At 37.6% G+C, this 121,896-nt stretch overlaps 4 protein-coding genes and 1 long non-coding RNA gene across 8 annotated transcripts; 4 read left to right on the plus strand and 1 right to left on the minus strand.

Annotated features, from left to right (window-relative positions):
- Positions 1–7,497: 7,497 nt before the first annotated feature.
- On the plus strand, positions 7,498–16,487 carry LOC122345842 (G-protein-signaling modulator 1-like). 4 transcript variants are annotated; one of them, XM_043240328.1, is made up of 4 exons: positions 7,501–8,035; positions 10,500–10,570; positions 15,326–15,656; positions 15,782–16,487. In XM_043240328.1, exons 3-4 carry the CDS (start codon positions 15,345–15,347, stop codon positions 15,965–15,967), a joined length of 498 nt encoding a protein of 165 aa, XP_043096263.1. In that variant the 5' UTR covers positions 7,501–8,035; positions 10,500–10,570; positions 15,326–15,344; the 3' UTR covers positions 15,968–16,487. The 4 variants fall into 4 exon arrangements, with proteins under 4 accessions (XP_043096265.1, XP_043096263.1, XP_043096262.1 ...); XM_043240330.1 differs by lacking the exon at positions 10,500–10,570 and having other exon boundaries at positions 7,498–8,035; XM_043240327.1 differs by lacking the exons at positions 7,501–8,035; positions 10,500–10,570 and adding an exon at positions 14,465–14,763 and having other exon boundaries at positions 15,277–15,656.
- LOC122345858 lies at positions 10,802–11,671 on the minus strand. The gene is made up of 3 exons (XR_006251045.1): positions 11,633–11,671; positions 10,941–11,025; positions 10,802–10,845 (listed from the first exon to the last, which is right to left on the minus strand). It is a non-coding gene; the product is annotated as an uncharacterized LOC122345858 (long non-coding RNA).
- Positions 16,488–17,959: 1,472 nt separating the features above from the next.
- On the plus strand, positions 17,960–23,721 carry ak5l (adenylate kinase 5, like). Its single transcript, XM_043240317.1, is given in 9 exon segments — positions 17,960–18,098; positions 20,252–20,400; positions 20,402–20,436; positions 20,928–21,101; positions 21,306–21,478; positions 22,135–22,248; positions 22,351–22,542; positions 23,051–23,137; positions 23,232–23,721. Coding segments are annotated over 9 exon segments (1,005 nt in total). The 5' UTR covers positions 17,960–18,038; the 3' UTR covers positions 23,253–23,721.
- Positions 23,722–25,302: 1,581 nt separating this feature from the next.
- LOC122344887 (myosin light chain 4-like) lies at positions 25,303–26,077 on the plus strand. Its single transcript, XM_043238506.1, has one exon. It carries the CDS (start codon positions 25,362–25,364, stop codon positions 25,950–25,952), a length of 591 nt encoding a protein of 196 aa, XP_043094441.1. The 5' UTR covers positions 25,303–25,361; the 3' UTR covers positions 25,953–26,077.
- A 22,442-nt stretch (positions 26,078–48,519) lies between these two features.
- pappab (pregnancy-associated plasma protein A, pappalysin 1b) lies at positions 48,520–121,370 on the plus strand. Its single transcript, XM_043238202.1, has 22 exons — positions 48,520–49,017; positions 54,480–55,551; positions 65,948–66,093; positions 66,237–66,530; positions 66,695–66,887; positions 68,224–68,345; positions 73,806–74,307; positions 83,337–83,465; positions 84,274–84,365; positions 88,673–88,869; positions 92,391–92,498; positions 93,011–93,146; positions 93,236–93,449; positions 94,178–94,346; positions 101,728–101,911; positions 102,106–102,313; positions 103,236–103,455; positions 103,840–103,987; positions 104,810–104,925; positions 108,038–108,109; positions 109,477–109,575; positions 116,217–121,370. The coding sequence occupies exons 1-22, from the start codon at positions 48,636–48,638 to the stop codon at positions 116,319–116,321; spliced, it is 4,908 nt and encodes a 1,635-aa protein (XP_043094137.1). The 5' UTR covers positions 48,520–48,635; the 3' UTR covers positions 116,322–121,370.
- Positions 121,371–121,896: the final 526 nt, after the last annotated feature.

The raw sequence follows: 121,896 nt of genomic DNA on the forward strand, positions 1-121,896 counted from the left end.
TCTGGTACCACGATTGTACTTTTCTGCAAAAGCCTAAGAGCAGCTACTTGCTTGAAGTGCTTCAATCTTCTCCTCATCTTCTTCAGACCAAGGCTTGAGTGGCTTCACTATGAAATGAAATTGCTTCTTGACTTCTCCATCTATCTCAGACAGACTGACATTCACAAGATGCACTATCCTCAGCCTTTCTGATTTCCACACTTACTGCTTCCAGAATTAAGTTTTCAGCAAGTGGATTGTCTGTGATGAGTCTCATTTTTTGTACACGCCTGAGATTTTTGTTCAGGGAAACTCATTGGTTTTATCAGTTTTGGGATTATGAAAGAGATGACTTCATTGCACTTCGGCATATTGGTCACAGATATTGTGGTTGTTGTTCAGCGTCAGTCTCTGGTTGTTCTGTACATTTAGAGCTGTAAGGTATCTGGTGTTGTGCTGCCATGGACCACGTTTTTTTGTCTTTATGTCTTCTTGCTCCTTGGGTTTAAGATGGCTCTTCTTAGAGTCAGTCCGAGATCATCCTTTTTCAGATGACAAACTGGACTATTGGGGCTCTGAGTGAATCTGAATGAGGTTCACATTTGAGTGAAATGCTGGATATTTAACACCGGCTTCATTGGCACTTCAACTGGATGTTGTGGTCTTTCTCTCTGGAGTTTGCTGGTGTCCTCATAAAGCGGTTGTGCCTTCTTCTGAGGATCTTGTTCTGAAAATGTGATCAAATATTCTATACTGTCAAAAAAACAATATTAATGGATACCTCTAATTTGTAAACTACATCAATCCTAACTAATAATAAATAATAATTGCAGTCCTTATTCAGATCCTGTCTTCAAAACTGTAATTGATATTGTGATCTTAATTCATTCTTGATTGATTAACAAAGCTCTTTTTGATTCCATTAGGACTGGTTCTGATTTTCTTTTTACTTTCTTTGACATTGTAGCTGTTTTGCATTGTTTATGTCCAGTCAGATGCTATAAATGCCACAGTAAATCTGTATGAGCATTGAGTCATTCTGCTCACAGCATGAGTCAGCAGAACTAGACATACTGTAAATCAGCAGTCTACAAATTGCAGTACGCTTAATAACAACAGAAAGACATATATCAAAGAAAACTGAAAAGTAAAGTCAGACTGTATGCTCTCTTCCTGCTTTCCTTTACTGTCTGAAATGAAGATGAAGCCTGATAACTAAGTGTTTTAATAACAGATACACTGTCTTCATGGAAAGCTTGAAAAAGCATAGAACCCTCTACCCACCATTAACTTCAGATCCTGATATCAAAGCCTTCACAGAGGTCATGCTGACAAGGAAGTGCTTCCACCTTCAGACTTGCTGATTCCTTCTGGACTGATAAGGTAAGGTGAAGAGAAGCCTGGTTCTGTTTGGCTGTATCTGTGAGAGGGACTGGCTGGAGGATTATTCTGATTCTGCGACTTGCAGAATATCCTGCTCTGCTGGGACAAATTCGCCTTGTTTCCCTCTTCCTTCCCAAAGTCCACACTTCATCTGATGACAACAGCCTCCTCAAACCTACCTTGCCTAACAAGCTGAAGCAAAACAATCAACAATACATATTATTAGGTTATAGGTTCATGTCAAATCGTTTACAGAGGGTGTAATAATCACTAATATTTATTTGTAAAACTTGAATATACTTGATAAAAAATAGGTTCTAAAGAGTTTTTTTGTAGTGATAGAATATAATCTTTGAAAGGACCTTTCAAATGAACATTCCGAGAAGAGTCTGAGATGCTTTTTGTGTTTTTTTAATATTCGTCATCCTTTCCTATCAAAATGCTTGCTATGAAAAATCGAACCCGTCCAACTTTTCTATAATGGACAAAAAGTTTGGAGGCAGTGTATATAAATATAATGAGGTTGTATTTATTTTTGGGAGTTGAGAATTTTGGGCTTAGTGTCTGTAAGAGTGTGAAGATTTTTTTGTAATCTCAAAGAACATTTTTGTTGTTTATTCAACATTGTCTCTTGTTTATTCAAAGCTGTAATTAATTCATTCATTTGATTATAAGGTTATAAGCACATAAGCAAATGCTATTTTAATCTACTTCAAAAAATATTCATTATTTAGTTAATTGCGTTTGTTAATGTACTAACAATATTTGATTGAAATCTCAGATTTCAGACCAAATCCTAAACCAGCTTTTCCCCAGTGCACTTCTGTGAAGTGGAAAGTTCCATAATCTTAAATAGTCTTCTTACAAACCAATGATAAAAATAATCTTTATTTTTCTGTATGTAAATTAATAAATGCTGTAAGAGTATTGTTAATGGGTTAATTCATGATACCTAATAAACTAATGTTAACAAATTGAAGTCTTACCTCATAATTACAACATCAGTTAATCTTTATCCCAAATGAAAAAAGCCATTTTCTGAAATATAAGATCTAATAGGCGCTTAGAAATTATTAGCAATTTTGTGCAATTACATTAAGTGAGGACTGAGGCTTTCGGTCTCAAACAGACTCCTCAGTCTCCATTCATTCATTACTTGGAAAAAGTAAACAATATACTTAAATATTTAGGATGTTCATTTTTAAGTTAACTACTGCTTTGATTCTCTGTATTAAATTATATAACTGACACAGAACTAATGCCTACTCATGCAAATGGAGAGAGAGTGAAAGAGCGAGAATCAGAGAGAGAAATGCCGTCCACCTACCCTGACCTGTTCATGACTGGCATACTGCCATCACAAAGGGGCTGAGTCGCGAGCAAGCAGCCAGAGGAACAGTAGACTGTCCTCCTTCAGGTCCCCTGTGAGACGCTGCTGCCACTCCCCAAATATCGTGTCAACTCGCAGTTGCAGTCGAGCCGGTGGCTGAGAGAGCAGTCATCCTGCATCTCTCTCTACAGCTATGCCCTCTTTTATTCTCTTTAACTTCCTCCTGCTTGCTTTACTCTCTCTCTTTCATCGAGTAAGTCTCTCCTCCCATCCAGCCTCCCCCTCCTCTCTCTCTCTCTCTCTCACTTTATCTATCTCCACTCTATCTCACCGATTTCCTTCCTTTTCTCTCTCTCTCTCGCTCTCTCTCTCTCTCTAAGGGTAATTACTCTGAGTGGTGCATCCAAGACAGACAGTAAATGCTGTAGATAACAAGCTCATGATAGACACACACTTCTGCCATGCCTCTCCTCCTCCTCTGTGTGTCATGCAGGATTTGCCAGACAGTAAGTGGTGCACTGCAGTATTTCCTCTTGAGGTGTTACTCTACATAAATGTGTTGGCACTGTCTCTGCTTACTGTATATGGGAAACAAGCATCCCACTACTCCTCTGTGTAAGTGTATGAAAATAAATGATGGAATAATAGTGATCAGACTTGCCTCCCTTCTTCTCTTGGTGCTTTATCTGTGCTCCTAGCATCTGGCTTAATCCCAGGCTGCATAACACCCTCTTCTTCCTGCAAAACATCAGCATAAAGATCAGTTCTGCTATAAATGTAGCATCCAAGCATTATGGGAAATTATCACATGATTTTTGCACTCCTGCTCAGTTCATCATATTATCGCAGCAACAACACTGTTGCATTTTGGACTTTGTTTAAGTCAACGTGGAATCAAATTGCGAATTTAACGCCAGCTGGGATAAAATTCTATAATAATATAGAACTTTTCTTTATTATGATCTGGCTTTTTGTTTGACTTGAATCTTCTGAGATATATTAAAAACACAAAATAACAAAAAGTCATTAAAATGTAAAGAACACAATCAAATTAAATGAAAACAGAACAATGAATATTAATTCAAAATATTAATAAAACTCTGTATAAATATATCAGCTTTAGAAGCACAATTACCTAAAATATTAAGTCCTGTTTTCTGATAAATGCATCATAATTGAGCCAGTTTATATTTTTATGTGTCTGTTAAGAAAATCAACAAACTTCTAAATGAAAACAAGATTCATTTTCCTAGATGTTTGATTTTGTATCAAATGTTGCATCAGATATGTAAGATTTAATAAAGTTGTCCTTCTAATCAAAATGCAATTGCTCTATTTCTCAAAAACAAACAAACAAACAAAAATTGTTTGATTTCACCAATCCCTTTTTCAACTTATCATATAGAGTACATGCATAGTTCATACATTCAATCCACAATTATTTTGATATTTACAAGAAAAAAAATAAAATGAGGAAAATTAAATTCTTCTGGTCCAAAAAAGCCTTGATTTTACTTTAAGGCCATTCTGAGACACTACCAAATAACTGGAAGTGTTGTCCTTCTTAGTGATTCCATTTTTTCTTTGGCAGAGTCTGTATTAGTAGAGCTTGTCTTAAGCCAACAGCTGACTGTTTGATATGAAGAATGTCTCTCTGATGATGGAGAAGCAACCGTCTCTGCTGCTGGCCTGATCTGTACGTGTTTCGCCAGGAATGGATCTCTGCCTAGCATAAAAAAAATCTGCATAAATAGAGTACTATCTATACAATCTGTTATGTCTTATGCTAAGGTTACATTTATCGGACCAAAAATACAGTAAAAACAGTAATATTGTGAAATATCATTACAGCTTAAAATATGTTTAGTTTTTTATGTCATAATTATGTGATTGCAAAGCTGAATTTTCAAGAGTCTTTTTTTTTTTTTTTATACATAATATATATATATATATATATATATATATATATATATATATATATATATATATATATTTTTTTTTTTTTTTCAGGATACTTATAATAAAATAAAACAAAACGTCTTCTGCTTACTGCTTACTTAAAAATATTTATTTTATTGATTTAGAAATGATGATTTAAAATGCACTGCCAAAATGTATCAATTTAATGCATTTTAAAAGTGTTAATGTTTTACAATGTATTGACCCCAATCTTAAAAAGTCACCTGCTCTCGTTGGAATCTGTGAATTACTTCCTCCTGCTTCTGCTTGAGCTCCGTGAAAGCAAGCATATCATCTTGTGCAGTTCGCGACTGATGAAAGATGTGTTATATAGCAATATGCACAAAGCGACTGCAACAATAACAGCAGTTTTCCAACCTTACAAATTTGCCCACGTGAATAAGTGTTAACAAAAAAATGATCTGTCTTGAAATTATGAGGAATAACATATATGATCATTATGATACAGAATAAAATGCACATTGCACTTCCAGTGCTGGGTGGGTCGCCTAAAAATACTTACTAAATATTTAGCAAAATGTAATCATTTCAAGTTAACACCATACCTCAAGGCTGCATATGCAGATAAAATAAAGAAAAAGCTAAAATACACAACGACTGTACTACTGAATCAAAGGCTGAACATGGTGTTGTGAAAGGTGCCATTTGCGCATGTGATAATCAGCAGCCTGATGTGATAATAAGGTTCTGCCATTGCTAACACAATGTTTCTTTTCTTATACACTCTGAGTATATTTATCCTTTCCTTACATCCTGCTAATAACTCTCATTTTTTTCACTAAGTGCATCAGTAATCTGATTACATCCTTTCATAATGTAACTTTAACAGAATCGTTTTTTGTATTGTGATCACGTAACATCACTACAAGTCTTCTGTTGCTCACTTTCTGCAGTGCTCCAACCAGTCGAGCTCAGCTTGGGTCTTCTCCCGGGCGCTTTCTCCTGAGCCTGAAGAGTGCGCTGTACTGCCGTGCCCTCAGCTCGTCTTCCCTCAGGACCCGCCGGCTCTGGGCCCAGGAGAGGTGGCTGTACAACTCGCTCAGCTCACTCCGCTACAAATCGCATTAATAGAGGAGCCAGACATAATGCGCGTTCAATACTTTGACAGAAACTTGCCTTGCACGGCCTTTAGTGCACATTTGCAATTTGTAACTGAGCTAAAGACAGTCAATGGTATACACTGACAGTGTATTTAAAAATTGTATTGACTAAATGATTATACCACATTCATTTTTGCATAGTGTTACTATGTATTTTGAAAAGAAACCATGATACTATCATGATGCGTGTTAACAAAAAAATAGTAATAATAATAAACAAAAAGAGGAAAAAAGAAGGTCCTTAAAATGTGAATTTACCTTTAAATTGTTACATATCTAGAGGGATGATAACTCATCAGTGTTATTAATAAAACCAGCTGTTGTGTTTTGAACATTTTGTAAAATTATATTTTTGCATATTCATATATACAGGCATATAAATATTTATTTAATTGTCCATGTTGAATTTAAAATATCCCATAAAGACAAGACTATGAATTTAAATGCAATGAATTGAATGTTTCTAAGACAAAAATTACACAAATCTTTACACACAAAAGAAGACATTTTTTATTGTCCTACACCAACACCTAAACCTACCCTTTACAGGAAACTACTGGCATTTTTAGATTTTCAAAAATCTAATCATGTATGTTTTATAAGCTTGTTTCCTCGTGGAGACCTAAAAATGTCCCCACAAGGTCAAAATTTACTGGTATTCCTATAATGTGATAAATACCAGGTGCGCTCACTCACACACACACACACACACACACATTCTTAATTTAATGCAATTTTATTGATCACCTTGCTTGTGGAGTCACTGCTCTCACTTTGCTCTTCCTGTCCTTTTTCTGTCTGGTCAATCTGTGCTCTGCAATCTGCAACAAAATGATATATAATGATAGATATTTAAAATGATACATATATACATATATTAAAATAAGAAGTATATTCTTTGAGAGCAATAAACTCTGGAGCGCATACATACCCACTCCATCTTTTTCATCTTTAATAATTTTTTAATCGACACTCTTTCATGTCTGTGGTTTGTCTCTATGTCTGTATTCGGAGCCGCACGTTCAGACAAAGTTTCCCTTTTGGCTCCACAGATGCCCTGTCCAGCAGGTTGTGACTGTCTCAGAGACCCTTTGTGGTCTGTGATTCGCAGCCAGGCTGCTTCATCGTCCATGTTTGTATCTAGAGCACTGATGGTCTTCCTGAGAGCCTCCTCTCTGTGTCTGTGAGTTGCCAGGCGTGTTGAGCCCACTCTTCCTCAGCTGCACTCACAGGACTGCCAGCTTCACCCAGATCCACCCGCTCGGCTCTGCTGGTTCAAAGATGGCAGATGTGTTAGGAACTCAAGTACTATCGGACTGAGAATGAGTGACACTATCATGCATAAAAATGTGTTGTTATTGTTCTAAAATGCAAATAAACTAAAATAAAATTACATGAAAAACATATTTTTTCTAGATACACTATCAAAGTAATCTAGGTTATTGAATGTTTTTGAATTAAGTTTTTTTTTTTAAAAAAAAACATGTAGAGGCAGCATTTATTTTAAAAACAGTACAGTGAAATAAATATATATCAACATTTGGAGTGGATCAAAAATGTCAATTAACACACCACATATTTTGGTATTGGTTTTAGTTTTTAACTTTGATGAAAGGTCGATCCACTTTGACTACTTTAAACGTTGACTACTGCATATATGTGTACGTACGTATATCATTTGATTGATTTCAGAGATGGCAAAGCTTAAAAGCTGTTATTGCTTTCATTTTAATTAAATGAAACCTTTATAGATGTCTTGTTGTTGAAAGAAAAGTAGTGCTTAATTAAATTGTAAATGTTATTGAATATCTAGTGTCACAGTAGCCACAAAAAAAAACATTAATTTACCCAGTTATTTATTTACCAATCAGAATACCAAGTGATGTTCCTTGAACATCAACAAAGCATACTAGAATGATTTCTAAAGGGTTTATTTATTGCGATTCTACATACTGTTTCCCATACTTCGTCTCAGTTTAATTCACTAACAATACCGTAGTTTTATAACTGAATTGCTCAAGAAGCACTGCGTGGTGTTTCACGCCCACATACTGTACATTTGGCCACGTAGTATCCATTTCTGTGATTGAAACGCTTTAGCTCAATACTGCCCTCTTGAGCTTGAGGGAAGGTAGAGTGGGCTCTGCAGTGGACTCACACTGTCACACTTTGGTTCTGTCTAGGAAAGACAGACAATTGTTCTTCAGTTGTGTCAGCTACATGAGCACATCTCTCCTTCTCCTCGGGACTGCCTCTGTTCTGTGTAAGTGCACATTTACATTTCATTGTTGCAAGAGCATGAAGGTGGTAATCCTTAAGATGTCTAGGTAAGAAGATTTGCTTTTTTGCTCTTTCCAGACAACATTCATTTACATACCTTGTACTCCTGTTGCTGTTCTCTCTTGGCCCTGTGGAGCACTTGCCTTTGTTTCTTAATTACTTCATGCATATTCCTTTGCTTCCTCTCGTCCTCTCGCTGTGCTTCTTCCTCATTTGCAGCACCTTTCTCCTTCTCTCAGCGGCCTGGTGATGCATATATTCCTGCAGCCCTTGGATATTATGTCTAGGTTGCCTGTTTGATTTCATTTGGCCTTCGTTTTCTTTACCTGCAACTAGTGGTTTTGTCGTTTTTGTAAAGTTGTCGCTTTTTAGCAAATACTTCTGAGGTGGAATTGTGCAGTAATGATTTCTGTGTGCCATTGGAACTGCTCTGACGGGCATGAAGAACCTGCACGGCTTTTGAATGCCTTTCCAGATGCTGGAGAATACAACACTCGAGCCTGACATCTCAAGGGGCTGGGATGCTTCTTAAATGAATTCTCGTGCTTTTTCATTTGGTTTGAACTCAAGGTTTCCGATTGTCTGAGCGTTCAAAACAGCCAATTGTTCAGAAGCCTCGTGTTTGACCGGTCTTTCTGATCTGTAAAGAAAATGCATCCGTGAGAAGTGTGCAAATTTAAAATAAAAGAAGGAAAACGCAAAGGTGCTAAATATGATATAAGCATGCATTAGATGCTGAGTCTGATTCTGTGTGCCCACTAAATGCAACTGAATTACGGCCTACCCTTAATGCTGACTCTTTCAGCCTCTGAAACAGCACTGCAAGGTGAGTTCAAAATTAGTTTCACAAGCCCTTGGGCTTTCCTCCAGGCGGATATGTACGTAGAATGCTCTGCTGCGTGGTTAGAAAGGAAAAGAAATGCAAAGATTGTACCTTTTCTCGTGGTACAGTAGCTTATTCCTGACACAGCTGGTAGATTTAAATGAATAGTTCACCCAAAATGAATTTTTGCTTGACATTTTCTCAGTCACAGGCCATCCAGTTTGTAGATTGTGCTTTTAAGCAATTAAGCAATGACTTGATCACCAGTGAATCCTCTGCTGGGGAATGGGTGCCGTCAGAATGAGTTCAAACAGCTGATAAAAACATCAAACTAATCCACAAGACTCCAGTCAATCAGTAAACTTCTTGTAAGGAGAACCGTGTGACAATTTAAAGTTAACATGATGCAACGGTGGACTTGTTTCTCACAAAGACTCTTTAAAGATCTTAGAAGGGCCATTCGAGAGCACGTCCTGATTTTGCTGAGTTCGGACGTGTTCAGTAGGGCAGCATCTTAGTGGACCCTGGAACAACATTGTGATTAACTGATCAGATTTGAAGAACCAGTTTATAATTTTTGTGAAGTTTAGGCTTACAATCCGTGTTTGGTGTTTTTAGATCAGTATCATTCATCTATAATTAAATATGACTTTAGGCTTTACTCATAGGTAAGGTGAGGTTTAGGTGTATAGATATGTTTCAAGGCTAAATTTTTGGATTAAAATGTTGTTTCAGGGTCAACAAAATATGTTGACCTAGGAACACGCAGAACTCAGCAAAAATCAGGATGTGCTCTTGGATGGCCTTACAGTAAGAACATTTTCTGACAAATTTTCATTTTTGGGTGAACTATTTCTGTAGTTAAAGGGCCAACTTTGCAATTTACAGTATCTACACACATATTAGGATACATATTAGTGTCTTCCCTTGTGAAAAAAAGAAGTATTGTATTGAATGTGCACTTGTACTTGTGCATATAATGAGTATATAATGTATTTTTATTTAATTGTAAATGTAAATAATTGCATCTGAGCCATTAAATTCAGTTAGCATTTAGGTCATTCATATTCTTTTAAATATATTTCTTTCAAATTAAATACACTTCTTAAAAGTATAAAAGTACTGCCCCGGTGACAAGCTATTGTTTCCCAAAAAGGTGACGTTTATAAAAAAAACCCATTTCCCTGAGAGTGTAGTTTTAATGCTTAATTGATTTTTTTCTATTCTCTTACGCAAGCCGTTTAGTAGGCCAAGGTGCCTTGAAAGCTCCGAGATATTTTTATTTTACATTCTGGGTCAGGAAGCAATATATTAAATAGTTTCCTCACGGGTCTCACCTCGGAGATCAGATCTTTGGTAGCCGGCGCGATGGGTGAAAAACAGCTTACAGTGTTTTTCTTACAGCCAACTTAACTGCACCTTCTAGCAGAAGAGATTACATCAAAAAACTTAATTCAACACAGACCGTCACATCATCTAACCCATATCTGTTACCTCTGTATCTTTTTAAACACAAGTCCATGCTTTTGTAATTGCATGTGTCATAAAGTGCAGTGACAATGCAGACCTTTGTTTGCCACCCTGCAAACTTTTCTGGTAAGGTGTTGTCGATCTTTCTCTTTAGGTTCTGGAGTTCGACTTTCTCTCCTCGGTTTCTGCTGGATCTCCATTCGTAGACTGCGTAAGGCTTTGGATGTAGGTACATTTTCTTCAAAAGCTCTGCACAAGATAGTGAGTCTAATTTCGGTGAAAGAGTGTCATCTTGTGGAAACTTTTGGCAATGACTCACAGTCTGCAGAACCCGAGTTGCCTTTGTAGTGTTCGTTTTGGGTTTGTTTGATAAGTGCTCTTTGCAAAATCCTTTTTGCACAGATTTATTTGGATCAACTATATTTAAGGAGTCCAGGAGGAAAGTACTTCCTGGATGTGGCACAGTGGATGAGTCACACTCTGGCGTGATCCTAACTTGCCTGAAAATGAGATTTTAACACTTCATACAAAACCCCCTCGGGAATAGAACATTTCTTTAAACATTAATCGAAGTATAAAAATCAAATATATTCACCTGTAGTGGAATGTATCTAAAACACTTGAAGCATGCATGTTTGTTTCAAGATGTTTTGCTGCACTTGTCTTTGCGTGCAGTGTTTCTGAAAAGAAAGCAATACATTCACACAGATACACAAAAATATATAGAATTTATTATAGAATCCGATACATTCTGTAAGTCATACAGACAAAAATATTCTATGACTGTAAAGAATACATTTATGAATGGTTACTTCCATTTCATATGCTTGCACTTAAAGAGTATACTGTGTATTTGATATAATGTTTTCATAACCAAATGGTTATATCTTTATATGTATATTTTTTAATAGCCTATTAAGGAGAAATTAGCCCCATTCATCCACGATATCAATTATAACACTTTCTCTATGGCAACCAGAGCGTGCGCCGAATACTCTCTAATATCCATAAAAGGCATTTTACTGTTTCTTATACCCCATAGGTTTTAGCATGATTTAGGCCTTTTGTTTATTAGTTCGAATCAATCACGTCCAAACACCTCAAAAAATATGTTATGTCTATAGTCATAACATTGCCCAAGTGGCTGGTTTTATATTGTTGCCTATAAGCAACGTCAATTATTAGACCGAGTTCAACCCGAAGCCCCGAAAACACCAGCAAGCAACACAAACATTAGAATAAAATGCTATATAATCAACTATATTTAACAAAATTAAGCCACCCTACCCTTAAATTTGGAGGCTCACGGTCATTTCAGCGTCTCAGTGGCAGTTTTTTGTTTACATTAAAGCTCCTAGTAACAGATTGAACTCGATAAAGGAGGTTATGAACACTGGCGCTGAATGGAGCGCAAAACTACACAACAACTAAGGTAAGACTCTTTCTGCAAGACCCGTGTTGTGTCAAGTAGCCTGTATCTTAAGGTTCAATGTCCATTGCTACGAATACAGAATCAGGATATGCTTCTGAGTAGCATTTTGTAGTTTCTTAACACACCTAATTAAGCTTAAGATGATTTAGTAAAAATGCATGATTTGTCTGACATGTATGTAAAACAAAAATACAAAACGTTACTTTAAAGACAAAGCTCAATAACGTTTAGCAGTGATAATAAAAGGCATCTGATTAGGGGAACCCAGGTGCACAGTGCGCAGGCATCCTGCTTGCAGTCATGCTGGGTGCTTCAACAATCGCGCGCTCTTGCCCTTCCAGCCATTCAACATTAGCACAGGATCTATTTTCATATAATGTCAAGTAATTCCACCTTTCTAATTTTGGGTACACTAACATAGCATGCTCTCAAATAGACAGTGTGATGCACTTGTTCGTGCAGTGTTTTAACACATGCTGGATCACATTGTTTGTTGAAACAGGAAAGTTTGAATCTATTTATGATGCCTTTGTGTATGCTTGCCGAATGGACAGGTATGGCTCAGTGGCTTTGTTCACAAAAGCTGATGGATTTTCCTATTTGGCAGAGCACTTACCTAATGGAGGGCTGAAAAGCTTCCTTCTGGCAGTACATTTAAAAAGAAGGGTGATGTTTGCTCTCACTCCAGTGGTGCGTCTAAAGAGCATAAAGACTTGGCTTAATAGTGATATGAGGTTTCACAAATACATATTTTATGAGAGCCAAACCACAGGAACTGCATTTTTGTGCAAGTCTCACTTGGCCTGTACAGAACATCTGTGATTTTTTATGACATGTTAATAATTATGATAGTGACAGTGTGTGCAATTTTGGAGGAGAGAAATAATTTTATACAAGTGTTGATTTACATTAGTTTGAAAGCCTGTGTGCGTTGGATGATAACATGTTTCAAATTGTCAAAAAGCTTTGGTGATTGTGACTGACTCTCTGACTGGCACTCAGTTTGCCCAGGTTCAAGTGATACAGTGTAATTTGAGCATGCAAAATATAATAAACTGAGTAATAGAATAGTAAAAATCACGTTTCATATTAAAATTAAGTAGTAACTTACTTTCTTTACATAGCAACTCGTTTATGTTCCTTTATTAGACTATGCAGACATGCATTTTACTGGATTCAGTGCATCTCAAACTTGTATTTTCTGTTGAATCTGGCACCAGGATGTTCTTATCCAGTACATGTCTAGATGAGGATTTTTAGTATCAGATTTCTTATTGCGGCACTATAATTTTAGAGAAGAAAACAATAGACACAGTTGAAATGCAGGACAGTTATGTCTTGAAGGATGTAGGACAATGTTCCCAGTTTCAGGACTGTCCTGCGATTTGGTATTTTGGTCTTGGTCGGCTATATGTGCTATGCACACTAGTGATGCTGCTGTATAAACTTGCTCCTGTTTTGAACTTGTAAGATATTCTGGTGATGCATAAATAGGCATATAGAAATCTTAAAGCAGATCTAGACAGGTGGAGCTGGGGAGGTGGTGGGAGAGGAACTGAACCTCTCTCTCTCCCTCTCTCTCTCTCTCTCTCTCTCTCTCTCTCTCTCTCTCTCTCTCTCTCTCTCTCTCTCTCTCTCTCTCTCTCTCTCTCTCTCTCTCTCTCTCTCTCTCTCTCTCTCTCTCTCTCTCTCTCTCTCTCTCTCTCTCTCTCTCTCTCTCTCTCTCTCTATCTATATATATATATATATATATATATATATATATATATATATATATATATATGTGTGTGTGTGTGTGTGTGTGAATTTTATTTATTTATATACAGATATCTATATATTTTAGTTATACATGTTTTTGGTTTATTTTATTGTGCTAGTTAGCTAGTATTATTTTCACTTTATCAAACTGCAGTTTGATTGAGATTAACTGGAATACACAATGAAGAAACATTATTTTTTGAATGAACTCTTCTGTCATTGATCTGCCTGCTACTGCACATGTAATGTCACGGTGAACTTTAGCAAAGAGCAGTGGAGAGCACTGATGAACTGGACCTGTTCTCGTAGCTGCCTGCTGGCTGGCACATGGAGTTGGACTGGAGGGAATCCCAAGAAAGACTGCTCTATTCCCCTGGGAATTCTAAATGGAGTGGCATTCATCCATTCATTTCAGACGAAGGGCCCCAGGCAACATTATGTTGCTTTGGTTTATCCCAGAATCATTGGTTATTGCCTCCTCCTTATGGTAGCTTCCAAGCGACCCCTCCTCCTCGTGCTCTGCCGACAGTAGCTCAGCGTCGCTTTGAAACAAAGACGTGAAAATGACAGATACATCAGCAATCTTGGCCACTGTATCCTCATATAATTGTGCTCTAGTTTTCCTGACTGTGGGAAAGAGAGAGGCAACTGATCCCCAGGAGGCAATGAATGGAACTCAACAATGCAGGAATGCAAGCCAGTGTGTGTGTGTGTATGTGTGTGCACCAGACAGTGTGTGTTTTTGTTGGTGTGTATATGTCTGTGTTTGAGTGAACAACAGGAGCGAGATTTGGAAGCCGATTTCCAGTTCCTATAGCAACCATGATGTAAGCGGAGAGGGCAACTGCGCCCCATTTCTCTCTATCTCTCCCCTCACTCTCCCTTTCTCTCCCTCTCCCTCTCCCTCTCCCCCTCGAAAAAACAGACAGCCCAGCACACAGGAAACCTGGGTGTGGAAGACAGGGAAGTCATCCTCATTTTGCTGGAATATAAGCCATTTTTTCCCGTATTTACTTTCTTTTTTTAATGTTTTTAAGATTTGCAAGCCGTTCACTAACATGTACGTTTCAACCTTGGGGGAGAAAGGTCTGATTGTCATGTCTGCCAAGAAAATCATTTAGTGCCAGAGGCTGTGGCAATTGGTGTATGGCTGTTTTCAGATGAAGTCCCTGTAGAGAGCGCCTTTGTGAACTTTATTGTTTTTGGATTTTTTGAAAAGGATAAAACTGTAAGTCATTTTAAAACTTTGTCGTATGTAAAATATGTCATGCTTAAATATTGCATTTCTAGTAAAATAACTCAAATGTATTATGTGATGCTACATATATATTAAAAGTTTTTTTTTCTTTTTTAAGAACGAACATGATTTAATGTTATTCTTTTGTGTTACTCCAACACCAAATGTAAAATTTGATTTAAAATGGTTAACTCATTGAAACTTTGCTGGTCTGCATTGTGCTAAGTCTAAAATAAGCTATTATCCCAGACAAATTTCAGACCTAACTTTTTAGCCGTACAGAAGCAAGTCTGCTTTAATAAAAGTTGACAAGTTTAGTAGTGTTTAAAAATCTAAATATTGTTTGTAGTTTATGTTTGTATCATTCTGGTAACAAAAACAACAATGAAGTTGTTATAATGACATTCGGTTTCAAGTTATCATGATTTAACATGTGCTTCAAAATGAAGGATTTCATGAATCATTGCAAGAGCGTTTAATCTTTTGCTCTGTATTCTTTTTAAGGGTAAGTCCCAGTCACCTCTAATGAGGTCTGCCCTTTCACTGTGCTCAGAGACCCCAGAAGCAGCGGCATGGAGAACCGGCGCTGCCAGCACCCTCAACAGCCCAATGCCCAGGCCCAAGAGGCCTCATCCGGGCCCCAGTCCTCCATGCCCCAGTCCCCTTTACTGTCTGGAGCCTCCTCCCTCATCTCCCTTACCCAGACAGAGGAGTTCTTTGACCTCATAGCCAGTTCCCAGAGCCGCAGACTGGATGACCAGAGAGCCAGTATAGGTGACCGTCTGGGCATCAGGATAGCACAGAACAATGTGGGACACTTGTGTGATGCATGTAGTCCACGGGAACCTAGTGATGAGTTTTTCAACATGCTCATAAAGTATCAGGTAACAACACAATAGCAACTGAAATTCAATATCGGATGCGAGGTGTACAAATGTGATTTTATACTCATGCTCCTCAGGCGTCTATGTTTGCATGTTGTGAACTTCCTCACTTCTCTCGCCTCCAGTCCTCCAGGATCAATGATCAGAGGTGCTCTTTGCCACCAGCACCAGACCCAGATGAAGACTTCTTCAGCCTTATTCAGAGGGTGCAATCCAAACGCATGGATGAACAACGGGTGTCTTTTCCTTCTGATGAAAAGGATGAAACAGACTTAAATTATAAGTCCAAACCCTCTGAGGGCTCAAGCTAGAGACTGTGGCACTTCTGATGTGACTTTCACAAAGTCTTCTGCAAACTCTGACTCTCTGGCTGCACATTTTAAGAGATCTTCCAAGGCTGGGTTTAGGGGGGGCGTAATATAGGTTTATTTTAATTAGTGGGACTATATCGTGTTGAAGTGTTTCATGTTTTTACAGTCACCCTGAGTTACCCTGAGGTGAATCCAAACCCAACAGATGTGATTCAGAGGGAATGGAAACACTCACATGTTTGTATGTACCAATTGTTCTTTCACAAAAGTGTTTGTGCAGATCTTAAGCAAAGCAACGCCATGGAAAATGATTAACATGATGCTTTGCTTTCCAAGGATAATATTACTAACTACTGTCACACAACACAATATAGATCGGTGTGACAAACAACGACAGCACATGATCCCCAAACAGGTGCGTGTTCATTTAACTCAAGTGTAAAGTGTGTTTCAGCGCACACTGAATATGAATGAACTGATACCCAGCAGATGGGAGCGGTTGTATCTGAAGCTGTATGGCTCACGGATCAGTTCATGTGGTTGTCTAATTCTGCTGATAAGTAATACTAATAGTAACAGACTTCATTCAGAAGACTTAAGAAAGGCTAAATCCATCTTTAGCATTAAGTAAATAATTGTTAGTCTGTGAAAAGTGGATAGACTCGTGTCAAAGGCGCACTGTTTAACGTGGCTTTTAGTTTCATTGGAATAAAAGTGGTGTTTTAGTATGATTTTAGTTTGTCTTTAATATTATTTTTGATGATGATTTCCTTGCTAAATATTTATGAATATGGTATCTCCTTCTAACAGTGCTAAAAAACACTATATAGATAGATAGATACCCTAAAAATCCTGTATGAATTACTGGTGAAACTTCATTTTAAGGTGTCCTTGTTGCACATGTTGTAACATTTATCCATTTAAATATCCATTTAAGGTTGCTTGAACGTAAATCATGTCCTAAATCATTAATTTCCTAATTTCCTAAAAAGTCCTCATTTATAATATACAGATTAAGGTTTAAATATTCCGTGATCAGGTATTTGATTCCACAGATAAAAACCAAATGGTTTCTGTTTGTGCAGACACAACAAGATTGTCTCAATAAATTTGAGAAGGGATTATTTTCATTTAAAACTTGTTTGAATGCAACCTTTATTTTTGTACAGAGTCACAAGCAGAAAAAATTATATAATCTTAATAATTTGTTGATGTTTAATTTGTAATTTGTATGATTTAATGAATTATTAGCTTTGTATCACCTCAGCAACCCCCTGCAGTTATGCCAGGAACCCCATTTTGGACATGCAACATATGTTTAATGCAATTCATGATGCTGATTACAAAGAATAACATTGGAATCATTTTTTCATGAGTTAGGTGAAGTGTGTTCTAAAAGCAATCCAAAAACAGTCAAAACACATTACCTAATCCAACAGATTACCTAACTAGCTACCTTTAGCCTGCAATTTGTAATCTTTAATAGACTGCATTTTGCACGTACTGTAATCTACCATTTTAAAACGTAATTATTTGTTTATTTACTTACTTAGGCTACTTGCTTATTCATGCAAATATTAATATCTGTATAGTAACAAAAAAATGTTTTGCACTTGATTAAATATTTACATCACCAAAGCAGCGTTTTGTTTATACATTAAATAAACAAAAAAACACTATAAAATAAAGATCTCTAGCTAACTGTGCCAGATGGTTAGGCTATGTTTTATTAAATTAGATCGCTTGTAATATTTTTCGTTAAGCACACAGAGACACACACACAGCACACGCACACACACACACCAAGGACACTCGATACTAGTCGATTAGCCTATTACCCGCGACTACACGTTATAAGGGTCACTTTGAGCTCGACATTCATGAGCGTGACTATAACAACTGATGAATAGAAACATCGCCCGGAGGTCATCGGCGTCAAAGCAGCAGAGAGCAAGCCAACGCGATGGTGCAAGACAGCACAGCTGCTCTGAAGGGAAACGCAACAGATGAGCAGATAGACACAGCTACTGCTCCACTGACTTACAAACGCTGCTCTGGATAACCGGCGAGAATGAACACAAACGACGCGAAGGATTACCTCTCCAAACGACAGATCCCACACCTTTTTGAGGTAAGAATCGCCTCCAGGAGAAGCCTGGTCGTACGTTATAATATTAGTATAGCGACGTCAATTAGAGAGCAACTCATCTGGAAACATCTGCCACTATGACAATTGTGCAGCGCGAGCATATAACGTTGTGCCTTCCAGTTCTTCTTGAGTTCTTCAAAGTACATGATAGGTTGGCAATGATGGTTGTTTTAACAGTTTGTATATTCGAAATCTATTTGGGGGTTGACTACAGCTGTAGGCTACATCAGATGCGAGCTGATAGCACGAATTAATCTGTGTCTATTTAGCATGCACAATTACATGGTAAATTAGATACTTCAAGGTGTCTCTATGGTGATTCTCAAGTAGGTTACTGTGATGGCAAAGCCGAGGGTTGCAAGCTTGTCAGTGAGAGGAAGATTCTCCTCAGACAGCATCAACAAGTGCTTGTGCTTGTGTGAGAGATATGTAGGTGCATACAAAACAGAGGACCACGGACACACTTCCAACAGGCTTTCCATCTCCAAATTGATCTTATATACAAGGAGGCTCGATATTGTGGGTCATCACCGTCGTCTGACATCTCCTCAGGCAAGACATAATGGTGAAGGTTGTAAACACGAGGTTTAGCACATCAACACTTCGGCTGTCACCAAGGCAACAAGCTATGCACTTCATATTTACTTTATGTGACTCATCTTTGGAAAAGTGGGCAATGTAGAGCGAGGGGAAGAGAAGGACTGAAACAATATTATTCTTGCATGCGCTCGAACATGTTCACTGAGGAATGCAAACACGCAGGTTTGGGTTCGTGTGCATACCTGCAGACATACAGAACATCTCTCTAATTCCAGACTCTATACGCATATACGGATTAGAAACTTTGTGAACTTTATTTTCGTACATAACTTTTATTTAAACTGTCGTCAAAGCATGGGTATCAGATAGTAGAAGAAAATTGAGCTCCTAAGTGTTGTTCAGAGACATGCACACACATGTATTATGTTCACAAAAGCATTTTTGTATGACACTGAATGTTTGCCCAGCACTAGTTTAAACAGAAACATTTAACATAAGAATTTATCAAGCAGACCTAGGTTGCTTCACTTTCCATCTTTACATTTCGCTAACAATATAAAAGTTATTTTATGTACCAAAATTAATAAAAATCATGGCAAACATACCCAATTTCGTTGTACTCAAAGGCCTTTTACTTGCTGTTACACTTGTTTTTATTAAAAAAAAATAAACGAAGCAAAGTTTTGATTGTGTTGACAATTTGGAGAAGTACTAAATATGCCGCAAATAATTAATTAAGGTTTACTAATTAATTTGAATAAAATCTAAAGTGTTATTTACCATTTCTAAATCAAGCTTATTAACTTACAGCAATAATACTTAATTGCATGTTTTGAATAGAATACATAGCACCTTAAGGTAATAATAGCAGAGTTACTTTTAACTGTGTTAGGTATGTTTTGAAGCATTACAGCTGGTTTGAGCTGGTTTATGCCGATGGCGACTCATGAGTTGGTTTAAGCTGGTCAAAAGACGGTTTATGCTGGTCATGCAACTAGCTTCTGTTCAGGACCATCTCAAACCAGCTGCCATGCTTCGAAACGTACCTAACCAGCATATGCATTTTTTCAACAGGGTTCTCAATATCTATACTGCAACAGTGCTTAAAAATGCTGTGATCTGTTATGGAACTGATACCTCTAGCAAATTCAGCCTTTTGTTTTGTTTCTGTTCAGACACTGTTGCTTTATTCAGGGCTTGAATGTGTCTTTAGCTGTTTGATACCCGTGAGGATTGAGATGTAAATTCTCAAGCAGTTTTATTTGCATCAAAAGAAGCAAACAGCTGATTATTTAGAGCTCAGATTTTCCATTCCATGTCCCTCTGAATGGCCCGGCGTATGAACTGCTAACACGTGTGAGATGAATAGAGCAACAATTTGCAATTATTATTTTCTCCCCTGAATGCTCATTTTTTTCTGTCCCTGTCTTTAAATCATTTAACCTCGGTTAAAATAAGGTAAAAATCATTTGATGAAATCTTGATGAAAGAAGTTGTTCCTACATATAGACGAACTGTAATTCAGAATTTCAGAAACATTCAACTAAAGCACTTCTTATAACAAAACAAAAATGAATTCTGTGTGTATCTCACAGAGCATGTTAACAGGCCTGATGTACCACAAACCTGAGGACCCTTTGGCATTCTTGGAGGGTTGCCTGCAGAAAAACACGAGATCTTGGGGTCCTGAATGTGTGGCTTGGGACACTTTTATTACACCTGATCGAAAACCTCTACCACCGATCACCCGGCACAGGGAAAGAAAGCCCCTGCAAACTCGGTAATTCAGACAATTTGAAGGCACATTATCAACAATGATTAAGTGAAAAAATTATGTATTTGTACACCATAAATATAGCTAAAATCACACTTTGCATTTTAGTTGCATTGGCTGTTTTAGCTAAAGCACTTCTATTATGGGTAATAAAAGGTTAATTTTTGGTTTTGGAAGTCCCCAAAACAGGTTGACATGCGTGCAAGGTGAAAAAGCACGTTCATTGTCTTATAATATGCATTCATTGTGTGACTGTTGAATCACTAAAACATTTTCTTGATAAAAAGCCAGCAGCGAAGCAATCATTATTCAGAGCGAGAATCTGAAGGACATCTGTTAGAGCGGTCAAACGTGGTTCAAGTGTTTTAAACTCTTAAATACCTCAGTAATGAAAGCCTAACCACATATTTTTGTAGGCTTCTATCAAACGGCAATAACGAAGAGTGCATCTGATCTGAGCTACTAAAACAGTGAATGTAATCCGTTTCTCTCCACAGACGGCGGTCCTGGTCCAGGCCCCGGTCCTTACCGTCGATATGACAGGCTGCCACCAATCCAGGCCCAGTTCTCCATAGAAAGCGACTCAGATATGACGGAGTCCTCGGGGCTCATACAGGAATATGATGTATTCGACCCAACAAAGTCACGACCACACATCATATTCATTATAGGTGAACGCTCATCACTGTCAGCTTGTCATTTTCAGCCTTTTTTGATCATCTGATCTTTTCCTGAATTCATCTTATTCTGAATAATAACTCTTTGAGCTGGATGAAATTCAATTCGGTAGACCTTGACCTTAATTAATTTAAAATGAGCAATCCCGTTGTGCTATTTCTGCGATGTAAAGTCAAATTTGCTGTAATATTTTCCAGGTGGACCGGGCAGTGGAAAGGGCACTCAGACAGCTAAACTTGCACATCACTATGATTACGAGCATGTGTCCGTGGGGGAAATTTTAAGGAACCAGTTGCTGCATCATGCCCCCAGCGACAGGAAATGGGAACTGATTGCTCAAATCATTGCCAATGGAGAACTGGCGCCTCAGGTTTGTCAGTTTGACCACCGAATGTGTGAATTGCACAGATATGGTAAATGGTGGTACAGCTGCTTAATTACAAAAAATGAATGAAAAATGAGTCCCAAAAATGTACTTACCATTAGGCTTTCCAAGATGTAGCATGTTTTGAGAAATTTTGCATCACTTGCTGACTAACGGATCCTCTGCGGTTGACATAGCAGTGTTATAGAGGTCATATCGAATAATATTGAAGTCTCATATTTTAGCTGTTAGCAATAGTTTGAAGTTACAACATCGATGATCGAAGAGATCTCTATGATGAATTAGTTTATTGCAAACATGCTGCTTTTTATTGTGATGTTTTTATCAGCTGTTCTCTCATTCTGACGGCAGCCATTCACTGCAGAAGATCTACCAAATGTCTCTCCAAATAAAGAAATACACACATTTTGGATGGCCTCAAATTTTGTAAAATATGTTGTATTTTGCAAATATGTTGTGCTACTCTTTGAGCTGCACAACATATTGAGCACCAAACCTGAATATAAGGACAGTGTGACAGTGAATTCATTATTTTTTGTATTTTTGAAATAAACAAATTCCCCAAACATTTAAGTAGTGCACTTTATTCCATAGTACTTTTTTTATTCACCTCAGTGTTGTTCTGGTATGGTATCTTTCAGGAGACAACTATTGAAGAGCTGAAGCATCAGTTTATCAAAAAGCAGGATGCTAAAGGCTTCATTGTGGATGGATTCCCCAGAGAGATCTCACAGGCGTTCACCTTTGAGGAACAGGTCAGATATTCAGCATTCTGATGGTCTGCTCAATACATTATATAAACTGCATGAAAAAAGTCTTTGTACACTATGAATGACACTCATACAGTATTCCTTCAGATTGGCTCGCCAGACTTGGTGGTCTTGCTTGCCTGCTCCAATCAGCAACTCCGGCAACGTCTAGAGAAAAGAGCGTCCGAGCAGGGCCGCCCCGACGACAATACTCACGCTATTGAGAAGAGACTAGATACATTTAAACACAATATCACACTCATAGCCAAGTACTACCAGGAGAGAGGGCTTATTGTAAGGGTAAGATGCTGCTCTTTGCCTATTTTTACATCGCTGTTGAAATCAGCTGGTTTTAACAGGAGTGGCTGTATAGATGCTGCTTTGTTTAAAAAATTGTCTAGTTTTCGCTGTGAAACGCAATTCGGTCCCACTTTATATAAGGTGGCTTTAACTATTATGTATTTACATTTAAATGAATAATTTGGTACAATGCACTTATTGTGTATGTACATGTTTTTACATTGTACTTAAATATTTTTAAAATGCCATGTAATAAATCTCAGTAATTACATGTATAATTACAATTACACTGTTGACCCATCCCTTACACCTTAAACCAACCCATATCAGCAAACCTGTCCCTAACCGTACCCATATCCCACCTCAAGAGCAGCGAAAGTGTTTTGCAGTACAATATGAACACAATAAGTACATTGTACTTATTTTTTGATGTTAGTACATAGTAGTTTAGGCCACCTACGGTGATATGAAGTGTGACCCACAATTCTGTCTCAATGTACTTGGCCAGGTTGACGCTGATCGAGAAGAAGATGACATTTTCACAGACATTTGTACCATTGTCAAGGAGAGACTGTTCCCTAGCGACACAAATCCAGTAGGTTTTTATATAAAACGTACACTACAAGCCACAATTTGTGCTTCAAATCTGTTCTGTTCATATTTCATAGACATTATTTTTCTCCCTGCAGAGTGGTACGGAAGATCTTTAGAGGGACGTCTAAACATCCAAACAGCTGCTGCCATTAAATCCAAAATGTCAAAAGCAGCCTGCCAAACATTTTATTTTACCATAATTCTTCAATAATAAACTTGTGGGTCAGAGTCGAGGATCAGGGACAAGAGTTAAGGAGAAATATAATATACTGTATATTTTACAATCATTGTTGACTATTTGTACTTCACTGTGAATCTTCTCTACAACTTCTACGGTAATTTAATAAGAATGACTTTTTAGAGCAGAACATTTTTTCCAACATTTTCTGTTTTTGAATATTATGTTTGACTTTATATTAATGTATATTTGGATCTTAAGCCAGTAATAGTAATAATAAAACATAATATAATATGCTGAAAAAACATACCTATTCCTGTAAAAAACATTACAAGGATTAAATAATTTCTGATTAATAACTAGTTCACTTATGAATGTAGCATTTCTTGTTTTATCTTACTTCACAATATGAACGCATTATACAGACGCGTGTCCTCTGGCTGTGTTCTCATTAATGGATGTTCATTCCAGCTGTGCCACTTTTTCACAGTAAGACATCAGTGAACACAGACTCTCTGCCCTTGCTGACAGACCTTGACCAATCATGCATGCGCCAAGACACTGTTACTTTAAATACAGAGCAGTATCAAGCAGTAAAGTCTATTAAACCTCACTATCTATTTCATGTAAACTCTACACTGGCTTGTACATTTCTGAACACAAATTCACAATTGAGCCGCTAGATGGCAGGCTTTTATTTCTTAAAAATATTTTGCATAGCCTTTCTTGGTTTGAGTTCATTTATAGCCGTCCACAACTATACCAACTTTTTTTTTCTTTTTATAAATTAATATTATGAAATTTTAACTTTTGAGATTGTGCACAAATTAAGAAAAAATGCTTGAGAAATCATAACATGTGAGTTTGCTTTTAACTAGCCTATACTGGATAACATTTACCATACAAAGATCATGGTATCTTTATTCCGTGCTAAGTGTGCTTAAAATACTGTTTTATCAGCAGCATCTCTGTGACAGAGTGCTGGTATGTGCTGTTTCTCAGAATAGATCCGCCCTTATCACCTGCCAGGCAAATTACTAGCAGCTCTGAGCGGAACCAGGAGACTCCTGTTGGCTTGCGTATAACTCAGCTTCAGGATTTTAGATGCACAATTTAAATTACTGACATAAATGCACAATCTTCCTTTTCATGTTCTGGATTAACATATTTAGTTTAGAGATTGATCCCAAAATATCACTAAACTCCAAAACATTGGTGCAGTTTTCGCTCTTCTTAACTCTTTTCCGCTGTATGTTTTTGAGCTTAATAATTATTTTCTTTTTCATATTTTCTTTCTTCTGATGTACATAAAAGAAGAAAATGTTTTTGTCCATGCAGTGGACATCAACGGTCTCAACATTCTTCAAATTATCTTCAGAGAACAACACGAGAGTGAGAAAATTATGACAATTTCAGTTTTGGGCAAGCTAGTCCATATATGTTAAAAGGACAGTTCGCCAACAAATTAAAATTGTGTTATCATTTGCTGACTCATACGCCATTAAAACATTTTTTGAAATAAATTCCTGAAACAATTTACACACAGTAGCTATCCTTGGCACAGTTATGAGAGAAATATTGTCTGATTCAACAAATCATTATTTTTAGATCTTTTTAGTTTCAGTTAACAATATCAGTGAATGATGACCCACATCTTGGTCTGTTTCTCACATAAAGATACGCAAATAAACAAACATAAATTTTTAGGTTGATCTAAGGTCTCTAAATGCTAATATAATTTAAATGTTTGAAAAAGGCAAAAACTAACCTACGTTGTAACAAGGTTTCATTTAAAGCTGACTAAGGCTATTTAAGAACATTAACAGGAACAGGGTGGTCGTTCTGGTTTTATCTACCGGACAGAAGCATTTCAAAGTGGTATGAGCAGCACTCAAGTCTGTTCCAGTTCATTTCCTTATATAGTATGTCACTATTCCAGTTCCGATAAGGCTTATCACAATCTCTGACACGTCAATATAAAAGCCCAGCAGGGTCTTTTACAACACACTTCCCAGCATTTCCCATCTCCACTCTTAGCATTGGCACCATGGCACCAAAGAAAGTTGAACCCAAGAAACCAGAGCCTAAAAAACCAGAGCCTAAGAAAGAAGAAGCCCCAGCTCCTGCCCCGGTTCCAGAGACCCCCAAAGAGCCCGAGCTGGACCTGAAAAGTGTCCCTCTTGAATTTACCGCTGACCAAATTGAAGAGTTCAGAGACGCCTTCACTCTCTTTGACGAGACACCAACGGGCGAGATGAAGATAAGGTACGCCCAGTGTGGAGACGTGATGAGGGCCCTGGGTCACAACCCTACCAACGCTGATGTCCTGACTGTGCTGGGGAAGCCCAAGGCTGAAGATATGAACATCAAACACCTGGACTTTGAGACGTTCCTGCCCATGCTGCAGCATATCTCGAGAGCAAAGGACCAGGGGACATTTGAGGACTTTGTTGAGGGTCTGAGAGTCTTTGACAAAGAAGGAAATGGAACAGTGATGGGTGCTGAGCTCCGTCATGTCTTGGCAACGCTTGGGGAGAAAATGACAGAAGATGAGGTGGACCGTCTGATGGCCGGACAAGAAGACGCCAACGGCTGCATTAACTACACGTCCTTCATCAAGCACATCCTCTCTGGGTGAGCCGGAGCTACAACGACTGCTGATTGAAATTGGAACTCTAAATGGCAACTGTCAAAACACTGGAAAGAAAATATGTCTTGTCTGTATGTCTTGGAAAGCATCAAATAAAAACCAGCCAAATTTTGTTTCGTCTGAGATTTTTTTGTTCTGTTAATCTTGTTGTTGAGATGTCAAACTCAGATGTGTGTAAAAGAAGGAAGGTATTGGAAAACATGAACTACAGTACAGTACATGTACTATTAAAAATAGTGCCAGCAAAAACCAAAAAAAAGAATTTTGGCAGCGATGTCCTGCTTAGTGCCATAAACAATCTATGCAACCATAACTTCAAATTCTCGGATTAGCTTGACTGTGTGGCGTATAAATGGCTGCATATGAAATTGCATACTATACAATAGGCTAGAAAAAACAACTAATCAAAAACTAGAAAAAAAAAACAAATTCACAGTGGGCAAAATTGTCCCAGAGAAAACCTATTTCCAAATTTCTGAAGTGTTTGATGGACATTTTACTGGTCAACTATTTTACATACTGATCAGTGGGTGGACACTTATTGATAATACCGGTAATATTGTAATGAAATCCCTTTGCAATATCACTAAGGGAGCTAAATCAGACGCTTACAGACAAAGACTTGCAAAAACAAAAACTGGTATAATTTTTTTTAAGTTTCCTTGGTAGGTGCGCTAGGGACTGATTTTCATGATATGTCACCTTTAAAATAAAGAGCGGAGTAATACAAACTGTTCTGGGCGGTTTCATAGACAGTGCTTAGCCTAAAGCTAGCATCAGGCCATAGTTCAGTTAGGACATTTAAGTAATTTTTATAAACGTGCCTTAGAAAAAAGTATTACTGCTGTGCATCTTAAGACAAAACTACGGTACTGACATATTTTAAGATCAGTCAGTGCAAGCTAGGTGGAGACACGTTTTTATGAGTGAGTCTCTGAGTCTCATGTGGACATTAGCGATTTTAATTGGGGTTAGTCAATGATTGTATTGCTGCCCAAATCCTAATGAGCTTGTAAAATATAATATATAATATATATATATATATATATATATACACAAACACATAGTATATACAAATATACACGTCTATGGTGTAAAATCCCATCCAAAGTGCTACTGAACCATTTAAATCGACCAGTTACTTACAAAAACACTGACCCATTCCATAAAACGGTTGTTTGGAAATGTCTCCATAGGTGGTGTGAAAACAGATACAAGGTAATGTGTGTTCAAGTTCCTTAATTTAAACCTTTGTAAGTGTTGCTTAAAAACAAGATCACAGTCACTTTAACTCTGTGGGGAAATATTATACAGCCTAACTGTGATTAGCGCAGATTAAATCACAACCAATATTTTAGAACAGTGCAGAGGCTTGTGTGATATTGCTTAATTTTATGACATTAGCGTAACCTTCGTGAAAGTTAGTTTTAAGTTAAAAACGCTCAGGTACTTTGAATAGGTAGTATCGGTATTTCTGCTATTGATTATTCTCCTGTGCATAATCACTATGGTCTATTTGAAGAACAGCATCATCCGATTAATTTTTGCAGTCTTATTTTCTTTCACATGATACATATCAAATTCATAAAATGCAGACCATCAGTACACATTCTCAAATAGGCACCCTAGGCTGTTCTGGTCCCTGCATTCAATTTCACTGTAATTAAGGTTAGTACATAGTGACTATAACATTGATTGGCTAAGTAGGGTACAAGTTGTACTTGAATCCGTATAGATCAGCGTGTAATACTCCTGTTAGGGAGAGGAGGGGAATGGGGGGGTTGGTGGGTCATATTACTAACTTTTTGAGAGTTGAGCGATAAAGAAGGCAGATTTTGCAGCTTTGAACCTCCGAAAAATACCTGAGCTCTTTTCCTCGTGGCTGTCACGCATCTTGTTCTAGTAAATCCACCTTTTCCTCATTAAATCAGTGCTGTGAAAATAAACAAAAGTCGTTCGTATCATAACATTATGTTTGGCGGGAATCCTCCAAAGTCTTCCCATATCTGACATTTTTGCGATGTTCTCTGCATAACAACATTCTTTGTGATCTATAACTGCAGTAAATGAGTAATTTAGGCGCTTAGAAGTTTCGCCAAGATTTAAATGCTTGTGAGTCCATGAGATTCGCTTTTCGTGCGATTTATATCTGTTTGCAGTTATGATGGCAGCTCACCAACCCTCTTTTGCTTGCAGCTTTGGCAGCTTGAAGCTCACTGGATTTTCCCCATCTATGCTCAATCAGGAGAGCAAAAACAGAACCGCAGGCAAGTCCAAGGAAGGATTTTATTTCATTGTTTATGAGAGGAGAGTTTGTTTATGGTGACAGGTAATGCCCTGGCAAGCCCGGTTGACACCACATCTGTACTTCCCCTCTGTTACATCCCAAACAAACCTAGGAAAAGCAGCCACCCATCAATCAGATACTCATTCCTGTCACCGCACACATTATGTCTATCAGGCATGTGTCCTTTTCCATTTTCATATGCCACATCTCTCATGTTAAATATCCTGTGAGTCATTTAGTGTATTTCGCTTCTAGGTGGCCAGTTTTCCAAAGTGTGAGGCGAAACCTCCGAGTTCGATTCTTATTTGTTGAATAATGTCGTTTTGACAGGCCTCTTGGATTTGAACGTCAGAGATCGACTCTTTAGGTTTGACTATAGGCTCAGAAGTGAATCTGTCCCACACAAAGGCTGTTTTCTTTGGCAGGACTGAGCTGTAGCCATCTTTGCCTCTTTTCATCCCTAAAGACAAAGTATGTTTTATTTTAGAGACGTGTATGGTTGTTTTTATACATTCTTTCTGGACATAAAGACCACTGACAGAGATAACAGTTTTAGTTGAATTCGGATCCAAAGACAACGTCTGCCCAGCTAATGACTCTTTTTGTGCATGCATGTGGATATAGGTTCACACTGGGACGTACATATGGCAGTCGAGTTTAAGTTCACAAGAAACCAATGGCCGTGAAACTGTAGGCGATTCTGGGGGTAGTTGATCTCGAGAGAGCGTTTGGCACATGATCAAGGAAGCGTGGCCTTAAAGACTGAGCTTGAGCATCTTTATTATCTCAAACAACAGTTTATTATTCATTGATGTCCAGACGTATATTTTATTCTTTAAGTCTGGAGCGCACTGAGAAATAACAAAAGGATCCTTATGTGGAGACCTCTCACAGGCGAGACTTTCTCCTCAGACGGCCCAAACACAGACGTGAGGCGATAGGCTTAGATTCAGCGCGGTGCAAATATCATCCTAAATGTCAGAGAATTAAGAGTGCTAAGGAAGACTGATCTCTGAAGCTTACAGTGGGAGAGGGACATCAAAAGGTAGAAGGTATAAAATATTTTAAGAGTCTCCTTTTCTAGTCATCAGTCTTTGGTGCGTTTCACTCACATTAAATGCTCATCATATAGCTAATATAAATGAGGCACGAGTCTCTCTCTCTCTCTGTCTGTCTCTTTGTAGTATTAGAGCTTTGATACTTAAAATTGTACATTAGTGTCTTAACTTTTTGCTTTCGAATCAATTTGAAAGTTTTAGCAATTTTGTGATACTGTAATTAATTAATTAATTTATTTTAGCACTCCAATCCAGCCATGGGGGGTCAGTTTTTTCGAAATTTACATTTATACATCATCTGAAAGCTGAAAAAAGATAATATTAGAATGTTAATATATAAAATTCATATTGGTGCAAAGCCAAGTTAACGAAGATTGTTAGATACAGACAGAATCTTGCAAATAATAAAAACCTCAGTTGTCTCCTTAGAATATGTAGATCTTATAAATGTCTTTTGGAATTATGTCTTACATTTATATACAGTATATTTGACATGCATATTTATGACACTGAGCATATTTGACATAGATAATCAAAATATAATGTCAAAAGTCGTTATAAGAGCACCGTGTTTCTAAACGTCTTAAATACCTCCTTGGTGTCTTTAAAAAAGAAGTGCCTTTTGGGCCCCTTTGACTGAGAAAATGAGGAGAGGATGTTCCCAGCATACCTTAATCAGTACCATTGAGGTATCTCAGTGCACAAGCCCTCAAATCTGCACTGAATCTTCCTCACCGATGGGGGATGGGTCAGTTACAGATGACATCATCGGCTGGAGTTGTGTGCTGTGCTTGTGTGTTGCAGAGATTTTGCAGTCTTGTAAGAAGGACGGAGTCTCTCTCGGATGACCACGTGAGGACCGACTTGCAGTCACATTCGACAGTTATTATCAAGATGCAAACGAGAACAAACACCGCTTTGCACTTTGAAAACGCTCATGTTCTGTGTGAAAATTGATGTGATGGCATGTGATATCACTAGAGGGCATTATTGCCCCAACACTTACTGTACATATGTACGCTCTTCTTTATAAAAACAACATACAACAGAAAACAGAAAGCGTGATTTACCAGTAGCTAGGAAAGTACAGCAATAAGGCTGATCCTCAAAAAAGATGCTAAAATGTCAATGCCAGACAATTGTTAGAACATCACTAGGGGGCATCGATATCCAAATATTTATTTCTCTGTCTCTATATAACATCTGGGATTGTGCAGTCAATAACAGTTTTATAGCATGTTTTCTGCAGTAGTTCAGGCGTCTGGTCACCAGAATTAAAATGATCGAACCAAGATGTTTAGTCAGGCTGGACTACCGTGCCTTCATTGCCTTCCCGTCGAGATTTACAGTTTCCTAGCAGACCAGTGCGGTCATGACCTACATATATCCACTGTCGTATATATATGGAACTCGTAAGACTCATTGTGTGATGATTGAGAAGCTATATTCAAACCCTGAGGAAATTATGACCGGCCAATTGATAAAAGCCACACAGAGCGCAATGAATCAAGCGTATTAAGACAGCACAGAGCGATGGTTGAAGTCAGTCCGATTCGGAGGCTAGTGTTGCTCCTGTGGGGAGATGAGCGGTTCGGCAGGCTGACTTTATGCGCAATGACATGGCCACAGGAACCTGCCAGAGTCCATTAAAATCTTCCCCAGTCAGGTGTCTCCTCTGCTTCTCTACACACAGTCCTTCAGCTCACCGCCAATGCACTCTGCTCCTAGAACAATCAATATGTTAGGTTACCGTCCAGGATGGAACAGGTTGCTTCAGCCTGCTGTGCCATTTCAGCAGGTTTGGGTGGAGGTCAAAGTCAGTTCTTAAACAGATATAATGGTGCAGCTGCTTCCTGCGCTTGAGGGAATAGCGAATGATGGATAAACAGGCTTTGATTTAAATTAAAGTTTATGTTGAATCTGTTTTGCGTGACATACAGTATATGGCAGCTTGAAGCACCTCCAATGTGTACTCTGAGGCAATTTGACTGTTTTTGAGGAGTAATTGATCACTTTTTATTTGATCAAGGTCCGCACCTACTGTAAATGCCAGCTGAATTTGGTTATTTGGATATAGTTTAGGGAATTAATGTTCGCAGCGGATCAAGAACAGATCGCAGTGTTTATTTTACCCCCTAAGCCAAACCATATGTGGACTTCCAGTTTAGTAGGTGTTGTATCCTCTATGACATAAAATCCCACACAAGCAGAGCCAGACTGATAACTTACTGTGATGTTGTAGAAAATTTCCATATCGAGAACTCAGTTTTAGTTTAAAGGAATAGCTCACTCGAAAATGGAAATTGTCATCATTTACAACTCACACAGATGTCATCCTAACTCAGAAGATTTTCGATCGTCTTTGAAAGATTATTTAACATGTTTTCATTGCTACCTAAAGCTAGCAGTAAAATGAATTAATCAGTTTAATTTAAATCTTCTAAAGAGACTTTATATGATGAATATATACATATAAACCAATGAGTTTCTTGAATTGTTCAAGATACTGTTTGCCATATTTAATGCTTATATATTAATAAAAGACTGAATTACACCTGTTCATCATAAAACTCAATAATAGTTCTTCAGACTAAACTGCTCGATTCATATGGATTAAATTAATGAAGCATCAAATGTTTGGTGGAATGGAGGCACAGAAACCTCTCAGGTGTTATTAAAATATATTCATTTATGGTTGGAAAATGTTTGTGATGCCTTGAGGTGAGTAAATGACAGAATTTTCATTTATGAGTAAGCTTAACTAAATTAGGAAGCGCTCATTCCAGAAAGATGAGCCATATTTTCCAGCTGACAGCTCGCCAGAGAGTTTAGTATGCTAAGAGCTTTTAGGACTCTAATTAATATAGATGTCAGTCATCCTATCAGATGTGTTGGTTTTGTAATTTAATATTTTTTACGTTCTGTCTTATAAGTTGTTATTTTATCCTGAGGTCTAATATCTGTTTTTTTGTCCTTCCTATTAATCATTACACGTAGTTCTCTCAAGTTCTAACAGGGACATGGAAATACAGCTTCTAAGAAATCTGTCTTCTCTCTGTCTTCTTGTTTATTTAGTTTCATATTTCAGCATCTGTCAGATTTCTTTTCCTTTTTGACAAGCAGGAAACCAATAACATAGTAGGTGTGGTAGCAACGTCAAAATTGGAAGGCTGTTGATGGGATTAGAAAACTAAGAAGACTGGGAAAACAAACTATATGCAGATTTTACATTGAAAACAATTCATACACAAATACATATACACTGTAAAAATTATTGTTCAAAATTGTAAATGCAGCAGATTAACGGAGTGTTTTTTAGAAAAATATTTTTTATGCTTTCTACTTCAAAATTCAACATTTTTTGAAACTGTGAAATTTATTGGCAATTTCTGACTAGAAATTATTTGTACACATTTTTTTTCCAGTGTACGAATATGATATCGCTAGTGTTTATGTTTTCCTAACTAAATTTGAAGGTAGGGCTCAAAGCATGCATTGCTTTGGTGTGAAGCCAAGAGTTGAATGTTTGCTAAAGTTTCAGGCATTTGTTGGCATTTGGTCTGTGTCAATACTTTAAAGTGCTTGTTTTGGTCAGTGGCTTCTGCGTGCGAAAGAGGGGACCCCTGTTTTCATGCATTTGTTTTGAACGCTCAAGGTGGGCAGGGCCAGAAAGCATTGATTTGAAAATGAGTCGTCCCATGTCAAGCCTCATGTCTGAGCGGAAGGTCGTGGGGGTATGGAAAGAGCAGGGGCCAACACGGAGGAGCAGGGCACAGGGGTCAGTACTCTGGAGAAACACATGGGGTGGAGGGGTGTTTGAAGTGGGTGGTCTCATGAGAACGCCTGGCAAATTAGGATGCAATCTATGAGTAACTATGGATACAACAACACATGGCTGTAATACGCACTGGAACAACACTGACAACAACAACACACATTCTTCACTCCACTGGCTCACTGGGTGTTGATAAATGAAAGATTTAAGAGGGACTAAATGGCCATTAAGGAATTTACTCAGTCACACCCATACAGTATATAAGGAGGTGCATAGGATGATGTGCGTTATAATTCCATCTATTATAACAGATTTCAGTTTGGATTTTGGAGAACACAACTGAAGATTAAGATTTATAAGATACATCAACTGTATTTATTGCAGGCAGGTTAAATCTTTTTAAATCTGTGTTAAACATTTGTATATTTTCACATAAGGTCAGATATTCTTATAAAACCAAATAGGAATTGACAATATAGTTTAGGATTTTATTCATTAAAGATGAGTAGCGTTAGTAGTGAGTCATATTTGATCGCATTTGTTCATTATGACGACATGTGTACTTTTGTTCTGGGGTCAAGTATACTTAAAAATGTTTGAGAATCATTGCTGTTGTCCACGAAAAATTAAATATCGTAAAATGGTTACTGCACAAAAAGACAACTGAAAAGGTCATTTTAAGACGTATGAGGTCATTGGAAGAGTGGAGGAGGGGATTTGGTGCATCTTGGGAGGTTGGAGAGAGGTTAAGGTGGAGGACTGGGGCTGTCACCAAAAGACTGAGTAACTTTTCAGACATTCATATCACATTTTAAAGGTGTAGTTCACTCCAGGTTGAAAATTATGTCATCATTTTCTAATTGTTTACTTGTATGGCTGACTTTTGTGAGACACAAAAAGAAGGTATTTTGAAAAAAAAAATGTTGGTGCAAAAATTAAAGTCAGTGGTGTAGAAGGCAAGACATACATTGTTGGAAAAACATAATATGGGTAATTAGATGACAGAATTTGTATTTTATTTTTTTTATATTTTTGTTATTTTTATTCTCTTTAACAATTGTCCCCAGATACCCTGAACATCAAATGTAAAGAACGCTGAAGAAGCTGAACAAACAAAGAAAATGGCAGTCATCTGACCTTACTCTACGTTTAATCATAATGAATCAAAATATACCAGTACTAACAAGAAAATGTCAGTGGCATGACGTACCACAATTTGGCATACAAACAACATTATGCAGGGATACACAAGCACTCAGAAAGAGTAGAAGGGACCTGAAATGCCATTTGCTTTGAAATGAATTCATTTATTGATGTCAGCTTCTACCCACTGGCTTTGTCAGCCTCGTGCACAATACCTTCAGGAAGAGCGAAAGAGATCATTGATTGACCTCTGTCGGGATGGATAAGCTATGATCTCTATCCTCTCACTCACATCTGTCAGACATCGTCTCCTGCTGTTTATACTGTAGTGGATTTAATTCTCCTCTAGAATAATCTTGTGATTTTAATTGGAACTGATTCGAGAACATACAGTATGTGGAGCATGTTTACAAGCTTGTTGTTGAGGCAGCTAGTTCACCAAAAGATAACTCTGAGCAGTTTATTGGCAGTTGAAATAGGTTAAAGTTGTCCTTTTATGACAGTCTGATAGATGCTTGCTCCCTTTCATTCTGTATTTGGCCAAGGCCACTAGTCGTGTGTCGCTGTAAAAGAGCAACGTGTCCCATGAGCTCATTCATCAATTGATCAGTTGGCCGACAGAGCTCTTTCAATCCTCTTTACATCTCTGTTCGCTCCCCCACTGCCTTGTAATGCAATACACAAATTAAAGATGAAAAACATTTCTTTAGAAACACCTCCATCTTTACCAGAACAATTATAGTTAGTTAGATAGGATTCAACAAGCCAATATTGGATTCATTCTGTCCTTCTTACCTCAATAAATGTAGCATAGATTACTGTGACTCACTTCCAACTAAATTCTTTAAATAATACAAAAGTACAAAGCTCTGTCACTAAAAAGTTAGGAAATCCCAGTCCAGGTTGGTTATTTTCTGGTCTGGCTCGTGGACTAGCATAACCATGCTGTTTACCAACAAAATCTTCATCCAGTAAACTTATTAAATACACCAGTCTCTTATTCTGGAGTCCGAAACAAACTGGCCTTTTTAACAAAGATGCTCTGCCAGATCCTCTGGCTTATCATGTACAGCACAAAATTCTAATTACAGTTTTTAAAGCCCTTCATGGTCTTGCACCGCTGTATCTAGCAGATCTTATTCATCCTCCTCTCCTGCTCAGACACTTAATTCCTCCGGAGCCAATTTATTAACGGGTCAAGATTGTCCTCCATGGGTGGTAAGTCTTTCAGTGGCCCCTAGACACTGGAATTCTCTCCCGCAGTATCTCTGTGAAATTTCATCTTTTCCCACCTTCAAAACTTAATTGAATGTGTGCTATTTACTTAGTGATGTTCAGTTGTTCATGTGCTCTGCATCTTTTTTCGTGACCAAATGAATTGTTTCTTGTTTCTCCCCTTTCTCTGTTTTCTATCTTTGCTATGTTGATTAAGATAGCATTTCATTTGAATTGTTTTCTTTCACGTGTCAAGGATTTGTGAATTAATAATAATAATTTGTATACAATAAGTCATTTAGCAGACACTTTTATCCAAAAGGACAAAAGAGGACAATGGAAGCAATCAGAATCAACAAAAGAGCAATTATATGCAAGTGCTATAACAAGACTGAGTTAGCTTAACCAAATACATGTAGTAAGGTTTTTTATTATATAATAAATAAAAGAAAGAAATAAAAATTGTATAGTAAATATTAAGAAAACAAATACAAATAATTATAATACAAAAAGATTAGAGAAGCTCGTTTTGTAATTCTCTAAAAAGAATTAAGAAAACAGTTTTAAAAAGTCTAAAAGAGACAAGTTTGTTTAAGAGTAGAATTATTATCATATGTGGAACACACAATTATATTTTTCTTTGTACTTCAAATTTTTCTCTCTCGTTTTGATATTCCTTCTTTCATCTGTTTTTTGTCATGTAAAGGCTTTGTGAAATACATAATAAATAATAATTGATACAAAAGCCCTACTATTATTATTGTTTGCAAAATGTTTAATAAACTATAATAAAAAAAAAAGTTTTTTTGCTTTTGTAATGTTGTAATGTTCCTTTAAAAATCAGCAAATGAATCAAAATAAAAATATAGAAATAAATGCATCTCATAGCCATGAACATAGTCATAAACAGAAGAAGAAGAGGTAAGTAAAGGTAGCAGGGGATGAAGAACTGCAGGGGTTTAAAGGTGAAGTTAGTAGCAGGGCTAGGACTATAACAGTATCTCTTCCCTCAGCAGGCACAAATGTTTCCTCACATTGCCCTGTTTGGGCTGCAGAGCTGAGATCCGTCTGTCTGCGAAGGGGAAACTGTTTATTTGAATTAAATGTCATTCCTGGGGTTCCATATGGAACTGGTATATCCTTCATTTTTATGTGGTCTGTTTGATTTGCGAAATCAGGAGCTGTCCTGCACTGCACTCAGGCTGAAGGCTTAGGTTAAGGTCTTTACAGTTTCCTATAGGTACACTTTCCAGACCACAGGGGGGAACTAACTTTGTGTAAATTGGCCGAGGTCCATCATGCCGTCTTCTTAAGGTTGGGGAAACAGACAAAGTCTGTGCTGCTGTCTAAAAGGACCACTTGTTTGTTACGCTTGAGTATGACCCTCATTAATATCGGCCACTTAAGTTCTCATGGATTCTGTGTGAGCTACCTGGACCCCATCTTTAAAACAACATGGTTTCAGATTTTAAAAGTCTACTTTCCATTCAGCAAATAAATACATAACTAAAGCACCAATGTTAAGGAGAGATACTAGTTTTCCTACTGTACGGCTCCAGTTTCCACCTCTTTGCTTCATTGTCTGAGAGGAAAGGCTTCAGATCTGGTAGAGAGATCAGATCCAGACTTCCGGGAAAAGTATCACTCTAAACGAGCTGTTATGTGAAATATTAATAAAAGCAAAACATTTTCATTTCAGTTATGCCCGTCTTTAAAAGTTTATTTTTGGATGTTTCTCATTACTTCATGCTCACTTACAATGATTGCATGAATGCAGGCCAATATTGCTAAACTCAATTTTCATGCCAATATTAATTCGCTTCTAAGTGCATTAGATGTACAGTCAGGTTTTATATACAAGCCATTACAAGGAACCATTGCTTCAAGTGCCTAAGGATGGGAAACTTTCAGATTCAGTTTATATTAATGATTACAATTCCCTAATGAGTTCGGATTAATTCAGTAACCATTCAGTTTGTGTCATGGATCTGCCAGGTTCTGCCACCACCCAAGCACAGAGATATCCCTCACCAGAGTTCTAAACAGCCACACCTGCACCTCATCAGCCTATCACCATGACCGCTATAAAAGCACACACCACAGTACAGTCAGTGTCCAGGCTCATACTTACGAAGTGGACTCTCTCCTACAAAGTACTAACGAAAGACTTACCTCGCTACTTACCTCTTGTGATTCTCTCTGTGTCCAAGTTCTCTCCAGTGTCACTGTCAGCGTTCTCTGTTTTTGTGGTGTGTGCTTCAAGGATCTCCTTCATCTTCCCTGTACTCCTGATACCTGGAAAAGATAAGAACTGTGCTCAGTATTGCTGTGATTCCAGTCAATGACTTTTTAAGGACTATATACTCACCTGATTCCTATGCTATAGACTTTCCATTGCTCATCTGTGCAGAAAACCTGCAGTGGATTCCTTTTACAGTGCTCACTAGTATTTGAGATGCAACCCATACTATATCCCACAGATCAGTCAAAGATTGCATTTAAAATCTCGTTGCTTTCAGGGGCAGCCACCAGATCCAACCACCAGATCCATTAGCACATTTATCACTTATTTTGAATAAGTTTTTAGCTGTACGGATGGAGATGTCTTAGCGAGCAAGAACTGTATCACCTCTCTTAAGGTACCATGTCAATACAGGAAAATTTCTTGCAATTTTGGACCCTTGCAGCAGCCAGCAGCTGGAATGAAAGAGTACTATTGACTACCTACCAACAAGGACTGGAACCTAAACTTTGCCTCCAACTAAGGGTTCTGGAGGGCTCTACAGCTGACATCATCTTAGAGCGCCTGTGGTTGGTAAGGCATGATTCCATCCTCTCTTGGAAGACTAGGGAAGTCCTAAAGTGGGGTAGAAACTATTATCCAGTATCATCCATTTCTCTGTTTGACATTAACTGTTCCTCAAAGTCTACAGATCAATTCCACTTCCATTGAAAGTTCCCTGGAGAAACAGTCTGTGGATATACCATAATGTTACACCCCTTTTAGAGACGTATTCTGCCCCAAGAGAGTGGTCAAGTTACCACCACATGGGACTGTGCCATCGATCTTGTACTAGGTGAGCCAGTGACCCTTAGGAAGATTTACCCTGAACGTGCGGCCATGGAGGAATATGTGAAAGAAGCGCTAGATCAAGGTTACATCTGCCCTTCTACTTCCCCTGCTGCTTCCACTTTTTTTTCTTGGCTTGCGGCCCTGCATAGACTACAGATCACTCAACAGAATAATTGTCAGGTTCCGCTATACATTGCCCCTCATCCATGCAGCCCTAGAGCATCTTAGAGGCCACCATATTCACTAAGTTGGACCTCGGAATTCGATCAGAAAAAATATCTTTTGTGACCCCTACTATGAGTACCTTGTGATGCCGTATGGACTAGTCAATGCACCATCAGTCTTCCAGGATTTTATGCATCAGGTACTAAGAGACTTTCTCCACAAATTCGTGATTGTGTATATATTGACGACATATTGATCTACTCCAAGAGTCTGACAGGACACCAAGGACACATTACGGAGGTTCTGCAGAGGCTATGAGAATACCAGTTATTCCTGAAAGCCGAGAAATGCACTTTTCATCTCCACTAAGTACAGTTTCTGGTGTACATCATCCACTCCAAGGGCGTGCGGATGGATGAGGAGAAAGTTGAAGAGATCACCTCTTGGCCAGAACCCAGTTACAGTTTGGACTATTTCAGTTGCACTGTATCATACACTACCAGATAAAAGCTTGACCTTCACCTTCACCTTTCCCAGCTCCACCTGTTAAGCTGCTATGTGTTATTTTATATGCACTTTGTGCAGCAGCAGTATGTCTTTAATACTCACAGCACTGTATCACCATATGCATTGACAATAGCAAGTTCTTGTACTTGCTTGCAGCAGCAGCAATAATCTACAACTACCAACTAATCTAAACTACCTACTAATCAATTACCAACAGCAGCAGCAGTGTAGCATCTCTTTTCTTCCAAGACCAAATATAGTAACATTATCATATCCATTATATATATATATATATATATATATATATATATATATATATATATATATATATATATATATATATCTGTGTGTGTGTGTGTGTATAGCAGTCCTCTTAGGACAACTTTTGATGAACTACGATTCGCTTCAAATGTTGTCTACTACATATATATTTATTCAACTATAGCCTTAGGCCACTAGGATTTTCACCAGTTTACAAAATGGTGAAAATCTTTTGCTGTACTGTGTCAAAAAAAGATATTAGATTAATTTCCAAAAATTAATTTTGCCAGTAGTTGTAAGGTCTCTATGTTGTTGTTTTTTTAAATCCTAGACTGAACTATTGTCAAATAAAAACACAAAACTGGCTTGATCTGCCTCTGCACTAACACAACGTTGCTTGTGTTGCCATCTGACCATTGGGAAGCATTTCCTTGTCCTTGACCCAGTTATACAAGTATGCACCTCTTGCCTCAAGGAGCTTCTTTTTTGTCCACATTCTTTTATCATTCTCTGATGTTCTGTCAATTCAGGAGTGAGATGAAAAGACAAGCGCGATTGATGAATGAGGAGTACTGACCGCTGCTCGTGATGGCCAGACGTCAGCATCTTTGACAAGCTAATGTATCGTAATGTACTTTAAAGGGATCAGTCATAACCAGTATAAGGCTAAGAGTAAAAAGTTCATAGCCATGTGAAAACAATGAAGAGTAGTTTTTTTTTTTAGTTTCATGGTTCATGAAGAACAGTTCCCCAGGGTAGCTGCTCGGAAGATACATAAACCTGTGCGTCAAGCATATGTGCACACCTGTTCTCCTCTACATCGTTGATCAAAACCAGGACAAATCTGGAACTAAAAATTATGTATGAGTTATGTAAACTACAAGAATGCAAGTTTTATGTGCATTAAAGTTCACAGTAAATGCTGTAGGATGAATTAATTGTATTAGCACATACTACACATCACTAGCTTTTAACTGCTTTTAATTTATAAGTTTAGTTTAGTTAGTTTCTCTATATAAGTATAGAGAAACTAAAAGAAAAAAGAAAAAAGAGAAAGAAATTGGCGTTAGTACATACAAAGAATTCACATTTTTCTCTTAGTCTAAATTGTTTGAAACATTTCCTTTCTATCTCTTTTTCTCCGAGGTACTTAGCTCGGTTTTTCTTCAGGTGCTGGCTTGCCTTTTTTTTTTAGTCAGAACGTGTGCTCTGCTCGGTGCCAGAGCTGGCACTATACATCACAGGGATGCGCTCTTTACGGAAGGATAACCTGTCACCCGCGCTGCAGGCTGACCTGAGGGAGCTGGGCTCTGAATGTTCCCACCACGCTGTACCCGAGCAGTATAACTGTCACACAGAGGAACACGTCCTGACTCATGCGTTCTCTTACGTCTTCCAGAGCAAAGGACACAGGTCTCTGAAGTGGGGACATCTAATGCCCTCCGAGGGATTGTCTTATGTAAAGAACTGAAATATTCATTTGTCCACATGAGGGGGCTTTTCACTGCAAACACCTTACTTATGCGCACACACACAATCTAGGTCAGCCAGTGTATGTTGTACGATTATGTCAAAAAAAGAAACAAACACAAAAACATGTATTGTTAAGCCTAATGTCCACCAGAGAGCTACAAGTGTAATTATTGGTAATAAAAAAGCGGAAAATTGTACTGTAAGGTTTTTTTTAATGACTATAAAATAAGCTTTAAATTAAATCTGAAGAGCACAAAGTACTTGAAATAGTTTCACTTTAGCACAATCATATATTACGTATATATAGTGTATATATATTACAATTTGACGTGTACTGTTATACCAAAAGTGCTTCAGAGCAGCATCCCATAAACCTTGGTCTTCCATAAACATTCCCCCTGATCTATCTCTATTCATACAGACAAAACAGTAAATGAAACCCCTAAACATGATACTGAACAACAATGCAAATACATAAGCAAGAAAAAATGGATAAAAAAATATAAAATATAGGAACATTATAATGAATGTATAAAATATAAAAAAGCCTAATAAATAAACAATAAATGATCAAAATAATCAATAATTTAAATGATAATAATAAAACACAATTAACACACAAATTGCATGTGAGGATCTATCTATCTATCTATCTATCTATCTATCTATCTATCTATCTATCTATCTATATAATTTTTCACATGCAATTAAAGTATCTTAAGTACAATATTTTGTAATATTTTTATTTTTTAAGAAGAGAAGATTTTAGGTATACCAGTTTATTATACTTAAAATACAATTGCAGGGTATTTTTTATACTTGTTCTAATGTAAATATGACAGTAGTATACTTAGTAGAAAAAATGCATTAAAAAAAACCTTTTTTGTATATAGCCTTTTTACACTATAGGGTAATTGAACAGCTGAGCAACAATTAACACATTTACTACAGTACAGTGTGAGTAAAATGGGAATATTACATTAGAAGCAGCAGGGAGAGGAAACAGAAGGGATTTCCTGGTCATAATCTTACTGGTCTCCTTTATCAACTTTCCTCCCTCGGGGCTGATTGACTGTCCTGGTTGTGACATAAAGCAGAGTGAAAAACAAACACATTCACATGCTGTACACCAGTGGTCGCCAACCTTTTAAAGGGGTCATACGATGCTATTTTAAATTGTACCTTCTCTTTGGAGTGTTAAAAGCTGTTAGTGCGTAGACAAGATTCCCAAAGTTGCATGGAGGAAAAACAATAATGTATAGTATGTTGAAAAGAGTGTTTTTTGCAATTTAAACTGCATAAACACATTGCATTACACCGAATACAAAATAATGTTCTTTTTAGCAACATCATAAAAAGCCCAAGATGCCTGACCTCAGTTTTGATAGAAGACAAGATCTATGTTTTTTTTTGTGAATTCTGGTAAATTTAAAGAGTTTGTGTTGCCGCTCTATCAAAGTGCGTTATCTCGGTCTGGGATTGTGTTTTTAAAAAGGCCACATGGGTGTCCAAACTGTGGCACAGAGGTGAGGTTTTTTTTGTCACTTTGAGAACTTTCCGTCTGTCAACGCACCATAGCTTAACTTGTTAACTGACCCTTCACAAAGAGTGGGATTGACCAATCGTGATGCAGAATCACCCATTTTGCCTGGAAAACAAATCAGACAGGAGAATGAAGATTAACTTTAGCGTACTTAAACATATGTGTATTGAAATTCCATAGTTGACATAAAATAAATCCTGGCATTCATTAATGCTTTTTTTTTTGCTTTAATTAAATATAAAAAGAGGATTTAGGCAATCTGTCAAAACACATTAAAGAGCCAAACATTTTTATAATTTTTTGTCAAGACTTTAGACTTTAAATAAAGCTGAGACTTTATTTCATAACAGAAGTAACCTGTTCTGTCTTGTCTGTCGGCGTGTTGTCAGTTTCCTCTTTACTCCGCAGATTATTTTTTCACTGCGTGAGAACATGATGACATAACAACAGTAACTAAGGATTTTTGTGAAGGGTCTCTGTAACTACATTAAGTATTATTTTTGCATATTTATTCAAAATATTTTTTGTCAAGCTGGCATTTATTTGGAAGTTTTTGTTCTGTGCGTAGCCAAACCCTGATGTGTGTATACAGTATAACAAGAAGATGAAACCTTGAAAATTTCAATAAATTGTGAACAAAATATTAACTCACTCTTTACAGTTGTGAATAATTTCTTGCTTTGGTTTATCAAATTCTCAATCAAATTAAGTACAGACACATACCTTGAAGTCTCTACCATTATTACTCAAAATACAATCATGAAAAAAATGACTATGGAGATGGAGACTATGTTAAACATTTCAGTAGAACCATTATGAATCAGAAATCATTTAATAAAACAGAAATAACAAAAAATACAAATTAAAAAGTTAAAAAGTTGAAATACACATCAGTGTCCTAAGAACACATTTCAACGGTTTCATTAAAATCAGGCTGTTTTTTTTCATTACAACATGATGATAAAGCAACATACAAAATCAGTAGAGAGAAAAAACACAGTTCATTGGACGACTTCAAAACTTCCTGGTGCGATATCATGAACCATTCTATAAAAAGTCTTACTTCTACTCAAACAAATCAAGCCAGGATGAGTAAATGTTCTAGAAACAAAATTATGTCATATGCTGTTCTCTCCTTTCCGTCCTCTTCTTTCCTATTCAGAGAATAAATACAGATCAAACTTGCCAACTTTGCAAAAGGAAATGGGTGGAGCAGATGTTTGTCTCAATGGCTCAGTGGTGAAATATTGATTCAGAAGTTTGGAGAAATTATTTGATTAATTAAAAGCTTTTGTTGCTCAGAAACACGGATCAATTACGGGGGTAATTAGAGACCCAAGCAAAGCCACTGTCCTCTGGGAAATTCTGTTTTTGTTTCTTATACAGTCACAATGTGATTATGAAACGTATGCTGGCTCTGCTGAACTTATTTATGTCTCATTTACCCTTAAGTTGAGTCGGAATCGACACAGACCGGTTTTAGCTTGACTTCCAATGACAAAAATGTCTAGATTGATCATTGCTGATTTCATGCAAGCTTCCTTTCTCAACAGCATCAGTATGAGGTTATTGCTGCCCACTTTAACCGAGCTCTTGCCTTGGGAAATATATTCATGCAGTAAATACATCAGATCCTTACGGGTGGCTGAATTTGTCCATCTCTGCTGAATTCAACTTGAAGTGAATGAAATTAGGCAGCTGTCATCTTCGAAACACAAATGAAGATATTTTTGATGCATTCTGAGAACTCTATGACCCTCCCATAGACGGCAATGTAATGAACACAATCAATGTCCAGAAGCATAGCAAGATCAACATCTGTAAAATAATCGACGTGAAATCAGTGGTTCGACCAAAGTTTTATGAAGCAATGAGAATACTTTTCATACATGAGCAAAACACAAATAACTTTATTCAGCGATTTGCCTGCTCTTTGTCACCGTAGATACATTTTGGAGAATATCCACTGTATGATGTTCTGTATCAACTGCGTCACGCGGATGCACTGTTTTCATTCGAAAATAGAAGACATAACCATGTGGTGCGGCCGACACAGAACAGCGTACAATGTTTACATTCAGTGGATACTCTCTAAAATGGCGCTACAGTGATACAGAGGAGAGGAATTGTTGAATAAAGTCGTTATATTTGTTTTCTTTGCTTACGAAAGCTATTCTCACAGCTTCTTAAAATACGAATGCACCACTGACGTCACAGGGATTACTTTACTTATTATCTCTTTGCTGGATGTTGATGTTTATTGCATCGATGTCTATAGGAGGGTCAGACAGCAGCCTCCAGAACGCATCAGAAATACTTTGCTTTGTGTTCTAAAGATGAAGGTCTGGATTGACATGCGGGTAAGTAACGAATGACAAAATTTTCATTTTGAGAGAGTAACCCTTTAAACGAACAGCAAAGCAACGTGCATCTTCAAATCAACATTCCACCAGCTGCTATTACAGTTTCCGTTCAGTTAATACGAACCGAGTTTGCCAACAAATACGTCGACTAATTGCAGAATGTTCATTTCGGTTATTTTGCAAACATCGCCGTAATGACAAGCGCTTCACGCAGCTGAGATTAAATGAATGCTTTGTTCCATCACTCATTACAAAATGTTGCGTTGGCCTGGTGCAGGGTTTTTCCAGATTCTGCCTAACTACAAATTGATCTGTTCCGTCGGGGGAACACCTTGATCTCTGGGATGAACGAGAAATGCCTAAATTTTATTATTGGATCGGATACAATAGATGTCAGAACACGCATCCCTTTCCATTTTTGCGATGGTTATCTTGTTGATAGATGGGTACAATAAACACCGCGTGGAATTTCCTCTACTACATGCACACAAACGCTTGTTCACGCACGCGCTTGTTCACACATACACACGTGTACGTGTCTGACTTGCGTAAGATTCAGTTGCAAGCCTGCTTCTAATTAGCATCAACGGCAGGCCGTTTCATATTCATGAATCAACAGGCTAATTCCGCATTACATTTGCTGTGACAGTAGGAGAGCTGTTTGTTGGACGAGTTCCTGCGTTTTCTCTCTTTACTCCCAAATTGCAATTCAGCAATAAAATCTGCTGATTAATCATAAAAAGGATTCGTTTCACAATTGTCGCGGGGATCACTTGCATTGTGCTTTTATGTGGACAAGCTGCTCTTTTTCTGCCAATGAATATAATCTTAATGGTCCAGGAGTCCAAAATGACAATTACTTAGATGAGAGACTTCGTGTTTAGTTGTTATTACACAATAAAGCTTTTACCCAACCCAGCCCTGTGTGCAGGTGCTGGAAAATTCCACAGAGATTATTCATATGCATTTGCATTTAAGGCAAAGGCGGCGTTAGTTCAAAGGAGAAAATCACAGTCTTGTATAAATTTCCAGCGTCGAGGGATCATTGAATACGTTACAAAATCCTTAGGCCTCAGCATCGGCAGTAAGATTAAGTGTTTGGTTAATTGCTCTTAGACTTTTAGTTGTAGTAGGTCTTCAGGTAGGAGACAAGCCAGGATCAATTCAAATGAACTGACTTGCATTTCCTGATTGAGCAGGCAGAGAGTAAAAACCAGGACGTGTGCGTCATTGATGACATCTTCAGCTGTCTGCGTAACCCGCTATTAATCACAATGCAGGACTAGTGCAGAGCTCTCTTAACGTTATCTTTGAATGATTTGTAAAGTTTAATTTCTTTAATGCAGCGAGTACGCTACTAAAAATGCTGAACGTAAGGCAGTGAGTCAGTGTAATGCAAAACTAGAGCAGATATATGATAAAATAATACCTGACTGTAAATATTGAAAACCACGCCACAAAACTGCATGCTTTCTTTCTTTTAAACGTACAATGTTCTTGCACTATATATTAACATCAAAAAAGAGAGGATCGTAATATTGAACTTAATAAAAGAAGTTGCATCCCTTTTGGGCAATTAACAAATTAATCTGTATCTCACATGAGAGTGCAGAAAATAATAATATCATTAATTAATTATAAAAATATATATTGACTAAAAGTATGTTGACTATATATGATTAATCGTAAAAAAATAATCAGAAATTTTAATGGAATGTTTTTCTTCGCATATTTACGGCTATTCTGAAAGGTTTGCAATCAATCCATGTTAACTTTACAGTATAACTGTAAAGCTTTCCCGAGCAAAGGGCTTAAAGTGATTTGGACATCCTGCTGAATAAGAATGGTTGAAAGTAACTTTGAGGTAAGAACCTGCCGAATGAGGGGCTCTATAGTGGCTCACCCCAGGTTTCCCGCTGGTCCTTTAGCACCAGTGTCCATTGATATTCAGCAGTACTGACGTCACGTGTTTGCAAGGAGTCCCTCTGCAGCTGTGAGAACCAGAACACTGAGATCAGGAGCAGACAATGTAGGAAGTGCGTTCAGTCATTTTCCAGGCTCCCTCTGCTGCTGGCATCCAATAAGGAAAAGCAATAAGAAGAGTCTGGCTGGAAATGCTTTGATACTCTTGTTGTAGGTGTCTCGTGTGTAATCAGATCTATCACTACTGTACGCTTCCTATTATTCATCGGTGCTACAGTATATCCTCCCTAAATTCATCTGTGCACTCGTGTGAGCGTTACTTCACAAAATAAGTATTTCAAGAGTTGAAAACGTACAATTTATACAGATAATGTCTTCGAGCGTTTACTGTCTTTGTGGGCAATAGAGTTGAAGGCAGATTTGCTGTTGATTTATGTTTTATTGTGTGTGCATTTAAGGTCGGAACAAGGTCTTTATTAGAAACAGAAAATCTAACATGAATTAATAATAAAAAATTTAATTAAATTTAAAAAATGTACTTGTGCTGAAAGGATGATGTCATTTATGAGTGTAGTATTTATTTATTTATTTAGCCTATAGAATTGCGGATACCAAAACTATTTTATACTGTAATATTTAACTAGATAATTGTCACAAAGGCATCCTTGTGGAGAAATACAACGAAAACATTTACGTTTTTATTATGTTATATGTCTTTTAATGTTTTATCAGTGTGTTTTTTCCTTAGCCATTAGGCCATTAAAGTCGTTATTAACACAAACATTATCATTAAGCAGACAAAAGCGTAATTGTCTATAAATCTTACATTCATGATTGTGTCTACTGTACTGTACCTTCTCGCGCTCGCCACCAGCACGCGTTTGTCTCTCTCTCTCTGTCAGTCTGCCCTCTCAGCCAGCGCCGCGCGCGTTAATAGGTCGACGTGGACAAAGGAGAGAACAATAAACATATTTTATGTGCCTCGTGCATTTTTTTGTTGTTTGTTTTTTTTTGTTTTTTTCGCGTTTTTTATTATTATTGAGAGTTCACGGCGTAGCCGCTAGAGGGTATTCAACGCAGCGGTGCGCAAAATAAAAACACCGTCCCGGTTCAGGCGCGCGCTGAGAAACAAAACAGCAAGCAGGTTACCTGCGAGTCCTGTCAGAATGAAGCTGGCTGTTCGCTCTGTGCGCTTCCTTCCAGATAAAAACAATGTGACGTAACGAGCGAGAGTTGCCCGAAACATGTAGCATTTGACAAATCCTGCCTGTTTCTTTCCGATCGGACTGTTCGATTGAGCCCGGAGATGTGACGTGTTTTTTTTTTTTTTTTTTTCAACTTTAACGTGGCCACGCGAAGCCCTCGTGAGAATAGAAACGCACGCCGGTCTCGCCGCTGACCCCCTTCAAACGCTCGCGTCCATGTACGCCCAGAGTTGTGCATGCGTGTGTCTGAGCAACGCTTTTTTTTCTTTCTTTTTTTTTTTTTTTTTTTGCCAAGTTTATTTGAAATGCGGATGAAGAAAAAGTGAAAGGGAAATTATTTTGACCTCTCCACACTGATTGATTACTCAGTCATCCCTGCAGTTTAATGGGATCCATTCAATTGAGAAGGTGGAGCACTTGGGTGAATTAACATATTCCTTTCCCCCCTCAATCTGTGTTGAAGTGTCTTTGAAAGGGGCAAGGAAAGGGGGTCGTGGCTTAACATTATAAAGGAAAAAATAAGACAGCATTGCCGTCTTGGTTGGTGTTGAATACGCGTCTTGACAGGCTTTTGTAAAAGCAAAAGACCGGGAGAGATCTCCAAAGACGAGCGCTATTTAGTATTTCGAAATCATCAAATCCCCTATCCATTGACAAAAATCTCTTCTCTCCACTTGAAAATGAAACTTTTGCCCATTTGCACTTGGCTCCTATGCCTTTTGCTTTTTATCGTGTGCTTGGGATCTGAGTGTGGGACTCCACGGCGAATTGTAAGGTCTAAAAGAGACTTGGTACGCATCAGGGAAGCCAGAAGTACCTTCCCAGGACCTTGTGCCACACGCCTGCCTCGGGGCAAACGCTCACTTCCCGGGATAGATCGGCGCTCCCCTCGCCTGTCACAGGCGGGGGAAAGCAGCCCAGGTCGGCGGAGGGCTGTTTACTTTACCGGTCGAGGAGACCAACTGCGTCTGAAACCCAATGCAGAGGTGCCAAGGGGTAATTTCACCCTGGAAATGTGGATAAAACCCGAGGGTGGGCAGCGCTCTCCAGCTGTTATCGGAGGTTTGATTTGCTTAATTATGACTTGCATTATATTCACCGAAGAAATCATTTCATAGTGTAACTGCAGCATGCCCGCGCTTCATAAATCACCTCCAGTGTGCGAATAGTTGCATAAACACTTGCCACTGGCACTTCTTTACATCACTTTCGCTATTTAGGAGCTAACGCGAGCGCGTACTGAGAATAGTTAACGAATAACCCATCTCTCTAAGAGATGCGCCTTCGCTCTTGTTGTTTACCAGCAAAAACTCTCTCTCTCGGGTTTCGCATGCGGTTGGGCAGGTTATCGCCACCCAACTTTTGGTAGCATCTTGTAGTTTTAACACTGCCGACTTAAACCGCCTTTCCGGCAGTTTACCTTTGATCGGCTCGCGGAGGTGATGCGGAGTCGGTGCGCTGGCGTTTAAAGGATTTGATTTGTTTATTTGTTTGTGTTTGACTTTTTTTTTATTTTATTTTTTTGCGATCATATATTTGTTTCACGTTTGAAACCGCGTTTTAAAGCGCGCGCAAGGGGCAGGAAAACACGATAGCGGCGCAATCTGTAGATCTGTCTGCGTGATGCTGTATGATTAAGTGTCCGTGTCAGAAATCGCTTAAACAAATACGTCATCCCTTTGATGCATAGGCTACAGCGTTCCTCGCTCAGCTCCGCGCTAAAAAGCCCACTACATATACACCCTATACGATACAGCGGGTGCTTGTTTTTCTTCGGTCTTCGCGTATGCCTGTTTATAATTAAATTAGATATTAAAATGCGCTTTGAAAGTACGCAGCGTTGTAGTTTACGCTCGAATAACAAAATCCGTAGGGTTTTTTTTTTCTTTTCTTTGAAAAATTCGGACTTACGCACATTACGCATTATTCTTATGGGGATGGAGTAGCATAGGTGGGCGTGTTAGTTGCTCGGTTGTGTTCTCTTTTCTTTTTTTTTTCTTCAAACAAATGTATGTGATCCCCCCCCCATCCCTTTTCCAGCCAACAGAGAGCGTAATACCCGTGGAGTCGGTTTATGAATCCTGCGTGCACCCCGTGAACCCCTATAGCACGCAGTTTTGTGCGAACATAAACGAAAACGCACTGTAATGATATACAAATCAAATCATTTTTTTATTATCTCTCTAAAATGCTCGGGGTCACTCGTAAGGCTAAATAAAACGCGAACCCACGTGTAGTTTCCGAAAATACATGTAAAAGGATAGTTTTGATAGCTGCAGCCAGTTACCAAACTCCAAGCCACAAGCTTAGTTCTGATTTTCTAAAATGTTAGTCTTAGATATATTAAATGTAAAATGTCCACTTTATATCCAAGTTAAAATATTACTAGGTAAACAAATGCGTCTAAATGATAAAATAATTAGGGGGTCATGCGCATACAATTCAGTGATAGATTTCAAGATGCATGATTAAAATTGCAAATGGTAGACTCGGGACATTGCGAATTAATGTAATTATTTACAGTTGGGTACGACGTCTTTAAATAAGCTTTATATCTCCAGAGAGCTGCATGATAATGGATTGATTGAATACATCTTGTCAGTGAGTCATCTAAAATTAGTCCACTCCTCTGTCCTCAGAATGATCTCCTTAGTCACAGTAACGTTAAGAAGCAACGAGGGGGCGCTGGCAGAGTTTATATAGCTTCTCCAACTGCGCATCTAATAGTGTTGTTCAGCAAATTTCCTTTTAAACAAAGCATTAAATGTTTGCGGTCCGTCTGAGTTGTGGCACTCATATATCTGCCGTCGGGTTTTAGCCCACACGCAAATATGCGCTGTTTCGGAATCAGGGTTTTTAAGGTGTAAGATACATAGGAAATGCTTTGAGTGTCAGTGCAGATGGAGGAAGCTATAAAATTAGAGCCTTGTCCATCCTTTCTTCAAGTGGTTTTGTTATTGCTTGCTCTTGTAAAGATATTACAGTCCTTGCCACAAAACATCATGGAACGAGCTCCCGCTTTCAGTCAGTCAGATCCTCAGACGCAAGAGCACAGAGAGAGGCGCTGAAACTGTTTTCAGACACATGACATTTTTACTAGAGCTTTTACAGTATGTCTGCTGACGTAAGGCGGCAACTGTTCATCCGAGGCTGAACGCAGTCTGATTTTTAAAAGTACATTTGTACATTTTGCTTTATCGTTGTCACTGAGGTCTCTGTGTTGCACACACTGGGATGGGATATTTTATAGCACATTACAATAACTTAATAAGCACCTCGTAAAACTGTCAATAGCACCACTTAGAGGTTTGTAATGATGGCAATAAAAATTTAAATATTCAATTATCATGTTACTAAGCAGGATGATTTATGTTTGGTTGTTACCAGACATGCCCTGGTTCTCCAGTGGTAAACGATACTTTGCGAGAGGTTTATAAAGATGCGAGTTATTTTCAAAGGTGTTAATAAATATGTTAATAGAAATAGACTAACAAAAATATAACAATAAACGCATACTAGATATAAATTGAAAATATATGTCTATACGATATAAATTGTATATTGTAGAGGCCCATATAATAATATTAACGTATGCAACCTATAATTTTAATAGGGAAATGCTAACATTAACTACAATTAATAAATGTTTTAGAAATCGATTTATTCTTTGGTAGTTTGGTTAGCTAATGTTAGCAAGTGGAACCTTATAGTAAAGCGTTACCCTTTTGTACCGATAAATACCATTTTTTCTTAATGATACTGTGTGAGAGGAAATATAATTAATAATCATATATATGTTTGCACTTTAATAGTATATATTGACCCGTATCTAACATAAAATGAATCAAAATGAGTTAAAATTCTGTATATCCTTATAGATGTTTTGATGAAAGTATAGACACTACAAGTGTATATTAATTTTTCCAAACATCTGCTGCACTTGTCTTTCATTTCGTAATGTTCACTTTGTAGTGCACTGTCCATGGTGCTGGATACTGAGATTGAATGAACTCAAAATGGATGCTTTCTTAAAATATAGAAAATGATTGGAAGGAACGCCATATTCGGCGCGAGGAGCCAGCTGCATTCATTTCCAAAATTACATTTTACCTTCAGCATGTACTTAATTTAATGACTGGAATGATTTCATAAAGCAAGTTAATTTGCAAAGCAAGCAGCATTTGTATTTGGTTTGCGAGACTTTTTCCCTACGCTGCTGATCATACATTAGTATTTAATGCATTGTCTCAGTTAAAGCTGTGTACGGTATTTATTATGCACTGATGGTTTTAATGAAATCTCAGTTGCGATCAGTAGAAAATTAGCATTTTCTAGCGCATCCATCATTCATTGAACCCCATCCCTTTCCCTTCACTGAGCCCCTTGCATGTCTAAAGTTCGGTGCTGGCAAGAAATGTACCTGTTTGTTATTTCCCACTTAGTGGTCTCATTCCAGGATTTCACAGATTGTAATTTCCTCAGTTTTATGGCACAATTTATTTTTATAGATGCTGGCAGTGGTTCTGCTGGCAGCCTAGAAGTGAGAGGGAAGTACATGCTCCTGTCTGCTCTTTAGTAAGGCGCTCCCGAATGAATGATCTCTTTAAAGTGGTCAGTCCTAGCGGTCAAAAGATCCTCGTGCATTCAGCTTCAGTGAATGGATTGGAGCAGTTCGGCCCCTGTTGCGGAGGCATGTGTGAATTTGGAGTTATGTTGCATAGTGTAAGTAGTAATCTAGCATAGTAATATTTTCCTCTGCTACCCCGGTAACGCTTTACTGCTTATTCACCCTGAGTTTCACCAATTACCTCTAACAAACACACTTCTCTCCGCTGTGGGAGAGAGAAATTTCCTCATGAGGGGCGCCGATCCTCACTTTCTGTCTTCGACTTCAGGTTTCATTGCTCAGCAACTCGTTGGATTAAGCAGCGCTGCTTGTGTAGATTTGTAGGACTTGTTTGATTAAATTTAAATGAAATTTAGCACATGTCCTCTATCTGATTTCTGCAGTATTGTAATACTGTGACTCCTATGAAATCCGCATTTACGCACTCGATTATGAAGGACGTGTACCCATTAAATGTTAGAATACGTTTCCTTCTGTAGCTCAGCGCATGCTTTCCAAACGAAACAGGAAGAAAGGGTTTTAGAGCCCCTATCATAATACGGACTGTGCCGAAAAAGGACCATTTTTGATTTCAAACATCCCTACTGCTGAGGCACATTTCAAGAAAATAGACTGAAAATTCAAGTAACCTTTGCTCTGTTGATACAAGACCACACTGTCTGGGCCTGATTGCTAGCAGATGCTTTTTCGTGGGCCTGTAGTCCTTGGACTGGACTGTTGCAGTGATTTGATCATGGGAACCACGTTGTATTCCCCATTTTTCTGGACAAACACATACAGTTTTTCGTCACTCTCTGCATCAGGCTGCGGTAACTTACGTCTGTGGTGTTGCGTCAGTCAGTTAGCTGAACTACTACTGTGCACCTTTCATTATACTTCTGGGTAAATCAGCATTTATTAAACGGAGGTCTAAAAGAATACAATGAAAATCTGCAATGCAAAGTCTGATTTACTGAACAGGTAAAGTAAACAAAATGTAAAAAAAAAAAAAACATTTGAAAAAATAATCATGTACAATGGTTTTCATTTGATACTTTTGATACTTGCGAGGATGCTTTAAATTAATCAAAAGTGACAGGAAAGATGAATTATTACTCATCAAAACCCTAAAATGCATCACATGTATTTTCACAAAACAATATTAAGCAGTTGTTTTCAATATGATGATTTTTTTTCTCTATATTTTATACAATATTTCTTTGCTGTTTTTACTGTGTTTAAATAGCGCAGCCTTTGTGAGCATAAGAGACATCTTTAAAAAAAATACAATTTATTTTAAAAAAGTCTTACTGGCCACAAACTTTTAAAAAGCAAACAAAGTTTTAAGATTTCAAAGTATGAAGTAGCAATGAAAATTAATAAGAAATATAAAAAATTCTGCACAGTTTTTGTCACTAATTAGTCACATGTTCTTGTTTCAACTGGATCCTGATGCACCAACATGATGTTTTATTAACAAGGTTCGGGAGTAGCACGATCAGATAATCTGTCAATTAGTCCCAGGTATAGCTCGTTTAGCTGATCATCCTAACTAGCTGTGTGTAAAAATAGTCACAGCTGACTTACCCCTCTACTATGACAGTTTTCTTGCAATCCCTCTTCCACCCCAACTCCTCACCCCTCTATTTTTCATCCTATGCTTGGTTCTATGGGTTTGGGCTACATTCTGGTTGTACCCCCAGGATGGCACGCCAAAATATGCTTAATATTTGCTTAATCAGATTATATGTAAGGGTGAACTCGTGAAATGCTGAAAAGTAACACTAACATCAGATACTGTAAAATCTTAAAATCTTTTTTTTTTTTTTCATTTTCACTCAAATTGTGGGTTATTTGGATGGCACTGTACATATTTCTCTGCTTGTTCTTGTATCTAATACCTGTCATCTTCCCTCAGGTCTCTATGACAAATGCTTCTACGCATCAAGTGATAGAGGATGGTTATTTGGCATCAAAGCAGTCAGTGACCAAGCCAACCGTGACCCACGCTTCTTCTTCTCCCTCAAGACAGACCGAGCCCACAAGCTCACCACAATCACCTCAAATGTACCCTACGCTCCCAGTCAATGGTCGCACGTGGCAGTCACCTACAACGGTCTCTTCATGAAGCTGTATATAAACGGAGCGCAGGTCGCTGTAAGTCGAGACCAATCGGGTGAGATTTTTAGCCCCCTTACCAAGAAATGCAAAGTGCTAATGATCGGTGGCAATGCTTTAAACCACAACTTCAGGGGAACGATGGAACACTTGAGCTTGTGGCATCGGGCTCTGAGCCAGCGAGAGATCATTAGATACATGGCTCACAGTTTGGGTCAGTTTGGTGATCTCTCTCAGCTGGTCATCCACGAGAACTTCGAGAACATGTCAAGGCGGTGGCTGACGGTGAAAGATGGCAGTTTCCCCCGACTGGAGGACTCAGACCGGAGCCTGGCGGCTGTCCTCAGTGACGCTGCGCTGAAACCTCCACCTTGCGGACAGACTGTGTGTGACAATGTGGAGGTGATTACAAACTACTACCAGCTCTGGAGCTTCCGCAAACCCAAGACGGTGCGCTACCGAGTGATAAATGTTTACGACGATGACGGACGGTGGCCGACGATTACAGACCACCAGATCAACCTTCAGCACCAGCACTTGAACAACGCTTTCCGGGTCTACAACATTTCTTGGGAGCGCACCGTTCACAACGTCTACAACTCGTCCTTACGGAACCGCCTGATACTGGCCAACTGTGATATCAGCAAAGTGGGCGATGAAGAGTGCGATCCAGAATGTAACCACACTCTTACTGGCTTTGATGCTGGGTACTGTAAGAGGCAGAGCGCACGCTGCCCTGAATACAAGCAGGGGAACGGCGTTTGCGACCCAGAGTGTAACTGGGACAATTTCTATTACGATCATGGGGACTGCTGCAACATCAACATCACTGATGTCACCAAGACCTGCTTTAACCCTGCATCGCCCCACAGGTAAATCTCATGTGTTATTTCAGACCTATTCAATCATGTACAGAAAGTTGAAAACTGATTCATTAGTTCAGGAGCAGTTTATTTGAAATGTTTACGTCTTAAAGATGAATATAAAAAATATGTTGCAGGTTCCATCACATGACATTTTTAGTCAAAACCAAAACCATATGCATTCAACATGAATTATCCAACCTGATCCAAAGATAAACCTTTCTTTATTTCTATATTCTCTTGCTTCTCTTGTACAATAGTTTTTTCTTCTTCTTTTGAAGCTCAAGGTTAGAAGTTCATAGCTGTTTAAAGATTTTGGACGTACCAGACACGAACTCTAGGGCGCTATAATTTTCATTCCTATGTGTGAAGCTTTCAGCTGTTTTAATTCTGTTCCATTAATGTATTATGACGGGACGTCCTGAATACATCTTAACTGCTGAACCGGAGCATGAATTAAGGTATACAGGGATGGATGCAGTTTGAAGGACAATAAAACACGGTGAAGGATGAGTCTCGGCCACATGGTTTGGTGTGCACCGTTTGGTGTGTCTGTACTAGTGAGTTTCAGGCCTGTTCTTATGTGTTTCATGTGTCCCCGGAGTCCGTTTTGGCACCGAATCAGAGCTCGGCAACCAATCACGTTTTACTCTGTGGGTGAAATGAACTACTCTCGTGGTGACCAGATGTGAAGACTGAGGAGATTCTAGACATAGTTCTCCTTTTTTGTAAGCTTATAAAAGTGATTTGATAGAGAGTAAGTGGGAATGGAAACTATGTCCCCCTGGACAAACAGAGGAGCCAATCACAGCTTAGAGCAGAATCTCCAACACTATTACTTACAGCATTAGAGACTCTTCTGGGAGTCCTGCTCAGGAAAAAGAACCTTCCAGAAATATGTTGAGGTTGTGGGGGCACTGGATACTGTTGGGGTAAAGCTCTGTGTTTGTTCTCTGGATGGTGGGACAAACCAAAGATCTCTTTTCCACTCTTCTCCTTTCTCAGCAGCAGTTCCTGTGGCCATATACACTCTGCAAGTTTTGTGACATACAGAGGGGTTCAAAAGTCTGAGGTTACACTGACAATATTTAATAAAAAATATCATTCAAATCTGGAAATAGTTAAAAAATTTTGTGGGGGAAAAAATTATACTTCTTATATACAATATATAATATTTATGATTTTTTCTTTTGGTCACGTATAAAATTCAATCATGTTTTTCTAGTTTTGCTATCATGGATTTTTAGGTTGTTTCACATCGCCTTCCTGCTTCTTTGTTCTAGTTTCCTGCCACTCATCAGTATCATAGTCATTCATTAATCAGCACAGCTGTTCACCTTTTAGTTTATCTCTATCTTTAAGTTCCTCTGGGTTCACTTCTCAGTTTTTCGTTATTGTTTGTGCTAGGCACTGTTTCATAGCTTGGTGTACATTTTGAATTACTTTCTGTTGCTTTCTTTAATAAACTGTGTTGCTTTATTTACTTTGGATTCATACTCCAGTATTGAGTCATGATATGACTCAGTACTGGAGAATATGATCAGGTTCGACACAGGTTAAGTGCTGCATGTTTCTGCCACAGGATAAAAAAATACAATAAAATAACCGCAACATCTTATCTCACAATTCAGACTTCTTTTCTAGCAATTTTCACAAAGTCCGAATTGTGAGACGTAAACTTTGCAATTCGGAGAAATACAAGAGAGAATTGTAAGATAAAAGTTGAAATAGATTCGATTTGTTTTTATTTCAAATACAGGAAAAAAACAAATTGCGGCATATAAACTTAATTCAAAGCAAGATATAAACTCAAGAAAAATCTATACTTGGATATATTGAGCAACCTTAAGCACATTATTTTGAGACCGTACAGTAAATTTTTTATTTTTTTCAGGTAACTGTACCATTGAAATTTGCAGTGTTCTCATAATTTACATCAAAATTGCTGAAAAATCATAAATTTTCACAATTACCTTAAACAAGCAGAAACAAGCATCCATTCAAACGATTACGAAATTCATGTTAATTTTCCCAATACAACATATCACTTTAATTGCTGTGTTTATAATGTATTCGTAATTTTAAAAAACTGTATTATTTAAAGCATCTTCACAGGTGGACTTTCGAAACCCACTGTATGTCTGCAGCATGCTTCTTGATTAGCGTTTAATGCAGTTTAGTGTATTTAATCAGAACAAACAAGGGTATTTAGGGACTACACGGGATCTGCGCCAGATACAAAAAAAAGAGACATGTCAAGGTCCAAGATGAAGGTTTTATTCTCAGGAAACTGAATATGGTTGAATGATTGCATATTTAATGTCTGTAAATCTGAACAAATTATATATAAAAGGCATCACTTACCTTTGAGAGGTTCTATAAATTAAAATATTGGTTCCAGGTTTGTAACCTCATTGTGGTACTGCTTGCAAAATTGCACAATCATACTGCTTCCTGTCCGTCTGTGGTTACAGATCCTTAGTTCACTGTATTTGTTTTTTAGTTGCCATAATTGCAGATTGTCCTATTGACGTTTGTGTGTGTTCGTGTGTGAGATGAGACTAGAGCGTGTGGTCAAGTGGAGAGCACTCCAGCTTGTTGCTTGTTTTGATTTGATTATGGTATGTCTGGAGAGCTTTGCCGAAGGCTGCATAACGAAGTGATTTGACATTCCTTTTTGATTGTACAAGAATGCATGAACAAAGAGTTGTGCAAGAACAGAACAATGAAATCAAATGCTGTGGTGAATTTGTTTTTGCCCAAGACTCATGCAGATGTTGCAGTCAACTTTAAAATCTGCAATTTTCAACCAAACATCTGGGTTTTGTTAACCTGTTTTTCATATCTGTATTTTTATATTAAATTGGGTTTTAGCTAATAATAAATCACTCACCTTTATCTTAAAGCAATTAGCACAAATATACGTTGTTATTATAACGCGGTGTTAGTTCTAACTTAGTCATGTATTGCCAGACCTTTAGTCTGAAGGCAGAACTTGATTGGCTAAAAACACCAAATGTCGGGAAGGCATGTAAAGCAACTAGTGCTGTTAAACGATGAATTGCAATTAATCACATCCAAAATAAATGTTTGTGTTTACATATATAATGTGTGTGTACTGTGCATGGATACACATACAAACAGTAGGCTATACATTTTGAAATTATGTACATGTGTATATATAGAAATTAAACATGTTTATGCATAATATCATTTATATGAATACATGAAAATACATGCAATGTGTGTGTCTTTATATATATATATATATATATATATATATATATATATATATATATATATATATATATATATATATATATATATATAATAATAATAATACAATACATGCACATACAGTATGTAAACAAAAAGTTTATTTCGGATGCAGTTCATCGCGATTGATAATTTGACAAGACTAATATATATTTATATTCAAGAACAAACAGAAACTCTTGGGCAAAAACAAATTCACCACAAACAGAAACTTTATTTTGGATATGAATCACTATTAATCTTTTGACAGCACTACAAGCAACCATATAGTGTCATATTTGGGCACGTGAAACTGTGAAATGTAAATCAGCATACTTAGCATGTATTTGAAATACATTTTATCACATTTATTTTTCGCTGCGGACCGCCGACTTAGACATCACATTTTCTATATGCACTTTAAGCTGGTGCATTTAAATGATACTTTTGGGTCACCCCAAGCCTGCAGAGCTGGTGAGAGAAACGACGGCAGAGCGAGACAGTATAAAAATGAGTCAAGCCTGTATAATTGCATGAGTCAAGACCCGTACATCTGGCTCTTTTTCAAGCACTTCAGGCGAGCTCTCAGTGTCAAAAAGAGAGTGACATCATCGCTTCGTTAATCGGTTTCGGTTCAGACATTATGCAGATTTTATATAAACATAGTCGTCTCTACCTGAATTGACATGAATTTCAGGAATAAATTCAACTGAATTGCAGTATTTAGCTTAGGTGCAGTGCTTTGGCTGATCGCTGAGGATTCAAAGGTCACAGGAAGAAAAGAAAACGCACTGCTTTCCTAACAGCGTGTCTCGAGTGCATACTTGTTTGTCTCAGAATAGTCTCAGAAAGGTATGTTGCTCCCGCTTTGCTCTCCTGCTTTATCCTTGAAGAGGAGATCCAACTCTAATAATAAGAGTGTTTCTATTAGCCCTGTTTGAGACTTCACTCTGCAGCATAATCTAAGCCACTCGCCTTGTAAACTAAGCAGGCTAATAGCCGGTTATCTTATCAAGGAAAAGCACACTCTTAGCACCTTTTTCTATTCTTCTGGAAGCCTGAGAAACCACCTGTCTATACAAGTAGATACCTAAAAATGCAATGGAGATCTGTCTCCCTCGTCAGGCACACACCCCTGATGTTCAGAAGTAGGTTTGGATAAAGAGTTAAGCCCAGGGGACAAAAGGATTTCCTCTTTTTAAACTGCAGCAATTAAATAGTCCTTTAACATGCCACTGTGAGGCCAGCTGATTCATTTGTGCGCAGAGCCCTTTTCATTGGGGACTTCCACTCCACCGCATTAACAGCAGTGGACACGCTTGCTTACAGTTTAACTAGTTTCAGAGCTTTAATTGTATTTCAAACATATATGCCTTCTGAAATAAGGGGACAGGTTTATGAAGACCACATAGTGCTGATGCTTTGTTGCAGTGTTAGTGTTTGTGTGTCTGGCTCTCCGCATTAGATGTGACGGTGCACAGCTCATGTTGAGTCAGCATGAATGCAGGCCTGGGGATACAGCTTTCAATATTCAATATACTGTATATCTCTAGATTTATGTATTTGAAATAGCTCAAAGGGCTGATTTTTTTTGCAAATCATTTAAGGATAATATTTTTGAAACATGTTGCCACAATTACAGATTTACAGAGTTTAGTGCATAACACCACAATTGTTAAAATGATCAAAGCGTGTTTTTATATCAGTTATATCTTTTTGTTTTGCTTTCACAAAATTATTTCTATTAAAAGTTTTTTGGGGAAAGTAAGTTTTTGCAAGAATGTCTTCCAACTATTTTTTTCCCCAACCAAAAAAAAAAACACAGAGAAATATATTGAATCATTTTTGTATACACATAACTATGGAAGCCAGATTCAGGCGCCGAAGAAAAAAAAAAAAAAGGAAATTGCAACTTTTGTAATCTCTCAAATATTACTTTTTCTCTCACAATGGCAAGTTTACATCTCACAGACTTTTTTTTTTTTAATTGTAAGATATAAGCTTGCAATTGCCATTTCTAAAGAACTGCATGATATAAATGTGAAATAAACTCTCTCAATTTGCGAATTTTGGGGAAAAAAGCCACAATTGTAAGTTCTGAAATATAAAGTCTGAAATATAAAGTTCTGACTTTATAACTCAATTATATCTCCCAATTCTGACTCACAGTTGCAAATTAATATATTGCAGTTCTGATTTTATAGCATGCTATATTTATATATAGTTTATATCGCACAATTCTATGAAAAAAGTCAGAATTGTGAGATTATAAAAACACATCTTTTGTTTGTTCCACATTAGCCATATTTCTAAGAGAGCAGTATAACATATGACAGAAGCTGGAAGTCATGGAGGAACAGACAGTTCAGAAATTAATGTTTTTAATGACTTTGGACAGGTGTTTCCTGTGGAAAACAGTCTCAGATGTACATAGAGACATCCATAATAAAGCTGTACATCTTTTCTGAGAGGCTACAGTGAAAGTGATTGTTTACTGTATATTTCAATACAGTATTTGCCATGTTTTATCTACTTCGGCTTTATTTCTTCATATATCAAACAGCCCTTGTTTTCCATAGACCTTGCATAAATGCATCCTCCTCTCCTCTAGCCCCTTTTATGGTAACTGTCTGCGAATTATATTATTCCTGCAGAGGTCAGCTACAAATTATCCCACGAGCCTGTGAACTTCACGCCTGGTTGTGCATGATGCTAATTGTATAGATGATTGATCACTCCTCTTATGTACTTGGAGCTGATGAAAAGATCCATGAAAGGCTGAGAAAATTATAGCCCTCTCAGCCAACTGGTGAACACTGCCATGCCAACCCGCCCCGAGCAGCTCCACGCGAAACCACACTCGGTACATCTGGATGTAAGGCCGTCTTTACTGATTCAGATGAATAATACATGGGTGTAAATGGATGAAGCCATAATCACGCATTTAATAGGCATTAAATATAAATGCGTCAACACACCACTTGGAGCACTCTGGGTGCAGCCAAGCGGATCTGATCAGCAGTGACGTCTGCGCTTGCCTTGTTTAATGGACAGCCTTCCCATGACACAAGCCTGTACTCTACATGTGGAAATGTTGGGTACGGACTGGCTTCTTTTAAGACATCCTGGAAGACTATTTTGGCATTCTTAAAGTCGATCACCTCCGAACGTGAGCCTAGTGATTCATTACGTGGCTTCAGAAGTTGTACTGCCAGTGTCACCCACTTCCCTACTCAGCAGAATCAGGAGAAAAAAGCCTCAAATGATCCTGAGCAGCATTGTGCAATACATGACCACTGATGCCTGCATACTTTGGCTGGACAGATGCATACTTTGGCCTGCTGTTTTTATAGTAGGCCTACGTCCACATCTGATTCGTGTTGTGTTTTTGTAAGTGAGCCAGTGGATTAAACTTAATTGAACTCAGATTAGGTGGCTTTGACCTACAGTAGTGGAACTTTTATTAAAGCAGAGGCCTACGTTTTAAAAAACAAGTTCTTTTTGCACTTACTCTATAGCTGACTTATTTATCTCGCCATGAAACTCTCTGACCCCTTTTTCCCCTTCTGTACAGCCAAAAAGCCAGCCAAATATTTTCATAGGAAATAATGAAATTCCTGAAATTATTAGGAGGGAAACCTTATATCATCTGTTCTCCTTAGATTTGTCCCCTGAGCTGGCTTCCACGGTTTCACAAGCAAACCTCTGCCGCCTTTTGATACTGCCTAACAGTTTCTTTTTCCATTTTTGACTTTTTTTTAATAAAAAGATGATGTAATTTCAAGTATTCCACTATATAGGTTTGCTTTGGTGGATTCTCACTAGTCTGAGTCAAGATAAACCAGTGAGATGCATGCTTATAAGTCAAAAAGTGAAACCCTCACAGTAATGTTGCTTATAAGAATGTCTATTCTGTTATGAGTTGTTTTCTAAATATGTGTGGAATGAAGCAGGTAATTTGAGGTCTGTACCACACAAGATGTTTCCACGCTGTGCTGCATCTCATTGGCAGCTGTGTTGGCTTGTAGCGTCACCACCACAACTAATCATCAATGTTCTGCCTAGAGAACATCACACCCTCTGCCATGGTTTCTTTTTTTTCTCCATATTTGTGAAGCATTATCACATCTCTGTCTTTTGCTTTCAGACACAAGGTAGTGATAGAAGGGTCAATAAAATGTGGATATATATATATTTTTTTCAGATCTACTCATTTATTCCAAAATAGCATATAGCATATATATAGTATATATAATAGTATAATAGGTAGTGATAAATAAAATGTGATATATATATATATATATATATATATATATATATATATATATATATATATATATATATATATAAAAATCAGATCTAGTAATTTATTCCAAAATATGTAAGCAAAATGCATTGTTGAAAAATGCATTTCATATATTCAGCTTCAGCATCATTTTTTACTGTATTACCATTTTACACTATTACTGTTTTACTGCGTTTCCGATCAAATAAATGCAGCCTTAAAGAGATAGTTCATGCAAAAATGAAAATGATTAGTTACTGACCCTCATGTCATCCTAAACCCACAAGACCTTCTTTCATCTTCAGGAAACAAATTAAGATGTTTTGGATTTAATCTGAGAGCTTTCTTATCCTCCCATAGACAGCAAGGGTCCTTACACATTCAAGACCCAGAAAGGTACCAAAAACAAAGTAGTCCATGTGACATAAGTGGTTCAAACTGAATGTTATGAAGCATCGACAATATTTTTAAGGCGAACAAAACAAACAGATCAAAGTAACGATTCAGTAACGATTCTTTATTCAGCATTTCTATATTAACAAAGGTCTTAGGGCTTTGGAACGACCTGAGGGGCGAATGACACAACTTTCATTTTTGTGTGAAAAAAAAAAAAAGTAGTGTGTGAACCTGATTGGTGTTGAGATGCACAATAGCTTTAGGAATAAGTTGTATATGATTGATAGTCCAGTAGTGTAATGCAAAAATGTGTTTACTAGATATACTCTACTTCTTTTGAACTGTCATGAGGCTTCTAGTGTTTCTCTTTTATGACAGAGAGTGATGACTTTACAAGACGTAGTGCCACGGTATAAGGCTTACGAGAAAATAAATACCAGGAAACGGTCATCCTGTCTCCTTAACCCGCGTCTTCCTTAGAAGGTTAATACATCAAGGACAACTACAAAGTAATACATAGATTTTCATAATGTCTCAGCTAACCCAGGGCTTAGCAGCATGACAACAGATACCGTGTTTGATTTGCTCTCAAGGTGAACTAGCTAACAGATGTTGCTCTTAAGATGAGGAATTAGACCTGGCTGTATTTTTTTTTTCTCAATGAATAGTGGAGGTGGGTGTTTACAACATTCGAAAGCACTGGAGTTAGGGACTCAGCAGCGCTTGCGTTCATTTTTGTTCCAGCATTTTTCAAAAGGGATATGTTTTGAGAGAATTAAGCAGGGCCTCCCGTAAAGACAGAAGAGGTTAGCGGAGAGGCGATATGAAATACTATACGTCTGCGCAAATATGAATATATGCATGGTTACATGCTGTTGTACTTATGGAAATGTATGTCTCCAGCAAGCCAGCATTCATCACTCCAGAGAGGCTTGTCTTTGTTTGACTTGCATGACAGTTATCACTGCAGGGGAAAGGCTTGCATGGGAATAACATGCCCAGTGTGTTTGAGGTGAAATAATAAGCATTTTAAGGGGGCCGTGTTTGGAACTATCCAAATGACACAATGCATTCCTAACTAGACAGGGCCAGCGACCTCTGACCTCAGCGCTGGCTGCAGAGCGGGGCTCAGGTTTCCTTCCAAATACAAACTCTGTGTGACAGCCTCACTAGAGCTGTTAAATTACAAAACACTGCTTCTCTTGACAAACATTTATACACACACATGCTTTTTGTGTACTTTCCGTATGTACATTCCCATCAATCCTGACTGATGTATTTCATTAATAAAAATCACCTCAAAATTTGGAAAAAGCCATATATTTAAAATTTATTTAGATCTGTTAACATATTTACTGAGAATTGATTTAAATATTATACTGGTTATTATACTGATAAAAATACTATAATTAAACATTGTTTTTGGTACCACTACTAAATGCGTTTAATACACTTTTTTTTATATTAAGTCTAAAATGTGTTTTTATTGTCAATAAATGACGAGGACCGTATGGTCTTGATATTGGTCTTTAAAAGCAAGATATTCAAAGTTTACCTGAAGAATACCAACTAAATAGTTCCACTTTAGCAAAATCGAAAACACTTCTGTATTTCTTTTATTGAACAAAATTAAAGTGAGTTAAGCACAAAGTTAGTTGTTACAGGCAGCAGACTTTAACTACCTGTTTAGTTTACTAAATGTACAATCGCAGGGTATTTTTATTAATATATGTATGTAAATGTATTTGTAGTACATTTAGCATGGAATAAGTGTATTTCAAATACATTTAAGTATATTTATTTTTACTAGGGTATTCACTCTTAGATGTATAGAAAGTAAAATGTAAAAAATGTATATTTATGTACAATATTCCTATCTGATTCAAGTCAGACTCACAAGCTCTTATATCGATTCCAATTCATTTGAGTATGTTTCAAAATTCCCGATGGTATACTATTGAAGTTCTATTGAAACGACTGGATTTCATCCACCAAAAAAATTGCTTAACAGTGGTAAATGTGACCGCATCTTTATGAGCAAGTTATTTTTTTAGTGACTCAGAAACACAAGTTGCGTGACCCAACAAATGACTTTCAAGATGTGGTTACCCAATCAGCCAATACTGGCCACTTCATGTTTGCATTTGGCTCAACAGAAAAACTTTTTTGCATCACATTCACAACTACGATTTCCTTCGCCACGGGCCATGGCGCTTAAGAGAAGCTATGAAAATTGATGAAGGAAACTCTGGAAAAGGAAAACCTGGTACACTAAAAACACTGTAAATGGGCTTAAAAAGATCAATGTTGGCATTTTAATAATCATGATAAGTGAATTTTAGATGGTCAGAAACATAAAAACTGAATTGAACTGAACTGAATTGAAAGGTCCGGTTTATAGTACATATGATTTTGAAAACAGCCTGTTTTGAATATTTCCTGTGTTAAAAAATCTTTCTTGTTTTATAGGGCGTACATGAACGTGAAAGAGCTGAAAGAGGTTTTGAATTTGGATGGATCCACACACTTAAACATCTTCTTTGCTAACTCATCTGATGAAGACGTGGCTGGTGTGGGCACTTGGCCCTGGGATAAAGAAGCTTTGACACATTTAGGTAAATACATAAATGCATTACTAAAATACAGGTCGAACAATGGTTTAGCATAGTTTTGAAGAGTATAGCATATCAACTTTCATTGAACGGGTACCAAAAAGGATAATGTTTATAGTACCTGCTCTCTCTCTGTCTTTTTTGAGGTGGGATTGTATTAAACCCTTTATTTTATGGTACGTTTGGCCACACTCACACCATGATCCATGAGATTGGCCACAGCCTTGGACTGTACCATGTCTTCAGGGGAATCTCAGAGGTGGAGTCCTGCAATGATGCCTGCTTAGAGACCGAGCCGTCTCTTGAGACGGGGGATCTGTGTGTAGATACAAATCCCACACCTAAGTACAAGTACTGCAGAGATCCTGAGCCAGGCAACGACACCTGCGGCAGACGTCACTTCACAAACACCCCCTTCAACAATTACATGAGCTATGCTGGTGAGACAGACAGTATACAGTATCTACTCCAAACGTCTGCTGAGTAGAAGACTTCTGCAGACTCTTGTAGCATTTTCTGTGCTGATTTGGACAGGAAATCTGTGAAAGAAATTTCAAATGAGTGTAACGTCTGAGATTTCTTTGTTCGGTTTGTTCCCATACAGATGATGACTGCACAGATTCCTTCACGCTGAACCAGGTGGCCCGGATGCACTGTTACCTGGATCTGATCTACCAGTCTTGGAGACCTGGCAGTAAACCAGCCCCTGTTCCTCTACCTCCTCGAGTAACAGCGCAGGACCATGACTCTATTACAATAGAGTGGTTCCCTGCCCTCACCGGCCATTACTTAGACAGGTGAAAAGAACTAGGAGACAAGGCTGAGTCTAGATATTTCTTCTTCTCCGTATTCTTAAAAACAAATAAAACAAAAAAACTAATAAAATTATAATATATATATATATATATATATATATATATATATATATATATATATATATATATATATATATATATAAAGATGTTGACAATAATAATATGATAAAATATTTGGCAGATCACATATTTAGGATTATTTTTTCCACAACATTTGGTTTAAATGTGAAAACCAGTCTGGTGCAGTTTAAAAAATAAATCTTGTGTTTTTTTAATGTTTATTCATTTTTATGTTTATTTAATGTTTATTTCTAGAAAATCATATATTAAGGACTTTAAACCCCCATTAAAACATTCTTATGTAGACTTCATAGAAATAAACATAGTCTCATCAAACTAAATCACACTAAATGGCAAGCTAACTGTTAAATAAATGTTATCTAAAGAATATACACAGTATGTTCTATAAGCCTATAAATCTTCATTTATAAGTAGACTTCAAACCTATTAGCATATTTATTGACACATCACTTAAGACTTACTGATATAAAATTCTAATTAAACTTTATTTGGAGCATTTATTTATTGCACAATGCACATTTCTTAATGTTATGCTTAAAATGTATTAATATATATAATATATCTAATATCATAATAAATAAGATCCATCGCAGGAGGTCAAACTAAAGGAAAAAAGTTGATGTTTTGAGTGTCTTTAAAGGAATTGTTCACCCAAAAATGACATTTCTGTTAATTTACTCAACCTGGAGTAGTTCCAAACCTGATATTTTGAAGAACGTTTGTAACCAGACTGTTTTGGGTCACAACTGACTTCCACAGACAGAAAAAAAATACTATGGAAGTCAATGGTGAACCAAAACAGCCTGGATACACACTTTTGTGTTCGGGAGAACAAAGAAATTCATGCAGATTTGGAACTACTTGAGGGTGAAAAAATGATGACAGAATTTTTGGGTGAATTATTCCTTTAAGGCTTGTTTCAGTAGTTAATTTTTATGTGTTTAATTATTAGTTTGTATTAGCTCGTTCCAGAAATTCTTATATAATGTAAGTACCCCAATAAAAAATAATTGTGAGATACTAAACAAGTCAAGGTCAATCATGTCAATAAAGATTAAAGTTTAGTGCAGTAATGAACATGGCGCCCACAGGTCATAGTGGGGTGAGGTTTGAGTCATGTGAATCTTTTCTCTCTTATTATCATAGAAAATGTTTTATCCATTTTAAAAGAGATCAAGAGGTTGTTATGGTGTTGCTGTGTCTAAGTTGCTACCTTGGCTGTCTGTTGATTTCCTAGAGAAGTGGGATCAGTTTGTGACAGATGTACTGAAGTTGGGGCGCTCCTACAGTATGCCTCAAACTCCTCTTCTCCAAGACCCTGCGCTCCCTCTGGCCACTGGAGCCCTCGTGAAGCAGAAGGTAAGACTCAATAATGCTGCTGAATCCTTAGCCTCAATATTATCCACAAAGCCCATAATAGATGCCTTCTTTGCTGGATGCACATTTTGAAATCAGATTTTTTTTCAAAACAGTGAAGAGAGATGTTTGTTACAGCGGCACCCTTGTAAAGATTCCATCATTTCAAATACATGTATTTATTTTAATATCATAATAAATAAGGATTGTATGATATCTGTATAATAGCATTTTTGAAATGGAAGATGTACACCTCATGTGTACCTGAAGTATACTTCCAATAATTCCACTTTAGCACAATCAAATATACCTATACTTACGATATATTTAGTTGGACCTTTTGGACCTTAGCACATATTTGGTACAAATAAAGTGCATTAAGCACAAAATTTGTTCCAGTTTAAAATATTTTATGTATACCAGTTTAGTATTCCAAAAAAACAATTCCAGTGTATTTTTATTAGGTACATCAATATGTAAATGTATGTTTAGTACATTATAACAAAATTAATTAATTTAAATTGTAGTTGTTTTTTTTCACTAGGAGATTTTAAATTTATTAAGCAGTAAAAGTTATTATTCCTCCACCATGGAACCAATGTGGTTCAAATGTTAAAGGTACATGATATGGTTTAGTGAAAACAGTAATAGAAAATTAGTTAGTTTGAAATGATGCATTGTACTGTGGAAATCAATCAGTGAGTTACACTATATAGTAAATGCACTCCAGTCCAAAATTGTAATTAAATATAATTCCTAAGCATTGTAAGAGATATGTTAATATCTGGTGTGTGAAATTATTTTAAAGCAACCAACGCTTTACTGATTGAACTTTTAAAATTTTATTGCAGTGCTGTCCACAAAATGTTCTAGAATTTAACAATAGCATAATAACTTTTTAACATGAATTCAAAATCACATTAGGTCATAATAATAAATCTCATTGCATATGATGAGACTTACAGGCCATTTAGCGGTTTTGTTAGTGGCCTACTTGAATCGTTTTAGGAGGTTTCCTGTTTGGATTTAAGCTGGCTACTCTGGCAAACTGAAAGGGACCTGTTTCTGTTGACACTTGGAAATTGTGTTCAATTGGTGAGTGCAGTTCAAAACCATTAATGTGCAGTTTTATTGAGTGGGATAAATGATTAAAGCATTGCACCCAATTCAGGTTGCCAAGTGAGGCCAATATTGGATGGAACAGCAAAGTGATCTATGAGGAGAAGAACTAAAAAGTGTGGAAAAAATTAGTCATAGGGGTTGTCGTAAATTTCGATTTTCTCATGTGTTTATTTTAAGGCTAGAAAAATGTGGACATATGGAAGAATTGGTCCATAGAGCTTTGTGCACATAAATGAATGTTTTTTACCACGGGGAATGAGTCATGTTTTCCTGCACAGTATCAATGATCTTGCCCTTGTAGTTCAACCTTTGATCTGGTATCACAGAATGAAGCCAAACTGCCATGGTAAAGCTATTCTTATCGAAATTCCAAGGCATCAATTTTCTTTTTTTTATTTCGTTATTTTATGAGGGCAAAGTATCGGTACAACCTACCCAAGCGCTGAAGAAGCTCTAGGCCCTAATGGCCATGACATATGCCCACTATTTTAGCTCAAACTGCAAAAGCTCTTGAAAAAGTGAATTGGACTTGACATTGAAATGTTGAAAACAACTTCAGAGACCTACATTCCAGAGGCCGGCTGTTTTTCTGTTTAATTACTTAATCACTTCATTTGGTTTGCTTTTAAAAATGGGTGAGTCAGACTTGTGGCGGGCAGAGCCGTAAGTGCATGCTTGTATCCCTCCAAGCCAAGTTGGCCCAGCAGTGGCTTCACGCAGTCAGCTGAGAAGGCATGCCCAGGCTTGCCATGGCCACAACGCTTTAACTATGCTTTGCACTTGGATGGCTTCCCTGGTGTACTCCATTGCCCGGGCCATCTTTCCACTGTTTACAATCGGACACAAAACCTGACTTTGACGGCCTGCAGCTGGTTTGAACCTCTGCCCTTTACCGCTCTCAGAAAATCACCTGCCTGCAGTGCTCACCTCATCCAGTGTATGCCCCCTGTCCTCAGTCATCCAGGATAAAAAAGCAATTTTTTCCTCCCATTTAAGTGTCCTTAGTTGACTTTTTGGAAACAAGCGTATTTTTGGAAACAATGCCCTTATCGTGTTGCTGGAATTCAATAAAAGAACAACACCGGCACAACAAATAAATGGATGCGAGAGTGCTGTGCAAAGTCAACTCGATTTGCTACGCAAATTACTCTGTGGTTTCTTGTGCTCATGAGAAAGATCCCACAGTTGATTGAAAACACGAAGAAGACAAGAATGAATGTGAGACACAAAACCAGGAATGCTAGGAATGACTTGTATCTCCATCCCACTCTTACCTCAACACTTCGTTTGTCTGCTGTGCCCCCTTTGCCCAGATCCTGATTGTGTCAGCGAGTTTCCAATATGACTATATATTTTTTTTGGTTTGTTTGATGTGAGTTTAGTTCATTTGATGAGATGCTTATGATATAACGTATTGGTTTATTTTGGAAAGTCCAGTTCTGCTTGATGGCTTGCTCTATTTCCGTATTTGTCCTTTTTCCATCTAATATTTCTTCTAATATTCCCTTGATCAGCAGCTGAGGTACATGGGGGATCTATGTGGGAGACATTTAGCAAAAATTTGGGCATTTGATACTGCAAAAATGCATCTAGTCTCAGAACATCCCAGTTTGTTTTGGCCATCTAATTGAGCAACAAATACCCACCCTAGAACAACGGTGATATCTGAGTCAGACATGCAAGGGAGGTTACCTAGATGTTTGGCTCAACCAAATAAACATTAACAAAACTTTTGCCCAACACTTTTTCCATTTGTCATTTAACTTGTAGTCAGACTACAAATGAAGCTTGACTGAGGTCAACCAAAATAAACGTGAAAGAAGCTTTTACCTTTTTTTCCATTCGTCATGCAACCACTCAGATCAAAAACCAGCATTTTAAAAGCAACAGTGGCTGCAAAAAGGAATGCTTAAGCCACACTTAAAATGTATAAATGTCATCAAAGTAAAGGAAAGATTTTTATTTAGAAAATGTTTTCCTTTTTCTTGTTGGTTTTATGCATTTTTTTCATCACAAGATGAACAGGCATACAGAATACATGCACATACATTTTAGACAGGATCAGAAACAAAGTAAAAAGAAAGAAATACATAATGGCAGAACTAAAATTAAACTACAATTTTATACCTTATGGATCGCCGTGATTTTGGCAAGTAAGACATGATCCTGGATCAATACTTTTGGTGATCATGGATCAATATTACTGTCCAAAAACATAGACTTAGATCCCAGTCCCTATCCTAACCTTACCCAAAATGTATTTTTAAAATCAGTTGGAAAAAATGATAGCCGATTAACAAGGGTGTAGAAGCACCTAATCTTGATCGTTAGTTTAAAACAGATATTTCCTGAAAAATTATGCCTAAAATTTAATTGATTGATTGGAATGTTGTTCCAGGATCAACACTTGGTAAGTGTGAAATCACACTTACCATGCTTTATACACATTTTAGTTCAATAGAGTTTTTTTTCAGTTAAAATTAAGATAAGAAAGTAATGGGAGACTTTCTGGTTGTGATTCATTAGTTTTAAGCCAGGGTCATTCTACAGGAGTTTTAGGACGATTTATATTATCTTGTCGAGGACCTTGGTCAGTTTTGTGGTTGCACATTGGTTATTGGGAAAGTAATGATGTCATTGTGATCATCCTGATATAAAAAGGCCTGATATGATCGGTGAGGCCCTAGTTTGTGTGCAAGCAGGTCGGGAGATGCAAAATTGAATCTCATATTACCAGTTAATCCAAACAAACTCTGATCCGACTGAGGTCATCATTGAGATTCTTTTCTCTGATTCTCGGGAGGAGAAAATTTGGGGATAAATCGGCCAAAAATCTTGTAGAGTGTGCCTGGCTTTACTGAAACATGCTCTTAGTTAATGTGATGAGCTACACCTGTGATTACTCTGCTAGGAAACGTTTAAACTTGAGGAGAACTGACTTCATTCATCCACTAAAATCATTTCAACACCAGTTGGTTAAAAGTCATTGCCAAAAAGGTCCAGGAAAATGAGGCTAATTCTAAGAAAAATTCTAGCATCATATATTTTCAGGTGCCATTTGTTATTTTCATAGCCAATGCATTCACACTTATTTAAGGTCCAAATTGTACTGTTTGCATCTTTTTAGTGGCATTTTAAATAATGTAAGAGCTTATCCAGAAATATTTTTGTAAATATTTTAGAAATATTCATTTAGAAATATTTAAGCCATCTTTACTCTTTAAGCCAACAAACATGGATGGAATTAAATTAATAATGCTCTACAGTTACAATATAAGTTTCTAATTATGTTTACTTGGTATAGCTGCAAGCATGTAGCCGTTGGCCACTGCTGTAGGTCTCATTTAAGCCCATTTTCCTTCAGAGGTTCAGTGGGGCCTCCCTGTCAAGCTCACCCCCTCTCTGGGCCCCTCCCCCTTCAGCTGCCTCACAATGACCTCTTGAAAGTTTTTAAAAAGAAAACTGGGCCCAGGGCCAGAATTCTCCCCATGCCATCTTACTGAAGAACATCATTTGGCACTCTTAGAAACTGTTTGTTTGTTTGTTTTTGAAATGCCATTAATTAATCCAAGAACCCAATAATTGATTGTAACAAGTCACTGAAATTGATATCGCTTAGGATATTTTTGTATGTTCATCTGTAAATAAATAATAGTGATTAATAAGGCAAACATGGATATTACTGTTGGTCATACTTGGGTTTAAGGATTTATTCACATTGCAGTACCCTGGTAAGGACACTAGGATTCTGGTGGCATTAATATACCCCTCTCAGTTTAAAACAGTCTTTGTTTTCATCTTTTGCTGTCCTCCTTAGGTCCACCAAAAACAGAAGGATTCTGTAGAAGGTTTCACTCATTGAGAGTAATGTGTTTGTGAATTACACATAAACTCGGCTGTATTTTTTCTGATTCACTGAAAAAACAAAAAATGGATTCATAGTCATTTGTGTGTGAATGGAATGCTGTGAAATGTATACATTTTCCTGTTTTCTTTCTCCAAACCCTAGTTATAAACTTCTGCAATGAATTCAGGATAACTCGAAATACCCAACCAATCATGAATTTCAGAGAAGTAGTATCCAATTTCAAAGTGCTTGTTACAATCTGTAAAAATGGTGGGCCTATTGAACATCCATTATTTCTTTTTGGCAACATTTCTATTGCTCATACTTTGGTTTTAAGGGTTTTCAACCGCATAGCAATACCCTGTCAAGCACGCTAACATACACTGATGGCAGCATCAATATACCCTTCTCATTTTCATAACCTCACATTATATAAGCGGAAATAAGTTTGGAACATGTTGACTAAAGAAACGATTCTTTGCCGTTTTGTTTAGGCCCACCAGACGTAGAGCAGGCCTGTGAAGCGAGCGTCAGCACTTGGAGTCCGAACGCTGGCCTGGACTCCAGTAGTGTTGGCTCAGCGTCTTGCCCACCCCAGGGCTGTATGCTGCAGCTTGAGTTTGCCTATCCGCTGGTGCCCGACTCCCTCACTGTTTGGGTCACCTTCTTCTCTCCGGAGGAGTCTGGACTGCCTGCAATCCACGACATCCTTCTGCTGACCCTCAGTGGTAACAACTTCTCGCTGGGCCCACAGTACGTGTTCTGTGACACACCGTTGACCCTTAAGCTAGAAGTGAAAGAAGAGGTGTATGGAGTGCAGTTCTTCACCATGGAGCAGCACTTGGAAATTGACGCCACATTGCTTGCCTCAAAGCCAGACAATCCTCTGTGCCGGTCGTGTCATCCTCTGCACTATAGACTGATTCGACAGCCATCGTTCACACATTCACCACATGGGCTGATCCTTCAGGAACCCACTTTGAGATATGTGGACAGGTAAGTGCATATATTATTTATAACTACTATACTGTTACCTTAAACAAAATACAACTGAGAAACTGAAACTTCTTCTGTCTTCTGTGCTTCCCATAATTTGAGTTTGACATGAGAGAATACACTGTCTGTATTTAGTTTTTTGGTTTTTTTACTTCAACGCTAGGTTGCTGCATCATAATCATTTGGCACTTGTAGATTTTGAAAGAGAATGCACATATTGGTCAAAATACATAGACCAGTCACTGGACGACTGTATTGTTAATCATTTTATTGATGTATCGGTTCTTATCAATGTATCATTATGGCCCCTAGTAAGGATGAAATAAATATCTAGGAAAACCTAGATGTATGAACACTAAAAGAGGCTCTGAAAAGTTTTCTTTTGCGTGTCAACAGGGCTGCCAACATAAACAAATAATGGCTGAATGTGCTAACGCTATTCAAGACATTTCTAGAAACACTGGCACATGAAGTTTTAGCTTTTGCCATGTGTTGATGTGCTTTGACGCTGTATGAATGTCTCTTAGGTACTATGTGTGAGGTCTTCAAACATATCCTTTACTCCTGGGCTGGGGGTTCAGGTCAGCTCGAAGAATTTCACAGCCAGCTTGTTGTCATCTGAGAGATAGATGCTGAAGTGCTCCCAGGCAGTTTAACTTCATGGGATACTCATAAATTCTGAGTGGCCACAAAACAGTTGGAGAGTGTTTGAAGAGCCTCTGCCTCTTTGGTAACAGCAGAAACAGAAAGATTGTCAGATTAATAAACCGACAGATAGACTCCAGCTAGATAGATAGGACTACACATTTTATTATATATATTTTTGATTCACTACAAATAATCAATGTATAGGAGTCAGTTGGTTATGAATTGCTTCATTTAATATTTCAATATATTTCAGATTAATGGCCAGCGTTTCCCCTTTTTTTCTTTATTATTCTTTAAACATTAGTTGTGAACCTCCACAATAAATTCAGGATCATTTCGTGGAATAAATAAATTTGACTTTTTAAAATCTCTACAAATGTTTTTTTTGTCAGGGAAATGTGCCTATTATTAATAGGACATTAATGAAGACTTTAGTCATTTATTAGACAGGCACTGTGTGTGCTTCCTTTTGTTCACTTTTTTGTGTTGGACTTTTTTTTTTTTTCCAGTGCTTCTGAATGCTGGGCCCTCCAACAGAACAAGACCACACCTCAGTTGGCGGGCTGCCAGTAATGTGTACATTAGCTTTCACAAAGAATCTACTCAGTGCATATAAACAAGACCCAGTGTGAACCCGCTGAACTTCAGTGTCCTCACACTGGGCTGTTTTGGGTGTCTTTTCTTGTTTCCAAAAAGTTGGCTGACAAGTGAAACTACAGTAAATACAGTGACAGCTGCAGCAGCAGTACGTTAGGAAAAGACATGCAGATCTTTTCATCTTAACACTGAAATATCTGCATATTTTTAAATATATATAATATTTAGAATCGAAAAAAGTCTTAACAAATCTTTGCAGAACTAAAGTAGTATTTATACTGACATATCCAAACATACATTAAAGCAGTGTTTAGTTTGTAGTAGCACAGTCCAAGTTGTGTTAGCAAGGTATCCAGATCCAGCCAAAAGCTTAATCTGCTCAGATAATGTGGTTTTTAATTGAAAAGGCTTGTTTCATGTATTAATGCTGCACAGCTGTATTCACCAGATGGTGAGAAAATGTATCAATGTATCAGCAGGCTTGTACCTCTCTGGGATCACCAAAAAAACTCCCAGAAATTCATAAACGGAGAGGGAAAGTGCTGTTGAGAAAGCTGTTGTGAGGAGTAATACTAGATATTTCAGAAAGACTTCTACTTCAGCTAAAGGCTAAATCCAGGAAATTCATTATTCAGTATCAGCACAAGCGATTCCTTGAGTTAGGCTTCCTTATGGAAATTTTACAGTAACTTCTAGATCTCATAATTTTTTGAGTACTGTTGTTTTATTATTGCACTGAGGCTAGTCTAAAGGAATTTATTGCAGTATTTGGAGTCAGTATGAGCAACTGCAATGCCTGGGGTCAGTCGAAGAAACTGTGTTGTGTTGCTCCTAAATCATACATTATTTGATCTTATTTATATTTAACTTGTCACCAAAGTGGTGCCATTGGTTGTTTTTGTTGTCATTGTGACACCATCATTTACCACAAAATGTATATTGCTTTCATTGAGTTTTATTTAGTGGTATAGTTTCTATGTTTTGTATGTGTTTTGTATGAAAAGAGAAGTGTAAAAATTTAAATATAACATAATATATAAATCAGAATAAAAATCTTTAAAATTATAAACTACAATATAAATGATGCGTTTTTAAATTCGATTTCATCCAAATATAGTTAATATTATTACAATTGAATATTTTATAATGATATTACAATTTAGTTTCACATGATCTAACATGCTAATATGATATTTGAAATAGAAATATTCTTTGAATATTTAATAAGTTACTATATAAAATATATAAAAAGTTAAACTGTAAGCTGCAATTTAGTTATATACATGGACTTGTTTCTCAAAGACTCCTAGGAAATGTTACTAAACGAATTTGATGAGAATGACTAAACTTGTTTTTAAACTTGTTATTTTGTCCTATTGTTATTGTTATCTGTTTTTCTCACTTCGTCTCCCTTTCAGTCCTCAATGTGGGTGGCCTTTCCTGATCCTTCATCGCTTTGTGACAATTAGCTAGAGATCGTTTTCATATCGTCCAGGAAAACAAGGGCCATAAAATGTTTTGTCAGCTCCAGAGTGGCGCAAAATTACATGGCCATTTCATCCTCCAGGTGCAGGCCTAGTTCAGCTCCAATAGAGGCAGGCAATCACTCATTGTGACCAGTGAAAGCAGCCCCAATCAAAGTGGTGTCTGGCTAAAAGAGGCAGGCTTCCTAATGAGAGCTCTTCAGTGTAGCAGGGGAATGTGCTATAATATCGGATCTCAGCCAAAGAACAGCCGCTATAGATCACTTCTGCTACAGTATGGAGAGTGATTAAGCAGCATGGCCTCTGAGAACCTCCATGCTGCTTCACACACCCCTGTTTTCATTTGCAGATTTATCAATATGATTATGTCACAGGCCAACAAGACAAAGTGTTGTAAAAGAACACATTCGACCCACAAATCAGTGCTGTGTGTTGTAACCATGCACAGAATATGCAATTTTATCTTTGTCTTGTGCATTTAACACTAGAACCGCAGAGGGTCGCTGCCCAAAACCGCTAGTAAAATAGTGATTAAATTATCATTACAAGAATAAAAACAAGGAATTAAAAAAAATAAGAATGAAATTATAGAGAAATTGATTTAAAATTAATTTAAAAACAGTTAATAGAATGATTACACATGAAAATGCAGTCGGTTCGGACATAGCACAGTCATCATTCAACAACAATGCACAGCCAAACAGATGAGTTTTGAGTCTGGATGTGGTTAACGTTTTAGCACATCTGATCTCTTCTGGAAGCTGGTTCTAACTATGGACGGCATATTAGCTAAAAGTGGACTCTCCTTGATCACAATGATTTGAGTGCTCCGTTTTATATTCAGTGAGCATATCTGCATTGTATTTAGGCCCTGTGGCATTGAGTGATTTATAAACAAGTACTCATTCCTAATCAATCTTACATGTAACTGGAAACCAGTGTAAGGACCTGAGGACTGGGGTGGCATGCTCAGATCTTCTGGTTCTAGTCAGAATCCTGGTAGCAGGGTTCTGGATGATCTGCAGCTGTCTAATGGTCTTCTTATGAAGGCTGGTGGGGACGACTACTGTAGCACACCCTGCTAGTGATAAAGGCATAAAAAAGCTTCTCCAAGTCTTGATTGGAAACAAAGCATCTAATTCTAGCAATGTTGAGATGAGATTTCGTCACTGATTTGACATAACTACTGAAACTAAGGTCTGTCAAAATCACACAGAGATTCTTGATGTGACGTGATTTTTTGTTGTTTGACCCCTAGATTCAAGGTATGCACTCACCTTGAAAACTTCAAATTTGTTTCCAAAAGCAATGACTTCAGTTTTTCAGTTCTTCTTGTTTAACTGAAGAAAATTCTGGCACATCCGACTGTTAATTTCATCAATGCATTGGCAGAGGGAGTCAGTGGAGCTGTAGTCATTTGGAGATAAGTCTAGGTAAATTTGGATCCCATCAGTATAGCTGTGATAGGCAATTTGGATGCTTCTCATTATCTGACTTAGTGGGAGAATATCCAGTCTAAACAACATTGGTGCAAGAATTGAACCTTGTGGGACTCCGCAATGTCATGGACTTTTGCTATCCTATACTCACATAATAACCTCTCTCTTCTAAGTAAGACCTGAACCATTTGAGTACCATTCCAGAAAGCCTGACCCAGTTTTCCAGTCTCTCGAAAAGCATGTTGTGATCAACAGTGTCAAACTGTAATACAATGTCATTAATCAATATAGGCTTATTATTATAACACATGCTATTTAAATTATTAAAATAGCATATATAGCCTATTGAGCAATAATTATTCACCACAATGCAAGATGCGATGACAAATTACACAGCTTCTCCTAATGAATTATTAATTTGTTTAGTTATATAATTTCTAATTTGAATAAGAGAACAACAACAATAAACTAATGGTAATCAAAAAAATGGTTTTATTCATTAGCCTACGTCTCCGTTTTTTTTTCCTTCAGGAAACGGGCCGACTATAATTACAAATAGCAACACAGAAATGAAAAATAAACAATAGATATGGCATAACAAAATTAAATAATGAATCCAAATGTTGAACAATTACGAGTAACGTTAAGATAAAACAAAAATATGATACTTGATCGCTGTCAGATGAGCCATCAGATACTGAGCCAACCTAGGACACATTATTTATCTCTCCACCATAGCTCATGGTATTTAGTGCTTCTTATAGCTCTTCAGCATCTGTAAATCGAATTAATTTACTCATATTGTCTTTATTTGATAAACTGATAACGTCTAGTACATTGAGTGAAATGTGTTGCCTAGCAATGAATATATATAAATTATATAGTGAGTAAATTTGACCTGCATGACCCTTATAGGTATAAATGCCTATTGATCTGCTTTTATCTAAACAATTTTTAACAAATTTTAAATTTTAAATTACATCATTTTAGTAAAAGTCAATAACTGGGTGACTTGAATGTTTTGTACATTTGAATTACAGCAACTGGCTTTTTTTTTTCATACAACAACAATTCATAGTCACCGCAAACAAAAACTTTTATTTTGAAGGACAGGGGGAAATGTATGTAATTCTTTGTTGAATAATTGCTTTAAAGCTGTGAAAAACATGCTTGCTGTCATGACTTCAGAATAGTATCCATTCACAAGCAAGGCATTCTGGGTTAGACATCTGTGTTTGTGCAGTGTCTCTTTGTTTTCCTGTAGTAATCTGAAGAGATTACGTATTACCTACTTGAAGGTCAACGTTGCGAGAATTTCACATTTTCCCCCAGAGCTGTCATGGATTCCAGCGGCGTGTTTCTCTTTCATTCATAGAGCATATAGTAAGCAGCACTTGATGGATCTCTTGGGTTGAGTTGCGGTCTGACCAAACATCTGTGGTTCGGTAAATTATATGATTGAGGTTGTGTTGTTGTTTTATTTAGCCATGTGAAATCTGATTTTGATTTTAAACGACAAATTATTTCCACTCCTTTGAAGTAATTAAGTTTTTAGATCATCTTTCTCCTCCTAAACACTTCAAGCAGCGAGCAGCTGCACAGAGGACTTGGCATTATGAGATGCATCCCTTTGATTTCTTTTGAAGGTATACAGCGAATACTATAATATGATTTTTCCAACATCTGGGCTGAAAGAGAGGAGTAACTTAAAAAAAAAACTGAGGAGGATGAGTGTGCTCCTCTATAGAGCTCCATTACAAGCAACAGAAAAGACGGACTTGTATATCTCACTCTTCTGCTAGTTTGTTTCCAAGTCCAGCTGCATTTAAGTGCAGTATATAGAAAATATAAGAATATAGCAAAAAAAAATGTATATACGTGTAAAGATTTTCAAGATATCTACTGTATGTGAGTGTCTTTATATATAATATATATATATATATATATATATATATATATATATATATATATATATATATACACACGATTAATCGTTTTACAGAACTGATATATCATATATATAATACAAAAACAACATTTTTTAATCCAAAAATACATTCTGTGTTAACGGCCCCTTATAAATCATGAACTCATAGAGTAGTTTGGGAAAGAAAAGAAACTATGGAGAGATGAAAACCTACAAGTGTTGATAGAAACCAACCCATTATGATTTCAGGAAGTGAAACCAGTCATATTTATACCCGGAGATTTTAGCTGCTTTAGTGTCTGGTTACCGTCTTGCTTAACTAGCCGTGTGCTTCCTGAACATTGTCAGTGCCGCACGCTCCCACCCTATTGACTTAAGCACTGCAATGTTTTCCCACACTACTGCGGGGTATCCCGCACGGGAATAGTGATGATGTCATGAGCTTCCACAAATTCCAGCACAGCGGCTCAAAAAACGTTGTTATCAACCCGAAAACACGAAGACGGGAAGGTGCTGTGACACACATTACTCATCTGCGACTGTGGAATTTCATTTGAGCGCTTTCTTCTTGTACTGTGCCTTTATATGCAGACTGACTTATAAAAAGTTTTATATCTGCGGGTTTCTTTTTAAGAATGATCGTCTCTGAGCGTTTTTAGTATTGCACAAAAGCTCCAATAAATTATTATGATTTCACAAACAAACAGCCTTGCCGCAAATTCGTAATGTAGCCACAAGACATTGATGGCTAAATTGATACTTAGTCGATTCAACGAGCAAAATATCCTTTCCTCGTTGTGGAAGCCAAGCCAACGGTCTACCTCAGGAGTCACTGTGGCTGTTAAGGATAGCAGCAGTACTCTTTTAGCTTTGCTCTGCCTCTCCACAACAAACATGTCTTAGAAAAACACAGCCACAAGACCACATTGCGGGCCAAGATCTTCCAGCTCTTGCCTTTGGGGGTTGGCTCAGACTCCGCGTGCAGTTCTAGCAAAGTGTCCTCTGGCACTCGGCAGTTCTCACACCACTGAGGCTCTCTGACCCATATTTGACTGTTTGGGAAGTCTGCAGCTGGAGGAGCTTGTGGGGTTTTAAAGCCTCATGGTGGAGCTGATTGAGTCGAGTATACCTGAACCAGCTGTGAGGCTTTCCGCAAACTGCGCGATCCCTCCAAGTTTGTATTCCTGCAGGCGGAAAGTTAAAGCGGTGTAAAGGATCTGAGAAGCACATGTGCAGACAGAGGTTTAAGGCTTGATCTGAGTCGCGATTAAAATGTTTTCGTTAACCCGAGCCCCATAAGCGGCTGGGTCCACAACAGGAAGATATTTGGTAACACTTTATTATTTTGATGGTCCCTTGTGAACATTCTGTTGACAATAAGTAATCTTGCACCTACGTGTCAACTAACTTTCATTAGAGTATAAGTAGACTGTCTGATTAATATCTGCTAACTATTCTAACCTCAACCCTACCGGTCTACTAATAGTCTACTATAACTCTAATGAAGGTTAGTTGACATGTAGGTGCAAAGTTACTTATTGTCACCAGAATGTTCATAAGAGACCATCAATAAAAAGTGAAACCAGATATTTTATTTTTTTCTCTTTTTTTAGGAGTTAAGGACTAGTAATGCAGACAGATGGGTGTATTGTCCGGCGTACCTCCCCCTCCCGACTGATCCTGCTCTCCCTCCACCTCCGTTCTCCGTTCGCTCTATTCTTGGCATTTCATTGTGCGGTGAAGATTAATAGAATGAGAGCGGAAATGCATTTTATATGTGACGAGGGGGTCTTGGGTCATTTGGGTGGTCCGTGCGGTGCTGTGCTGAGTTTAGTGGCCTGATCCAGGCACAGATGATGACTAGAGCTTTACTTTGCTGAGTCTTGCGCTTCATGTACCTGAGGGGTTGTATTACAGTCATGACGAGTGCTGAGAGCTCAGAGTGCGTACAGCACGCTTTGTACTCTACGCAGAGTCACATTACAATAGCCATCCTTTCTTAGCATCTAATTGTTGGTGCTTGAAGATGAAAGGGGACAGTTTGTTTCGCACGAAATCCTTTAAATTAAATGCACTGAGTGGTTATCGCCTACAACCACAACTGTCTCATAACCACTCGTTCCCAAGCAATTTTCCTTCTCTCAGTTGTAAATATTTAAACAGTGTTAACTGATAAATCTAAGCAGGCATGAAGTCTTTTCTTTATACTAAGTTTTGGGATGTATGTTTGTGATATGGACGTGGTATAGAAACACTATAGTGCACATTCATCTGAAGACATGAACAGGTGCCCATCTAAAGCATTTATATAATAAGTACTAATAGTAAGCACGTGCGCAATGTATTTGTTAGCTATTGTCTGTTTGCCAGCAGTACACTAACTTGTAGTAATTTATTTTTTCTCTAATAAAACAGTTGAAAACCTATTGTAACACATGTACCCTTCCAATCCAATTCGGGATTTAAGATTCTTAAAATTTATGTATGTATTTGTATGTTTTTGAAAGTCTCTTTTTCTCACCAAGGCTGCATTTTTTAAAGATACATTTAGAAATGTTTTATTAAATGTATTATTGTTATTTTTTTTTATCATGAATTAAATAGTTGTGCTTTTTCATTTCATAAAAAATAGTTATTTTTTCATGGACTCTTTGATTACTAGAAAGTTTTAAACAACAGTTTTACAGTTCCCTTTTTTACATTATATATTTTATGTTCACTCTGGGTAATTTAATGTGTCCTTGCTGTGTAAATATGTTCTTACTGACCTCAAATCTTTGCATGGTAAAGACCAACAACCTTTTAATTAACTACATTTTTAGAAGTGCTTTAGGATTGGGGGGCCGGGGGTGGGGTGGTCTCTAAACCACCCATAACTTACATCCTCCACAAAAGTAAAAAAATATATTAATAGCCCTTGTTTATGTCTTCCAGGGACTTAAAGTCTGACGAGACGTACACCTACCATGTGCTGACAGTGTCTAGGAGAGCGGAGAGTGAACCATCTCCTCCTCTCTCTCACCAGTTGGGCTCACCCTACTGTGGAGATGGACTCATCCAAAAGTGAGTTCACTCTCTAAACCACTGCTCTCAGGTTCAATTCCTGGATGGCCACAGCTCTGCAGAGCTCCAAACACACCTGCTTGGAAGTGCCTAGTAATCCTGAAGACCTTGATTTGCTTGATCAGGTGTGTTTGATTAGGGGTGGATTAGCTAAACTGTGCAGAGATGTGGCATTCCAGGAGCTGAATTTGGGACCAGTTCTCTAAACTCTCACTGCATTCACTATAAATCTGAAATAAAACTGAAATGGAAATGTACATATCGTTGAGGTTTACCACAACCACTGTGGGTGATTTAATGATTCACTCAGTTCACAATGCAATGTGATTCAAGACACTGATTTCATGATATGATTTTCTCGTGATTTTTTTTCACTCTCTGTCAGATTCACTTTCTGACAGCAGGTGGCACTTATAGAAGAGCAGCACTTATAGAAGGTTGCAGCTGTAAACAAAGCTGCTTTAATACACATTACACAGAGAAGGAAATAAAATACCTTCTAAACCTTGCTAAAGACCTTATATATTTATATAAAGTTCTACCACCAAATGTATCGCAATTCATTTAACAACTCCTCTGATTTGAAACGTCAAGTATTTGATTTCAGCCAGCTCGAGATGCATCATTGCATCCCTAGAAAATCGGTAATGTGTTTTGATCAAAACAATCTGAAATATACATGATTGGATGAACAGAATGGCTCATTGGATCGTCTTTGTCTTCCAGGAACAGATATCCATTAGCTGACTGGAAAAGTATGAACTTTGCTTTATTTCTGTCTATTTTGCTAACAGTTGTTGCCTTTCAGATATCTTGGAGAGCAATGTGACGACATGAACTATGCTAACGGAGATGGCTGTTCAAACCAGTGCAAGAAAGAGCCGTTGTTCAACTGTGTTGGTATGTGATCATCATCCATAGCTAGAAATATTTTTTTCTAGAAAGCCTTTTGTCATTCAAAATCACATATGTATTTCTTTTTCTAAAGAAAGTTTAAGCCTGTTTCTCACACAAAGCTATTGTGTGATTTCAGGAAAAAGTTTATTTTGCTTGGCAGACATGGTCAGACATCGTATAAAAACCATAGACACTAAAGAGTCTTTATGCAGCTCTTTTTTCATACAATCAATAACATACATAATGCATAATGCTGCATAATGATTGCTCATTTTGTGTGAGGCAGAAAAAATATATAATACAAGCAGTTAATAAATAAGGACAGAATTTTCATTTTTGGTTGAATAGCAATATTTGAACAAGAACGTACACTAAACTAAAGGCATATAAAGTGTAGCATCAGTTTGATTGATGTTTTGCTCCAGCAGCATTTAGCTGTATTGCTCATTACTTCTCAGCGCTCTATTGATGTCAGTTCTGCCCGGTTGCCCAGCCATCAATCTCATGGCTTCAGCCTGTCATCAGTGTCACACGGTGTCCTACACTGACAATGTGTGAAAGACCAAGAAAGTTCTGTTGTACTGTCCCTTTATAGCACAAAATTTGTCAGCTGGTTGTGATGTTAATGGAGTGCTTTAAGTTGTGAGCTAATCAGTTCTGTCAAAACAATTGGCCATATAATTGGACCCTCTTAAGGACATTTAAGCCCCCTCACAAAAGACTTTACTCTTTGCTGTAGAGCTCTAAGATCTGCCTAACGAGCACTAGCAAACCTTTGTGGCACTTCTTCCTGTTAGCAGTAATGCAACAATCCCCTTTTCTTCTAAACGTGTGGACGGAAAGCTTGAGTAGAGTAAAAAAAGACAGAGAGAAGAATAGGAGGCAGCAAAGAAGAACAGATAAGAAGGGCTTTTTGAAGTTCGCTGTTGAATGTAGCCAACATTCATCTAACTGAAGTCTTGTCTGACCTCTAGGACACCTCTGGAAGTCTGAGGTTGCACTAGTACACGACAGTGCTTAATTGGCAGTTCCGCTTTTTTTTTGGAGTAGGTTCAATGAGTTTATCCTTCGCTGCCTTAAAGGAACAGTCCACACAAAAGTGCAGGAGAAAAAAAAAGAGAAAAAGTGTCATAAAGAAGTCCACGTCTTTCCATGACAGTGCACACTTTAATTACATGGCGTAGCCTATGACAGTGTCCTCAAAAATCAAGAATTACCCTTGATGAGTTTTTGTACTGTACATAGTTTGTATGATATATAAAACGATCAAAAGGGTGTTTTTACAGTACCACAGAAAAAACATGTTGGAATAGTAACTGTGAATAGTTCTTAAAATATAAAGTGTTTAAAATATAATAGTTTTATTTGAATAGTTTTTTTTTGTTCTTGTGAAGAATATTTTAATAATCTAAAGAAACATTTTTCACTGCAAAGAATCATTAGTGCAGTGGAAGGTTCTTAATGGAACTGGTTTTATTTGTGTAGTTAAGCAATATTGCACACGCACATTTGTTTCTTTTATCAGCACAATTGAAAATATTGATTTGTTTGCAACAGACAAGTTAATACTAATTAATATTAATTAAATAATAAAATTAAATAATATTAATTTAAACAAAGCCAATGTAAAACAGTTGTGCATTTCGGAGCTACATACAGTGGTGTTTTATATTGGGTTCCTGAAAGAACCTCCATTTTTGAATGAATCAAGTGAGTCAATAACTCATTCGTAATAACGCTTGCTCTTTTCCTTAAGGAATCAGTGGTTTGAATCGACTAAATTAATGACTCACTCATTAAGACAGTGACTGCATCTGAACACTCATACTCTTTTAGAATAAGAAATTACCCATTGGCTGTTACAGCAGCATATCCAGTATTGTATAAATGTGCGCAGTATGGATGTAAACTAGCCATACTAAATTTGTCTTGTGACTTATCGGTGTCAAATTCTTCACTTCACTGCCATTCACATCTCCTCTCCAGTGGCCTCATAGTAACCTGTCCATTGGAAGTTCTCTTCAGAATCTCACCAGAAATAGTGGTTATCTGAGGAACTTTTGCCTTCTGAAAGTAAGCAATTGCGGATGTAGCCGCTGATTTGTGACAACCTATTAGCAGTTTTAGTTTCACATTTAAAGAAATGGTTCAATTTCTTTGAAATTTGTTAAAACATGCTCGGAAATTTAAAAAAATACTAAGATCTCCTTTCTTTCGCACCTCCCTAGTCTCTGTTCATTCATTCATTATAACTGTATGGAAAAGAGCAACCAGTGCGCTGTCATTGCAATGTTTTTGCATTGCATTTTTACTGAGAAATATAAAGTTCTGGAACAACATAAGGGTGAGTAGATGAAAGATTTTTTAGATTTTGGCAGTACTATTTAAATTTTCCTTTAAGTAATTGTCACAGGCATTCAGCGCATTCTACTTGCTTTGCCGCATTCGTTCCGTACGTCTTTGTGTGGAAAGTTGGAGCTTCATATGTCACTTTCAACAACGTCTCATTTTACGGCCAAATACTTTCTCCAAAACAGCACACCGCTTGACAGAAATAAAATGTCTTATCTGAGCTTAGTGTTTTTTGCGCAACTTACATTTATGTTGAACGAACCCCAAGACAAACCTCTGATCAAGCAGAAGGGGCAAAGACCTATAGTTATGTCAACCCTGCGCTTCTTGATATTTTCCAGCGCTCTGTTTTGAATGTGTCACGCGAACCGTACACGGTAACGCAGTATTAATAAAACACTTCCTGTGCTTTTTTAGCACAGGAAGTGATGTGACAAGGTGCTGCGTGGATCCTGCTGCCCTTTACACATAGTAGCTTCCTCTGAATGATGTACTGCGGCTGCCGTGCGCCTGAGGATGCCTATAACTTTACATAGTCTGGCCTTGTTAATATTGTTTTGTAGCTTGCCAGGGAAAGAGTGTTTGATTTGATAAGTGCACATCTTGCAAACATGTTTCCTGACTGCTGTTTGCAATGATTGACACCTCGTAGCTGTGGATTACCAGGATGACTGAACAGGTGACAAAACGATGCAATTCATAGCATGTTCCCTTAGTGTCAGCTATACGCGTTCAGATTTTGCTGACACCTCAGGGCCTGGGCAAAGACAGGAACGGGACACATCAGGGCACAAAACAGAACAAACAACACAAATCAACATTTTAAAAGGCTAGACCTCTTATTAAAAAGAAGACCGAAGTCCTTCATCTGATAATGGTAGTGGGATTTTAATTGACGTGATCAATTTGCGAGAAGTGCATCTGGGCTGCTGATACATGAAGTACAGTCATAAAAGATAATCAATCTGTCATCATGAACGCTGATTTATGACTGTCCTTGTTTGAAAGCCGGTTTAAAAAAAGGCTATGTATTAACACTGTGAAGTAATGCCAAGTAAAACAGTGAGAGCTCTAAACAACATTCACTGTATGAAAAACTAAACAGAATGTCCTGTACTCAGCTAAATGAAATATCAGCTCTTTTTCTAATATTGATAATTAAAATGTTTTTTTTTGTTTTATTCCTATTCCTATTATAAATTTAAACTGGCTTTGAGTTTTTCTCTTTTTTGTCTGCCAAAATAAACAGTAAGTGAGATCATTTAAAAAAGCTGTTGTTATCATTGTATATTGTTGAAATGTATGTGCACATCATTCAGACTGTAGCATAAGTTATTTGGCTGATTAATGAAGCGTAATGTACAGTATTTAGCAAATATTCAAATTAACTTTAAGTTCTTTTTGTTTTTTTTTTATGTTAACAATTACAGTAAGTGGGATAATTTCATAATTTACATTTCCACACAATTATTAATTTTACAGATTTGCCCCCAAGCAAATGATAAATTATAGAAATTCATCCCTTGATCCAAGGCAGAAAACAATGTATTTGTGTGTGTGTATCTACAATAGATGTGTCTACTGTAAATAATTATTTTGAAGTCAATGGGTAGAGTGTTTTTCGGTGGTCTGCCATTATTATTATTCTGTCTGAGGACCGCTGAAATAAAGACATGAATAACTGCTACCAGCTCAAACACTCTGCTGATCTCAGCATTTGAAATGGGCTTTTGGTGCAGTGGTTCTGTACTGCTCTCATACCAGTTCATCTCTACTGCTGATGATACACTAGGTAACTTTTTGAGCAATGTTGCAGGGCAAATGTAGGGAATCAGGGCTCAAGACTGATCTAAATTATCCTGATAATGTGTTACCCATTCTCAACTGAAAAGTGTCCAAGCGACATTGCTCAAAAAAAGTCGCCCAGTGTATCATCAGCCTACCTCTCTCCTCTGAAGATGAGCCAAGCTTGTGTTACTTCTACGACGGTGATGGTGTGTGTGAGGACTTCGAGCGGGAGGCAAGCGTACGGGACTGTGGTCTCTATACTCCGAGCGGCTTCCTGGATCAGTGGGCCACTGCGGTGGAGGTGTCCAATGAGGAGAAGATACACTGTCCAGCGGAGGTGGCTGTTGGATATCCTGCGGTGACAAAGGTGAGCTCTTTTACAAGCATGTGTTGAAGACCCCGTGAAAGCTTGATGATATTGTGTAAGTGTTATTTTAGTATTATATACATGCTTTTATAATATATATAATTTTTTTGAATGACATTTTTTGGCATTTTAGTAGTTTTTTTGTTTGTAATTATGGTTAATTCATATTTATTTCAGATTTAGTCGTTTTCGTGCTTCAGCTTTTTTCAGTTAGTTAACGAGGCAACATTTTTAAATTTTAAAGTACAAGTGGCTCTTTGGACTAAAAACACCGAAAAATCTCTGATCTAAAATATGATGTTTTTATTGACGATGAAGTCAGACTGAACTGCAGTTTTTCGCAATAAACGGCTGAGAAGCAGATTCTGTTAAGGAGAGATTTGAGACATTGCTCTAACCCTTCACACATGGAAGTAGTAAAGAATTGGCTCTTTCTGAGGGACGTCTAAAAAAACTGTGTTGTTTTACTCCCTGGATATTTCAACATGATACATTTGTAATTTTACAGTTTTATTGGCCACTTCTCCTCCTCCTCTCCCCGCTCTCGTGATGTTTGTGGAGCGCGAGTCTCTTGTGCCCGAAATCGTGCAAGCTCCTGAATTAATCATGTCACAAAACTATTCCTATCATGCTGTGCGCAACCTAAGGATTTATGGCACTGAGAAATGGCCATTTTTCACAGTTGGGCTTGAACCTCATTGTTGCTAGAAAATGCGTATTGTGGCTCGTAATGGGAAACGGTAGCGCACAGGTTACGATGACTTTGAATAGTCTTGCCAATGCACCTTTGTGCGGAGTTTCTCTTCGCAAGTAATTCATATGAATGTGAATCAAGGCCTCGTTCAGGTTGGAAACAGCTTGAGTGTTTTAGTTGGTGATCAATGTTAGCGGCGTATGGGAACGGCTAATTGCTTCTTCTCTTATTGTGCGGCTCAGCGGCCAGCGGAGTGGCAGGACGGTGGTGTACTTGACTCGATTGAGGGGAGGTGGTGGAGTGGGGAACGGTGTCACTGAGGTTACAGTGGCGTGTTGAGAGAGAGCGATAAAGCACGCCAGAGAGAGAGGAATCTCATGAGACTAAGCCAGGAGTGCAGAAACGAATATCCTCTCATTCTATTTTTTCACCCTATACTCCCTTTCTAAGTCTCTTTTAAGCATTACATCAGAATTCTCTAGTTTTGCGGCTAATTTTGTAATGGTTTCATTCAAATTTTATAAGGCATTTAGAGATGAAAAAGATGTTATGAATCCCCCTGCTCCAGTCAGCTCTCTCCCTGCAGAGCTGTCTTAGAGAAGTGAATGAAGTGAATTGCCGGTCTCTTAGTCTAATTCATGTAATATTACATCACCTCTAGATCTGTAAACTGTAAGATGATTCCACTTCGAGAGACAAATTCATTTCTGTCCAGAAAGATTATGTGCACGTGGAATATAAGAACAGCTACTGAAATGTTTTCAATATTAAAGAATAAAGAAATAAAGATAAGAATATCTAAGAATAAACTGGCTAAGAATAAACTGTTATACATTATACTGCACTGCAGAACTCATTGTTTATGAGTATGTTGACTTGTTTTCCATAAAATATTGAAATTTGTAATTTATATTCAAATCTAGCTATTCAATTCTAGCTATTTTTTATTATGTTATGATTTGATTATATTTTATATATATTAAATATTTTCTTTAACTAAAATTCAAATTAATAATCAGTACAATAATAACAACAAATTCAAAACATTTTAAAAAAACTATATTTTTCTATAATTTACACGCACATGCTAATAAGTACTACTAAAAATAATTTATTTGTATTCAGTTCATAATAGCTCATTTTAATAAGGCTATTGAGAACTTAATTAAAGAAAATATCTTATCTTCGGTACTTTTACTTTTGCATTTGTAGAATCGAAGTGGGTTTGAAGCACCTTGAAGCTCAAAGTGAATGGATGTTTAATGCAGAGATAAATGATTGAAGGGGAAATGAGGTCAGCGTAAAGGCCAGACAGTTAGCGGCACACCTGTACTGCTGACCGAGCAGAAAAACCCCTCTGCCTACCACCCCAAAAATCCCGTGGACGTCTGTTTTGCAGGGATAGGAGACAGTCTAAACGACAGCACTGCTGCCCTGATCTGCTCCTGCTGCTGTGACACATACACAAACACTGAACACATAATTAGTGGCGTTCAGTCTGTGAGGAAGCGTGCAGCTCTCCAGTGTCACCTAGCGTTGCAACACTGTCACCCCACAGATGGGTTCAGGGGGTTCAGTGAGGTTCTCTGTCACATTATTCTACAGTGAAATGAAATACACTCGATGCAATTCACCGTGAAACAAGGGCGAAGAGTGTAGAAGACTTGGACTTGGAGTGGGCTGTTCCGTCAAAATACCACTAAAAAAGGCATGCAGATCAGCATTTATTTCAAATGGTCAATCAGAAAGAGGCTTTTGCATGATTATCCATCTAAATGTGGACTTGATTTTAGGGGAAATAAATAATAATAAGTAAAAAGCCAACAAATAAATTAATTCATTATGTGTTTATTTTATTTTATTTTTATTTTTTCTTCACTCTGTCCTCAACAACTTTTTTGATAATTGAAATGTCCTAAGAAAACCAACTTGCACGATTGGTAAACTTCACTCTCGCACCGAGACTAAGATGTCTTCATGGGAGTAATTCTGTAACTCGGCAGTCGCTAGAATTCAGGCCAGTTTTGGTCTCATTGCGGTTTGCTCTCAAGAGAGTGGTAGGTCAGTTCACCCTGTTCACCCGGATTTCACTGGCTTTAACCTGGCCACTTGTAAGGCTAATTGTGAGCTTCCAGATGGTCTAAATTACATTCTCATAGCGGACTGCCGGCTTGTAGCCTCATCATTACTCTGTTTAAGTGCTTTTGTGTTTATAGTCCAAAATATGCTGTAAAGTTTGGGGTCGGTAAGATTTCCTTGGTTTCAAAATAAGTATCTTCAGCCCACCAGCATTTATTTGAACAATACAGTAAAAACATTAATATTCTTAAATAATTTTACAATTTGAAATAACTTTCTATTTTGTGTATTTTAAAATGTAATTTATTACTCCAGTCTTCAGTGTCACGCGATCTTTCAGAAATCATCCTCTCATGCTAATTTGTTTGTCGTTTAAGAAACATCCTGTATTTTTCAATGTTGAAGACAGTTGCGCTACTGTTTTTTTGGAAACTGTTTATTTTTAAAGTATTTTTTCGTGGATTCTAGGAACAAAAGAGCTAAATTAGAATCAGTTTAACACATCTTTGCTTAAAAATGTTTATATATATATATATATATATATATATATATATTAAGTATATATATATATAAATTCTTCTGGCAAAGTAAATAACATGAAAATGCTCATTTTAGAAGAAAATTTCCAAAAACAACAGGCTTTTGCATCTGAACTCTTCATATATACACACACAAGACCGTTGTATTGGGTAGGATTTAACTAAGGAAGGGTGATAACATTGAATATGTGGTGTGTTTGTCTGCCCAGAGCTGTCAGTCGAAGGTGTTTGACCTGTCACATGGCGTGTCACAGTACGCTTGGTTTCCCTGTGAGGAGTCTCAGCAGCACAGCTGGACATCACAGTACTGGTTGAAGGTAAGAGATGACTAACCACGCTAATGTCTTTTTTTGTGGTTTCAGTTGAACACATTGATGTCACGTAACATCAGGTGCATAAATATGATCATGTGACTTCACCAAGTAGTACATATTCCTGAAACAACAATCTCATAAACTAATTTAGCTCTATCAATCTACAGGTTTCCAGTAGTCAAGGGAAACCTATGAATTTTACTGTAATTTCAAATGTAAAATTGGACATTTCTATACATATTTCTGGTTGAATACTCATTGCAAACACAATTTTTATAAATGCCATTAATCACAAATAACTGGTTGAGTGCAGAAACACATTGGACAATGAACCCTGAATCTCATTTCCCTCAAAATTAGATTAAGAACTAAGATTGTGGTTAAAATACTTTTGTTACTGTGTTTGATCAATACAATATTTTGATCCTGGAGCACATGTTAGTTGGTAAGGTCACAATTAGCAGTGATAGAACTGACTGTCAGTGAGTTTTGTTTTTGTTTTTGTCTCCCGAAAGGCCTATTACGCCCATCCTATGGTGGCTGCTGCGGTCATTATTCACCTAGCTGCTGACGGAACGGCCGACATCGACCAAAGACAACACAACATTACTGTTCAGCTGGTGGACACTAAGGAGCAAACCCACCCTCTCGGTCAGCCTCAGCCCAATCTCAATAACATTACAAACACACCTTTAACTCCAAGCTGTGTGTGAAAGGTTATTTTTGTTGGATGGTTGTAGGGGACTGGAGGCTGAGCTGCCGGAACAATCCAATGGTAATTCCTGTGAGTCACGACCTGAGCGTGGCTTTCTACCGGACAAAAGCCATTATAGTGAGCTTCAGCTCTCCTCTGGTGGCCATCTCAGGTGTTGGGCTGCGCTCATTTCAATATTTTGACCCCATCACTATCAGCGGCTGCCAGAGCAATGAAATCTACAACCCCATGGGCCAAAGGTGAGGAAATAAATCTAGCATTGCTGTCTCTCTCTCTCTCATGTAAGCGTACAGACTAAACGTTTTGCCAGTTCACTGTGCTTAGATGTGGTCTTGGAGCTGTTATTATACTATTAGTATATGTGTGTGTGTGTGTGTGTATCATGTTTAAAGATGTCCATTACAGTGTCTAGTGACAAGTTTTGAAGATATGTTGATGACACATTTATTTAATCCCCTATTGCACAATGTTATTTAATAAATCAAATCAATTTACTTCACTTTACAAGCACATACATAAAAGACAGCAATAAAATGATTAATAATAAAAGGCCGTCTTTAAACCAAAACCAATACAAAGCCTTTTCTCTGTCACGCTATATCCTCACAGTCGTCAGCAAAGCTTTTGTTTTTACCCATTAAACATGATTCACAAGTGTTAGTAAGAAAAGTAAAAATTGTAATTTAAACTCATTTAAAGTGGTACGAATTATTTGTTTGGTATGAAAGATCGCTTAAATTTGTTTTCCTGTTAAACAGCAAAAGCACAACAGATATAGATTGACCACTACAGAGTAAATCCTGGTGCATGTTTTAAATAACGGTAATAAAAAAACTATTTAGTGCTGTATTTTAAGAGATAATTAGGATTATAGTTGTAGCCAAAGTTGTAGTGTTACATTTTGTTATTGGAAAAAAGTGATTTGACACTGTGATAAAAATAATTAGTTCTTTCTGTGATCCCTCAGTTGCGTTCATTACTCGTGTGACGCTATTGAATGTCAGAAGCCAATGGTCAGTAATGCAGAGATGAAGTGCAACAGTCCTGGATACTTCAATGGAGCTCGCTGTACTATCACCTGCAACCGAGGATATACACTAAAGATACACCGAGATGACGATATCATTAAAACACAGGTAATGTGAATGTGTATTTGTGAAGGCTACGCTGTATATGCGTGTGTGTTTTCTGTACATATGCATTGCATTTTTTGCCGAGTATTTTGACCAGGTTTGATAGAGAAGCACACAACACAAACACACACAGGCACACCCGCACACACACAGCGGTTTATTCTACATTAAACAATAATCATTGACTCATGCCCTGACCACATACAAAGAAAGTAGCAGTAAAGATTTATGGCTTACGTGGGTTCGCTAACCAAACTGTGAGACGGTAAGTGAATGGTCACAATAGCTGGCGCTCAGGCCAGTGGACTTTCTGTTATTGGCTTGATGTTGTTTTTATGTCTCTTTCTCTGCCTGGAACTGCTGGAATGCTCAAATAAAAGAGAAGCTGTAGATTTTTCATAAACAGTACTCTCACCCTCCCTTCTGACTGGAAGGGTTTTTTGCTGTTGTTGTTGTTGTTGTTGTTATATGCTAGAAAACAGTTTGACTGAACAGCAACCTCAAAAGTCATCCGTGAGTTATGGAAAGGAAGTTTCCTTCCAAAAATCACTGTCTGGCTAACACGAACATGCTCCTTCACCCCCCCCAGCATATGGCTGCATCCTTTTGTGATTTAGCATCTGTGGGGTTCGTCTTGCTTTTGGAAATTTCCAAACAAACCTGATCATTTTCTACAGTTCTTTGTAATGATTCATTTAAACAACGGTGGCATTTGTATTTTGTTATTAGAAATACTGCAGTAGTACTAATAAATGCAGTGTTTTTATGTTTTTTTTTTTATTCGTCAATTTGTGTTTTAAAATGTAATTTATTGCTGTGATGGCAAAGAGTTTTTTAGCTCTAGTCATCAGTGTCACATGATCCATCAGAAATCATTCTAATATGCGTTTTTCTTGCTTAAGAAATACTTTTATCAATGTTGAAAACAGTTATGCTGCTTAATATTTTGGAATATGTGATACTTGTTTGATAGAACTAGTAATTAGTTACTGTAATTTAATTAGGGATACATATGGACTACTGTTATTATTTTTTCTGTAATTTATTTACAGTTACTTATTATGTAATAAAACTTAATACTGTGGTGGATTTAATGCCAAAAATGTAAAGCCTAACCTTAAAACGCATATTTTTTAAGTACCATTCTCACTTGAAATACTTAAGTTAATAAGAAGTTAATAAGAATATTGGTAACACTTTGGTGTATAATTCTCACTATTATAGTTTGTAGTAAATAGTCATTTAAAGCGTGACCAGAATACTTTATGTAGTTATATATTATTTATTTGAAAGAATTAAAATAGCTGTTTCATTTGGCTGATAGTTTACCTAGAAAGTAATTAGCAATAAGTCATTAAATATTTATGTAAATTAAATATTAGTAATTCGCACAGTAATCTTAACACTGTTGAAGATGCAATTAGTAACTGGTAATTAACTAACTTACCCAACACTGGTTAGGACATAAAAATTGTGACTTATGGACAGTGAATATATTCGGTTTGATTTCAGCCTATAATTAGATGAATACAGGTAGAGTATTAAGATAAATATCAAAAAGCGACTCGCTTTACTCGCATTCAGCTTTCAGGGTCAGATTCAGATAAAGTTTGCCAGACCTGATTCAGCGGAACATTTCACTAGTTAACGTTTTTTGACCTCTGATGTCTCTTTTCGACCTCTGAGCATTGTTCATTCCCAAGAATCTGTTCACGAGGGTCTGCTTGTGCCTTGCGTGTGTGTGTGCCATGCACATCTGTTAATTGCGCTTGTATTTTCTGGTTCACCACTGCTTGAACGTGTGAAGAAAGTGTCAGAGTGTAGTCGGTCAGGATGCAATTTGTTCGAGTCTATTTGACTTCAAAACAGTGGAGCACCATGCTTAGCCGCCACCGCACTCCCCGAGGACTCGGTTTAAGGCCCAGACACGGATCAGCTGCACTGCAGTACACCCTCACTAAGCAACGAGCGGCGATTACTGCAACCCATTGACCCCGGTCCCCCACACAAAAGACCAGTGGTGGCAATGGCAATCCTTTATCCCACTCCACCTGGCCAACTCCACAAGCCCTCGGCCATCCTTCACCCCGCCCATTCACAAAGAACGTTTTGGGCCATTTGCAGCTCTGGTCTTTCAAAAACAACTCTGTTCTGTTTTCCAACGCTTGTTCTCTTGTGATATTGACAGAAGGAGAACAAGGGGAAGAAAGAAAAGGGAAAATGCAAACGTAAAAACAGAAAAGACAAGAAAGTGCTGTGTGTTCTTTGTAAGCACTTGGGCTCTACTGTATGTTGGGTGGGTTTCTGCCAGCAGCCGCAGTCGACTGAGAAGCTTGGCCTGTGAGTTATTACGCATTTGGAAGGAAAGGCAGCAGACAGTTTTTCTCTGCTTTTGGGAGGGCTCGGCTTATTTAACAGCGGTGCACATTGGGGTCCGGGGGTTGGGGGCTTCAGAGGCCATTGGGGAGATGTCTGGTCTGGTTATGTAAGGTAAGAGGGGAGAATTTTTCATAAAGATGGCCATGACTATTACCCAAAGTGTAACTGCAGTGCTACATTCACAGCGCAGCAATTTAAAATAAATATGTGAAATAAAAATAAAAAATTCTGAAATAACATTACACTCTTTTTTACCATAACTTATCTGTTTAAAATGCACCCACAGTCACACATTGTGCAGTTTTTAAACCTAGGCCTGTTTAATGCAATGCTATTTTAGTTTTATGTACAACTATAATATTTATTTTAAATTACCATTTTTATATATGTAGCTTTCGTCGGTTTTATTCTTTTCAATGTATCTTTTAAATTAATTTTTTATTTAAAGTTTTAGTTTTAGTAATTAAAAATAATTTCATTTCAGTTATTTGCCAAAACAATATTTCAGATTTTCAGTAATTCATTTAATATTTACATTTCCTTCAGCTTTATTTCAATGAATGAAAATGTTTTTTAATAGTTAAGATTGAATACTTTACTTTTATTGATAACAACGCAACAGCAGGTTTAGATAGATAGATATAAATAAAAATAAATTATAAAAATAAAATTGTACTAAAATAATGCACTATAAAAATATGTTGCACAAAAAAAAACAAATATTGTAATAACATGCTGTTACACACACACAGAACACATTTATTAATACATTTTCATATTGTTCATTAAAAATAATTATAATAAAATTACTTATTTTTAGAACATTTAAACATTGTGCAGTACTAACATAATCTTAGTAATTCTGTTACTAAGAGGAAAAGGTTTTGCATTTTAGATTTAAATTTGAAATCATATATTGTATGTCTCATCATTTCGTCATGACGTAAAATCGTTTTTCGAAACAACCATCATATTGTTGTTCAAGTAAAAATTATTCGATTGATCTCACAGATGTTCAACAGTTGGCCCTAGCTGCTTTGGCTTCTATGGGGAGAAAAAAACCCCATCTGAACATATTGTGTAATGTGTACAGTAGATTAAATAATATCAAAACACGCACTTGATTGTAAATGGCCATTTGTTTAGAACTGCTATTATAACATCTCTAGAGTGTACCCTGCAAAAATGTGTCCAAATAAAGGCTAAAAAGAAATTGGCGAGATGTATTTCCAAGACTCGCTCGCGTGTGAGCAGGAGAGCTGATGACGGCAGTGCGAGGGAGCCCTCGTACCTTTACAGAGCGAAAGTGCTGATCCCAGCACAGTCATTACAGCTTATCAGCCATCTCCAGGGAGCTCATAATGTGTGTTCCTAAAGCCTTTAGTCAGAGACAAATTAGCCATTTCATCATTAACCTGTTACCGTAACATCATTGAGAGGGTGCCAATACGGTCCTATTGAAAAAAAAACAGCATTAGGAGCTGTTACGGACAGAGATAAATGTGTGTTTATAAGGTCGCGGGCCAAGCTAAGCATCAAGGGTTATAATCACGCAACCCATCATGAACGGAGGACAGTTTTGGGAGCAGATAACTACAGCAACAAGCACCGCTACAGTGTCATGTCTTTGTGTCCGCAGCTTCCTGGCTGCCGGCCGCTTGTTTTTGCCAAGGTGTTATTGAAAGCAGAGCATGTCCTGAAATCACTGTTAGGCAAACAACATTTCAACAGAGCGGAGGGAAGCCGAGAGTTCGAGGTTTGCTTTACCCCCTGTTTTTCCTCTTCTTTTTTTATTTATTTTTTTTCTAGAGCTTCTGCGTGGGTGTGTGTGTGCGTGTGTGTGTGTGTGTGGAGCTTGTTTGCTTACGTGTGTTACTGTGTATTGGTGCGTGTGTGCGAGGGCTCGAAGAGAGAAACACGGGATGGTGCTGGGGTGTAGAAGAAAAGCCAACAGAGGCATCTGTGTTGAATTAGGCACAGTAGTCAGTGGTAGTTAAATACTCAGTGGAGGAGGAATCAGCAGCTGTAAAGTTTTAAAAGAAGGAAACTCCGCACGCAGACCCCCTTCCCCGGCGACTCGCCACCCCCCGATGCGACGGCAGTCCCCTTCCCTGCGTTCACCAGAAGGAACGACCCGTCGTGATACAACTTCCAAGCGGGAGCGGCGTGTGTTTATGTTTTCGTTTGCGCCCGCGACACGGATTACGTACCGTACAGGTGGGCATTTAAACAGCCCCCGCATGTGTGTGTGTTGCTTCTGTTAAACCACAACAGTTTATGTTTTCCTTTTCGTCCCACACAGCCCATGTGACTGTGGTCATTTCTTTTACTGCTCCTGTAATGCAGCCAGTGCCGGCTAATAAACCTTGTGTCTAAGCTGCCATTGAGCTTTGAAATGGCTTTGAGAGAGCCAGAGATGTCTACGCAGGGAAAGTTAGATGACACTTTTATGTACTTCTTTAGCCTCTCGCAAGTTTTATAAAGAAGCCAGGTATGTGGACTAACACGCTCCTTGGCATTGTTATGACGCAGACAGCGGCCTCTCTGACCCTAGGGGGAGATGTTGAGTAGATTGTGGCTTGCTTTACCTAAAAGCAGTAGGTTGTGAGATTTGCTTTATCTAATTCAGTTTTATCTGTTTTGTCTTTTGTCTCAGTTTAGCTTTGCTCTGTTGTTGTTTCTGGCCTGTTTTGTTTCATTGAATTCATTTTTTTTAGTTACTTTTGGTTTATTTATTTTTCTAGTTTTTATTAAAATTTTAGAGTTTTTTTGTTGTTTGTTTTACTTCAGTCATTTTTTTGTTTGTTTTTATAATTATTATATTTTAAGTTTTAGCTTTTGCTTCTCTCAATTTATTTTGCTTGATTTTGTTTTAACATAGTTTTTTCTGTTATTTTTGTTTTTACTTTTTTGCTCTTTCGTTTGGTTTTGTTTAGTTTAACTTTTTGGCTTTGCTTAGTTTTTGTTTGCTCTCCTCTGTTTATTTTGCTTTGCTTAGTTTATTGTTGTGCTTACTTTGGTTTTATGTCTTTCGGGGGGGTTTTTTCCTCATTGTTTTGTTTTGTTTTGTTTTTCATATATTCACCTCAAATATTTAAGGCTCACACTTCCATGGTGAGCTGTTTTCAATAAGAGCTTCAGCGCAAGAAAAGGAAGAGGGAAAGAAGGGGGCAAAAAGTGTTTTGTAACTGTGTCTGGATTGCATTTCAAATGCTTCCCGCTGCTTTGCTCAGTTTTAGGTGCTGGTACATTTCCTGAGAGGGTACAGAACATTAGATAAGCTCACCACATTCCAGCCCATTTAAATCTGCAATTTCAAATAAAGAGAAAAGAGACGAGAGCATGAAAAAAGATGGTCTGGGTCACAGTAAAGAAGCAATAAAAATGCTCTTCGTAAGTCTTGGATGTTTTGTTTTGTGGATGCAAGTTAAAGAACATTTGCCACAATAATCTGTGCCTTGCCAGCAAAAACTTTTGGCTTCACAAGAATTGTTTCAATAAACATAGCTGACATCTTTTTTTTATTTTTATTTTTTTGGAACTAACCAGCTTTCATCACTTGTCATAAACAAAAGGAGAAAACTGTGGAGAAGTGCATGTTTTACTCTGTGCTTCATTAAAACAGTCTGGACTCTAAGCCCACCTACGGCCCGGGTCCAAGCCGCTGGGTATGGTTTATGTTAAACATCACTTTTTACTTAATGCTTAATACCACACACAAAAATTACAACAGTCTCATAACCCACACCATGTTAGATCACAATAAATTTTTTTTTTCGGTCTTAAATTTGCTGTCTTGCAGTAAAAGCACAAACTTTCTACGCGGTTCACACATTTGAAGATTCATCGAGGAACTAGTAGAAGAATCCAGTGTTGTGCTGCTGGTGACAAATTCATGACTGTTATTCCTGCTTTGTACACAGTAGTGTGATTCTTTGGTTGTTTGCAGGCACGGTTAGGGATTTGTGTTAATAAAAGCAGTGATTTATGTATTCAATAAGAGGTCAGTAAATGTCCCTGCATATTACTCAAGAGACAAGGACAACTAAATAGTCCAAATAAACTGTAAGCCGACTAGTCTTCATTGTTGGACTGGATTTTGACAGAGTGAGGAGAGACAGAGAAAGAGAAAGTAAGGACACTTGCTTTTTTTTTAGCATGTTCTCCTGCACCTTTTGAAATATGTAGTGTCTATTTTGGTTAAAGGAAGGAGTAAAACTTTCTGTGAACCGGATCATTCTCACTCTGGAATAAATTCATTTGTCCTTTTTGCAATAAATCGAGCGAAATTACCTATGGATGTATAACAGGAGCGGGAAACACTGCTATTACTGTCAACGTTAACTTAAAAACACCAGCTTTCTTTATAAATGGTCGTTTTCAGCACCAAGGTTATTGTAATTTACCGTAAGTGTGCGGACAATCATGAATTCGTGACAGTTTGTAACTTTACTCTCGTGCGTAAATGAGGATCTGCTTCGTCAGTCTCGTTTTTTCGTGGAACTGGGCTTGGCGCACTTGGACTCGTTCAGGGTTTTCCGACAGAAAATAAGTTTCAAATCACTAATGAAACACAAGTCGCGTTATGTCATAGCAGTGATTCGGCAGAAAGTTTAATTGTTTTGTTCTTATGGGGGGGTCGGGCATGTGTGTGGTTTGTGGCTCTGCTATTAGCACAGATGCCTTTGGAGACATCACACAGGTCAGACTTAACTTGTAAAACAGCAGAAATGACCTCTGACTCACTCTGCCTTCAGTTCTGACAGCTTTATATGCTGTACCCGAGCCATTTATTATCACCCACTCAGACTGTTAGCTTCCCACTGCTTCCTTTCACCAAGAGATACATAAATACATTTTATTTAGTTTAGTTGTATTTTTTTGTGCTATTGAAGCAGTGTATTATTTGATATGGTCTGCGGTCGCAGTGAATTGACCTAGAGAAAACAAAATGTTCTTTTCCCATGTTTTTAAACTATTGCCTTTGTTTTTTCCTTCTCGACAGTCTGAATCCACAGTGACCCTCACCTGCGCGGATGGGAAATGGAACAAGCAGGTGACCTGTGAACCTGTGGACTGCGGGCGGCCTGACAAGTACCACGTGCACCCGGCTATCTTTGAGTTCTCTGAAGGAACCACCTACGGCAAGAAGTGCACTTTTCAGTGCCGAGAACCGGCTCAGTTAGTGGGTGGGTAGACCCTGACACATCCTAAAACTAAAGGCCCTTGGGACCGAGAGGTCAGCTCTGTAAAATGCCAAATGTGATTTTGACACCAACTGCAAAAAACAATGCAGACTGAGTTTTTACATCAGATTGAAGTATAGGTTTACTTTAGATCTGAAGTGAGCGTGTCCCGTTTCTCTGTCCTTTTGTCTCCGCAGGAAGCAATAACGTGCTGACGTGTATGGAGGATGGCATGTGGTCCTTCCCCGAGGCTCTGTGCGAGCTGCGCTGTCCGGTCCCTCCTCCTGTACCCAACGCTGTCCTGCAGACCAAACGCTGCAATGCCACAGGCCTCAAAGTTGGGTCTTTTTGCAAGTACAAGTGCAAACCTGGCTACCATGTGCCTCACATAGGCAAGCCCAAGAGGTGAGACACCACTAAACGGACTTTAATGCGTAATTATGACTTATTTCAATTAGTCTCGTTTTCAGACCGTATCGTCCTCTTGTTTACCGCATTGCAGATTCAGTTAATGATGCTGTGGCAATTGAAAACTCAGGGCTGTATCAGTTATTTGAAAGCTTGGATAATTTTGTAGACATTATTTACCCTGTTGGTCAATTACTCACATAGCCATGCTTAGCCAGACTTTTGACTATAGTCATAAATCTGATCCACTTTAAATGTCAAATGTAGAATATTCTGGCCAAAAACAACCCATTTATACAGGAAGCGACTGTGTTACTAACATGTGAAGAACCAACCACAGTTAGTTTGGATTTTAACTCAAAATGAACGGAAATGGGAGTTTGATCAGAATTTCTGTGCATTCAAATGTAATTAGTACCAAATATTTCACGTAATTCATAAAAGTGCAATATACATTTATTTTATATTCTACTTTGGGTATTTACTCAACCTGCGTATGACAGGCAGTTTGGAAAATGGACTGATGGATGGATATTTATTCGGTGATAATTTGACTCACCCCGACTACCAGAAGTTGTGGAAAGGCAGCCAAACAGATTAGAACTTGTCATTTTTTGGTTGCTGGAATATACTGCACAACTTTTCAAATCTGGACAGATTTAAAAGCACTAGGTATCGTACACTTAACAAATAACCCGGCCTTGAAGTGATTCCAAACACAACAAACTCACAAATAGACTGAAGCTAAAAAATCAGGCCCCTTCCTACTTTACATTATTTTCTCTGAAATCTGTCAAGACTGTGATTCTTTTATACTGGAAATCAGTGGTGGAAATCAAAACTCAGTGTATTCCAGGTATTCAAGTTCTACGATAGAGAACTGTTTCTCGATCAACCTCTTATTGTTAACGTGTTGCAGGTCAGTGCCTGTGATGTACCACAGGCGTGCGTTTAAGCGGCAGTGTACGGAGGATGGAACCTGGCAGTCGGGTGAGTGTGTGGCCGTCACGTGTGAGCCGCCTCCTCCCATTTTCCACGGTACCTACAAGTGCACAAATGGCTTTCAGTTCAACAGCGACTGCTGGATCGACTGCAACAGGGCTAACCACACGGTGAGACAGCACAGCCGCTGCAAGCAGGTCTGTCGTGTTCTCTCTCTCCTCTCCTTTTTTCCTTTTTCCTCCATCAACATCTCTGTCCATCACCTCCCATTACTGTCTACAGTGCTTTCCATTCATCATGCGCACCCTATCACTCACTATTAAGCATCACGATTGCTCTGCGTCGTCCCTCTGGCTATTCGTCAGCCGCATGACTGGTAGACTGATCTTGCATTTAACATGTGCTTTGTTTCATTTGTCAGTTACACAGCTTCTAATGCGTAATTTGGACAACTTAACCATAAGGTCATGCCCATGCTTGGCTTCCATCCTTACATTCAACCACATGTGTTTTTTGCCAAGTGGTGATGGTTAGTGAGCTTCCTTTGTGATGATTAATAGAAATGTTGACCTTTTCATCAGGGTCCATCCACCAACGTGATCCGATGCAGAAAGGACGGGAACTGGACTGGATCTTTCCGTCTTTGCCCCAACCTGACAGGCCAGTGCTCCCTTCCCCAAAATCTCAGCCCAACTATCCATCTCAACTGCAAGGACGGACACGGCATAGGTCTCTGCCTATTTGCTTTTCACTTTTTAAGCCCAAAACACACTGCACAGACAAGTATGCACTGCATTCTCAACATAACCACAAGACCAGGTGCAACTAAAACAGGTTTTTAACTGTATTTCAAATTCAGAGATTTTTGTTTTGTTTTGTGGGGCAGTATAGTAGCTATTATTACTACAGTCTCACTTTTGGTGGAGCAGTTTGTAGAGAATCTTTGAAGGTTATTTAAACTGTCCTCATGTTTATAGCTACACTATCATAAATAAAAGGGAATTGAAATAAAAGTTGTATTAAAAATGAAATGCATTAAATTGATCAAAAATGAAAGTTGTGACATGTGTAATGTTGCAAAAGATATATTTTTCAAAATAATATATATATTTTTTTTTTAAATCCTGAAAAAGGGTCATTGTTGTGACAAAAATATTAACCATTACAACTGTTTTCAAAATTTCTTGAGCACTAAATCAGCATATTAGAAAACGATTACTGAAGGATCCTATTACAGTGGTAATAGCAGCTTTATCATCAAATAAAATAAATTTTGAAATATATGGAAATAGAAGACTGCTATATTTATGCTACATTTATGAATAATGCATCATTTCTATTTTGAAAAAGTAAAAAATGGGTCCCACAGACCTGAACACCATACAAGAGTTAATGTACTTTGAATATATGCATTAATGAATGCCATTTTTCAAGGCATTTATTGTAGTTTTAAAATGAACAATGCTAATTCAATCTTAGTGATCATAAAGGTACATTTCATTTGCCCTGAAGCAGATAACATGGATAACACCTGTCTGTGATGCCCAACAGGAAAGGAGTGTGAGGTGGCGTGTAGAGATGCTAGCAGCAGTGTGGTCCTCCTGCCCAGCAACATGAGCGTCACAGCTGTGATGAAAGACCACTGGTGGAACCCACCCAAAGTTAAGGTGAGAGTCCAAACATGAGAAGATTTGGGTGGGCTCACTTTACTATCATAAATGGTTTGTCTTCTTAGTTTTATCTCATATTCTAAACTTTTCCATATTTTTGATGAATGTTACACTGGATTTGTTTGGTAAATGTTTGAGACCTGGTCATAGTACAAGCTGAACCTTCAAACATTGAGTACCTATATTTAACACCATGCTGTGCTTTTTAACACATGATTATGACACAACTTCTCAGAAATAATCTACTGTATAATAGTTCACCAAAAGGTTGTAACCTAAGCACTAAAAGTAAACACCTTAATATGTAAACACACCGGAATAGTCGGCAGTTGTTACTAAACAACAAAAATGGGAATGATAAATTTTTGCTCTAGGCTGTTATAAAGTCCAATGTATCATTATGTTTACCTGACTGAAGTACACTGGACCACACACACACACTCATTCACATTGGTGACATTTGCCCTTTCCCCCTGTGCTTTAGAAAGGAGGGTTAACTTACCATCACATAAACCCCAAACTCTCTGTTTATTAAAACAGACTTTTTCTAGTCATGATAACTGGTTCCAAAAAGTCTTATTGGAAACTCTTTTTTTTTTACCTCTCACCCTTTACCAGGTTTTGGAAATGCGGTTATCCTTTTCCTTATACGTAAACTTATGTTTATGTGACAGATATGTCACATAACCTGCTTGGACTGCATGAATGGAGGAAGGTGAAAGAAACACAAGATGGAGGTTCTGCTCCAAAGCAAATAATTGTCAGACCAACAAACAAACATTTAATCTGTACGATAACAGCATGACGATGTGGCTGCATTAGTTTGTTTGGACGTAGCCAATACTCGGGCACTTCCCCTCAGGAAGCTTTTGTCACCAAATATGTAGTAGACACAAACAAAAGCTTGAGACAGTAATAACGCATATTTCCTTTTCATATTTCCTGAGAGAGTCACAGGCTAGACCTGGAGTACTTTAGAAACGATGAGTGTGATGAACAGGCAAACCGAATGTTATTTTCCTCACCTCAAACTGTGGTCAGTGATGAACAAAGAATGCTAACCCTTTGCCACGACAACATGGTGACCGTTTAAAACCATTGTCATGTTCCAGATGGTTTGTAGCCTTTGAATGGGTCTTTCCTCTCACTTTCACAGTCCTTTGAGCCTGCAAGATGAGAAGCAAGTGATTGTATCTCAACAGTAAGGTCTTTGCTTTGTGTCCTGCTGACAGATGCCAACCACAAAACAGCCTGTGACTCTTTAAAACTCATGGAAAGAGACAAAAGTGTGGCTTATTCTTCTGTATCGCCGTGGAAACTAGTGATTTCATGCGACAGTATATCAATAGCTGCGGCTAGGGTCACAGAGGCCAGACAGGTCTCAAGGAATATCCATTTCCGCATTTACTATGTCATTCATTTATATATGGACTACTGAATGACATTTTTGGGTGACGTCATGCCCGCCAGTGGTTATGAGGTTGTCTGGATTATTCATTCCATATTTGCATTTCCTTCTCTGTACTATTGTGGATGTCCTTTAGTGTGGTGGTGCTTTTCATGCTTTTTCGTTGTGGTCTGTGCCATGTGGTTCTTTACTTGATTGTTTAAGCTGCAGTGGAGCTTTAGGAAGCACAAACAAATTTACCGCCCGCATCCAAGAGCGCTGCTGTAGTTTCCTCCAGCCCTAATTCTCCATATCATAGGATTTCTCCAGGATAAATCAGCCTCGCAAGGGGATTGACCCTACAAGGTCCTTGGACTTTCTTCATCGAATTTGTTGGAGCGCCGGTTTTTTCTGTCAATTTTATTGATAGCATTCAAATGCCGAGTCTTGGAAGAATCCTGCTACATGTATGCATCTGGATTTCCATAAATCAGCCGACGTGTGGTGCGTACAAGCTCAGGAGCCAACAGGAAATGTTGTGTCTTGACCGTATAGGATGGAAAATATGAAAGGCCTCAAAACAGTCTCTGATACAGATAGTATAAAAGTCTATTTAATAGAAGGCAGGTAGCACTCGTGCAGTTCAGGCCTGCGGAGAAGCTATAAAAACAAGCACAAGTTCAGGAGCAGACGGTTTAAATTAAGCCTTGAGTAAACAAGCCGCTTGGGTCCTTGGTGTGACACTGAATACTAAGCGTGTGTGTGTGTGTGGATGGCCACAGTTGGCCAGCAGGGCGAAAGCCTGCTTTCTTGGAAATGTTCTGTTTATGCTCAGCCTTTCCATTCCTCATTGCATCTGGAGTTCCCCCAGACCGCGTCATTTCACCTCTCCAAACATCCTCTCTACCTGTGCTTACCCAGGAGGCCGAGCCGCCGAGGTCTGCCGCCCCCCTTTTGCTCTCATCAGCAGGGGTGGGAGCTGGGTAGCACTCCTGGAGTTTAATGAGTCCCCTACTTAGCCAAGCTCTTAAGACTGTAATCCTTCAAGCCGAGCTCTTCCATTGATTCCTAGCTGATTTAAGCATCACCGCCGGAACACTGGGCTCATAGAGGATTTTATTTGTTTGTGTTCTGTGTGTTAGGCAAAGAAATCTGTCAGCAAACAGAGCAAAGGTTCTCCACATTCAAACTGAAATCCCTGCCAGCTTGAAGGCTTATTAGCGGTTCTTGCTAAGGATTTGAACAAACCCCTGACCCTGTGTGCTGAACCTTAGCGTGTAACTCGTCCTGTGCCGTGATACCTCAAATTATCAACTCTTTTTGAGGGAGGCTAGGCTGTTAGTTTTTTTGAGGGTCAAAAGAAATCTCTTAAAAATTGCCAAAGAAACATGCTAAATATGCTCATAACAACTTTACAACTGTATAGCAACTGATCATTTATTGAGTATTGTTTAGGCAAGCTTCGCATACATTTTCTAACTGCAAGAGAATGATTAACCCTTTAGAAGAGGTAACACTTGTTAACTATTGACTATGGCTTTTCCCTCAATAAATTTGTAATTTGCTGCTTAATAATGGTTAGAAAGGTAGTTGGTAAGTTTAGGTACTGGGTAGGTTTAGAGATTAGAATAAGTTAATTTAGTTAATGGAACTGCATTGTCTGAAACCATTGAACACTGTTAACTTGCTAAATTTGTTCTTCTGTCATTTTCACTCACACAGAATATTGTGTGCACCATGGGACTAAAGTGGTATCCAAACCCAGAGGCCCTCCACTGCATTAAGGGATGTGAGGTAAGCCCTAAATCACATATTTATACGCATATATATATTTGGTTTTCTTTTACATTTTATTGTTCATTTACTTTTAATGTTTTTTTAATTTTTGTTATTTTTCTGCTATTTATGTTTTGAATTTATAATTTTTTTTTATAATTTAATCTATGTTAATCTATTATTTACATTTTTTTACTTTAAATTATTTTGTTGTAAGTTTATGATGACAACATTACCCCGCAGATAGTAGTTTCAAGGTAATCTCTCAGCCGTAGCTTTAAGCTCTAAGCAGTCATGGAGGTCTGTTCTCTGAAGCCTGACCTTGAACAGTTGTTTCTGCCATCTTCTCACGCTCTTTGAAGTCTAATACATAAATAAACATGCTGTGCTTAGTGTCTTCCTCTCCTTTGCTCTCCGGGCCAGTCTAGCCTAATCTGAGTCAGGTTTAACAGGGCCAACAACAGCAGACAAGTGGGATTTGTTACCACCTTTGTTTTTAAGACGCAGTTTGTTTTCTTTTTGCGTTTTAGACGAACCTGGAAACCTCATTTAGGAGGTATCAGGTTCCCAGCTTCCTCAAATCACAGAGTAAGAATATAAAAAAACAGCTTCTGTGTCTTCTTGCAGAGAGAGCTGTTGAAAAATCATTTGCCAAGACCGTCAAGACCGAACTGACATTTTGACATATACTGTATATTGCTCTTTGAAGAAACATCATTTCTTCAAAGCACATGTGACTCTTCTGCGCTGCTGTTCCGAAAGTGTGATTAATCTGCACCTCTCTCTCATTTATAACAAGTCTTGCTCTGGCAGAAAGATGACCAGTCCATTTTTTATTCGGGCCAGAGCTGCAGACTTTTGAACCCAGCTCATCCTGACCCAGTTTCAGTGGGTGGTAATTAGCAGCCCTCTGAAAGCTTTTGGGTCGGGCCAGAGAGATGATTTCAAACTGGAAAAGGTCACAGGTGTGTTGGGCAACCTTTTGTGCCTGTCAAGATGGAAATGTGTAGTAACTCCCAAGGGAGACACATATAAGTTTAATAGGGCTTCGGTTTCCCCATTAAAAGTGGCCTCCACCATCCACAAGCCCGGGAATACTAACTCAATTTTTCCAGGGCAACATAATTGCAACAGACTCAAGTCTGTGTGTCTATTTTTACACAGTTGTGGATGCATGCAAGTGTGAATGGCTGTCTCTTTATTTCTTGCTTTCTGGTTTTACATGAGTTTATTGATGGAGTTTATTGGGGAACTCATTATTATTTGAACCGCAAGAAGAAACACAAGTAGAGTTCACTTCTATAGCATTACATAGCTGATGTTGTGTGTGTGTTTACATATTCAGTAATTTCATGTCACAGAGCCGTTTTATTTGTTTTCACCAGCCGTTCATGGGTGATAATTACTGCGACGCCATCAACAACCGAGCGTTCTGCAACTACGATGGCGGAGACTGCTGCCATTCTACTGTTAAAACCAAAAAGGTATGTTTTTTTTATGTTTCTTTAGACGTTTAATTAGTCACATTCCTCGTTTACGCTTCAATAAGCAGATAAAACATCTGCGTTGTTACTACAGCTTCAGACAGGGTAATACGTCTTGCGTTGTAATAATTATCTCCTTGGAGAGGAAACTTTTAAGGACACCCGCAGAAGCGGGGGAAACTCTCTGAACCCTACCCACAATGCATTGTAGACTCTGTAGATGAAGCACGCACATATATGTTTGGGTGTTTTTCCAAAGCCATGGCAACAAACGGTTGCATATAGCATTTCCATATGGACGTTCACCTCACTTTCCAACAAAGAGAAAGATCCGTGAGTTTAATCCCGAGGGTGGTAAATAGCCCTAGAAAGGCTTTTTCTGCACACTTGTGTACTGCTCTTTTTCCAGTGGACTTGTCATCCTCTTTCACTTGATCCTCCCTTGCTTTTTCCTTGAGCAAGTTTTCCTGGCTGCCAGAGAAAGTGAACTTCTCTTTTGACAGACAAAGAATGAAGTAACTTCTCCAAAGTTACAACAGCGAACTCTGGAAGCGCACTGGATCGCTCTACCCCCACGTAATGCCAAAACGAAAAAAGTTGGCATGTGTGATGACGCATTTCCCGGCAGAGTACACAACTTGTTGTGAAAGGTCTAGAAATGGCAGTTGGAGCTGGACTCTTAACGTTTAAATACGGCTGTAAATCATATAGAAACGTATAAACCCAGAGGGGGGGTGGGTTTGCTTTGTCACGCCAGAGGATTACCCGAGCAAATAATAAAACTAACTGCACATCCTTCTCTCAGAAGCTGAGCTGCTGACCGATTCATTGTCAGTGCTGAATTCTGCTAATAAGTGGCCATAAACAAGGAGTTTGACTTTCTTTGTAAGTTTAGTACAAAAGAAATTTGATGGTATTCTTGTATGAATTCTGAGAGGTTGCTGCCAAAAACAAATAATTGAGTAAATTGCTCCTCCACAGGGTAAGTGCGTCTGCCCAGTGTAATTTTTTGTATTTAGAGAAGCCAATAAATGCTTCATTTTCATCTTTGTCATGTCATTTTAAGCAGTTTCAGGGAGTAATAATGTAAATGCTTTCATTATGTAATGGCTATCGCGTCCACAGTTGACCCTGTGCTGAGCTCCACCTCTCTTGGCTGCGTTCTCTGTCTCAGACAAGCTTTTTAGAGATTTCTGTGAAGAAATGTAAAATGTACTAATGAAACGGTACCAATTATGATTTTTTATGTGTACAGGTCAGAATTGATTAGTTACATTGCAGTCATTTTTGTCTGGTTTTATTTTTAAAGAAACTGTTAAACTATGCAATAACATGTTCAAACTGTAACAATTTTATATTAAAATTGAGGCAAACACTTCTCACAGTCAACTGAAAAGAGAAAGGACTCATTTGGAAGTGTTTACTCTAAGTAAACAAAACTGTTCTTAGCATTTCTACAATACATTCAGTATGGCACTGTGAACTAATTACTGTCCACACTACAATATTTTAAGCATTACATAAACCAAAACATGTTGATGTTTCCCTTGAAAAAAATGTATGATATTCTTAATTTGGCAATGTGGGTATATACACTCTATACTTTATTTGTAACTATACCACAAACAGGTGTTTTTTTTCATTCATTTTAAATTTATTTTATTTTATTTTGAGTGCTCAATGGAATTTGATTGAATTAGCAGGTAAAACTACCCAAATAACCATAAACCTGCACTACTTATAATCCACTGTTCCAAAATTATTATGCATTTGTAAGCAGTTTACATGTGCATCTATAAATGTCTTGTTCTTGATCATATATATAATGTGTAATAATTGTATATTCATACTTTATTAATTATCAATTTATTGTTTATAAATTATTATTTTATTTACAACCCAGTTATTTAGGAGTGGTCAGTGTTTAGTTATATAATTTAGAAATTTTTGGTAAATGATGAATAAATTATGTAAATGTAGATTGTTAAATCTTATTTTTTAAACACATTATAATTGTTGCTCAGTGTGTTAATAAATGCTTTATTAACACACATGTTCCTGTTCTCTAATTATATATATATATATATATATATATATATATATATATATATATATATATATATATATATATTATTTAATACTTATAGTATAGTATTTTGGATCAAATTTAAATTACAGTTAGGCTTGTCTGAGAAAATGGCAGACAGTTATAGTTGCCTAGGTATGACTTTGTAGGGATCATATTTTAATACACACGTTTATTGCATGCTTAACTTGCCATATTCTTTGACTTGCTCCTTCTTTGGCAGATATCTGTATTTTGGTTTTGTTTTATGTGGGAGCCGCAAAGATATCATCTTTCACAATGACCTAAAAGAGGGCACTTACTGTAAGTCAGGGTCATATCAGGTCATAACAGACAGCACTGAAATTATGTTTTGGTTTATTCCCCATTTTATTTGGTTGGTTTATAGGATTTAGTAAACACAGAATTAGGTGACTTCCACTGGATCTCTGGTTGTTTTTGGTGGTCTTTGGTTGGCTGTTTTCATTGTTTCTTTGGAAGGACTGTATGTTCTTCAACCCAAAGTTCCAATAACTCACAGTATACATTGCTTTTATTTGTCAGAGCTCTTGTCAGCCAAGGTCTTTTCCTCCCAAATGCACCATCAATAGCGGATAACTGCCCTCACAAGCCCCACAGAGCAATTAGGAAAAACTAACCGGGGCCTCTGACGTGCTACAAGCAGACAGAAAAGCAACATTGACACAAAGCATCCTATTAGTTTGTTGGACTTGAGGATGACCAGGATTTGAATCCATGCCATGTAATGATGAGGTCTTCCATTTTAGAGGTGAAGTCATGACGGGAGAACTAAATTTGCTTCCAGTTGATGTTTAGTGGTGCCGCTAAACAATTTTCTACCAAAGGCCTCCAGATTTCTGTTGAATGCAGAAACCCTTAGCTTAAACATGGAACTGCTACCTATATGTGACCCTGGACCACAAAACCAGTCTTAGGTCATATACCAGTCATATTGTATGGGTAAAAATGATTGATTTTTCAATTAAATCATTAGGATTGGTTTTGTCGTCCAAGGTCACTTATATGAAACTACATTGCCTTACATTGTGTAGAAAGCACAGAAGAGTCGTATGGAAATGGTATTATGGGAAAAATATTCTTTTTAGGATCTCAACTCAGTGCATCCAGCCCAAATGCAGAGAACATTAACTCGCTAAAAATGGTTTGTTTGTGTATTGAATTGTAGGCTATATTCAAATTTCAAGAGGCATTTACAAACCAAACAGTCAAACTATAAAGACAATGTGCAGCTGCATATGAGTATATGATTTTAGAGGAAAGTTCTGTTTACTTTTGTGTCTCAATCCGTATTGGTACAGTGTTGGACTGGCACTTGATGTTCATTGTTAAATTTGAGTCCTGAAGCAAAACCAGTTGAAAACCACTAAATGTAAATTTTACGTGACAAAAACAAACAATATCAACTTATTTTGGAACAAGCTTCATTACATTATTGTAGGCAATTGTTCAAATCTGCTCTTATTACTACCGAGGCTACGGGAGGAATCAGTTCCTGTACCACTGTCCCAATGACATCAATACAGAAAAGGTCAGATGTTGTGAGAACATTCAGCGGTTGCAAGGTTTGCTGAAGGAAAAGAGCACTGACAGCTCAGCTTACTGTCAAAAGCTTCCTGCAGACTTCTCAACTTCACTTCTTTCAAGCTTATGTCAGAGTTTGTCTGACTCTCGTGAAATGCTGATATTTATACTATCCAGATGTCATGGTCTCAGGGGCATGAACTGAACATTAAAAGTGAGTTTGCTTGCATTGGCGTCACCGTACGTCAGTTTAGAAGTCATTTATTTGGAAGCAAACAGCATATTAATGGTACTGTAGCTGAACAAATTCATACTCTAATACCTTGAGTATAAACTTCATGTGGATAACTCATCCTGCACTGTTAGCCACAGATAGCTCGATGTAATATTATTCCTGCCTAATATTTAAATTTTAGAAGTAAGAAATATAAAAGTAAAATGTGTAAAATGTGCAACCAGTGTAGAACAAATGTGAAGTCAAATCACTTACATTTTTTAAAATTCACTTAATTTAATGAATATGCTCTCTGTAATATTATGCTGAGTATTTATCACACATAGTATAATTATGCATTTTAAATAACATTTTACAGCTTCTTTATTCTTTGCAGTGTATTTCTTATAATTTATACATTATATTGTTTTATTATATACTAAATCTTTTTTTATTAGTTTTAATTTGTACGTTTTGAATTTCATATCATTTTTATTTTAGTTATTATTATTATTATTATTATTATTATTATTATTATTTATTTTAATTAAGTTGAAAGTTTAATCTTTTTTTGTTTTTCTCTTTCTACCTAATTTCCGGCACAACTCAGTTTTGATGAAATGTTCACCTCTTTCTTTGCACTGTGCTATTGTTCTTGAAACCTAAAGAAAAAATGAAAAAAAAAAGAAAATGTTTTGCAGCGTGTTGTTTGTTTTCCCTTGAAACAATTCAGGGATGGCTGAGGGCAACGAAAACATTTTGAAGACACAGATACACACGCACACTTAACAACTGGAGAAGTGTTGGTCGGTTGTAATGAGGAGTGTGGCAATGGAGGGAATGTTGTCAGCCAGAGTTTGTGGGCACTATGAATGGACTAGATTTACAGTTGGGAAAATCCCCTACAGTGGATGGGGACACCAGAAGGAAAGGCCTGTGTGTTTCACAGGGCAAGGAGAGGGCATTCCTTCCCTCAACGCTCCGAACACAAGAGATCCCTTGTTCCTCTGTACACATATACGCTCTTGCCTTCCCTCTTTTTTCACTCTGCACTTGCAGGGATCCAAGTGCGCTCGCACTGATCTGACAGTGCACACATACATAGTTCACAGGGACTGAAAAGATGCCGCTTTCTGTTTGACATCAAAAAACGAGCATACTGTTGCGCTGTTAGTGGCTCATGTAAAATAGAAGTGCAGGTGTGGATCACATTCTCAAAAATATATTCAATTCTGTGGATACTTGTGGATATACGGAGCTGTTTTCCCTGACAAACAGTGATTTAAAAACTTTTTTGTTTGTGTTCCAGCTCCAGTGTTCCGCATCCTCTTTTCCCCAAATGGTAGAACAGTTAGAACCACATAAAAGGATAATAATGGTCTTTATAAAACGAGAGCACACTGTACTGGTCAGCAGCATCATTAAACCCACACACACACATTCAGCTCTCGCCGTATCTAATTTGACAAAAGTGTAAGAATAGTTTTGACCGATATTTCATAGATAACATCTCTCCTCAGTATCAACCTCAGGTCAAGTGTGAGGATTGTTATCACCGTTTTCAATGATGTTCTTAAAAAAACTGGGATTGTTTCCTTTTTTCTCTCTTTGAACTGCTGACATTTACGTTTATTTACCTGTATAATAAAAAAATTGAGCTTGTAAATTTTCATTCTTCTAAATGCTGACATTTATATTAATTTACATTGTAAAAAAGAAAATATTTTTGTTGTGAGACTTATGTTCTTTTAGTTTCAATCCCTTGGACATTTAGATTGTTCCTTATCATTTTCCTGTTTCTTTTTTTCTAGTTTTCCTTCCAACTATCAGTTAACTTGGACACTCATCAAACAGCAGTATGCTATCACTGTGCATTTAGGTTCATCTCGTGCCTTTGGCTTATCTAAATCATCTTTGTTGTTGGATTTTAATTGAAAAAATGACTTTGTTTTCATCTTCTGCTTAAAAATAGACAGAAGTAGGTTTTACAAGAAAATACTATTTCAGTTTTTCTACTTCAAAATCTTATTTAATTCATAATTACTTAATATTGCTATGAAATTATTTTTTAAATGTAAAGATTTTCTTTTTATTTAGCAGATGCATTTTTCAAACTGTCAATTTGCAAGTTATATAATGTTTGCTGAATATTTAGAGATTTCATTAGTCATTAGAGATTTCAGTATAAGAGAATAGAAGACCTTTCTTAATAATTTAATAGTTCACGGGTCAAAAACTTTAGGATGTCAACATAAGAAGTAAATTGTTTACTTTAAAGGTTTCAAATAACTTTTGGGACAATAGAATGTCAGAATTTGGTTCAAATAATGTTAAATTGTCATTAAGTGTGATACAATATTTATGTCAAATCAGGGAAATTTACGATGATATTTATTTTTGGCTCAGAAAAACAACAACAACAAAAAAATGTTTTGGGGGAAAACAACAACAATTTAAAGCAGTATCACACTATTAACTTGTTTTTATGGTTAAAATCTTTGACCTCAAACAAAAAACTAATAAATAAATAAAAAAAGAAAATGTAACTTGTGGAACATGAAAAAAAAAGTTTCATTCCTTGATTGTTTTTCCTCAGTGTCCGATGTAGTTCGGACCCCAATATTCTTCAGTACAGCTTCTTTTATGTTCCACAGAAGAGTAAATTATACAAACTATCCCTCGGATCAGAATCTCTAAAATATAATTAAAATCTCTTCATAACACTGCTGTGTCATGGTGAATGTGATCATCGCTTCAAGCGCTCGGACTTAACCCCTTTTGATATTTTGTCTGCGCCAGGTGATTCCATTCCCTATGTCATGTGACATTCGAGAAGACTGTGCGTGTCGGGACCCCGATGCCCAGGAGAACAACAAAGGAATCCGCCACCGCTCCATTGGCTGAGCTTGGTACCCCCTGTGGCACCCAGGGGGCCTGCTGGGAAACCATTCTTCTCTACATGCTGCTTAAAAGAGGGCCTTTCCACTCACACCGCACTCCAACATGCCCTCGTTTCCTCATCAAACAGCAACAACTTAAGAGGGTATGACACTCAAAAACAAACAACCAATCAAACACATCAACAACAGGTTTCACAAAGGACAAGAAGTGGAAGTTTTATGAATGACTTATGGCAATAGCAACCATAGATGTCATCAAACTAAAGCTCAAACAAGCCTGGGCTGACAGTTTTGTTGTTTTATGTTTGCTTTCATTGATCATTATTTGTAAGACGCAACCATGGCAATGTTGTTTTTATGTAAAGCCAGAGGAAGAAGGGGGGAAAGGAAAAAATGCAGCTGTTAATGTTTGCCTGTAGTCAGAAAATGGGATGATTCCAATCGAGTCAAATCAAGAGCTCCAAACTAAAGCCAATCGATGAATGAGAGGACCTTTGATGTTTTCTTGATGCCCCTTAACGCCTGACCTCCGAGACTGTCTCGATGACAGTTCAGCCATCCACCGCGTCCTCGCATATCACTGCGTCCCCGCGCTCTTATATTTATCAATCCAAATATCAAAGGGGAAATGCCTAGAAATGGATCTTAATATCAAATCCAAATTTGTGTCACACGAATGGCTTGCACTCCTCTGACTGTTTGAGCTGCTCCTACTCGCTACGAGAAAAAAAAAAAATCTGGCTGCCGACCTCAGAGCCTGTATGAAACATCGAGGGATGATGGGAACGTTTCACAGTGCATAGGAAGATGTACGAGTGCAGCTGCTGTGGCCCTAAATCACCAAATCCTGTATATCAGCAAGAAATGCACAAATCTGATGCCGAAAAATCATCAGAGGAGGTGTTGATCCAGTGAGTTACATCCAGAGAGAGAGAGAGAGAGAGAGCTTGTGAAAGAAGTTGTGTTAGCACAGCTGTTGCTGCTAGTTTTGCTGCAGTGGCCATGCAGCCAATTCCGTCTATGGGCAATTTGTAGTTTAATGCAAGTGCAGTCTGCCATAGATTTTACCTCTGGTCAAAATGCAGTTATATCAGCTTTACGTGAAATGTAAAAAAAAAAAAAAGATGTTGAGCGGATCATTTATTTATAATCAGTCCCCGCTGGGATGTTTAACAAAAGCCGTTTGCGTGCTCTGTGAAATTGAATTAATCGAAACCCGAAATGTACTTTTTAGCTCGAATCCGTTGAGTGCTATTCCATTCGTAACTCCTGTCCTGTTTAGTGCATTTTAATAATTCATTTAAAATAACTGAATTAAGAGATCGGTTGCATAAACCTAGCTCTGTCTGGTGTCTTCATACAGACTTATCCTACGCATAAATAGCTGAACTCAAATACACATATTCTTTGGAACTGAATGCGTTAATGCTGTGCATTATAACTATGAAACCGATTAGACTGATCACTTTAATAGATTGACAGCCTTATTAGAGACACAAAGGCCAATTATGTACACACTGACGCAGCATATACCAGGCATAATGAATAATTCAAATAAAATGAGCTTGTTGATGAAGAACAGCTTAAGGACCTTTGTCCATCAGGATAATGGCATATTTTATTAGGAGCCACGTAATGCCAAATTATAAAAAAAATTGAGTAAAGTATTGACACAAAGAATGTAATTTAGACTTCATTGTGAATATAGTAAGCATTTAGCATCAAGGTGTTTGTGCTAGATCAGTCTAATGTAGCATTATACGTGTAAAAGAGCAGTTAAGCTATGTTTTAAATAGATGAAATCATGTCAGGCTCACAGTCCACCTTTGCAGTCCATTTCATCTGACATTTTTTAACAAAATATGTCTCATTGGCGGATAGCCATCGGTGCTCCCCATTTTGTGGTGCTCATTATTTTTGTGGAAAATAACTAACAATAAGTTTAGCGCAGTATAACGGCAGTATATGTAACAACTGGCTCGAAGTTTAACACAATAGCAGATGTGCTATTTTGTAGTAAGTGTAATAACAGGCATTGTTATATTTATATGTACACCAGTGTAAATCTGGAGATTGTAGTCTGTGGTGGCGTGTGTGGTAGTCAATGGCAGTCAGGACGACCCCATTAAACACATGATATTTTAATATCTACACGTTGGTTTACAAACCACTTTTAGAAAGTATAGAGACAACAAAATGACCTACAGTAGGAGCATTTATCAGCCACCCTCGCGATCTCCCTGAGCTCTTATAAATACATCTAAAAGGCATCTTTCTCATTACATTAACAATGTAGCATAAAAAACATCAACTGTTGTGACAGCAGAAGTGAGGCTACTTATCAAACCAGGATATCCCAACAGGTCGCGTCAGCCCAGCCCATGATAAGAGGTTATTTCTATGGCGTCAATGTCTACCGATGTCGTTTTTCCGAAGTGAAGATTATAAGGTAATTTATATCTGGTGGTTTCGTTCAACTGTATCTCTGTCAATCAATATTTTTTATCTTTGACCACAGTTGCTGCACTTGTCTTTGTACGGTTGTTTTGTCAATGATATAGAAAAAAAAGATGGAAAAGAAAAAAGTTTACCATAAAAAAAAAAAAAAAAAAAAAGCTGCTATGGTCAGACAGGTTATCATAATAGTTAAATGAAATAGTCGTTTAGTGTATGACATCATTGAATAGTACTTTATACTGTGTGTTGTTGTTGATTTCTTCTTTTTTCACTACCTTTGGTTAAAACGGCTAGTATTGAAGAGATATGTGTGTAGTTCGATTACAGATACATATGTTAAAAACACAGCTACCGTCAAAGGATATCCAAAGGAAAAAAAAGAGACATGGCAACAGTGAGATGACAGAGTAGGTCGTCACAGTCACTGATGACTTATTTATTCGTGTACACAAGCAGCTCTGTCGTCATTCCTTTCGATGTAAAGATCATGTCATATTTAGTCTCTATAGACGTCTTTGTTCCTAGTATTAAACTGTATGCTATTATTGCATAGTAAATGCTAAAATACTGCTGCTTTTATTCAATTATCACTTGGAAAGAGTGCCTAGAACAGATACCAATATATGTGCAATCTTACCAACCGGTTTCAGACATCACTGAAAATGGACCTTTACTGAGCTTTACAGTACATACAGTTCTTTACTTGGGTGTTGTACACAAACAGCGATCAACCGTTTCTGTCTTTTTTGATTTCCTGGAAATGTAAAAAAAAAAAAAAAAAAAAAAAAAAAAAGCTGAACGCAATCTAACGCAATGTAACTTTTTTTTTTCTTCTGAAGCCATGAAAAACAAGATCAAATCAAATGAAGTTTGGTGAAACAGTCTACTGTAAACTTAACAGGATCTTTTTTGCTGTACCTCATGCCTGTAATGTTTGCTGCTTACTTGTTCAGTATTTTAGTAATTTAAATCTCTTAGCAATATACAATGTTGTAAATAATAGAATTATTTATTAAAAATGTTGTCTTTTTATTTATATTTACACAGTTCATCTAAGTTATTTTTATATGTCTCCAGTGTTACTTGGTGTGATCAAAAGTCTTTTTTTCCCCGTACTGTTTATTTCTCTGTCGGTTTCTCTGTTCCGGTTAGAAAGCAAAGGTCTGGCGTAAGAAATGACCTGTTTTCCCAGCCACTCAATTTGTATGAGTAATAAATAAAAAGTCTCTGATGCACAAGGAAAATGTTATAGAAATGTCACCTCTGGAAAATCGTACAAAGCGTTCCTTTGCCGTATTGACTTCCACCCGTGTTTTAGATTCCATATGTTTGTATATTCTGGGGAAATTGGTCAGAGAGGTTCCGTTTCCAATTGCTGAGTAGATACATTGAACCGGTCTGGAGCCGTGGGGCTCGTGTGGTTTTGTGTAAATAGTAGAATAGGTGAGAGAAACTGAAAGACTGCTTGTGGTGGCTCAGCTGCTGATGTTTGGCCACGTATAGAAAGCCTCATGTATAGATTCCTTCTATACATTTTCATCCTCGCCGCAGAAAGAGGCACGTCCTTCACGATCGTACATGCGGACGAAGTTGTACCTCAGCAAATCAGCCTTCTATTTTGTCATCTAAAGGTTTCAGCCTATTTCAGATTTCCCTAGTGCTGTGTTCGCTTTGAAGAATAGCCTAAAGGTCACTTTACATCATGGGATTTTTGCAGTAATATCCACACAGCTGTGTAGGTTTTGTACAGTGCTAGCAGTAACACGACTGCTCATCGATATTATACCAGTTCAGCATGCTTTTCTCAAATCCCATACCCTGAAGATTACAGTTGCATGATCGATACCATGTTCCCAAAGTCTGAGATGTGAACATTCGATGGTGTGCTACTTCCATCTGAGTAGTATAGCAAATTTAGATGTATTTATCATACGTTTTTTGCAACAAGCGATAATTTACCCCATTATAAGTCCTTTGAGTATTCATTTTGTATGCTGTTTTTATTGTTCTTTTCAAATTCTTTATATCTAAATCAGATATGTTACGTGTTATTTTATATATATATATATATATTTTTTTTTTTTTCCTGAGTGTTTTTTTTCAATGCCCTGCTCCATTGTGTCATTGTTTGGTCTCCAAATTTGCAAATTCTTCTGCGACTGCACTGACATGAAATCAAGACCAGACATGATGACAAACCTGTTGTTTCCTCCTGGTGTATCTCCAAAAACAACCCTATAAAAGGCTTGACCTCTTACACTGACAGTCTCCGTAAGCACTGGTTAGTCTCAATAAACCCACTTTTCTCAGTATATACATACTAAATGCACTATTTTGGGCACTTACCACAATATTATTTTAATAACCAATTGATTTGTACCATTTTTCCTGATTATCTCTGATGTGAGCAGTTTGCCACTGTTGTCTGTTCATTTGTTTGTTTTATATATAATATTGTGATATTATTTGTCACAGAGCAGACTAGTGTACTGTATATTTTCATGAACTCCTCAAGCATTATTAACAGTAAGTACATCAATGTTATTTTTCCTGATATGTATTATTTAGAAAATAAACACTGGTTAATGAAATGTAACTGTACCGCTTGTGTTTAATTGCTTTTTCTACAACACTGCTTCACCTGTAAGTCTATTTCTGAATTAGTCTCTAAATATTGTAATGGGAAATATGGAAGAGTGCGGTTGCTGTAACCCTAACACCTTTTGCTGTTACCTCAAGCATCTTTAGTCATACAGTGTCAATTCAGTTTATAGTGTTATACATGAAAGCCCGTGTTACATTCATAGGACTGCTGCATAATTGTACGGCATGTGATATATGTAGCAGTAAATGAAAAATATGTACAATGTATTGTATAATGAGAATTGTGCACTTAAACCTCAGAATGTTCCACTGCATGCAGTCAAAGTGATCTTAGCACTGGAATATAATACAGGACTTGATTGGTCAGTTTAGGTGACGTCGAGAGTGTATTTCAGGCCAATCGTGTTGTGGGGAAAAAGTCTGATACAAGCAGCAGCTGTTTGTACTTTTCTCTGCGCAGACTTGAGCCTAGATTGACACAAAGGTTGTGTGTTATGCTCTCTTGACTCTGTCCAGTT

The sequence above is a fragment of the Puntigrus tetrazona genome, chromosome 5, assembly GCF_018831695.1.
Source record: "Puntigrus tetrazona isolate hp1 chromosome 5, ASM1883169v1, whole genome shotgun sequence".
In the NCBI taxonomy this organism is placed as follows: domain Eukaryota; kingdom Metazoa; phylum Chordata; class Actinopteri; order Cypriniformes; family Cyprinidae; genus Puntigrus; species Puntigrus tetrazona.

Coding starts and splice junctions, on each gene's coding strand:
- LOC122345842 (XM_043240330.1), top strand. CDS start 15,345: ATGGAGAACCGGCGCTGCCAGCACCCTCAACAGCCCAATGCCCAGGCC. Junction 15,657..15,781: donor ACATGCTCATAAAGTATCAG/GTAACAACACAA, acceptor TCTCGCCTCCAG/TCCTCCAGGATCAATGATCA.
- LOC122344887 (XM_043238506.1), top strand. CDS start 25,362: ATGGCACCAAAGAAAGTTGAACCCAAGAAACCAGAGCCTAAAAAACCA.
- pappab (XM_043238202.1), top strand. CDS start 48,636: ATGAAACTTTTGCCCATTTGCACTTGGCTCCTATGCCTTTTGCTTTTT. Junction 66,094..66,236: donor AGAAGCTTTGACACATTTAG/GTAAATACATAA, acceptor GTCTTTTTTGAG/GTGGGATTGTATTAAACCCT. Junction 102,314..103,235: donor CACATAGGCAAGCCCAAGAG/GTGAGACACCAC, acceptor AACGTGTTGCAG/GTCAGTGCCTGTGATGTACC.